This window comes from Delphinapterus leucas, chromosome 3 (assembly GCF_059928025.1).
Source record: "Delphinapterus leucas isolate spDelLeu-1000000601 "Yukka" chromosome 3, BTC_Dleu_Yukka2, whole genome shotgun sequence".
NCBI lineage: Eukaryota > Metazoa > Chordata > Mammalia > Artiodactyla > Monodontidae > Delphinapterus > Delphinapterus leucas.
This window is the reverse complement of record NC_143131.1, coordinates 108,175,924-108,320,102: the sequence shown is the minus strand read 5'-3', so window position 1 is coordinate 108,320,102 and position 144,179 is coordinate 108,175,924. Positions and strand designations below refer to the sequence as shown.

At 38.5% G+C, this 144,179-nt stretch overlaps 2 protein-coding genes and 1 pseudogene across 10 annotated transcripts in view; all 3 read right to left on the bottom strand.

Moving 5' to 3' along the window:
• ISOC1 (isochorismatase domain containing 1) overlaps nucleotides 1–8,425 on the bottom strand; it is a 19,699-nt gene extending 11,274 nt beyond the window's left edge. The window contains exon 1 of one of the 3 annotated variants that reach the window (XM_022588713.3): nucleotides 7,698–8,425. In XM_022588713.3, the coding sequence (XP_022444421.1) occupies nucleotides 7,698–8,000 (303 nt within the window). In that variant the 5' untranslated portion in view covers nucleotides 8,001–8,425. The remainder of the gene's footprint in view (nucleotides 1–7,697) is intronic. The other 2 variants (XM_022588712.3, XM_022588710.3) reach the window with 2 other exon arrangements.
• A 40,579-nt stretch (nucleotides 8,426–49,004) lies between these two features.
• Nucleotides 49,005–128,159, bottom strand: SLC27A6 (solute carrier family 27 member 6). 7 transcript variants are annotated; one of them, XM_089909265.1, is made up of 12 exons: nucleotides 126,884–128,158; nucleotides 116,459–116,662; nucleotides 108,580–108,738; nucleotides 107,155–107,279; nucleotides 81,881–82,075; nucleotides 74,089–74,179; nucleotides 71,137–71,335; nucleotides 69,771–69,868; nucleotides 68,476–68,606; nucleotides 63,810–64,546; nucleotides 51,618–60,061; nucleotides 49,005–51,249 (listed from the first exon to the last, which is right to left on the bottom strand). In XM_089909265.1, exons 1-10 carry the CDS (start codon nucleotides 127,407–127,409, stop codon nucleotides 64,370–64,372), a joined length of 1,905 nt encoding a protein of 634 aa, XP_089765391.1. In that variant the 5' UTR covers nucleotides 127,410–128,158; the 3' UTR covers nucleotides 49,005–51,249; nucleotides 51,618–60,061; nucleotides 63,810–64,369. The 7 variants fall into 7 exon arrangements, with proteins under 7 accessions (XP_089765391.1, XP_089765392.1, XP_089765394.1 ...); XM_089909266.1 differs by having other exon boundaries at nucleotides 49,005–51,762; nucleotides 52,774–60,061; XM_089909268.1 differs by having other exon boundaries at nucleotides 49,005–60,061; nucleotides 126,914–128,159.
• LOC111182345 (17S U2 SnRNP complex component HTATSF1 pseudogene) lies at nucleotides 60,068–63,814 on the bottom strand (annotated as a pseudogene).
• Nucleotides 128,160–144,179: the final 16,020 nt, after the last annotated feature.

Here is a 144,179-nt window from a genome sequence, read left to right as displayed (position 1 = left end):
GAGGTATCTGTTCTAGGCAGGGGACCACATCAAACATATGTCATATTAGACACAGATTGAGGAGGTCAGAAAATGCAGCCTTGAAATCCTTAGCACCCTGCAAATCCTTTCTAGTAGAGGAATTCATCATCTATAAACCTTCAGTTAAAGAAAGAAACCATAGAGATAAGCGGGTGAGGCATATTTTTATGCAGAAATGACTGGTTATAATTTCATGAAACAAAAATGTCTTAGATATTCTCCTCTCCAGGAGTTGACATCCCCTTGAATATGACCTGCACTTAGTAATTTGCTTCTTCAGAGTATAGAGGGAGGGTAATGGTGAACACGGCCTCAGCCAGGTGATCAAGATTGAGGTAATCCATGGTGACAGTATTCAGCTTTGATATGTGATGAGAATGACCTTCATGATCTTCCTCTCAAAATCTCACAACCCTGGCTGAAGCATGAGGAAAACATCAGATAAACCCAAAATGAGGTCATTCTACAAAAATATCTAATCAGGGCTTCCCTGGTGGCGCAATGGTTGAGAGTCCGCCTGCCGATGCAGGGGACACGGGTTCGTGCCCTGGTCTGGGAAGATCCCACATGCCGTGGAGCGGCTGGGCCCGTGAACCATGGCCGCTGAGCCTGCGCGTCCGGAGCCTGTGCTCCGCAACGGGAGAGGCCACAACAGTGAGAGGCCCACGTACAGCAAAAAAAAAAAAAAAAAAAAAAAAAAAGGAATAAAAAATATCTAATCAGTACTCCTTAAAACTGTCAAGGTCATTAAAAACAATGAAACTCTGAGAAACTGCCATATCCCACAGGAGTCGAAGGAGACATGACAACTAAACGTAATCGGTATCCTGAATTGGATCCTGGGACAGAAAAAGGACATTAGGGAAAAGCTAGTGAAATCTGACTAAAGTGTGGTGCTCAGCTTATAGTAATGTACCAATGTTGGTTCCTTAGCTATGACAAATATGCCACAGTAATGTAAGATGTTAGCAAGAAGGGAAACTAGGTCAGGTATAAAGGAGCTAGCTCTCTGTACTATCCTTTGCAACTTTGTTGTAAATCAACACTATTCTAAAATTAAAAGTTTATGGAAAAAAAAAAAAGGTCTCCCTATGCCATAGTAGTAGGGGGAAAAGATGCTACTTTATGAATAAACTCCATATCTTACAAGACAGAAAAAGGAGGATTTGAGGCTACCAAAACAAACAAATAAAAAACTACTGAAAAACTCTAACCAAACCCCCCATCCAACCCAAATCCACATGAATTTCAGTAATTGTTGTTAAATTACACACTGACTCTATAATTCAGGGACTTCGTAACTTGACTCAGAAATTCCTCTTAAACCAAAACCTTGTACATAACTAAAGTGCTGCTCATTGTCAAACATGCTGCAACTGCAAGACAGCAAATTAAAAGTGACCTTGACCAAGTGCCATCATGAGTAAAAGCGAAGCAATTACAGATCAACACATATTCAAGAAGTATGAAGAAATCACATGTAAAAGTAAATATGTGTATACACACACACCTTCATATATTTATACACATAAATCCCTACACATACACATATACATAAAAAATACGTATTTCAATATACATATTTCAACACAAAAAGTTGATCACAACCAATGGCTTCCTCAAGCAACAGTTTAAGAGATAAATTTCAAGTATAAATTTTTTGTCCACTTTCTTAAGAACTGTCTTAGCTGGCATTCAACCTTAGATTTCATATTCAAAAGACTCTTCATCCCCAAGTCTCATTATTACCACGATCATAACAGTATTTACCCTCCTTCACTTCCACATGTGCTCTGACCATTTTCTAACAATGGCTGCTACATCTGCAAGGAATCTGCTCCTCCCTTGCTCGGTTACTCAGGACAGGCACATACACAGTGGCTGGCCTTGCTTAGTGATACATGGTGCCCCACTTCTGTTCTCTCCATAAACGTAATGCATGGTGAGTGTTGTATGTTGAATGGTGTGCTCTAAAATTCATATGTTGAATTCCTAACCACCAGTACTGTACCTCAGAAAGTGGCCTTATTTGGAAATAGTCACTGAAAACATAATTAGTTAAGATGAGGTCATACTGGAGTAGAGTGGGTGCCTAATCCAACATGAGTGGCATCCTTATTAAAAGGGGAAATCCGGGCACAGAGAAGGCCATGTGAACATGAAGGGAGAGATCAAGGTGACATGTTTACAAGCCACACAATGCCAAAGACTCCCAACAAACCACCAAAAGCCAGGAGGGAGGCATGGAACGGCTTCTTCACAACGCTCAGAAGGAACCAAACCTGATCTAAACCCTCCAGAATTATGAGAAAATAAATTTCTGTTGTATAAGCCACTCAGTCTGTAGTACTATACTTTGTTACAGCAGCAACCTAGCGAACGACTACAGTGAGTAAATTGTATATCTTTAGGAATGATTAAAGTTTGGAATTGTAAATGTGATGTTTTCAAAATTTTAGTAGTCTATTATAGTCACAATATAGGCATGATGTGCTTGGGAGAGGGGTCTAGAAGGGGATATGAGGTATCATTATTTCACTGAGAAGTGTTTCCAAGGAAACCCGATTACCACAGGCATAGTAAGGCTTTGTTCCAATACTGACTCAAAACAGAGGTCTGTGACATGACTCTCCCAGGTTACAAGAGTGCCTACACAGGACAGCCCAGGCGCATTAGAATCTGAGTCCAAATGTCAATTTCACTAATTTCAATTACATGAAATGCAGCAAATCATTAACATCTCCAAACAGCTGCTTCTTAATCTGTAACAAAGTAATAAAAATAGTATCTACCTCACAGGGCTATTTCAAGGATTAAATCAGCTTCATGTAAATCAATCAATAAATGTATTAGGTTATTGTGTATCCCTCCTATAGGAAACATATGCTCTGAAGGTCAGCACATGTTAAAAATAGTTCTTCTGTAATGAGGTTAAAATACCACTTACTACTAAAATCCCTTATGAAAACAATAAATATATAGAAAGAAATACTGATATTGCCTAACTTATGTTAACATAGTCTACAGAATTAAGAAATGATTCATAAAGTGGATTTCTAAATGTCACCAAAAGACTGACAATTACATGATCTGCTCCTGGCAAAACGGTTTGGGGCTTTTTAATTTAGACTACAAAAGAATATTTATTTCACTCTTATTTTACAACCTACTCACCTGCTGTAAGCACTAATGTCACTTGCACTGAGGTTACAACTCCAGTGAGCTTTCTAACTGCCTAAGGGAAGCCAGCCAACTCCATCAATTTCAGTGTTAAGGACGATGGATTTCTTTAGACTGTACCTGAGGTTGGAGTGAAGGTGAAGCTGGCCAGATCCCAGGAACACAGTGATATCTGAACCTACTTTGGATTCCCCTTGGCAAACTAAATGACAGAAAAAAATTTCCAAACACAGTTTGGAAATTGTGTTTAGCTCCCACTCAAACACAGTTTATTTATAGGTAGCCTCTAATGTATCCACAAGAGGCAAAATGTGTACAATGCTTTGGGCAGTAATCTGCAATGTTAAATTCTTAAAAAGTGGGCGGGCAGACAATATCATACCCTCAGGATCCAGCTGTTTTCTCCAGTGCCCCTGACACTGTGCGCCTCCCAAGATAGTTCCTGCCTACTTCTCTAACTCAAGAGTTCTGAGCATTAGCTTATCTACCTGCTCCTCCTAAACGCTCCACAGTAAAGGTTCTGAAATCAAAAATCACCACCTTCCGGGCTTCCCTGGTGGCGCAGTGGTTGGGAGTCCGCCTGCTGATGCAGGGGACATGGGTTCGTGCCCCGGTCTGGGAGGATCCCACATGCCGCGGAGCGGCTGGGCCCGTGAGCCATGGCCGCTGAGCCTGCGCGTCTGGAGCCTGTGCTCCGTAGCGGGAGAGGCCGCAACGGTGAGAGGCCCGCGTACCGCAAAAGAAAAAAAAAAAAAAATCACCACCTTCCAACTAGTAAGCCCAAGGGAGACCCAAGTCCTTTTCCCTTTCTTTCCAAACCCTGCCTTCTCTCCCTTCCCACCATGTACTCTGGGGTCTCTTCTAGCTATAAAACGTCTACACCTCTGTTTAAAATAATCATAGTACTAATAAACTTCCAAGAAGTAAAACCTGGAGCAGAATCCCTTCCAAATTAACTACCTCAAGAAAAAGTCGAAATAACCTTCCCAGGGAAGCCCTTATTTTCTGCCCAGACGAAGCTGCCAGAGCCTTCCCTCCTACATACCGAAATAAAATCCTCTCGCTGGTGTCATTCTTACTATGTCCTTTTCTTCCTCTCTTCTACTTGGGCTCTGCCCAAGTGTCCAGGGTTGAATTCTCCGTTAGTTAAAACTTGGGAAATACCTTGTGAAAAATTAACACTTATAAGTCATGAAAATGACCTAAATTCCCACTGTATAATCCTCTCATTTACATTTCTTCCCCTGCGTCTCAAAATTCCTTAGACTTCAAGCATTTTGACAAGGCTGAAGACTCATAAACCGTGCTTGAAACATGAGCTGTCTTCAGCTACCTGAGCTGTCAGCAGACACTCGGTCACTTGGACAGAATATTTCAGAAAAGAAGACACTAAAAAGTTACCAGAGCCTAATACTGGCAATGGGGGTCTTAAAGATCAATCCCCACAGAACCACTAACCAACCACCAGCGCAGACAGTGTGGCACAAGCAGCCACTGTGTTTTACAAGGTCACTAGCAACGTCAGTCAGAACAAGCGTGAAAGCAAACTCGGACCCCTGTGTAAATTAAGAATACATTCTAGGGCTTCCCTGGTGGCGCAGTGGTTGAGAGTCCGCCTGCCGATACAGGGGACACGGGTTCACGCCCCAGTCCAGGAAGATCCCACGTGCCGCGGAGCGGCTAGGCCCGTGAGCCATGGCCGCTGAGCCTGCGCGTCCGGAGCCTGTGCTCCGCAATGGGAGAGGCCACAACAGTGAGAGGCTCGCGTACCGCAAAAAAAAAAAAAAAAAGAATACATTCTAGAATATTTTGTATGTTAGCCAGGGCCACAGAGGCTATAAGGCCTATTCTTGGAGAAATAATAAATGGCATTATTTAAGCTGTGGATTACATGTGGCCAAACATGCTCTTCATCCCTGCCTCTGGGAGAAGGGGCCTATACCCAGAGCATGGCCTCACTGACAGGCCACCTTGAGTCTTGCTGAGTGACAGGCATCTGTTCCACAGAAACAACGAATAGCATCAAAACAAATGATGTTACAAGCTCAAGTTTGCGGCTTGTTTTCCATTCTGCTTGCTATTTTCATTAAGCGTGAAAAGAGAACATAAATGCTATGCCCAGCTGTAGGACCTTCACACGCTTTGCCATGGAACCTCAGGCAATTTCCTACATGTTCTGCTCTTTGGTAAAACGAAGGAGTTAGATTACTAGGTACGGAACAAGAATTGGGTCTTACCGATGTTTACATTCACTGGGCCAGGCACTTACAGCTGCCACTCAAATGTGGAGTGAACTCTACGTTCTCATCCAGCCATAAAATGTCCATGTCTCTAGGATTACACAGCCAGGTTCCAAAAAAATATAGTAAAACGGTCATGAAAAGAAGTATCTTCCCTTTTTCTTCTGAGAATATCCATACACATACACACACACACATATATATCTCTTTTCATATAAATAGGTATCAGAATAAGTATATGGATATATATGGTATGTGTGTATATTCCTCCACATTACCTATTTTTAAGCTGGGGGAGGCACCTGGCTGAAGAAGTCAAGCTATTGTGATTACTAAAATGAAAGAATATAAAAATATTTTTAAATACTTTAAAATATATAAAGTATCCTATAACAGATGCTTAAGAATTATTGGACTATTTAGTGGGGAAAAAAATAACATTTTTAAAAGAATGGGACAGAGTAGTGATATTATCATTATTATTTTAAACATCACCACAAAAAAATAACTATATTTTATCTCCAATACCAAGCAAAAGACTTCAAAAGCCACATGTGACCTCAATTATATAATGCCTTTTGAGAATGTACAAGACGTTTCAGGTATATACAAATATTTCATTAACTTCTAAACTGATAAGTTAAAAAGAGTTCTCAGATCCAGGCTTTAAATTTTTCAAAATAAGAAATCCCATTGTTGGGGGAGGGGGAAGTCTTAAAGACTTGGGGAGGGTGCTAGTTTGGCATAACATCTTATTAGGTAACAGCCCACTCTCCCTCCCAACCACTACAGGAAATGCATCACAAAGAAGTCTGCATCCTCAGTAAAGCTCCAGATCTCTTCAGCTAGTATTTGGATTCTCCCCTTTATTAATGGATTTGTCAAAGGTGCATCCAGCTTCTTCCATATTTTGGCAGCAATAATCTAAACAGACTGACAAGGAAGGCTGCAGAGAGGTGTCAGCCATGAAAACTCTTGAAGGCATAAAAATGGGTGGTAGTAAACACCTACCAACCACAACTCTCCCAAGAGCAGGGCAAATTCTAGGGTATCAGACACCAACTGCCTCCCTTTTGGCTCTCCAAGGGTTGACCACAGAATCTCACAGCCTTTGCCCTCTGGTTAAAGTATCTGCTTTGGAAGCTTCTGGCCTTCCTTTGCTATCACTTGCTGGAATAATATCAAACAAGACCAATTCCACAGACAACTACAAGTGAAAAACAAACAAACAAAAAAACCACCAAAAACTACATAACAGTCCTCAGAAAATGACACTTGAATATTAAAATGCCTTCTAATCCTGAATCCCACATTTCAGTTTGGTCTTCCAAAGAAATGGCTTACCGGTTTCTCAACCAAAAAAAATGGTGGTGGTGTAGTACCTAAAATACACCTTTTGTTCTTGCTTTTCAACAGGATAAATCTTCTGGTGAATCCTCTGAGCTGAGCATAAAAAGAACACAGGAGGCAGATCTGCGCAGTATTAGAGCACAGCTTTTTAAAAATATTAAAAAGGCATAAAATAATCCTCAAGTATGACAACTTTTTCTGCCAGCACGACCAGGAAAGAATGGTCTAGCTAAAGTTGGGTATTTAAGAAGGTGCTGCAGTGCTGAGTCAAACGACTTTTTCAAGGTAGGCAACGTATATATGTAATCAACAGATTCAGTTGACAGTTACTTGGAAGAGGCTAAACAAGGTTATTTCACTTAAGGTTAGGAAAGACTTAAGATCAAAGGAGCAGAAAACTGAGGAAGAGGATGGGTGAAAGGATAGGACTTCTGAAGTTTGTGTTTCCGCAAGTGGTAAACACAACTCCGGGAACAAACCCTAAGGCCGATACTCCCCCACAATCTCTTTTCCCCGGTTCTGCATCAACCCAAATAAAAACACAGCTTACCCTGCACAGCCCTTCGGTTACGCAGGAGGCTAGGACTCGCTCCCAGCACACAAAGCGGATGCGGGCGGCTGAGGACCACACACGTGGGGGCGTTCGCGCGCGCCGCCAATAGCCGGGAGGCCCACGCCCCGTCCTCGGCCGAGGACAGCCGGTGACCGTCACCTTCGGACAGGCGCCTTCGCTGGGCCATCCCGGAGGCTTGCGACAGCGGCACGGCCCTTCCCAGCGGGCGCGGTGCGCAGGGCCCGCCGCCGCGGGGCACCTGAGGAGCGCCGCGGGGACGGGGACGCGCGGGGACGGGGACGCACGGGGACCGGGAGCTGCGGCTCGGCGCGCGGCCCTCCCGCGGGACCCACCTGGATCTGCAGCGGCACGAGGCGCACCTTGCAGCGCTCGCTCACCGTGAAGCCCTTGGGCAGGTCCACGTACTGGCCCCACTCCTCCGCGAAGAGCTGCACCACGAATTTGCGGTGCATGTCGATCTGGTCGCCGTACAGACTGAGGAACTTCTGGATGAGCAGCTCGTAGCCCGCGCCGTGCGGCACGGCTGAGGGCCGCGCGAAGACCGAGAAGCAGAAAAGCACGGGGACCGTGCCCGACGGCGCCCCCAAGCCACCGCCGCTGGGGAGCGCCGGGACCGCGGTCTCCGCTGCCGCCATGTTCCCCGAGCGTCTGCTAGCTCCGAAACCGCGAGGCGCAGACACCGCCAGCAGCCGCGGCCCCGCCTCCTCGCGCCGCCTGTCGCCTGCTCTGGAAGGCGAGGGGGCGGGTCCTGGCAGCCGCGGCTGCCGCGCCCTCCTCCATGCCCGGCGGAGGGCGGACCCTGCGGAGGGCTTGGCTGTGGGGCCGGGGCTCGGACGAGCGCCCCCTCCAACTTCCGGCGGCGCGCGGACCCTCCGGCGGGCCGCGAGGGGCCCGGTCGCCTCGCAGACCCTCGACCTGCCTGGGCTGCCCGGTGCTCTAGTCCTCAGAGGAGATGTGTGGCCCGCCTTCCACGCCGCTCCGCCCACCGTCGAGCGGTGTGCTCCGGAAGTTTGGGCCTGTGCTTGGGGACACGGGGCTGCCCGGCTAAAACTGCTGGGAGGCGTTACCTGTCGCTCTTGTCCAGAGGCAAGCAGTACTTGAGGACGGCGGCAGTAATCTTAAAACCAATCGGGCAGGTTGATCGATGCTAAGAAGAGTGGTGGGAGTCGATGCTTCCTTAGGAGGGCCATCCGAGACTCAGAATTTCATGTTTTTCCACCCCATGAAACACAGTTATCTCTCTAGTCGTGGATTTGAGGTCTTGCCCTCCCTTTATCTCAACCCAATTTCCAGGAGAACTTGGATGAGGAATTGCAAAAAATATAAAGGGTAAAAAGAGTAAAAATCAGGACTTTATATTCAAACTGAGGATTCTGTTTTTGAGCAAGTAAAAGCAATCACCCTCAAATAACTTTTGACTTATGAACACTCTAAGGCACTATAATTAGCTGGAATTAGAAAAGTATACATTATGAACAAAGTTTCCTTAAACAGAAGGTCCTGGGAAGATAGGCTTATGACTCTAAACATACAATTAGATTTTAGATATTAGGGGTTTCTTCTTTTAGAAAGAAAGAAATGTCAGGGTTTCTCAATTGGCATTGCTGACATTTAGAATGGATACTATTTCATTCTAAATGACGGGGGTGGCTATCTTGTGTATTTGTAGGATGTTTAGCAGCATCCCTGCCTCTACCCACTAGATGCCAGTATCACCATGCACCTCCCTAATTTTGACAATCAAAAATGTTTCCAGACCTTGCCAAATATCCCCCAGGGGGCAAATTTGGCCCCATTTGAGAACCATTGCTTTAAAATAATGCCAATACCATCCTTTGGCCTTTACTGCTCACTTGTATCCAACCTACTGAAAATAGTCTGTTTTCTGTCTTCTCATCAAACTTGGAGATTCCATTTAAAACTGTTGTCTGAACCCATCAAACCAAAATGGTATTTTTGCAGATATCATTCCACTGAAAGTCTTCTGTAGGCAGATGTGCAAATCTGTGCTAAGAGAAAGGTACTTTCTCTAGACTAATTACAAAAACGTACCTGTTCTAGGGGGACTAATTATAAAAGTGTTCCTTCTACTCACTAATGCCTTCTGGGACAGAGCAGATTGGAGATTGGAAATTGGTCTGGACCTCAGTCCCCCTCAACAAGCACCTCTGCATCTGCACAGTCTCTTCTGATGGCCCCGAGTCAACATACTTATTCCACTCTCAGATTTTGTAAATGGTTTCTTTACTGAAAGTCAGAAACGTAATTTCCATATCCATTGTACTACCTGAGATTGGCCTTTGGCCATTTAATAGTGCAGTCTCTGTGGTAATAACACATCAAATAACATTAATAAAACAGGTATTTGATGGACATATTCACATTTATTGAGTACCAACTGTGTCAAGCAGTGCATTCCTATGCTAGAAAAGCGCCATGAGTGCACCTTTCACTGATAATTTACTATTCTCAGGAAGCTATTAGAGTATTAAGTTTTATAAATGTTGTTGGAAAGAGTCAATGAATAAGAATCCATAAGCAGATATTCTAATGACAAGAAGAAAATAACTATCCTAATTGACAAATCATTACAGGTAAAATGCCCAAAATGATCTCACATAGGACTCTAAGGATGTTTATTAGTTGAATTTAAGCACTTACTTTCAGAATTTAAATTCAAAGCAATTCAAGAAGTTAGTTTATACAGTATTGATTAATATGCTAATGCACTGCAGAAACAAACTTCAAAATCTCAGTGGTTTAATACAACAAAGGCTTATTTCTTACTCCCCCTAATTAGCAGTAACATTTTTTTTTTTTTTTTTTTTTTTTTGCGGTACGCGGGCCTCTCACTGTTGTGGCCTCTCCCGTTGAGAAGCACAGGCTCTGGACGCGCAGGCTCAGTGGCCATGGCTCACAGGCCTAGCCACTCCGTGGCATGTGGGATCCTCCCGGACCGGGGCACGAACCTGTGTCCCCTGCATCGGCAGGCGGACTCTCAACCACTGCGCCACTAGGGTAGCCCAGCAGTAACATTTGACAAGCTGATTACTCCTTCCATTTTGAATCATATTCTTTACTTCATCTCCTGGATATCATTCTCTTTTATTTCTCCTTCTACTTCATTTTTAAGTTCTTTTCCCACGTTCTCCTCATTTCCCAGACCTCTAAACATTTGAGTACACCAGGGCTTAGTCCTCACACCCCTTCTTTAAGACCCATGGCTTTAAATACCACCCACAGACTTTTGACTGCCAAATTTATGTCATGCAAGATCTCACTCCTGAATGCCAGACTCATATACAAGTGCCTATTCGATATCCCCACTTGGATCTCTAACAGATTTCTCACATTTAATTTGGTTTTGCACCCTCTCCAAACATTCTCCTGCCTGTGTTAGCATGTAAGCAAATGTCAACCTCATTTTAGTCACTAAGCACAATAACCATGAGCTTATCCTTTATTCCTCTTTCTCTCTCCCTCCAATCTATCAACAAGACCTGATCATCAAAATCCAAAACTTCTCATCCATACCAGTGCTACCACCCAAGGCCAAACCACCATCATCCCTCATCTGACTAAAACACTATCCTCTTGAACTGTGCCTATTTGTTGATTTTTGTACCCCGAAAGGCCACTTACCACACTGCAATCAGAGTAGTACTTTAAAATCGTGATTTCACAGTACATCACTCATCTGTTCAAAATTCTCCAGTACATAGAAACAGACCTCAAGAAAATCCAGATGTTGGAATTAAGAGAAAAGAGCTTTAAGGTAGTTATTATATAACTATATTTAAGAATTCAAAGGATATTTATAAGAATGAACAGAGAATATCAGCAGATATTGCTGCATATCAGCAGAGAAATGAAAATGACAAAAAATAAACAAATGTATGTTTTAACACTAAAAAGTACAATATTTGTGAAAAAATTCACTGGATAGTCTAAACATCAGATTATAAGTTACAGAAGAAATGATTAGTGAAATTACAAAAAAGATTTATACAGTTTATCCAAGGTGAAGGACACAAGGAGATTTTAAAAATATGAAGATAGCCTTAGAGATCTGTAGGACACTATCAAGTGGTCTAATGTATGTGTAATTGGAGTCCAAAAAGGAGAATCAAGACATAGTGGGACAGAAAGAATACGATGAAATATTGGCCCAAAATAGCACTTCTTAGTAAGTCCTCAGCATGCTAACATTTATCTCACAGTATGGTATCAAGGAAACCCACATGTGACATTTGGTGTGAGGAATGATTCAAGAAAGTCACCGTGAATGGGATTTGAAAGCTGTCAAGCTAGTAATGAATACCTTACCATTTCCAGAGAGTGGAACACAGATAGTTCCTGGCAACTGTCCTGGCAACTGTTAAAACTTCACCAAGAGTGAACTTGGATCATATTCCAGTAGAACGAAGTGCCTTAGCTTTATCAACCATTTGAAAAGTATGGGGGAAAGAATAATTATAGAGATATAGGAATAATAATTATAGAGATAAAGAAAACTTGTGACAGTTACATATCTTTATTGATGCTCTAGAAAAAGATGATAGAAAGATAATTGCCAATTAAAAGATAAGTGTGAAATCCAGAATGCTTTTTTTGGTAGCATTGAAAGAGGCTCTCTATTCCTACAGTGAGCAGATAGAGAATGCTGAGGGCAAGGACTAGGACTTAAATATAAAGAGTAGCAGAGCTCCAAAAAACATTAAACTCTTTAACAATACATATTTTCTATGCCAAGGTCAGGGCCCTGGTTGGGAAATGGAACCATGACACACAGGATGGGACTGATAACACCAAAAATCATGAGTCCTCAGACTCCTTAATTACTAGCATTCCCCAATATTTTGAAGACAGTGCAGAGGCTTTTCCTCAGCAAGACATGAACTCTCCCAGGATTTTCCCTCCACCTTCCCTCCTGGTACCTAGGCCCATACGTAGGCTTAAGCAACAGCAAAACCAGGCCATAGATGTACTGGGCCTGATAAGGAAGGAAAGGAATGATATCTCAAAGGAATTGTAGAATCTAACCAACAGGAGCTGAGACCATGCATGGCACTGGAGTATGAGGGTGCATGATCAAGGAGGTGGAGCATAAGTTTATCAATCAAGAAACTTCTAGCATACAGGACTTAACACCCTCGTAAAGCTTTTGGGAGATAGACCAGGCCCAGTGCTTCTAGGGCAGCTCCTCCATGGACCACACATTTACATTTCTCAGTCCAAAACTATGGTAGCTGTCTTTCCCTCTGAAGAGATATAAAGTGCCTGGACATCCTGCAGAACATCACACTCATCTACTATATTGATAACATCACGCTAATTGGAGAAGATAAGGAAGAAGTAATTATTCATGGCAGGGTTTGGTGAGACCAAAGAGCTCCAGAGGGGAGAGAGAAACTCTCAGAAGTTTCAAGGACCAATCACATTCGTAAAATTTTAGGGTCCAGTATCTAGGGCATTCTAAGACACCCCCGTCAAAGTCCAGGACAAATTACTGCTTCTTGCACTTGCTATTCCCACCGTGAAGAGGGAAGCACACAGCCTAGGAGACCTCTTTAGTATATCATAGAGAGCATATTCCACAACTGAGCATAAGCCAAGACTCATGCTGCACAACATGAAATGCTGCCAGCTTTGAGTGGGGCCGAGAGTCGTAGAAATGGATTTGCAGTAGGTCCCAGCAGTGGTGCAAGCAGCCCTGCCTCTCAGACCATACAACCTGACAAATCCTATGTTACTGGACATACTAATAGTACAAAAGGGTGTTGTTAGATTTATGGTAAACCCCAGGGCAAGATTCACAATGCAGACACCATAAGTTTTGGAACAAAGCCATGCCACCTGCAGCAGAAATCTATATTCTGATAGGACATAAAGTAACCATGCAGATGGAACTGCCCATCCTGAGTTGATTTCTGTCAGATCCACCAAAACCTAAGGTTAAGAAAGCCAAGAGGAAACCCATAGAAAGCTGGAAGTGATTTTTATGGGATCAATAATAAGCAAGAATGGACAGAACAACTGAACTACGTGAGCAGCTAGTCTAAACACCCACGTCATCCACCAGTGTTTCACCAGTGCCTGTCCCTCAGGTCAGATAGGGAATTCACTATCACTAGCTGATGGGGTATAAAAAGTTTGAGCTTGGTTCACAAATGGATTGGCTTAGTATGTTGGTATAAGCCTTGGAAGTCAGGAATAAGGGGAAATCCTCCCAGTGGGCAAAACTTTGAGCAGCAAGCTGGTCATCTACTTCGCATGGAAAGAGAAGTTGCCTGAGCTGAGCTTAGAAAAAACAGAGAATCATGGGCTGTGCAAATGGCTTGGCAAGCTAGTCAGGAACCTGGAAGAAGAAAGATTGGAAAATCAGGAAAAAAGAGATCTGGGATAGACACATGAATGTGTTCATACGGGAATAAGCACCAAGTGTGACAATTTTCATATTGTATGGTAATGCTCACTAAGAGGAGCCTCTAGAAGAGAGATACTATCCCACCAGGTAGACAAACAGAATATATAAAGGATTCCTATTAATCAATGATAAAAAGACAGCCCAATTAAAATTGGAGAAAAAGACTGGAACAGAGCCTTCATAAAAAAAGATAAATGTTCAAAAAGTACATGAAAAAGTGCTTAATGTCACAAGTTGTAAGGCAAGTAAACATAAATCAACAACAACAGGGCTTCCCTGGTGGCGCAGTGGTTGGGGGTCCGCCTGCCGATGCAGGTGACACGGGTTCGTGCCCCGGTCCGGGAGGATCCCGCATGCCGCAGAGGGGCTGGGCCCGTGAGCCATGGCCGCTGAGCCTGCGCATCTGGAGCCTGTGCTCCGCAACGGGAGAGGCCACAACAGTGAGAGGCCTGCGTACCGCGAAAATAAATAAATAAATAAATAAGTAAATAAATCAACAACAAAAAATACTACTTCACCCCACTAAAATAGCTAAAATTAAAAAGACAATGACAATACAGAGCTAAAATTTTTATACACTGTAGTGGGTATGTAAATGGCACAGCCATTTTGGAAAAATTGATAAGGAAGCTTTTTACACAGGTAAATACGTACCTGGCCTTTAATCACAAAATCTCAATCCTCACTATTTATGCAAAAGACATGACAACATATATCCACAAAAGGGCTTATACATCAACATTCATGGAAGCTCCATTCACAATTTCCCCAAACTGGAAATAACCCAGATATCAATGAGATCTGAGAAACAGATGGTGATATATTTATACAATGGAGTACTACACAGAAATAAAAAAGAATGAATATCTGATACCCTAAGAATGTGGTTGAATCTAAAAACAAAAACAAAAAACAAAACCAGGAAGCCAGACACCAAAAAGTGTGTGTTGTGTGATTCCATTCAAATGAAGTTCAAAAAGAGATAAAATTAATCTCTGGTGATAGAAATCAGAACAACGATTCCCTGTGGGAAGAAGTGGAATGATTAGAAGGGGTGACAGTATTTTCTGGGATAATGGAAATATTCTGTATTTTACCTGTGTACTTAAGATCTGTGCATTTTACTGTATGGGAATTTTTATCCTAAAATATTTAAAAATAAAAAGTACAGTTCAATGTCTTATTTCTCTGATCCTAATTTCTGTCACTCACCCTCTTCTCCAGCCCCATGGACCCCCTGTCGGTCTCAATCTTTGTACTTGCTGCTCTTTCTGCCTGAAAACTATTCTCCCAGACAGCCACACTCGCTGAGCTTTATATGAGTCTATATGAGTTTTTGCTCCCTCATTTAATTTAGATCTGTGTTCAAATAAGGACCTCAAATCAAAGCCATCTACCCTTGCTGTCTTATATAAAATATATCACTTACTGTGATCACAATCTATACCCATTTCCTACTTCATTATTTCTTCTCTTTCTTAACACTTATCACCATTTGCATAGATTGTGAGAGCAGAGACTTGCTTGTGTTGTTCCATGCTGTATCACAACCCAGCACACAGTAGGCTCTCTACAAATACTTGGTGAAGGGTTGATACACTGAATTTGTCTTCAAGCTTACCATACTTCAAATCCAAGGTATACTTAGTCAAAGGGGATTTGTTTCTAGGTGACTGCTCTGTCTGCATTGTAAATGAATCCTGAGACAACTATTATTGGATTATTGGATTTCTCAGCAGGCTCCAAACAAGATTATCTGACTCCATTTGTGTTTTCTGGAAAGTTTGTGGTAAGGAAAGCAAAGAAAGTCAAATATCAAAACAGCTTTTATACTCTCCTCTCTGGAGAATTCTGACAATTTTCTGCAAAGGAATGGGAAGCGTGTCAAGATGTCATTTTATACATAGATAGATTATGGTACAGTCAAATGATTTGAAGAGCTACCGGATAAATTTTAGGACCAGAGGAGACCTTAGAGATCACTTAGTAGAGACATCTAGCAGAACCTTATTGCTAGGATTTATTATTATTATTTGATCACAACATCACCAAAGATCTTACAGTTAATTGCTGGTGCAGCCAGCTGTGAGTGTCACTCATAATCTTATTCAAACTCACATTAATATAAAATTGAGTTGTTTGAATTTTTCATCAATTTATTCAATCAGTGAATAAGATTGAAGGGAGTTCGGGCTTCTTGTAGGACCAGAGACAGTTGTTCTATTGAGAATGAAATTTGGTTAAACATACAGGCAGGTTAATAATTTTGGAATAAGAAAATGAGGGAGTTGCTTAATTATATTTTCTTTTGTATTATTTACAACAAGGTCTTAAATGTCTATTATCCTTATTTCTTGGCATAATTTAGATATATATTACTATATTAAAGGCAGTCATAATTTTGGCCCGGTCAGGTATTCCTAACTCTGTCTTTCCTTATTTTCTTTTCAAAGAACATACTTTCAGAGTCACATTTCTATTTTAAAACATTCACCTTACCATGATCATATTTTGAAGACAGAAAGGTGTTTATAATTTATTCTACTTTGTATTTTAGAATGTCGACAAATCTCATCAGGAAGTTTCTGTGCATTGCTGAGTCTGGCTCATTTTTCAATAAAGGGGTTCCTAGAGTAGAAAGGAAAAAGCAGAATTATAAACTCTTTCCTAAATCCAGAACTCCTATTGTGTCCAAAATTTATCTTAAGATCTTGAAATCATCAACCTAAGACAGTTTAGCAACATCTCACTAATCCCAATTAATTTTAATCACAATTTGCATGGCTTTAATTTCCTCAAGTTTGGTTATGGCTGGTTTGGAATCCTTAATCACATTGTTGCTTGTCTTCACTGCTCTGCTGCAGATGGCTGTGTCATGCTTGGCAAATGCAATTTTGTGATTTGCCATTCTTTGACAAAAGTTAGTACAGTTGTCCCTTGGTATCCATGGGGGAATAGTTCCAAGACACCCCCCACCTCAGATACCAAAATCTGTGGATGCTGAAGTCCCTTATGTAAGACGGCATAGTACGCAGAGCTTTTCAGGTCAGCACAGCATTTACCATCCACATCTTCCCTCCTCAGAAGCTGAAGGAAGCACCCTTGCTCCTACCAAGTGCTCCACTTGGGCTCTGGATCTTCCATCTCTCAGAGACTTCTGTTCTTCAATTATCCCCACTGCTGTTCTACATGAAAAATTTCTCCCTCTCTACTGATCTCTCTCATTAGACATGAAGTGAGGTGATAATGAATTAACTCTTTTCCTCTTCTCCTATTAATATGAACCCATTTCTCTGCTCTCCATAGAAAAACTTCTTGGAAGAGGTAATTCCGATTCTCTTTCCATTTACTCCTTAACTCACCCCGCTATGTCTTCTACCTTCCTCAGTCCACTGCTCTTGTCAAGGTCACCAGTGATCTTTTTGCCAAATCCTGTGACCATGCCTATGGCTAAGGACCGTATCTGTGCCCTGAACTTACCAGACTTTTCAAATATATTCAACACATCTCTGATCACTCTCTGCTTTTTGAAATCTTTTTAGGTTGTAGCTGCCATTACTTTATATTCCCCTAATTTTCCTTCTTGCTGACTGCTTTCACCAGCCTTTTTTTTTTTTTTTTTAATGTTGTTCTTTCATTATCTGACTTTTAAATGTCAGCACAGAGCAGGCCTCAGTCCTGGATCCTCTCTTCTTCTCTGCACACTTTCCTCAAATGATTATGATCTATTCCCATCATTTTCATGCCATCCAGATGTTACAAAAACCAAATTTATTTCTCCAGTGCTGACTCCTCCTTGACCTTCAGACGCATGTGTCAAACTGCCGGCTTGACCCCTCCACCCATGTCTCCAGGACTTCTCAAACATACCATGGTCAAAGCAGAACTTTTAATTTTCATTCTGTAAATAGTTTTTTTCTAAGTCTTCCCCATCTTAGAAAGTGGCACTAACTCAGAAAGTGACACTGCTTCACAGTGATCAAGCTAGAAACATGTGAGTCCTTCTTGACTTATCCCCCTCCAGCACGACAACATTCATTTCACGAGCAAAGTCCATTGCTTCTACCAACTATTGACTCTCAGGTTGCAACACTCCTAGTCGAAGCACATCAGCTCTTATTGGATTACTGCCAAGTGGTTTCCCTGATTCGACTCTTGCCCCCTAGCCCACGCTCCAGACAAAGTGAACTGTTGAAAACATAAATGAGAACATCCTACTTCTCTCCTTAACAACCCTCATTAGCTTCCAATTTAAAGTGAGATAAAATCCATTTCCTCACCTTGGTCTGCTAGGGCTCACAAAGTCTGACTTAGGCGCTGCCTCTCTGTGCTCACCTCACATCTGTGCTTATATCACACTGCCCCAGCCACACTGAATTCTCTAGGAATTTTCCTGCTTCAAAGCTTTGTACTTACTCTGCTTGCAAGGTTGTTTCCCAAGATTTTACCATGCTGGGCTCCTTCTCATCCTTCAATTCTATCTAGAGGAGATCCCGGCAGTGGAACCCCCTCGCTCATCATATTATTATCTTTGTTTTTCTTTTAAGCACTTGCCATCCAGTATTCATCTTTTCCATAAGGCTATTTATGAAGTGTACACACTACACAAAGGCAGATGCTTTGTTCACCTCTTTCATCAAATTATTCTCGGTAGCACAGTACCAGTCAAATACAACTCAATAAATACTCGAACGAACTAATGAATGACTAAATTTAATTGATTAGTCTTTCTCCTTAACACTCTTTTCTATTCTCCTTAACATTCCTTTCTGTTCTCTGGTTGAGTAATTCAAAGTCATTTCCCATTCTCTCCCCAAAGATGTTGTAATATAGTTACATCATGGTGGGCTCCAAGGTCTCTGAACCTAAATTATTGACAATCTGAATTTATTTATATGTATTGTTTACATCTTACTTGCAAGAAATAGAATTCCAGGCAAAGAGTTTACATTTTGCATGTAACTAGAAGTCCAGAGGAGGCTTGTGGGTGCAGTGATGTCTAGTTTAAGGTTGGCATCTAATTCTCTCACCTTTCCTCTCCTGGTCCCACGGTAGGTGCTGCAGTTCTAAGCACCACACAATTATATTCAGTGCCTGGAAGCAAGCGTAACTCAAGGCAGAGACAGTTTTCTGTCACTCCCTTGCCACTACTGAAGGAAAAAATATTTTCCAGAAACCCCTGAGCAAACTTGTGCTGGCATGCCATTGGCCAGAAGTGGGGCACATACCCACCTGTAGAAATAAAAGTAGGTATTTTGGTACCAAGGAGGAAGGAGGGAATAGCTTCTGGTGGACAATAAAGAATAAGGGCTATAAACTATCACAACTTTAGCCAAATTTCAGCCTTCCCTCTTTGGCTTTGCTTAGCAAAGGCGGCAGATGGCAGTTGCCCCAGGTTCCGCTCCATTACTCTACTTGCAAACCTGCAATGTTTTCAACACATGAGCACTGTGATTGAAGCAGACAGGGAGGCCTTGTGCTTTCTTCACTGTGGTAATACATGTGGGCTCTGTGGCCACTTTAAATTGTCGATTCTGTCATCTCCTTAAATTTTAAAATCAAGCTATGAAGAGTTAAAGTGATTTCTCATAACTTCCTTTCTGGAGCTACAACTTGGCAAAAATAGAATTTCTATAATTAATATTGCTTTGAAGCCAGCATCTACTTTCATAGGCAGGATTTTCCCCCAATTTTTAAAAAAAATTATTTATTTTTTAGCTGCATTGGGTCTTCGTTGCTGCGCGTGGGTTTTCTCTAGTTGCTGTGAGCAGGGGCTACTCTTTGTTGTGGTGCGTGGGCTTCTCATTGTGGTGGCTTCTCTTGTTGCAGAGCACGGGTTCTAGGCACACCGGCTCAGTAGATGTGGTGCACGGGCTTAGTTGCTACACTACACGTGGGCTCTTCTTCCCGGGCCAGGGCTCCAACCTGTGTCCCCTGCATTGGCAGGTGGATTCTTAACCACTGCACCACCAGGAAAGTGCCTTTCCCCCAATTTAAGCTTACTGAAAGACTGGACTATCTCCTATTACCTTCCTTTTCAGAAACAACCTCTCCAATCCTATTCTGATACCCCCAGATATTGTGCTACTGGATCTGTAAGCTTTAGGAGTGAAGAAAACAATATATGGGGCTAGTGTGGAGAAGAGGTTCTTGGTGCTCTAGCCAGGCATCATGCTGTGCCACTGAGGTGGGAGAGCCAAGTTCAGGACACTGGTCCACAAGACACCTCCCAGCTCCACGTAATATCAAACGGCAAAAATCTCCCAGAGATCTCCATCTCAACGCCAAGACCCAGCTCCACTAAACGACCAGCAAGCTACAGTGCAGGACACCCTATGCCAAACAACTAGCAAGACAGGAACACAACCCCATCCATTAGCAGAGAGGCTGCCTAAAATCATAATAAGTCCACAGACACCCCAAAACACACCACCAGACGTGGACCTGCCCACCAGAAAGACAAGATCCAGCCTCATCCACCAGAACACAGGCACTAGTCCCCTCCACCAGGAAGCATACACAAGTCACTAAAACAACCTTAGTCCCAGGGGACAGACACCAAAAACAATGGAAACTATGAACCTGCAGCCTGCGATAAAGGAAACCCCAAACACAGCAAGTTAAGCAAGATAAGAAGACAGAGGAACACCCACAGATGAAGGAGCAAGGTGAAAACCCACCAGACCTAAAAAATGAAAAGGAAATAGGCAGTCTACCTGAAAAATAATTCAGAATAATGATACTAAAGATGATCCAAAATCTTGGAAATAGAATGGAGAAAATACAAGAAACATTTAATAAGGACCTAGAAGAACTAAAGAGCAAACAAACAGAGATGAAAAACACAATAAATGAAATTTAAAATTCTCTAGAAGGGATCAATAGCAGAATAACTGCAGCAGAAGAACGGATAAGTGACCTGGAAGATAAAATAGTGGAAATAACTACTACAGAGCAGAATAAAGAAAAAAGAATGAAAACAATTGAAGACAGTCTCAGAGACCTCTGGGACAACATTAAATGCACCAACATTTGAATTATAGGGGTCCCAGAAGAAGAAGAGAAAAAGAAAGGGACTGAGAAAATATTTGAAGAGATTATAGTTGAAAATTTCCCTAACATGGGAAAGGAAATAGTTAATCAAGTCCAGGAAGCACAGAGAGGATAAATCCAAGGAGAAATACGCCAAGATACATATTAATCAAACTGTCAAAAATTAAATACAAAGAAAACATATTAAAAGCAGTAAGGGAAAAACAACAAGTAACACATAAGGGAATCCCCATAAGGTTAACAGCTGATCTTTCAGCAGAAACCCTGCAAACCAGAAGGGAGTGGCAGGACATATTTAAAGTGATGAAGGAGAAAAACCTACAACCAAGATTACTCTAGGCAGCAAGGATCTCATTCAGATTTGATGTAGAAATTAAAAGCTTTACAGACAAGCAAAAGCTAAAAGAATTCAGCACCTCCAAACCAGCTTTACAACAAATGCTAAAGGAACTTCTCTAGGCAGGAAACACAAGAGAAGGAAAAGACCTATAATAATAAACTCAAAACAATTAAGAAAATGGTAATAGGAACGTACATATTGATAATTACCTTAAATGTAAATGGATTAAATGCTCCAACCAAAAGACATAGACTGGCTGAATGGATACAAAAACAAGACCAGTATATATGCTGTCTACAAGAGACCCACTTCAGACCTAGGGACACATACAGACTGAAAGTGAGCGGATGGAAAAAGATATTCCATGCAAATGGAAATCAAAAGAAAGCTGGAGTAGCAATTCGCATATCAGACAAAATAGACTTTAAAATAAAGACTATAACAAGAGACAAAGAAGGACACTACATAATGATCAAGGGATCGATCCAAGAAGAAGATATAACAATTGTAAATATTTATGCACCCAACATAGGAGCACCTCAATACATAGGGCAAATACTAACAGCCATAAAAGGGGAAATCGACAGTAATACACAGTCCTAGTAGGGGACTTTAACACCCCACTTTCACCGATCGATAGATCATCCAAAATGAAAATAAATAAGGAAACAGAAGCTTTAAATGATACATTAAACAAGATGTACTTAATTGATATTTATAGGACATTCCATCCAAAAACAACAGAATACACATTCTTCTCAAGTGCTCATGGAACATTCTCCAGGATAGATCATATCTTCGGTCACAAAACAAGCCTTGGTAAATTTAAGAAAATTGAAATCGTATCAAGTATCTTTTCCGACCACAATGCTGCAAGACTAGATATCAATTACAGGAAAAAATCTGTAAGAAATACAAACACATGGAGGCTAAACAACACACTACTTAATAACTAAGAGATCACTGAAGAAATCAAGGAGGAAATCAAAAATAGCTAGAAACAAATGAGAATGAAAACACAATGACTCAAAACCTATGGGATGCAGCAAAAGCAGTTCTAAGAGGGAAGTTTATAGCTATACAGTCTACCTTAAGAAACAAGAAACATCTCAAATAAACAACCTAACCTTACACCTAAAGCAATTAGAGAAAGAAGAACAAAAAAGCCCCAAAGTTAGCAGAAGGAAAGAAATCATAAAGATCAGATCAGAAATAAATGAAAAAGAAATGAAGGAAACGATAGCAAAAATAAATAAAACTAAAAGCTGGTTCTTTGAGACGATAAACAAAATTGATAAACCATTAGCCAGACTCATCAAGAAGAAAAGGGAGAAGACTCAAATCAATAGAATTAGAAATGAAAAAGGAGAAGTAACAACTGACACTGCAGAAATACAAAGGATCATATGAGATTACTAAAAGCAACTCTATGCCAATAAAATGAACAGCCTGGAAGAAACGGACCAGTTCTTAGAAATGCACAACCTTCCGAGACTGAACCAGGAAGAAATAGAAAATATGAACAGACCAATCACAAGCACTGAAATTGAAACTATGATTAAAAATCTTCCAACAAACAAAAGCCCAGGACCAGATGTCTTCACAGGCGAATTCTATCAAACATTTAGAGAAGAGCTAACACCTATACTTCTCAAACTCTTCCAAAATATAGCAGAGGGAGGAACACTCCCAAACTCATTCTACGAAGCCACCATCACCCTGATACCAAAACCAGACAAAGATGTCACAAAGAAAGAAAACTACAGGCCAATATCAGTGATGAATATAGATGCAAAAATCCTCAACAAAATACTAGCAAACAGAATCCAACAGCACATTAAAAGGATCATACCTTATGATCAAGTGGGGTCTATCCCAGTAAGGCAAGGATTCTTCAATATACGCAAATCAATCAATGTGATACACCATATTAACAAATTGAAGGAGAAAAACCATATGATCATCTCAATAGATGCAGAGAAAGCTTTCGACAAAATTCAACACCCATTTATGCTAAAAACCCTGCAGAAAGTAGGCATAGAGGGAACTTTCCTCAACATAATAAAGGCCATATATGACAAACCCACAGCCAACATTGTCCTCAATGGTGAAATGTTGAAACCAGTTCCACTAAGATCAAGAACAAGACAAGGATGTCCACTCTTGCCACTATTATTCAACACAGTTTTGGAAGTCCTAGCCCTGGCAATCAGAGAAGAACAAGAAATAAAAGGAATCCAAACTGGAAAAGAAGTAAAATTGTCATTGTTTGCAGATGACATGATACTATACATAGAGAATCCTAAAGATGCTACCAGAAAACTACTGGAGCTAATCAATGAATTTGGTAAAGTCACAAGATACAAAATTAATGCACAGAAATCTCTTGCGTTCCAATACACTAATGATGAAAAATGTGAAAGTGAAATTAAGAAGACACTCCCATTTACCATTGCAAACAAAAGAATAAAATATCTAGGAATAAACCTACCTAAGGAGACAAAAGACCTGTATGCAGAAAATCAAAGATGATACAAATAGATGGAGAGATATACCATGTTCTTGGATTGGAAGAATCAACATTGTGAAAAATGACTCTACTACCCAAAGCAATCTACAGATTCAATGCAATCCCTATCAAACTACCACTGGCATTTTTCACAGAACTAAAACAAAAAAATTTCACAATTTGTATGGAAACACAAAAGACCCCAAGTAGCCACAGCAATCTCAAGAAAGAAAAATGGAGCTGGAGGAATCAGGCTCCCTGACTTCAGACTATACTACAAAGCTACAGTAACCAAGACAGTATGGTACTGGCACAGAAACAGAAATATAGATCAATGGAACAGGATAGAAAGCCCAGAGATAAACCCATGCACATATGGTCAACTTATCTTTGATAAAGGAGGCAAGAATATACAGTGGAGAAAAGACAGCCTCTTCAATAAGTGGTGCTGGGAAAACTGGACAGCTACATGTACAAGAATGAAATTAGAACACTCCCTAACACCATACACAAAAATAAACTCAACATGGATTAAAGGGCTTCCCTGATGGCACAGTGGTTGAGAGTCCACCTGCCGATGCAGGGGACACCGGTTCGTGCCCTGGTCCGGGAAGATCCCACATGCCACAGAGCAGCTGGGCCCGTGAGCCATGGCCCCTGAGCCTGCGCGTCCAGAGCCTGTGCTCCGCAACCGGAGAGGCCTGCGTACTGCAAAAAAAAAAAAAAAAAAAAAAAAAAGGATTAAGGACCTAAATGTAAGGCCAGACACCATCAAACTCTTAGAGGAAAACATAGGCAGAACACTCTATGACATAAATCACAAAAAGATCCTTTTTGACCCACCTCCTAGGGAAATGGAAATAAAAACAAAAATAAACAAATGGGACCTAATGAAACTTCAAAGCTTTTGCACAGCAAAGGAAACCATAATCAAGACCAAAAGACAACCCTCAGAATGGGAGAAAATATTTGCAAATGAAGCAACTGACAAAGGATTAATCTCCAATACATACAAGCAACTCATGGAGCTGAATGTCAAAAAAACAAACAACCCAATCCAAAAATGGGCAGAAGACCTAAATAGACATTTCTTCAAAGAAGACATACAGATTGCCAACAAACACATGAAAGATGCTCAACATCATTAATCATTAGAGAAATGCAAATAAAAACTACAATGAGGTATCACCTCACACCAGTCAGAATGGCCATCATCAAAAAATCTGCAAACAGTAAATGCTGAAGAGGGTGTGGAGAAAAGGGAACCCTCTTGCACTGCTGGTGGGAATGTAAATTGACACAGCCACTATGGAGAACAGTACGGAGGTTCCTTAAAAAACTAAAAATAGAACTACCATACGACCCAGCAATCTCACTACTGGGCATATACCCTGAGAAAACCATAATTCAAAAAGAGTCATGTACCAAAATGTTCATTGCAGCTCTATTTACAATAGCCAGGACATGGAAGCAACCTAAGTGTCCATCATCGGATGAATGGATAAAGAAGATGTGGCACATATATACAATGGAATATTACTCAGCCATAAAAAGGAACGAAACTGAGTTATTTGTAGTGAGGTGGATGGACCTAGAGATTGTCATACAGAGTGAAGTAAGTCAAAAAGAGAAAAACAAACACCGTATGCTAATACATATATATGGAATCTAAAAAAAAAGAAAAGAAAAGAAAAGAAAATGGTCAGAAGAACCTAGGGGAAAGACAGGAATAAAGATGCAGACCTACTAGAGAATGGCCTTGAGGATACAGGGAGGGGGAAGGGTAAGCTGGGACAAAGTGAGAGAGTGGTATGGACATATATACACTACCAAACGTAAAATAGATAGCTAGTGGGAAGCAGCCGCATAGCAAAGGGAGATCAGCTCAGTGCTTTGTGACCACCTAGAGGGGTGGGATTGGGAGGGTGGGACGGAGGGAGATGCAAGAGGGAAGAGATATGGGGACATTGCATATGTATAACTGATTCACTTTGTTATAAAGCAGAAACTGACACCATTGTAAAGCAATTATACTCTGATAAACATGTTAAAAAAACAATATATGTGGCTAAAACAAATAAAGAAAAAACCTATTGGGACTTTTTGTGCACAGATTTTTTACAATCCCTTAGCCTTATTGAACTTAGTTGTCTACTTAATCCTCAATGTTTCTGAATGAATTGCTGCTTTGGCCTCACCTTTTCTGGAGACTATTTATTGAGTATTTACTGCTTACCAGTCCAAGACTAAGCATTTTACATGCATTATTTAATTTGATTCCTATAATAATCCAATGAGGCAATGTTTTCCTCTCCCTTAATTCTCCACCCCAACCCCAAGTTTACAGAGAAAATGGAGGTCCCGAGAGGAGAGACAGCTGTATGAGGTCATGTAATTTGTAAGTACAGATTAGGGGTTCAGTCAGAGGTCAGTTTCACTCTAAAGGCTCTTAATCACTGCAGTAGACCACCTTCTCTTGAATGGGTTTCGCATTGTTATTTGGGAGGCAAATTTTAGCTCAAGATACTATTCAGGGCCACTGTTTTCAAGGCTTTGAAAAATACTTCACATACCTCCCAGGTGATTTTGCTGCCTGGAATACAAATGGGATATCTTCTTAGTTGAGCAGAAGGAGAGGGCATTGCAGTATGGCCACTGTCTCCCTCTAAGGTTCCACAGGTCCCTCTTCCTTGCTGCACCTGATTGGAAGGTCTTCTGGTGGAAGGAGCCACATGGAATGTTCTATTCACTTCCCACATCAGAATTCGCTTCTTTCTTGAATTCACTTTTGTACCCAAACAGACACAAATAAGTTCCTTGAAAATACACAGTTAATGGTCTTTGAGCTGTCCAGTTCTGTACTTCAGAGTGTGACCTTATGGACATTTTCTTAGAATACTAATAGCATATAGTATTTATACTATACTTTTATAATCCTTAGTATGTTACAAGCATGGGTCTAAGCATTCATATTAGTTTCCTGTGGCCTTTATCAAATTACCATAAACTAAGTGACTTAAAACAAAGGAAATATATTGTGTCACAGTCCTAGAGGCCAGATGTCCAAACTCAGTATCATTGGGCTGAAATTAAAATGTCACCAAGGCCATGCTCTCTCTGGAGACTCTGGAGGAGGATCTACTTCTTTCCTCTTCCAGATTCTGGTGGGTACTGGCATCCCTTGGCTTGTGGTCATCTCATTCCAATCTCCACCTCCATCTTCACATCACCTTCTTCTATGTCTGTCTGTGGTCAAATCTTCCTCCCTCTTATATATACCTGTGATACATTTATATACATGTGATCACTTCTAGTGTCCACCTGGATAATCTCAGCATCTCAAGATCCTTTACTTAATCACATCTACAAGGTCACTTTTTACCATATAAAGAGACATTTACAGGTTCCAGGGATTAGGACCAGATATCTTTGGGAGCCATGATTCAGACCGCTACAGCACATTACACATATAATTCACTTAATCACACAGCCATTGAGAGAAATATAGTTATTATCTCCATTTACTGGTGAGGAAATTGAGACAGAGAGAGATTATACAACTCATCCAAGATCAAATAGTCATTAAATGGCAGTATCTGGATTTGAACCCAGGTTCCATCATGCCTATAGAAGAATTCTCCAGACTGATGTGCCAAGATAGAAATCAAATGAAAAGAAGTTTCTCCTTTAAAGGCAGTACTCCTAGGTTATGGAATTTCCCCACTTTCTCATCTTTGGCAGGACTCTTTGTTCTATTGTGTACTTTATCATCTTATATACACAAAATCACTTTAAGTGCAGGGTTTTTAGAATAATGTGAGAAAAGTATGCTATATAAACTGTATCCAGCTGAAGTATTTGCTGAATGAATGGACTTTCAACCAATCTATCAAAGGAACACCATTGTTGGCAATAAGCAGTAAATAAGCTAGATACTCCTTAACATTTAAAATTTTTAAGACAGACCCTTCTGGAAAAGCTTTCTAGACCCCTGTGCTCCCAATATTTCAGCCCTAAATCTTCTTCGGTAACCCACAGAACCCAGGGAAGGGTTTTCTAGACTAAACATCCCATGGTATCAAATGTGTCACACTTCTAGTAGACAATCCTGTAACCTTTGGGCTATGGAGACCTATAGCCTTTGCCCTTTGAAGTGTTTGACCTACCTATCTCTGCTTTTCTTGCTCAGGTGAGGCTATTTTAACCAATCAGCTTTTCTCTTCCAGGAAGCTCTATATTTATATCCTTTCCCAAGTCTACATTCTTTATAGCACCATTCAAACCAAATCATTTTCTATTTCTCTCCCCCATACACCCAGTTTCACCAAAGCAAATTTCATAGTTCTTCACATCACCACGCTCTTAGGGTCAGGTCACTTGGCCCAAAGGCCACATCTTCCTTCCACAGAATCTCATTCTCCTTTGACCAAACTAGCACAAGAGCTCACATGCACTTCAGTGTATAGCCTTAAGCTGTCCCACCAGTTCTGAGACACCACAGGTATTGCTATTCTACAAAATACTGGAAAAATGTATTCAAAGAATAATACCACATCATATAAAAATATTTTTTAAAATAATATATGTTGGTAGGTGGAATAAGACAATCCTTCATATATTTCCGGTCAGCATGTAAATTAATATAATCCTTTTAAAACACAACTTGACATCATGTATCAAAAACCTTGAACATATTAATGATCTTTGATCTAAGAATTCTATTGTGTAAATTGCTGTAGGTTAAGGTGCTGTAACTGCTTCCAAACATGTAAACTGGTTTAAACACAAAAGAGGTTTATTTCTCACTCATGTGACAGCCCTGGTAGGGTGACTTTCCTAGACATCCTGATTTAAAGATGAGGAGGCTTCTTTCTAAAGCATTGCCATCCCCTATGTCATCATCTGCACCTGGAAAACAGAAGTGACAAGAGAGCACGGGGAAGCTACATTCACTTAAAGCCTTAATCCAGAAGTGACAGATATCACTTTCCCCCACCTTCCACTGCTAAAAGTGATGCAAAGTCTATACAATACAATATGAAAACATTGAAAATATAAAAATTTAAAAGCAAGAGACATTTGTAAAGAGAATAAATTTAATTAGGTTAAAATACTCTTATCTATGGAAAAATTTTTAATGCAACAAAATTTTAACTGATATTATCTATGATTTTTCACTTTGTTTTGACTTTTTATATTTTAAATTTTTAGTGATTATTTTACTGCTTTTCCCTTGGTTTTTTTGTCTGCTTATCATAAAAGTTCCTTTAAGTAATAAAATATGACAGATGTAGTTGAAATCCCTTTACAATGTCTCCTGAGAACCCTCTCCTCACCCCAGAGAAAACCTTTTCTGGAGTTGGCGTATATTTTTCCTGATCAAGTATTTTACTCTGGGTATGCAAGTATGTTTGAATAAAAATCTATGATTACTGGAATTTTTTAAATTACTTGAATGGTATCCATTTTTTATTTATTTTCCATGTAACATTATCTATTCAATATATATCCACATTTATTCTACAGCTCTAGTTCATTTATTCCAACACTTCCATAGTGTTTCATTGAATGAATATAATACAATCCCTTCATTCACTATATATGGCTATTTAGGGGTCTTCAATATTTTGCTATTCCAAAGAAATATTGCAGTGAACATTCTTTTATATGCTCCTTGTGAACTTGTGATAGATTCCCTAGAATATATTATCAGAAATGAAATTTGTTGGTCACAGGTTAGGATCATATGGAGGTTTATTAAATATGGCCAAATTGGTTTCTTATTGAGTTCATATTCTACTAGGAAAATATGAGGTTCAATTTTCTATACCTTTTGGCCAATTCTTTGACTTTTTCTCTATTTTTGCCAGTCTTACAGCATTTAATGATATTTCTGTGGTTTTAATTTTCCTTTCATTGATTAATTATAAGGTTAAACATTCTTATATTTTTGTTAGACGTTTAGACTTCATCTAATAACTGCCTATTTTAATTCTTTGCCATTTGTGTTTATTTTTTACTAATTGATTGCCAGCATTCTATATGTGTATGTATATATATATATATATTCTCAAAACTCAACTCATTTTAAAATATAAGCATCCCAAATGTCATTGCTGATTTTGTGGTCTGATATATTGCTTGACAAATTAACCTAAAAGTCAAACTGATATTTGCTAACTCTAGAGGGAAATAATTATTTTCAAGTTGTTTTTATTGTCATTAATACATGTAGTTCACTAAAGGAATTTCTTGGAACATAGATTCCACACAGATCAAAGAAAGACAAGCACTGAACTTCTCATAGTTCACCTTCCCTGTAGCTAAACATAACAGAATCTAAACATGCTGCCAACTGTCGAGGATTTTCGTACTGCTCATCCAGGCTTAAATATCTGCTAATTGAGATAATGGCTACAGTCCATCAGTTAATAGTATTTACAACAAAAACATATGGCCAGTACTTGGAAGGCCAGGCATTAGCTAATGTGGGTCATTTCCAGATGATAAAGAGATCATTTATATCGTCCCTATGAATTCCGCTTGAGTACTGTGGCATCTCCCAAGCTTGACCTTAACAGTAGATATTGGTGGCTCCTTATGTGTTGACTATTGGGAGACTCTGAAAAAGCCTACTCGTTCATCACAGATTATGAGGTACAGACTGAAAGAAACTCTAGAGTTTGAGAGAGGTAGGGGAGAGATGAGAGAAAGAAGAGTCAGAAAAGATTAGAACAGAGATTGAGCAAATTAAGTCTACTTTAGCCAGAATAGGTGGTAGTTTATGCTACAACAATAACAGACAAACCCTAATATAATGACTTAACCCAATAAATAATTTTTCCTTGAGTACATTACATATTCAGCATGGGTTAGAGAAGGCTCTGACCAATGTAATTATCTGGGAGGTAAAAGCTTCTGTGATCATCAGAGCTTTCTCTCCAAATTGATATATATCGTTTCTGACCACACTTGGTTGTCCCTAGCAAATCTCATGGCCACCTATAACTTAACGGGAACTGATAGACTTTCCATGATATGCCTGGAAAGAAATTGGAAATATTTGATAAACAACATAGTGACTATATAAAACCATCATTCTGTTTATCAAATGTGGTTCAACTGCTTCACTCTCTGTCCCACAAAGAGAATACATCTACCCCTACTCCAAGAAAGACAGTCCAAAAATCCTACTCATGGGACTTCCCTGGCAGTCCAGTGGTTAAGATTGTGAACTTTCACTGCAGGGGGCATGGGTTTGACCCCTGGTCAGGTTCTAAAGATTCCCCATGCCACATGGCACAGCCAAAAAAAAAAAAAAAATCCCACTCTGTCATGGCATTAAGCTCAATACCTTGGCTTTCTGCATTACATTCATCAGTCTCTACCTCAAATTTGGATGTGGCTACTCTAGAAATGGAGACCTGCCAACTAAAACAAGTTAAATTCCAACACACACACACACACACATTAGGGTATACATAGGCTAATGCTGGAAGCAATAGGAGGCCAGTTCAGGAAGTTAAGAACTGCTGAAAAATACTAGTTTAGTGATTTTTCTGTGACTTTTATCAATGAGCAGGATCAGGAAGCAGTCTGGCATTTTATTCATGCTAAACTAGGCCTAGGGTGATACCTGGAAAGGATAGACACAAGGAGCTTCCAATGCTTTGCCAATTAATATGATGAAGTTAAAACCCTATGTAGCCTGTATAAAGATAGATAGGCAGCAGGATATGACACAATTTACTTTTATCCCAGGGATGTCTGTCAGTTTCTAGGTCTGCAAAATTAAATTCCCTTGTGGGCTAACTAAATTTAAACTCCAGGACTCCTTTAGCAAATGCGTTTCTCATCTATTTCTACCTCATTTTCTTCCCGTCTGTCCTGCCTGTGCAGTCTACAGCCCCTGAGCTCATTTGGACTGAAGTCTCATATCTGTGCTTCTGGCATCTAGTTTGTTTGGTCCCAACTGAGTTTTCCCCTACAGAAGATAGATCTATAAAAAGAGAGGGAATATTTTTCACAAGGATGGGGAACTTTCACAGAGCAACAGTTTTCATTAACTGATGGCACAGTTGGCTGAAAAATAAATGAGAAAGTATGGGGTATCTTTAATATGTAGATTACACTTCAAGAGCAGTAACACCAGGAAGTAAGGAAATAACCTTGTAACAAGTACAGAGTGCCAAACACCAAGGGGAATAAACAATTGAAAAGAAAAAAACCTGGGGAACTTTTAAACTGAAGTCAGTGAAGGAGGCTTGCCCTTGCTGTCAAAGCATGACCTTTGCACTAGCAACATGGGGATAATCTGGGAATATGTTAGAAATGCATAATCTTGGGTCCTGAAATTTACAGAATGAGAATCTGCATTTTAACCTCATCATCTGGTGATTCATGTGTGTTTCAATGTTGGCACTCATCTACATTATAATTATTAAAAGTTATTAAAATGAAAAAATATAATTGTTCATATGTTCTTGCCTTCAGAGAGCAGCATCGAACACAATGCCTGACAACTAGTTGGTTATCAGTGACTATTTATTATTAAGATCAAACTATCCCTTTTGGACTAGAAGTATTTCTTTTCCTGTGTAGAATATAATTGCTGAGATAAAGTATATGTGGTTGGCTAAGCAATAACATAAAATCTGAAAAACAATTTTAAGTAGAGGAATTTCTTACCATTTGTATATTTACATATTCCTGTCCATGTACACATACATAAATCATGTATACAAATATGTAAAATTGTTATATAAATTTAAAAGTATATCCGGGGGCGTGGGGTGGTGGTGTGATGAATCGGATGATTGGGATTGACGTGTATACACTGATGTGTATAAAATGGGTGACTAATAAGAACCTGCTGTATAAAAAAATAAAATAAAATTTAAAAAATAATAATAAAAAAATAAAAGTATAACCTTTGTCACTAAGTATTTTTATATAATAAAGGATACTTGGGACTTCCCTGGTGGCACAGTGATTAAGAATCCGCCTGCCAATGCAGGAGACACGGGTTCGAGCCCTGGACCAGGAAGATCTCACATGCCGCGGAGCAACTAAGCCCGTGCACCACAACTACTGAGCCTGCGCTCTAGAGCCCGCGATCCACAACTACTGAAGCCTGCGTGCCTAGAGCCCGCACTCCGCAACAAGAGAAGCCACCGTAATGAGAAGCCCGCGCACCGCAAAGAACAGTAGCCCCAGCTCACCGCAACTAGAGAAAACCCGTGCGCAGCAACGAAGACCCAACGCAGCCAAATAAATAAATACTAAAAAACAATAAAGGATACTTGGACACAGAGATGGATAAGTGTATATATCACATATAAGTGGCAGAATATGGAATAGGATCTAGTTCCCCTGATCATAATCTTACATTATATCTAATAATTTTGAGGCTTAAATATTTTAATTAAGGTTAATTACAGTAGAATTCCATGATGAATTTCAAACAAGAATCAAGTTACAGCTTGAATGGTTTGGTTTTATGGTCATGTTCTTCTGGAATTTTAAACTAATAAATAAAAATTTCATCTTCAGTTTAAAAATATTTGTCATTATTTATAATCATATATTTCTAATATTTGTTATTTTATGACTATGGGCTACTCTTCTGCTTTCTAAATAAGATGGGTTAAATTTAATTTGAATGTTAAGGCTTTATCTCAGGGAAATTTAAATTTTACTAAATGTTATCACAAAGTTTTAAATCTGAAAGCTTTCTTATACTTGATTTATTTTAATCTATTTAATTTTTATAACGAAAACCATAAAGTGATAAAACTAATTTATTTAATATTTTCCATGTGTTATCCACTTATGCCATACTGTTTTTCATGAGGAAAGTTCCTTTGCTTTAAAACGTAAATATACATTAACACCAGCTTTTATTATGCATAATACCTTATTATTTACATCTATGAAGGCTTTAAAAATAGGGAATATAGAAAATTAAAACATATTTATTCTAAAGTAATCCAAAATTTTATGTATTCCATGATTACAATGTAAGAATATTTGTGCACAGAGGCTAAAATGCAAAATGCAAAAATAAGTTTATTTTAATATAGGATTATAGATTTTTGCTATTCTAGCCATTTACCTAATGTTATATTCTTTTCAATAAAAAGTGAGTTTTCTCTGTGTGTGTACATGTTCTCTCATAATCTGTGGCTGGAATTTTCATCTTCTTAATGATAGATTTAGAAAAACATGAAGTCTTAATTTGAATTGAATTAGAGACATTAGCCTTCTTCATAGCTACTGTTTTGGTTCTGTTTAAAATTTTTCACCTCCCGAGTTCATATTCTCTCATCATCTAAAAACTTTCTTATTTTTGCTTTCACATTGAGATTTGCAATCAATTTGTATTGATTTTTGCTTGTGGCATGATGCTGGAACAGGCTTCATTATTTTCCCACATGGATATCCAATTTTCACAGCATAATATTTTGAAATCAATGTAATTTTCCCACCACTCTCTAGTGCTAGTTTTCATAAGTCAAATGTCTATATGTACACAGGTATGTTAATGGTTTCTGTATTTTCTTTTTTCTTTTAGTTTTCTGTTTGTGATGCTATGATAATATATTAAGTATTTTAACTGTATGATAGATCTTTAATTAAAGATTGAATTTACTTAATAGAATATTCAGATTTACTATCTTCTTTTGTATCACTTTAAGTAAGTTGTGTTTTTCTGAATGTCTAACATACATTTAGCTAAAGTTACAGAAAGAAAAAAGAGAGAAAGAAAGAATGGGACAGAAGGAGTATTTGAAGAGATAACAACTAAGAATTTCCTAAAACTAATGGAAGACTTCAATCGTTAGATTTAAGAAACTCAAATTCTAATCAAGATAAAATTTAAGTTAGTGACAGATAAATAGGAAGATGGTTAAAGAAGTCACAAAAGTAGAGAAAGGAAAAGCAAAGAGATAGACTATGTAGAAAGCAAGTAGCAAGATTGTAAATTTTAACTCAAATACTATTGATACTGGTTATACTTTTAAGTACTAGTTACGTTAAATGTAAATTACTAAGTGCTAGGATTGGGATTTTTCAGAATGTCTCAGATGCCTTAAAGCTGTTCTATAGTCTCTGCAAGAGCTGATTCATTCCCAGTTTATGCTAACTCCTAGAATGCAATTTTTTGAGCCTTAATCTATGGCATTGGGTGTTTATAAGGGTCCCCACAATTGGTGGGCTCTGGAGGATAACTTTTGTTCCCATATCCCCTAATTTCTTCAATAGTGTTGCTCAGCTTCTCTACCACCACTTCAGGGTTGACCAAAGACCTCTGGGCCAAAGCAGCCCCAAAGGGATGCTGCATTTCTCTGCATTTGTGTCAAGATTTAATTCTCTGCATTTCTGTCTTCTCATCCACTAATTTTTTACTGTCTTGTTAGGACAGTGATCACTTCAAGTAAATGTTTTACAGCAAATTTTATGCAAGTTTTCTAGCTGTTCTCAGTGAGAAGAGTGGTTTTAATTACCTAGTTTGCTACTATCAGTAAAGATAATTCCCCTTTTGTTTTTTTTACATGTCATTTCATCTCTAATCTAGTTAAAACGGTTTCTTCATTTCTTAAACTTATTAAAGATAAGAGTTTTAATAGAATAGCATACGATCCATTGAAAGTCAGAATCTCAGAATTCAATCATTAATATTATATTTAATATTTATAAGCCAAGGGTTTAACAGATTCATGGTATGCAATGCCCCATATCCAATTCTATCAATATTAAAATGGGCATAAATTTCATGCAAGCACATTTAACATCAATTTCCTTTACCTTAGCTAACTCTAAGGAAAAACATAGTGAACATAGATATAATATTAGGGATATGGGGAAAGTAGACTCCAAATATTTATAGCTTAGAAGACACATGAGAGATAGAAGTACCATGAAGCTGAAAGAAAGGATAGAAATAAAGGTAGATATGTGCAGAAGACAAATCCCACTTTCTCTCAGTTTTCCTAGGATCTGCTATGGCTCTTTGAAGCTGTTCTAGAATAGCTGGCAGTTCTCCTAGTATGCAAATAATGTTGAACTGTGGACTCATATGAATCCTTCTCCCATCTCAGTTTCACAGCTTTATGCTTGGTTATTCTTGATAATGAAAACAAGGCCAGATTGTATGGCCAGTTAACAGGCTGGATGAGACAGCTACCAGAACTTAAATAAATAGAAGTTAGTCTTAAATAACTCAAAGGCTTTCAGTTGCTTTTCTTAGTGTGAATGAGCAATGTGCAGTCAGTTGGCAAGAGATGGACTCAGTTACTTTAATACTTCAAGTTTTGCTTAATGCAGATTTGTTCAGAAACTGCTTATGGAGTAGGGAAGATTTCCTGGTTAAGACAAAGTCTCTGATGACTGTTGAATAATGAGTATGAATTAGGTTGAAAAGGGCATGGGGGAAGGGCAATCGATGCGGGGAGACATTTAAGAGATATATTTTAAGATCTCATTATTTGAGAACCAAAGGAGCAATTTCTGACTCTAAAAAGACAAAAGTTTCTGACTTGAGTAACTGGGTTGGTGGATAATGGTGACGTTTACTGTTATCAGAAGTGCAGTAGGTTGAAATACTGAGATGCATCCATATTTAAGAACTGAGTTGAGAAAGAGAAGCAAAGCACTTTGAGATAACATAGAAAACCCAGAGAGGGCTTCCCTGGTGGCGCAGTGGTTGACAGTCCGCCTGCCGATGCAGGGGACACGGGTTCGTGCCCCGGTCCGGGAAGATCCCACATGCCGCGGAGCGGCTGGGCCCGTGAGCCATGGCCGCTCAGCCTGCGCGTCCGGAGCCTGTGCTCCGCAACGGGAGAGGCCACAACAGTGAGAGGCCCGCATACTGCAAAAAAAAAAAAAGAACAGAGAAAGTAGTGTATTAGAAGCCAAGAGATTCGAGAGTTTCAAGAAGAAATAAGCACTCAAAGATGTCAAATAAACCCTATATATCTAAAGAAAAAATTTAACAATAAATTTTGTTTACTGTTACCCAATAAATAATAAATAAATATTGGATTTAATAATAAGTTGATTAAGTACTTTTATAGAGCAATTTTGGCATCAAAAATAAGATATCACTGAGTTAAGATGCAAAGGAAGTAAGTAACTGGAAATAACAAGGTCAGAGTAGACTTTCAAGACTTTATCTTAGTTATAGTGAGACGGGATGGTAGCTGTAAGGAGGTGCAAGATTGACAGAGGGTTTGTTTGTTTTTTTTCCTCCAGAAGGAATAAACTTAGAGACTGAGAAAGACCCAAGGGAGTGACAGGATAAATATAAGAGAAAAAGTTCATAACTGATGGAGAAAATATCAAGTGAGAAAGAGGAGTCTTGATCGGAAGTAATAGAAAGTGGTTGGCCGTAAAAAGGAGAGGACATTTTTTTTTGTTTGTTTTTGTTTTTGTTTTGCGGTACGCAGGCCTCTCACTGCTGTGGCCTCTCGCGTTGCGGAGCACAGGCTCCGGACACACAGGCTCAGCGGCCATGGCTCACGGGCTCAGCCTCTCCACGGCATGTGGGATCTTCCCAGACCGGGGCACGAACCCGTGTCCCCTGCATCGGCAGGCGGACTCCCAACCACTGCGCCACCAGGGAAGCCCGGGAGAGGACATTTTTAACAACTGAGGATAGGCGAAACTGCTTAATGAAGATGCAGATGTGAACATGTTTGTAGAAGATTAGTTGTGTAGATGATGCATGATCAGACGCTAAACCAAGCAAGATAGATTGATTAAGCTGCACTCTGAAAACTCAGTTGATTTTAATATAAATGTTATAATTATGAGGAATGACAATTTGTAATAGTCATCCACATAATGAAATCTGTAAATAAGATAAATTATACGGCGAACAAATCCAATAATAGATTTTCATAAAAATCTTGCATGCAAGACTGAAGTTGAACGACCATTATGGGATATAAGGGAGTTGCTAATGTTCCACAAAGGTTACATTCTCATCAGTTAGGCTACCCTGAGACTTCAAGGACATCCAGTCCGTCAACTAAAGAAAATGCCAGTTGTCAGGATACAGCAAATATATGAGACGGCAGAAATCAAAGAAGAGGACATGCCTAAAGATAGGATACAACATAAGAGCTCAGAAAAGGCGTTTTGAAGCTTTCACTACAACTCACTGCACCTAGTAATCTTTTATTTATATTAGCCTTTGCTATTTAGATAGAGATCACACATCCTTGTTTGCCTGGTCTACAAGTGTTGTCCCAGCCTCCTTTTCTATTCAGCATTTGTCATATGGAGAACCTAGATTTAGGCACTCCTAGCTGAATGTTAAAACTAAGAAAGGTCACGCTGGAGTTGAGTGAATATGCCAAGTTAGGAGAGCCAAGAAATTTAAATCAGATGGCCATGCCTGTTGGAGTTTGTCCTAAGCCACTCCTAGCCAATGCAGTTTGCTTTAATCTAATTTGACCTTGTTATGCTTGGTATTATAAATTTAGCTGCTCAGACTATAGGAAATTAGCTAAGGCTGAACTATTGACCTGATGGTAAAAATCTAATCTCAGGAAAAATGCCTAAGAGGCTCATAAACCCCTGGGAGCTTTCTCAGGGTCTCCTAGGTTAAGAGCCAGTGCCCTAGATAGAAGTAATTATTCGCCACCACAAGTGATCAGGAAAGGATTGTATTAAAATTTTTTTTTTAAGGAGAGAAAAGGGGGGAAAAAAGAAAAGAAAGATCAAATTAACTTCTCCTCTTCTCCTGTTAACTTGCATTGCCTTCCTTCTTTTCCTTCCCCATCTCCCTCCCCATCCTGGAAAACTAACTTATAATTTGAATATTGTTTCTTGAATACAAAAATCAATGCAAAATATTCAATAAGCAGGTAAGGGATTTTATGCTTTAGCTCAATGATTTGCCAACGTTCACACTGTAAACACCTGGAGGGTTGTTAAAACACATTGCTGGGCCTGCCTTCAGAGTTTGATTCAATAGGTTTGGAGAAGAGCCAGATAATTGCATTTCTAAGTTTCCCAGGTGCTGCTGCTGCTGCCCCAGAACCACACCTGAGAACCACTGCCTAGTTCTAGGTAGCTGCACAAAATACCCTCTTCCTTGTGTGGTACTTGAGGAATCCCCATTCATTTTCCCCCCACCACATGGCTTCTTAGAGTCAATGAAAATTCAGGTGTGCACTGAAATCCCAGATCACTCCCGATTAGCCACGTGCTTCAGGAGACTCTTTGTGACCCTCAGGATGCTCTTGTAAGAATTAAATTAGAACATGTTAAGTTAAATGGCTACCAAGCTGCCTGATCACAAATCCAAAAGTCCATTGTTACCAACACAATGCCTGTAGGAGACAAATAGCGTAAATGAGAGCATCCTGTGTTAAGCACGCACAGCTCAGACATCTCAGCAGGCCAGAAAGAACTTGTGGGCAGTCACTGAAGCGACAGTTATTTCACATCCTCGTAGGACTGCAATTTTAATGATAATTGGCGATTTTAAAGACTACTTAATAAAATTAAACAGTAAACCACCATTCTAATTTAGTGCTTCTTAAATTTTTGGGGGGTTCCAGACTTACTTTGAGAAACTGAGGAAAGCTATGGCCCCTTTTCCCAAGTCGGTGCATCCAATTCGTTGGGGAAACAGAGATCTCCTGTGGGATCTATGTTTTCCAAATTCAGAACCTCTGGCTCTCAGTGCTTCAGGTTGATCCCTTCCTGATGAACGAGCAGTCTCGCAATCCTACGGGCTACATCTGAGAAGATTTCAAAATCAGAAGGCAGGCGCCTACTGACCAGACAGTCTCTGTTTTTAACTCAATCCTCTTTTGTCCTAGAACTCAGCATCTATATTAGTTTCAGCTGTTGGGACAAAATACCATGAACTTTGTGGCCTAAAACAACACAGATTTATCTTATACCTCTGGAAGTCCAAAGTCCTAAAATCAGAGTGTTGGCAGGGCTTCCTTCCTTCTGGAGGTTCTCGGAGAACCTGTTTTCTTGCCTTTTCCAGATTCTTGCTAGACACCACTAGCATTCTTTGGTCTATGGCATGGGCCTCCATCCTCAAAGACAGCAGTTTAGCATCTTCAAATCTCTTTGCTTTCATCTTCCTGCCTCTGGCTTTGATTCTGATTCCTCTGCTTTCCTCTCTTCCTTTATAAGGCCTCCTGTGATTACACTGGGCCCACCCGGATAAGCTAGGCTACACCTTCCATCTCAATATCTTTAACTAAATTGTATCTGTAAAGTCCCTTTTGTACTTAAGGTAGCATATTCACAGGTTGTGGAAATTAGGACATAGAAATCTTAGGGTGTATGTGGGGGAGACATTATTCTCTCCGCCCCAGGATTCATTTCATTTACATCTTTCTAACATGCACTAGCTCTTGTTTGATTACCTTTACTTTCAAGACCAGTCAAATAAAATGAATAATAACTGTGGATTTCAGCTAATATCTTAAACTTACTTCTAACATTTGGTAGAAGTTAGAAGTTCTACAGTACTTAGTAGAAGTTATTACTTCTAACAACAGCCTCTCCAATGAATTGTGAAAAACTTCTAAAATTATATGCTGGTAGCCACAAGTTAATAATTTTGCTTCCAATTCTCTAATGTAAAACCTGTACACTATGGAAACATGGTCTAATGATGCTATATTTTGAGATCAGTTGAGAAAATATAGAAAAAGAACAAAGTAGGGGCTTCCCTGGTGGCACAGTGGTTAAGAATCTGCCTGCCAATGCAGGAGACATGGGTTCAATCCCTGGTCTGGGAAGATACCACATGCCGCAGAGCAACTAACCCTGTGCGCCACAACTACTGAGCCTGTGCTCTAGAGCCCATGTGCCACAACTACTGAAGCCTACACACCTAGAGCCCGTGCTCCCAACAAGAGAAGCCACCACAATGAGAAGCCTGCGCACCACAACGAAGAGTAGCCCCCGCTCACTGCAACCAGAGAAAAGCCCACGTGCAGCAACGAAGACCCAAGGCAGCCAAAAATAAAATAAAATAAATAAAAATTTATTTAAATAAATAAATTTATTTTTTAAAAAAGAAAAAGAACAAAGTAGTGGGCAGCTTATCTTAAAAGTACAATGCAATCAATCAAAGCTCTTGCACTTAAAGTGTAAAAAACACCATGAACATGAAATGAGAAAGACATGACTTCACAGAAATATTGTCAAAAATAAACTGTTATAGTTTTTTTAGCTGACTCCGTGATCAATACGAGCTTTTTTAAGATAATGCAATTTTAAGCTGCATTAATAGTACTATATTTAGAAAAGGGGATAACATTCATTCATTCATAAAAGATCATTTTGAAAGCATCTATGTGCCAAGTAGTATGCTAGACAATGGAGATACTCTCCACTTTGTACTGCTACTCTGTCTTCATTTAAAAAAAAAGAAAAAGTTAGGTTAATATAACCTGGATAAAAAAATGACATTACCGTTATAGGAAAATGCTTAAACTTTAAACTCAATAAAATCTTTGTGCAACAATTTTTTCTGAATTATTACAACTGATCATAAAGATTTATTAGCAAAAATGCACTTTAAAATGTTTATTATCATCTACATAATGCAATATTATGATTTTAAACCATCTGTTTTTCAAAATGTTCAAACATCATCAACAGTTTGAAAATTGTTTCCTGTTTTAATTTTGCTTATATTCCTCCCAAATATCTCTCACCATGAACTGTAATCATTTATAGAATTTTAATTCTATTATAATTATTATTTATTTATTTATTTATTTATTTATTTATTTATTTATTTATTTATTTATTTATTTATTTATTTGCGGTACGCGGGCCTCTCACTGTTGTGGCCTCTCCCGTTGCGGAGCACAGGCTCCGGACGCGCAGGCTCAGCGCCCATGGCTCACGGGCCCAGCCGCTCCGCATCATGTGGCATCTTCCCGGCCCGGGGCACGAACCCGTGTCCCCTGCATCGGCAGGCGGACTCTCAACCACTGCGCCACCAGGGAAGCCCTAATTCTATTATTTTTAACTAAACTTTTAATATATTGAAATTTTATGCTGCAATAAGAGTAGTAAAGGAGATATTTTAAAATAAAAGATAATTTTTAAGCAAATGATTATGTAGGTGACACTCTAAACTGTCTCAACTTTTTCCAGAGACTCAAATATCTGTTTTATTATTATATTTCAGATATGCACATATTCTTAAAATTCCAAATTGATACGTAAGTGAGCAGATGCTATTTGTGTTAAAAGTTTTATGACAAAGAAGTAATTAATTCCTCTCCTTCAGTAAAGTAAACACAGAAGAAGATGGGAAAACATGAGCAGTGACTGGTGAATGTATCAGGTCACAAACTCAGGTGCACAGGAAGTGAAACTAGTTCTGGTTAACTTCTGATCACTGCACTTCACTTCACTTCACCTGCTGAGTTGTCCGTCATTCCATTAGCCCATCTGATCTGCAGATCAGACCTGTGGCACATCAGTGGCAGCTGAGTTGTCCTCCCCAACTTCATAGCTTTTTATTCCAATTCTTTCATTACTATCATGCCCCACTTATAAGCTTGGGAAAATACTTTGCTGTGCTCCCAAGCCATGCTGGCACAAGAAGAAATTCTCCCATGCTATCTCAGACCATTTTTGCCTAAATGTGCAACAGGTAATTCCTACCCACACCACACCAGGTTGGATAAAGGGGCTCTTGATGTCTTGCTGCCTCCCGGGGCTTTACTTGAACTGGGGTTCAGATGCCCCACTGTTCTAATTAGGGTTTCTATTGTTCTTCACTTCCCTGGTACTTGGCCTCAGACATCAGCCAAGGCACAGAGCCCATTCTCTGGGAATCACACCAATATCCAACCCTTTTGTAACTGCCCATCCCCTTTCCAGTCTAGCAAACTCGAATATTATCTCCATAGACAAGAAACAGTGGCTCTGACTGACTTTGCAGCTTGCAATTCTGAAGCACAGAAGCTAAGTACTGACTTCTTTGTTCTGTGTTCTGCTATAATTAATAGGCCCACTTTGATGGAACAGGTGCCTCTTGCCCTAGCTCTTTAAGAGGGTGGCGAGGAGGGAAGGGAGAGGGGTGAAAGGGTGGTTCTTGGATAACGAAGAGGTGGATTCATAGTGCAGTCTTAGTCTCAAACTCATATAGACTAGGAAAAGGACAACTATGAGAGTGGATGTTTGGAGAGGAAGCTCTTCAATTATGTGGAATTATTGATATTAGAAGAGTTGTGAAGTGTAAATAGCTCTACATGAAAGGAAATGGGATTCGAGTTAAATCCAGGCTAGGAAAGAATTTTATCTGTTCAGGGAAGAGAGAGAAAAGTGCTAGTTAATTAGTTAGTTTTTAAATGTGTGTATAATTTTACTAACTGTAATTTTTCTTGAAGTAAGTTAAAATGTAAGTTTTTTAAATGCTATGAGAAATGGAATGTGCTGGGGCAGAAAATTCACTCATTTTTATAGCCTGTTCTCTTCTGGTCACATGGTGATAACAAAATTTAACTCAGGAAAAATTGAAAAAAAAACCCAGAGATCTCAACATCCTTTCCCCTTCTTATTGAAGACATTCAATCCTAAATCTCAGATGCTACCAAATATTATGGGATGGAGTTCACTTTCTCTTTTTCTTAAATGTATATTTTTGTATTGTTACTAAAGTAATACTTGTGTTCTTGCTAGACGATTGTATTTTTCAAATGACAATGTAAATTTTATTTTACACAGGAATGGGAAAAGAATTCAGACACCAGTCCATAAAAGCATTATAGTCTCCTGGTATAAGTACACAATCTGCTTAGCTCTATGGAGAATTTAAAGCTACAATTCCATAAAGGGAACAGTCTGAAACTGGCAACCTAGGCATGCTTGCCTGGGCCACACAGGCCAACCCCAGCCGTTACTGGGCACTCAGAAACTAGGGTGCCAGCTACTGATACCAGGGAGCAGCAAAGCAGTATACCGATATCTTTACTCAGGTTATCTATTTTGGCATTTGAAAGTTTATTTCATCCATCTTTGAAAGTACCATTTATGCAAGGTAATATGTGGCAAAATATGTTCTTATAAGTGATTTTTGCACAATAACGGCCACTTCTAATTTCATTCTCCTTTTTTCCTTCTGGTTATGGTTTATTACTGCTGCTAATACTGTCAGACTTTGTGCTTGACTTACATGTGAACCTGACTTAGCTGCTCTCCTGAAAGTCCCTGATGTGTTTCCTAGTATTGATAGATAGTGAGCACCTCAGGATACTTTCTTTTTTTAACTTTTTATTTTATATTGGAGTATAGTTGATTAATAATGTGGTGTGGTGTTAGTTTCATGTGTACCACAAAGTGATTCAGTTATACGTATACATGTATCTATTCTTTTTCAAATTCTTTTCCCCATTAGGTTGTTATAGAATACTGAGCGGAGTTCCCTGTGCTATACAGTAGGTCCTTGTTGGTTATCCATTTTAAACATAGCAGTGTGAACAAGTCGATCCCAAACTCCCTAACTATACCTCCCCGCACCCTTCCCACCCTGGTAAGCATAAGTTTGTTCTCTAAGTCTGTGAGTCTGTTTCTGTTTTGTAAATAAGTTTATTTGTATCATGTTTTTAGATTCTGCATACAAGCGATATCATACAATATTTCTGTTTCTCTGTTTGACTTACTTCACTCAGTATGACAATCTCTAGGTCCATCCATGTTGCTGCAAATGGCATTATTTCTTTTTTTTTTTTTGTGGTATGTGGGCCTCTCAGTGTTGTAGCCTCTCCCATTGTGGAGCACAGGCTCTGGACGTGCAGGCTCAACAGCCATGGCTCATGGGCCCAGCCACTCCGCAGCATGTGGGATCTTCCTGGACCGGGGCACGAACCCATGTCCCCTGCATCGGCAGGCGGTCTCTCAACCACTGCACCACCAGGGAAGCCCCTATTTCATTCTTTTTAATGGCTGAGGAATATTCCATTGTATATCTTCTTTATCATACCATATCTTCTTTATCCATTCTTCTGCTGATGGACATTTAGGTTGCTTCCATGTCTTAGCTATTGTAAACAGCCCTCCAATGAACACTGGGGTGCATGTATCCTCTCGGACCATATTTTTCTCCAGGTACATGCCCAGGAGTGGGATTGCTGGATCATATGGTAGCTCTATTTTTAGTTTCTTAAGGATCTTCCATACCGTTCTCCATAGTGGCTACACCAATTTACATTCCCACCAACGGTATAGAAGGGTTCTCAGGACGCTTTTTTTTTTTTTTAATAAATTTATTTTATTTATTTATTTTTGGTTGCATTGGGTCTTCATTGCTGTGTGTGGGCTTTCTCATTGCGGTGGCTTCTCTTGCCACGGAGCACAGGTTCTAGGCACATGGGCTCAGTAGTTGTGGCATGTAGGCTCTAGAACACAGGCTCAGTAGTTGCGGCACACGGGCTCAGTTGCTCGGCGACATGCGGGATCTTCCCAGATCAGGGCTCGAACCCGTGTCCCCTGCATTAGCAGGCAGATTCTTAACCACTGCACCACCAGGGAAGCCCCTCTCAGGATATTTTCAATGACAGCTAACTAAAGGGACTTTATTGCCTCCCATAAATAAAAGTCCAGACGAAGAACAAATTGTAGAGTGGTCCAATTAGGGCCTTTGCTCCAGTTCTCTGCAGTTGTCAACTCTGCGCTTCCGTATGTATGTGTCAGGTTTTTTTTGTTTTTTTGTTTTTTTGGTTTCTTGGGTTATTTTTTTTAGCTGATTCCCCTTATCATTGTAACAGAACTGCCATCAACAATTATGGCAACCTGCGTCCTCATTCACATCTGGCTGGAAAGTCTGGCTTTCCATTGCTGTCCATTAAAAGTAAGGAAGGGGGCTTCCCTGGTGGTGCAGTGGTTGAGAAGTCCGCCTGCCGATGCAGGGGACGCGGGTTCGTGCCCCGGTCCGGGAGGATCCCACATGCCGCGGAGCAGCTGGGCCCGTGAGCCATGGCCGCTGAGCCTGCGCGTCTGGAGCCTGTGCCCTGCAACGGGAGAGGCCACAAAAGTGAGAGGCCCGCGTGCCACAAAAAAAAAAAAAAAAAAAAAAAGTAAGGAAGGACTTTCTCAGAAAATCTGCCCTGGTGTCTCATTAATTAGAACATGAGGCTCATTTCTATTCTTAACAAGTCACTGGTAAAGGCAATAGCAAGACCAACCACTTCTAGCCCATGAAATCATTACACAAATCTTATAAATGGAAGGAGAAAATCATCATTATCATCACCATCACTATAATCAGCATTTCAGATAGGTTTAGGAAATTAAACATATTGGTCATTTATGGACTTATTTTTTCTACTAGAGACCCCCACTCCTGCATCTTGACAGTTACACTCCAGGGACCTACTCCCTAAGCATGCAGCTTCAAGCAGGCTTTTTCTAAATTTCTTATATCCAAATCTTTCCTTCTCATGCCCCTCCTGCAAGCCTTCCCCATCAAGCACATTCTCTCTCCTTGGGGGTCTTCTAAACAAAAGTAAATAAATATACTACATACTATTCATTCATTTAATTGCTATTTAATTAAACTCCTTGTTTTTACTGACATTCTCTCTCCTTGGGGGTCTTCTAAACAAAAGTAAATAAATATACTACATACTATTCATTCATTTAATTGCTATTTAATTAAACTCCTTGTTTTTACTGACCTTGATAGCTTTAAAGAATACAAGACAGGTATTTTGTAGAATGTTCTTAACTGGGATTTGTCTGATTTCTTTTTCATGATAAGACTGGGGTTGTCTATAGGTTATTGCCTACATATTGTCTTTTTTTAGTCCAGTGTCAATAACTAACATCTAAGGAAAGCATATGAGAAATCTGTATTATTGCTTTGCTCTTCTCATATAGAGAACTTTCCCACATGTCCTGTAAAAAATTGATTCATTTTACTACAAAACTCCGTTTGATCTAAACATCTTTCATGTTTTCATACAGCACAAAATTAGATCATAACAGCTTCAAATAACGTTCTCTTTTTGGATTTAAATAGTTTATGAAGGTAATTAAATAGTTAAATCAGGTATTTTGATGCAGATCAAAGACAACTGACCATTCATGGACTTCCTCTTTAAGCTTAATAGTTTGGCTTGCTTACCAATCACCAAAATATCTGACTGACACAGGATTTACAGGCATAGGTTTGATCACTAGCTTTGATATAAACCAATTAGTTCATATTTCTCCCTTACTGGTTTTCTTGGCACCATCAAAAAAGAATCGCCTTTTTGTTTACTTACCTCAGTCTGACAGAATTTTGTTCATTATGTTATTGCCTTTTTGGCATAAGCTTTCATGTATCATCTTCAATATTTTTAGCTTGTCTTACTGAGACTATAATATCTGGTCTCAATACTGCAGCTCTTAATATATGGAGAATTGCTTTAATTTTCCATTAAGTTATTGACAATTTATAAAGCGTATATCTATAGAAAATGGTATTTTTGGGTCTCAGATGTCCAGTTAGAGATAATAGTACATTCAAGAAATAGCACAAAGAGCCACAAGATAAAAAGATAGCAAATGCGTTACCTATTTCCATTCCCACATCTGGCAGCTCGGGGTCAGCCCAAGTTTATCTTTGACCCACCCATTACTGATAACGCATTCCTTGTTCTCGTTCATCGTGCACAATGAAGCCATAGTAATTGCTTGGCTGCTCTTCCTATTCCAGACGTAATTCACAAACAACTAGAAAGGAGTAAAATAGCCATTAATTGTGAATCATCCTAGAAGACCCCCAGAAGCACAGTCAATGAACAGTCCTCTGAGTATCTATCGGTAGAGAGGCTTCTTTGTAATTCTGTCAAGAATTAAAAGTTAGGGAATTTAAGTTCAAGCCAGAATTAATCTAATTTCCATTTGAAAAGGCAAGATTGCAGCACTTAATTTCAGGCAATTTTGGCTTCTCTTCCATCTATCATTTCTCTTGACATTGGGTCTTAAGTTTTTGAGAGTGTGCTAAGGATACTTGGGGAGGAGGGGGGCATTGGGGCTGCTTAAATAAAGTATGATATAGGCATCAAAAACTACTGTAAAAAGTGAGAAAGCTCTTTGTATACTAATTGGGAAAGATCTCCCATATACATTATTAAATGGAAAACTTGAGGTACAGAATAGTATTTTATATGCTTGAAATGGGCACAGAAATAAGAATATGTATTTATACTTATTATATCTTCATAAAGACACACTGAAAGTTTTCACAAGACATGAATAAAAATGGTTCTCTACTAAGGGCAGGAGACAAGTCAGGATGGAATCAAGACTTATCAATGTATCTTTTCATCTTGTTTTATGTATTGTTTTATTTAAAACTAGATGGTCTATTTAAAAGAAAATAAAATATTTAAATTCTCTCTTGATGCCACATACACTTCAAGCTCTTTATTTCTATGTCCCTATTTAATGCAAAATTTCATAAAATTATCTCCACTTTCTCACCTACCATTCACTCTTCAACCTATCTGAACCTGTCTTATTGCCTCCCCACCAGTACTCTTGCTGAAGTCATTAATGATATGTATTTTGCCAAACCCATGTAACAGTTTTCTTTCTAGCCCTGTCTTTCTAGATCAATCTGTATCATTCTACACTATTGACTATTACCTTGTTAGGTCTGTGACACTGTAGCACTCACTTACCTCTTACTTCTCTGATCACTCCGGTGTTTCCACTTCCATTTGAGCTCTAACTGTTGGTTCTCCTTATACGTTGGTCGTAGGCTCTCTGGGCTTGGTCTTGGGTCATCTTTCATTCTGCTACTAGAAGGTGTCCTTGAGCTCCTTAACATTTACATTTATGTGGCAATTCCAAAATTTTATCTGTAACTCAAGACCACCCACTGGGCTCTAGACTGGTGGGGACATGCACTCTTGGATTGTTCCCAGTACTGTGTTACTACAGACAACGCCCAAGTCAATGACCTTGTAAATATTTCTTTCTGCATACAGCCAGGTGCATCTGTTTGAATAAATTCCCAGAAATGAGATCACCAGACCAAAGATACATGTTTTAAAATGTTAATAGATATTGCTAAACTGATTTCTATGGGGTTATATAACTTTACACTTGCATTGGCAATATATGAGGGCCTGTTTCCTTATTCCCTTGCCAACTGTTGTGAAACTTTTGAATTTTGCCAATGTGATAAGTGAAAAATAGAAGCAAAGTGTATTTCCAGTACATGTTTCCCTTATTATGAATAAGGTTGAACATTTTTTACACACTTATTTTCTCTGAACTGCTTATGTTCATAACCTTTGTTTTTTTTGTTGTTGTTTTTTGGTTTTTTTTTTTTTTACTGTGTTACTTATCTTTTCTAAGAGATCTTTATTTAAGAGATTATCTCTTATCTGTGATACAAGTTGCAGATATTCCCCCAGTTTTTCATTTGTCATTTGATTTGGTGGTGTTTTTTTCCCAAGCAGAAATTTCTCTTTTTTTCTTTTCTTTTCTTTTTTCTTTCTCCACCTCCTCTTTCTCCTCCTTCTCTTCTTCTCTCTCTTTCATGTTTCCTCCCCACTCTCTCCCACCCCTTTCAGTCTCTTCTCTTTCCTGTCATTCCTTTTATATAGTCAAATATCTTTATCTTTCCATTTTGATTTGCAAATTTTGAGTTATAATTGGAAAGGCCTTTGCCTCTCCAGTGTTATAAAGGAATTGGTCCATATTTTCTTTCAGTGTTTCACATTTAAATATTTCAAGTGCTTAGAGGTTATCCTCATATACAGTGTGGGGCATGAATTTCTTTTCCAGATGGCAATCTTGTTGTTTCAAGAAGATTTATTTAAAATTTCATCTTTGTCCTATTGCTGTCATACTGTGTACTAAATTCTTGTCTTTGTTTCAAACTTTTGATCATTTTCCATTGGCCTACCTGTCTATTCATGAACCAGGGACACATTACTTTAATTGCTGAGAGGTGATAATATGTTTTATTTATTTATTTTTAAAATTAATTTATTTATTTTTGGCTGCATTGGGTTTTTGTTGCTGCATGCGGGCTTCTCATTGTGGTGGCTTCTCTTGTTGTGGAGCACGGGCTCTAAGTGTGTGGGCTTCAGTAGTTGTGGCTCACTGGCTTCAGTAGTTGTGGCTTGCTGGCTTCAGTAGTTGTGGCTCACGGGCTCTAGAGCACAGGCTCAGTAATTGTGGCACATGGGCTTAGTTGCTCCATGGCATGTGGGATCTTCCTGGACAAGGGATTGAACCCACGTCCCCTGCATTGGTAGGCAGATTCTTAACCACTGTGCCACCAGGGAAGCCCTTATAATATGTTTTAATATGAGATATGACTCATTAGCCCTCATGGCTCTTCTTTTTTCAAAATTATCTTAGATATTTTTCCACACATACTTTAAAATCACCTTGTCTAGTTCTAGAAAAGGGAAGACTTTTTAAACATGGAAAATAACAGAACATACTTATATACTGAGGAAAATAATCAAATAGAGAGGAGAGGTTAAATTCAGAGGAGAAAGGGAGATAATCAGGAAGAATTCTTAAGTGGGGCAGAGGAGATGAGTTCCGGAACATATATAATAAGAATGACTTTTGATAGTAAAAGGAACATTCATTTCATGGCTAGCAAAATGAAAGTAATTAGCATATAGACATACATTTTTTGAATGCTATGAAAATGATGGTGTTCCCATATGGTGACTTATGTATTCTCAATTAAGTGTGAGGGGAGCTATCAGCTGAATGGAGTGGGGTGGATGAGGAATGGAAGATTGGAAAAGAATGAGGAAGTATTATATGGTGAAGAAAACATGAGAAACAAATTGGTTTAATGAAGATTGGGATTGACTGATGACATGAATTAGAGAGAGAAGGCTGTGAGTCCTTTGATGAAGTTTTCAGAGGATGAGGTGGCTGTATCAAAACATGAGGATGTTATAGCAAGATTGCAGGGTCCTCACAGGACCAGGAATCATAATAGTCCAGAATGGACCATGAGGTATACAGAGCATAACCTCTGGACCACAACATTGGGGTATATGAGTATGTACAACCTCCACTTCAGTGGACCAAAGGGAAATGGTACCCTCCAGGGAAAGCCACATTTCCAATAAGGCAAATAGTTGGAAGGATGGGTTTGATAAGACATTGAGGGTTTATAGGGGATTTGGTATGCACAGATCTGGGTTCTAAGAGGGCCTAGAGGAAACTCTGGGCAGCAGGGAGAGTTAGAGAATGAAAATAAAGAAATGGAACACAATACATAGCCAGAGCTCAGAATCTTAGGGGAGTTGTTAAAATGCAAGTTCCCAGGACCTATATCCAACAGAATTTCTGATTCAGTAGAGTTGGGTAGCACCTGAGAATCTGAATATTAAAAGATGCAAAAATGATTGTTACTCACTCTGGCCTTGAGAACCATGTCTCTTGTTGGAGGCTGGGGACTGTGGCAATAAGAGCTTCCTGCAGTAGTTTGATGAAGAGGAGGAAGCATCACTCTTCACAAGGTCAGGTTGTGTTGACTGAGAAACGCAATCATACTTTCACTCTCTCACCTCACTGCTGAAATGTGACAGAGTACACAGCTGTATGGTAATAATACAGCTATGCCCCTGTCTCCAGAAGGATGTGAGTCAAATAGTTTACATGGACTAAATGTCAGATTAAATCAAGAGACCAAAATTCTGACTAAGGAAAAGACAATGAAAGCACTGCAAGAGGTTAGTAAACTCCATAAACAGTTTTAGTACTGCATTTTAACTTTGACTTTTAATTTGGTGAAGACATTGCCCAGAGCTTTCTGGTCTGAAAACCACAGTCTCAATAATAAATCCTTTCACTAGTAAAAATGCAGATGTAACAAACAATGAAAGATCATCAGGAATGTGGTTCAAACTTGATTTTTGTTACACATTTAAAATTTTACTTACAAATTTACTGATATGTAGGCAGAATTAACAGCCAGTGTTCTTCCTCAAGAAGATAACACTCATGTATGAAGCTTATATCAGATGCTTTTTCCTCTTCTCTTGAACTGTCTTAATTCATCTTAAATACGTCAAGAAGTGGTACAATCTACAGAGAAGTGAATTTTATTGAGAGAGAAAATGACAACCTAAAAATTATTTCTACTGAGAAAGGTTGAGTATCTTAAATTCCCCCCTGTAATAACACTTAATTCAATTCTCTGCTATGTGTCTTATGATTTCCTTAAAGATGCCAAGATACTTAACTTTAAAATTGTCTTAAAAGCATACATAAGCAGTGTATGGCAGTTTTTCAATTCAAATGACACAGAGGGTAAAGAGTAAAAAGTAAAAACCCACCATTCCCCATCCAATTCTATACTTAATTAATTAGACTATCTGAAACTGTCCTTGTAAATATTTACACTTCTCAATGTATTTTTAACGAATGATAAATACCCTTTGTAACCTCCATTCTTACTGATATAACATGGAAATTATTCCATGTCAGCACATGCTGACTTTTCAGTCACTCTTTGTAATCATTGCAGAGCAACACAAAATATGGATTCTACTAATATTTATTTTACTTTTCTATATTTTAGGTTGTCTTCAATTCTTCAATTAATAATGTTGCCCTGAACTGAATATAATCTGACATAAATACTGGCTCACTATCAATAACTTTTTATTCCTAGAAGTAGAATTGTTGGGTCAAAGTTACATGCATTTTATATTCTGATAGGTACTATCCTCCAGAAAGTTGAACCCACTTATAGGTCCACCAACAATGCCTATAAGAGTTCTATTTTTAGTATGTTGCCAGAGCTAGACAGATCCAATCTTCTTAATTGTTCAAATCTCATTGGTAAAAAGTATCTCATCCTTATTTTTAAGTTACAGTTTCCTAATTTGTAATGAATCTTAAGACTTCTTTCCCCAGTGCTTCATAGACATCTATAATTTTTCCATTGAATTTCACATTCTCTATGCTATAATTATTATTTGCATTACATCTACACAGAGTATAAGCCCCCAAAACAGTATTACAAATTATGCTTTAAACAAAGAAATAATATTTTTAAACAAAGAAATAACATAATCTTTTATATTTACCCACATATTAACCATTTTCAATATTCTTCATTCCTTCCTGAAGACAGGAGTTTCTACTTGCTCTTATTTTTCCTTGGTCTATAGAAGCTACCGTCGTATTTCTCCTAATACATGATTCCTGGTTATAAATTTTTTTATCTGAAACTTCTTTTATTTCATTTTCATCCTTAAAGAATACATTTCCAGCATATAGAATTCTGGCTTCAGTTATTTATCATTTTAAAAATATTATTCCATTTTCTTCTGTCTTTCATAGTTTCAATGAGAAGTCAGCCATAATTCAAACTGGTGGTTTATTCTTTTTTTTTTTTTTTAATTTTTATTTCTTTAGTTTTGGCTGTATTGAGTCTTTGCTGTTGCACATGGGCTTTCTCTAGTTGCAGAGAGAGGGGGCTACTCTTCGTTGTGGTGCACAAGCTTCTCATTGTGGTGACTGCTCATTGCGGTGACTTCTCTTGTTGTGGAGCACGGGCTCTAGGTGCATGGGCTTTAGTAGTTGTGGCACGTGGGCTCAGTAGCTGTGGCTCGCAGGCTCTAGAGTGCAGGCTCAGTAGCTGTGGTGCACGAGTTTCATTGCTCCATGGCATGTGGGATCTTCCCAGACCAGGGATCAAGCCCATGTCCCCTACATTGGCAGGAGAATTCTTAACCACTGTGCCACCAGGGAAGTCCTTTATTATTATTTTTAATGTAACATGCTGTTTTATTCTCTAACTACTGTTAAGAATTTCTCTTTATCTGTAGTTTCCAGCAGTGTGATCATAATGTGCCTAGGTATGGTTTTCTTTGTATTTTTCCAGTTTGAGGTTTGCTGAGCTTCTGGTATACTGAAAAAATTTTATGTCTATTGCCAAGATTGCTTTCAAAAATAACTCTCAAACCCTCAAACCTGTGCTGTACAGTAGGTCCCTGTTGGTTATCTATTTTAAACATAGCAGTGTGTACAAGTCAACCCAAAACGCCCGATCTCCCCTCCCATAACCATAAATTTGTTGTCTAAATTTGTGAGTCTGTTTCTGTTTTGTAAATAAGTTCAATTTGTATCATATTTTTTAGATTCTGCATATAAATGGTATCCTATGATATTTGTCTTTCTCTGTCTGATATACTTAACTTAGTATGATAATCTCCAGGTTCATCCATGTTGCTGCAAGTGGCACTATTTCATTCTTCTTAACGGCTAATATTCCATTGTATATAAGTACCACATCTTCTTTATTGATTCATCTGTTGATGGACATTTAGGTTGCTTCCATGTCTTGGCTATTGGAAACAACGCTGCAATGAACATTGGGGTGCGTGTATACTTTTGAACAATGGTTTTCTCTGGATATATACTCAGGAGTGGGATTGCTGGATCATATGGTAGCTCTATTTTAGTTTCTTAAGGAACCCCCATACTGTTCTCCATAGTGGCTGTATTACTTTACATTCCCACCAACAATGTAGGAGGGGTCCCTTTCTCCACACCCTCTCCAGCATTTATTGTTTGCAGACTTTTTTTTTTTTTTTTTGCGTTATGCAGGCCTCTCACTGCCGTGGCCTCTCCTGTCGCGGAGCACAGGCTCCGGACGTGCAGGCTCAGCAGCCATGGCTCACGGGCCCAGCCACTCTGCAGCATGTGGGATCCTCCCAAACTGGGGCATGAACCCGTGTCCCCAGCATCGGCAGGCAGGCTCCCAACCACTGCGCCACCAGGGAAGCCCTGTTTGCATACTTTTTGATGATGGTCATTCTGACTGGTGTGAGGTGATATCTCATTGTCTTATTTATTTTTTTAAACATCTTTATTGGAGTATCTCATTGTCATTTTGGTTTGCATTTCTCTAACAATTAGTGATGTTGAGCATCTTTTCATGTGCCTCTTGGCCATCTGTATGTCATCTTTGGAGAAAAGTCTATTTAGATCTTCTGCAAAGTTTTCTTTGTGATATCGAGCCACATGAGTTATTTGTAAATTTTGGAGATTAGTCCCTTGTCAGTCGGATTGTTTGCAAATATTTCCTCCCATTCTGTGGGTTGTATTTTTGTTTTGTTTATGGTTTCCTTTGCTGTGCAAAAGATTTTGAGTTTAATTAGGTCCCATTTGTATATTTTTGTTTTTATTTCCATTACTCTAGGAGGTGGATCAAAAAAGATCTTGCTGTGATTTACGTCAAAGAGTGTTCTTTCTATGTTTTCCTCTAAGAGTTTTAGAGTGTTCAGTCTTACATTTAGGTCTTTAATTCATTTTGTGTTTATTTTTTGTGTATGGTGTTAAAGAATGTTCTAATTTTTTAATATGTGGCTGTCCAGTTTTTCCAGCACCATTTATTGAAGAGATTGTCTTTTCTCCATTTTATAGTCTTGCCTCCTTTGTTGTAGATTAATTGACCATAGGTGCATGGGTTTATTTCTGGGCTTTCTATCCTGTTCCATTGATCTGTATTTCTGTTTTTGTGCCAGTATCATACTGTTTTGATGATGGTAGCTTTGTAGTATAGTCTGAAGTCAGGGAGCCTGATTCCTCCAGCTGTTTTTCTTTCTCAAGATTGCTTTGGCTATTTGGGGTCTTTTGTGTTGCCATACACGTTTTAAGATTTTATGTTGTTGTTGTTCTAGTTCTGTGAAAAATGCCACTGGTAATTTGATAGGCATTGCATTGCATCTGTAGATTGCTTTGGGTAGTATAGTCATTTTGACAATATTGATTCTTCCAATCCAAGAACATGGTATTTCTTTCCATCTGTTTGCGTCATCTTCTATTTCTTTCATCAGCATCTTACAGTTTTCAGAGAACAGGTCTTTTGCCTCCTTAGGTAGGTTTATTCCTAGGTATTTTATTTTTTTGATGTGATAATAAATGGGATTGTTTCTTTAATTTCTCTTTCTGACCTTTTGTTGTTAGTGTATGGAAATGCAACAGATTTCTGTGTATTTATTTTGTATCCTGCAACTTTACTGTATTCATTCACGAGCTCTATTACTTTTCTGGTAGCATCTTTAGGATTTTCTATGTATAGTATCAGGTCATCTGCAAACAGTGACAGTTTTACTTCTTCTTTTCTGATTTGGATTCCTTTTATTTCTTTTCCTTCTCTGATTGCCGTGGCTAGGACTTCCAAAACTATGTTGAATAAGAGTGGCGAGAGTGGACATCCTTGTCTTCTTCCTGATCTTAGTCGAAATGCTTTCAGTTTTTCACCATTGAGTATGATGTTTGCTGTGGGTTTGTCATATATGGGTTTATTATGTTGAGGTAGGTTCTCTCTATGCCCACTTTCAGGAGAGTTTTTACCATAAATGGGTGTTGAATTTTGTCAAAAGCTTTTTCTGCATTTATTGAGATGATCATATGGTTTTTATTCTTCAATTTGTTAATATGGTGTATCACATTGATTGATCTGTGTATATTAAAAAATCCTTGCATTCCTGGGATACATCCCACTTGATCATGGTGTATGATCCTTTTAATATGTTGTTGGATTCTGTTTGCTAGTATTTTGTTCAGGGTTTTTGTATCTATGTTCATCAGTGATATCGGTCTATAATTTTCATTTTTTGTGATATCTTTTTCTGGTTTTGGTATCAGGGTGATGGTGGCCTCATAGAATGAGTTTGAGAGTGCTCCTCTGCAATTTTTTGGAATAGTTTCAGAAGTCTATGTGTTGACTCTTCTCTGCTCGTTTGATAGAATTTGCCTGTGAAGCCATCTGGTCCTAGACTTTTTTTTGTTGCAAGTTTTTTAATCACAGTTTCAATTTCAGTACTTGTGATTGGCCTGTTCACATTTTCTATTTCTACATGGTTCAATCTTGGAAGATTGTACCTTTCTAAGAATTTGTCCATTTCTTCTAGGTTGTCCATTTTATTGGCATATAGTTGCTTGTAGTAGTCTCTTATAATCCTCTTGATGAGTCTGGCTAAAGGTTTATCAATTTTGTTTATCTTTTCAAAGAACAGGCTTTTAGTTTCATTTTTCTTTTCTATTATTTTCTTCATCTCTATTTCATTTATTTCTGCTCTGATCTTTATGATTTCTTTCCTTCTACTAGCTATGGGTTTTGTTTGTTCTTCTTTCTCTATTTGCTTTAGGTGTAACGTTAGGTTGTTTATTTGAGATTTTTCTTGTTTCCTGAGGTAAGACTATATTGCTATAAACTTCCCTCTTAGAACTGATTTGCTGCATCCCATAGGTTTTTGATCATTGTGCCTTCATTTTCATCTGTCTCTAGGTATTTTCTGATTTCCTCTTTGATTTTTTCAGTGATCCATTGGTTGTTTAGTAGCATATTGTTTAGCCTCCAGGTGTTTGTGTTTTTTACAGTTTTTTTTTCTTGTAGTTGATTTCTAATCTCATAGCCTTATGGTAGGAAAAGATGCTTGATATGATTTCAATTTTCTTAAGTTTACTGAGGCTTGCTTTGTGGACCAGCATTTGATCAATCCTGGATAATGTTCCATATGCACTTAAGCAGAATATGTATTCTGCTTTTGGATGGAATGCTCTTTAAATAACAATTAATTCCATTTGGTCTAAAGTGTCATTTAAGGCCTGTGTTTCCTTATTGATTTTCTGTCTGGATGAGATGTCCACTGATTTAACTGGGGTGTTAAAACTCCCCCACTATTATTGTGTTACTGTCATTTTGTCCTTTTATGGCTGTTAGTATCTGCCTTATGTATTGAGGCACTCTTATGTTGGGTGCCTATATATTAACAATTGTTATATCTTCTTCTTGGATTGATCCCTTGATCATTATGTAATTTCCTTCTTTGTCTCTTGTAACAGTCTTTATTTTCAAATCTATTTTGTCTGATATGAGTATTGCTATTCCAGCTTTCTTTTGGTTTCCATTTGCATGGAAGACTTTTCTCCATCCCCTCACTTTCAGTTTGGATGTGTCCCTAGATCTAAAGTGGGTCTCTTGTAGACAGTGTACAAAATAAGACCGGTCTTATATTTTGTATCCATTCAGCCAGTCTACGTCTCTTGGTTGGAGCATTTAATCCATGTATATTTAAGGTAATTATCGATATGTATGTTCTTATTGCCATTTTGTTAATTGTTTTGGATGTGTTTTTATAGGTCTTTTTTCTTCCCTTCCTCTTTTGTTCTCTTCTCTTGTGATCTGATGACTAACTTTAGTGTTGTGTTTGGATTCCCTTTTATTTTGTGTGTGTGCATCCATTATAGATTTTCGGTTTGCAGTTACCATGACATTTTGATGTGGCCATCTATATATAAACAAGATTGTTTTCAGTTGCTGGTCTTTTAATTTCAAGTGCATTTCCAATATCCTGCGTTGTGCTTTCCTCATCTCACAATTGCTTGTTTTGATATCATATTTGTGTGTGAATGATTTCCTACCTTTATTGTATGGTTGGCTTTACCAGTGAGCTTTTCTATTCATAATTTTCTTGTTTCTAGTTGTGGCCTTTTCTTTTTCACATAGAGAATTTCCTTTAGTATTTGTTGCAAAACTGGTCTGGTGGGGCTGAATTCTGTTAGCTTTTGCTTGTCTGTAAAGCTTTTGATTTCTCTGTCAAATCTGAATGAGAGCCTTGCTGGGTATAGTATTCTTGGTTGTAGATTCTACCCCTTCATCACTTTTTATTGTGCTGTTCCCTACTGGCATGCAGAGTTTCTGCTGAGAAATTAGCCAATAACCTTATGGGAGTTCCCTTGTATGTTAATTTTGCTTTTCCCTTGTTGCTTTCAATATTTTTTCTTTGTCTTTATTTTTTGTCAGTTCGATTACTATGTGTCTCAGTGTGTTCCTCCTTGGGCTTATCCTGCCTGGGACTCTCTCTGGACTTGGGTGGCTGTTTTCTTTCCCATGTTAGGGAAGTTTTCAGTTATTATCTCTTCAAATATTTTCTCAGGTCCTTTCTCCCACTCTTCTCCTTCTGGGACCCCTATCATGCAATTGTTGGTGTGTTTATCCCAGATATCTCTTAGACTGTCTCCATTTCTTTTCATTCTTTTTGCTTTATTCTGTTCCGTGGAGTGAATTCCCCCATTCTGTCTTCCAGCTCACTTATCCGTTCTTCTGCCTCAGTTAATCTGCTTTTGATTCCTTCTAGTGCATTTTTCATTTCAGTTATTGTATTGTTCATCTGTTTGTTTGTTCTTTAGTTGTTTTAGGTCTTTGTTAAACATTTCTTGTATTTTCTCTATCTGTGCCTCTATCTTTTTCTGAGATCTTGGATCATCTTCAGTATCATTATTTTGTATTCTTTTTCCAGTAGATTGCCTATCTCCACTTCACTTAGTTGTTCTTCTGGAGTTTTATCTTGTTCCTTCATCTGGGATATATTCCTCTGCTGTCTCATTTTGTCTGGCTTTCTGTGATTGTGGTTTCCATTATGTAGGCTGCAAGGTTGTAGTTTGTCTTCCCCTAGTGGATGAGGCTGTCTAAGAGGCTTGTGCAGGCTTCCATTCGGGAGGGACTGGTTCCTGCCCACTGGTAGGTGGAGTTGGGTCTTATCCCTCTGGTGGGCAGGGCCAAGTCATGGAGTGTGTTTATCAGGTAGCTGTGTGCTCAGGAACACTTTAAGCAGCCTGTCTGCTGATGGGTGGGGCTGTGTTCTTGCCCTGTTGGTTGTTTGGCCTGAGGTGTCCCAACACTGGAGCCTACAGGCTATTGTGTTGGGCTAGGTCTTGTTGAGAAAATGGTGGTCTCCGAGAGGGCTCACACAAGTGAGTATTCGCCAGAATTACTGCTGCCAGTGTCCTTGTCCCTGCAGCTAACCACAGCCACCCCCCCACTTCCACAGGAGACCCTCCAGTACTACCAGGTAGGTCTGGCCCTGTCTCTTATGAGTTCACTGCTTTTATCCCTGGGTTTTGGTACATATGAGACCCTGTGTGGACCCTCCAAGAGTGGAGTTTCTGTTTCCCCCAGTCCTGTGGAATTCCTGTGATCTAACCCTGCTGGACTTCAAAGCCAGATTCTCTGGGGGTTCCTCCTCCAATTGCCAGACCCCCAGGCTAGGGAGCCTGACATGTGGCTCAGAACTTTTACTCCTGTGGGAGAACTTCTGTGGTATAATTATTTTCCAGTTTGTGATCATCCACCTGGCATGTATGGAATTTGATTTTATCATGATTGTACCCCTCTTACAGTCTCATTGTGGTTTCTCCTTTGTCTTTGGATGTAGGGTATCTTTTTTTGGTAGGTTCCAGTGTCTTTTGTTGATGGTTTTCAGCAGTTAATTTTGATTTTGGTGTTGCTGTAAGAAGAGGTGAGCTTGTGTCCTTCTACTCCACAATCTTGTCTCCCAATCTAGTCTCCAGAGATTTTAAAGGGCTATGAATTAGTAAAAAAAGTTCATTCAGAGTTATAGCATTTTAATCTAAATTAAAAATATAAAGGCAAAACAGCTTTTTAATGGGAAAGGTAAAGAACAGCCAGATCATCAATATAAAAATTAAATGCCAATTTCTTCATTTACTTAATACTTTTCTAATAAAGACAATTAATCCATTCTCATTTATATAGTGGTAACATGGATATCCTTAGATTTATTTAACTTTTTCTATTTCTATTCATTTAAAAAACTTCTCTTAAAATTACAGATTTTTGCAAAACTGATATTATTTCTCTTTCATTTTTTTTTCATTTGAAAGTGTGACCTTTTATTTCTATGCTACTTATGGTTAATATTTACATTTAAAAAATGTTTTAACTTTATAACACATGTTTTCCTAACAATGACAAAAAGGAACTATCTGCAACTTCTCTTCCCACCAAAATAAACTTTCTAGCATGTGGAGGCAACATGAGGCAAAGTCAACTTTCCTTCTGGTTGTACAGAGAATTAGGTTTATGGGCAAAGGAGTTTGCTGCTGGGTCCTACTCTACTTCTTCCTTTTTTTTTTCATATTAACAACTTATTTTTTATTTTTGAATATCACAAACTTCAATCAGAATACTTTAAAAAATATTATTCTGCATGCACTTAACAAATTTGACAAAGGGCAAGGATCCAGTTGACTTGTATTATGCTATGAAGTTTGAATTGAACAGCCAATTCACATATATTTAAAACTGTTAAGTACAGGTAGCCATGAACACTTCACTGCATTAATCTGATGGCATCCTACCTCTAGGCACACGTTCATGTAACACTACTAGTAATTACCCTGGAGCAGAGGCAAAATGGAGATGGAGGAATTGCCCCACAAAGCAAGTTTAAGGGATTAAACAGCGTCGTCATCACTACTGAGGACAAAGTTGCTGCCTGTGGACAGGGGCCCTTCCTCCTTAACATTACCTAAACCACCTGCAGTCTCTCTCTCATCAGAATCTTCAAACAACTTGTCACTGGAATTGTCATCAAACAACTTCTCGTTGGAATCTTCATCTTTGAACATCTTTTCATCTATGTCTTCATCTTCCTTTACAGTTACATCTTCCTCATCTTCTTTTCCATCTGAATCTTCAAACACCTTTTCATCTGCATCATCTTCTTCATTCTTTTCATTTGCATCTCCCAGCCCCTTTTCTTATGCATCTTCTTCGTCCTCTTTTTCATCCGACTCATCGTCAAATACTTTTTCATATGTTTCTTCCTTCTCATCTGACTCTTCGTCAAATTCCTTCTCAGAGCCTTCTTCATCACACTTTCCTGGAGCTGTCATCTTTGAATTCTGATTTTTCAGAGTCATTTTCTTCTAACTCTTCTTCAGAAACGTTTTCATTAAATTCCTTTTCAGAGCCCTCTTCCTCAAAACCTTTCTCAAGACCGTTCTCTTTTAACTCTTTTTCGGAGTCATCTTCAAATTGCTTTTCCGAGCACTCTTCAGACCCTTGTTCTGAGCTGCTGTCTTCAGCTGCCTTTTGGGGGCTGGCCTCCTCCTCAGACTCCTGCTCAAGGCCATTCTCATCAGGATCCGTTTTGGGTCTCTTCTTTTTGGACTCTCATTCAGGGCCATTCCCTTTCGACTCTTTTTTAGGACTACCCTCTTCATGCTACATCTCTGGGCTGCCTTCTCTGGACTCTCCGTTGGAGAAGTCTTCTTCATGCTCTCTTTTGGGACAGCCTTCCTCAAAGTCTCTTTTGAGGCAGCTCTCTTCAGATTCTTTTTGGGGACAGCCTTCTTCAGCCTCTTTTTCAGGGCCACTTCTTTTAGCATCTTTTTTAGAAGAAGCTTCTTCATCTTCTCCCCATCTTCTGTTTTTTCAAACTTCTTTTCATCTATAAGTTCTTCAAATGCCATTTCAGTTGAGGCTTCTTGAACATTCATTTGAGATGTGCCAGGGTGCTCTGAAAAATGCCTAACTCTAGAAGGCCCCACCCTTCTAGAGCACAGAAGGAATTTGAAAGCTGAAGGCCTCTGTTGGCCTCAGGAGTGTTGAGGGAAGCCTCCCATCCTCTCAGCCTTTCCTCCCTTTCTCTTGTGGTCTCCTCCACCTGATAATCTGTAGTCCCATCACACACTTGGGCAGTGATTTGATGGCCACCAAACCACATTCCATTGAGGGTTTGAATACAATAACCAACTTCCTCCGGGTCCCTATAGGACACAGGCCACACCATGAGGGTGCCTATCAAAGAGAAGGAGCTTCCTAATTTGTCCAAACTTTGAACACTCTACTTGAAGGTCTTCTCTGATCTTGTTTGGCACCAGTGGATCATCCTCAAAATCCATACGATGAAACATATTTTTGATGATGACAACTTGCTTGTGGTGTATTCAGGCTGGGCCAGCTCTTCTCTCAGGTCTCCAATCCAACTGCTTTTGTTGCATAGACAACTTTTTCTTGTAGTCTTTGCACTTCTTCTTATTCTTTGAGGTGTCATATTCCCCTTTCAGTTGAAACTTTGCCACCTCCATATGTAATTTGTAGTCTCTAATTTCATCTTCATCCAAAAGTTTTAATGTGAGATCCACAGATTCTCTCTTCAAATAACAGCAAAGTCCATCTCCTTTAAGATTTCCTTGATTATCTTTGTAAAGCTTGACCTTAAATTCTTGTTTGAAGATCTCTCATAATAATGCACAACTTGGACATGAGCTGTATAAATTCATCCACTGTAATGTCTGGAGGCAAATCAGACACATATACATTTGTATTTCTGTCTTCAACATGAAACCATCCTGATTCAGCCTTTCTCTTTTCTCCCCTCTTTTTGGGATAACTGGGTTTGGGAGTTTTTCTTTGCAGAGGTTCTTCTGTAGTCCTAGCGCTGATATCTTGGACACTCGCAGTAGAACTAGATGCACCATCATTAGAAAATCCATAATTGGCCTGATATGTAGCAATAAAATCTTCAGTGATCTTGGGGAACCAAGCCTTCTTGTCCAGGTCCCATTCATACGGGGTGTCAATCGGCTGCTGCCCAAAAGAATTGGTTTCTCCACTGGGATCTTTCTGGGCATCACAGTCCTTGGTGTCTCCGTACAATTCTTGCATTCACAACTGCTCATCAAACTCGTCATTCGCATCCAAGTTGTTGCCGCTCATGTTGACGACTTAGCCCAGGGGCAGGGTCCAGGCGAGCGAAGAGGCCAAGCTGACGCTGGTTCACCCTGCCAGGTCTTGCCACCGCTGCTCGATCCAGAACATGGCAGGAGCGCACACACGAGCTGCCGCCACCGATCAGGTCTGAGACGACTGTGGCTCCCACGGCAACGTCCAGAAACCACTTGAAAATGGAGGCCCACTTAGGCTGGTGCAGTCGCCATTGTCCCCTACTCTGCTTCTTAGTCCAACTCCACCACCCCCTCCCATGGAAGTTAGCTCACTTTGGTAAGAGAGTCTCTTATATGTTTTTGGCTTGAGGCAAACACTGGAGGCTGGTGCTTCCACATGGAGATAAGTATCATTGTGCTTATTACACTATCCTTATGATACATTTCCCAGTTAACTACTCAAAAACCTGTTCACACTCAAAGCCTTTATGCCTCTGATCTTAGTGTTAACACATGGGTCCTAGTCTAGCCTATTCTTTCCCTGTATTATTAGTGGTTCCTACAGCTCTGTTGGATTTTAGCATCAATTTGATCCCATTTATATATCTTCCCAAAATTCCTAAATGCTTTGGGCTTACCAGTTTTCGTGCTTTGTTGTTTCATATTTTTACATTTCTTCTAGCATCTTAATGTGATTTTAGGATAAGGGAGACAGGAGCACATACATTTAGTTAGTTACCTTCCTTTGGATGAATATTTACAATTAAAAACATCAAAACAAAACTTCAAAACTCATATTAATAAAGATGGTTTTATTGAGTTATAGGACAGGGCACATAAAAATCAAATATTTGATTAAAATTTAACCCTTTACTCAAAACTAGAAATTTTAAATATTAATAAGTAAATTTTTAGCAGATGTCTAAATTGTTAACCACTTATTAATTATTTAAAAACTTTAAGGCAGATATTTACTTATGCACTGAATCCCAAATAGGTAAAAAGAATAATCACCCAAAGTTTGTTATCAATTAAAACAAATTAAAGTTAGTACTTAATTAAAGAAAACTTGTTGCATGTTAAGGAAATATAGCACATGCTTAATGTCAGTTCCCTGTCCCCATTTCATATTAAAGAATCACATACTCTCCTTTCACTTCTCCTAAGCAGCATAGGAAAATCCCATATATAAAAAAGCTTAAAGTTTAATCTTCCCTAATACTATCTGATCATAAATTTCTTTGGTCAATGGAATGTATGATTTTTTCAACTTATCCATGAAGTAAAGTGGATCAGAAATTTTCAATGGACTAAATCCTTCTTCCACCAACCGAAACTTCTGTAGTTTGAATGTTCCTGTTGTTTCCATCTTTTCCTATAAAACAGTGACCAGGATTAGTGGAGTCAGTCAATATTATGTATAATATACAAATAAAATATTCGACAATATAGACTGTAATATTTAATGAAAGCATTTTTATATCCAGTGACCATCTCTATTTTCACTACTAATAATTTAATATTAGAAATTTTAAAATGCTCTTTAGAACATTTAAATCTTTACCTTGATTTTCCTGTGAGCTTCATTCAACATATAAGAATTATGAATATAGTTAATAACTGATTACAAATATGTCTAAAACATATAGGTTTATCTCTTCAATCCAATGTCAAGGCAATATTATGTACAAAGAATGCTACTAGATGGCAAGAAGATAAAAGCTATAAAAGATAGCAATCTATTCCATAAGGCAGAATACTGCAAGAACCAGAGGGGGTAAGGAATGATCTAAAACTTGGGTTCCCAAACTATGCACTGAGGTGCCTCATAGTACCTCAGTGAATTGCCAGAGTCCCCATAGGATATTTAAAACTTTCAAGGTAAACCCAGTGACATCTGTTGTCACACTACCAACTACTTGGTCAAGGTAGTTCAGTTTCAATATTAGTTTATGATACCTTGTTTTCAATGATGTCATATCTTTGAGAAACAGGGTTTTTGGTGGTTGCTATGATAAAAAGCAAGTATAACCAAAAATCAAGGTGGAATATGGAATTAGTCTGGCCCTGTTCAGCACAATCTAATTCCAACATTTGAGGAGCTGTGCAATGCCCAACTTACATCTCCTTAATACATGTGGTTATTTAAATATGAAATAAAAGCATTTTTCTTTCCACTTATATGCATTATTTTTTCAAACAGCAACTAATTTATTAGACCTAAATAGTTATTTTGCTTTGCCCTAAGTACTGAATAAATGAATGTTTAGGTATTTGTTTTGGCCCAAGAGTGCCATGAATTAACTACTAAGACACTAAAGATGTTATGAATCGAGAAAGTTTAAGAATCTTTGCTTTAAGAAACTTAAAGGAGACAAGGATATTATCTCTGTGGTAGTTTCAGGCATAGGGAAGCAACCTTGTTTTAAGTCAGATGACATGCAGGGTCCATACAAGGTTCTATGAATAGTTTGGCCATTTTTATGCATCCTTCTGAACGAATGCAACTAAGTCAACTTTTCTTTGAACCTTCTTCCCTGATCTCATCCTCTACCCAACACTGTCATCACAGAATGAGATGTAACTGTGTAAAAACACATATTCTTTTCTCTTTTTAAAAAAATTAGTTCACATTATACAATTTGACAGTCTGCCTTCTTTAAAAAAAAAAAATTAACTTGGTATGTTTCTCCAGGTTAGGTAATTTTCATCAAAATGGCACTTTTTAATGGTTTCATAGGATCTCATCTAATTATATATGTTAATTAACCTTACTCTTATTCTTGAACTTATATAGAGAATATTAAAAAATTTTACTACATAAATAATAACACTTTATATATAACATTTGTACATCTTTAATTATGTCCTAAGGGTAAATTTCTGGAAATGAAATTACTAAATCAAAATATATGCAAATTCTAAGAGCGTGATCACATATTTACCAAATTATTTTCAAGAGAGATGATAACAATTTGTGTTCCCAGAAGCAAAATGAAAGGACCAGTTTAATTTCATCTCAGCCATACTGAGTAATATCACATTTAAAAATTTTTTGTAAATTTATTGCTGAAAAGAATCCTTTTTAAATTTGTGCTAAACAGATCTTTAATAAGATAGTTGTCTTATTCATTTTGTCAGAAGTAACTTATATGTTTGCATTGCTTATATCAGATCATTTATTATAATTCATTAAATAATTTTAGTGCCGGGGCTTCCCTGGTGGCGCAGTGGTTGAGAATCTGCCTGCTAATGCAGGGGACACGGGTTCGAGCCCTGGTCTGGGAGGATCCCACATGCCGTGGAGCAGCTAGGCCCGTGAGCCACAACTGCTGAGCCTGCGCATCTGGAGCCTGTGCTCTGCAACAAGAGAGGCCGCGATAGTGAGAGGCCCGCACACTGCGATGAAGAGTGGCCCCCACTTGCCACAACTAGAGAAAGCCCTCACACAGAAATGAAGACCCAACACAGCAAAAATAAATTAATTAATTAATAAACTCCTACCCCCAACATCTTCTAAAAAAAGATAATAATAATACTTTTAGTGCCAACTAAGTGTCATTCATAGTGCTAACTATAGTAAATACTGTAATAAACATAACACTCATGGGCCAAGTTCTTTTAGGTGTTTAATGATCCTAAAATATTTTCTAAATTTGTACAAGATTGATTTAATCTTACAGAGGAGTCCTGTGACAAAATATTTCTTCTGCTTAACGACAGTGAATTTTAAGTTGCCCTTGGAGGAAAATGTTTAAAATATTATTTGATCCATCAACTTTCTACTCTACTAAGAATTAAAATCCATTCTTTCTGGGGCAAGATGGGAGGGGCAGGAGGGAGCTGGGTGTGGTTATAAAAGGGTAATGTGAGGGAGCCTTGTGGTGGTGGAATTGTCCATATCTTGACTATGGTCATTGATACATGAAGCTACACAGGTAATAAAAATGTATAGAGCTTAATACACACATACACACAAATGAGTACAAGTAAAACAGAGGAAATTTTAATAAGATGAGTGGATTGTATCAATGTCAATATCCTGTTTGTAATCATTTACACAGGATCTCTCTGTTTTATTTCTTACAAATGCATGTGAATCTGCAATTATTTCAAAAATTTCAATTAAAACCATGTTACTTCTTTTTCATATTTAGCTACCTTTATTATTTCAGAGGACTGCTATGAAAATAATGAGACAATATATGTAAAAGCTCTTAAAATATTATGTAAATGGAATATGTATTTATGACAGTTTAGATGATGTGTCTCATTGGCCAAGCAGTGACTTGGCCACAAGGATTACCCAGCAAATGCTTTAAAAAAGAATATTAAGTCAGCTATTGCTCTATCAGGGATGTAACAGTGATATGACAAACATATCCAGAAAAGTTCTATGTGATTGGATGTTAAGAGATGATGAGGACTAGCTTTGGGAAATTATATTTGAGGCACAATATTAAATGAATAAATGGCTGGATAAATGAGCAGGCAGAGTTACCCAGGAGCTGAGAAATTTCGTTTCCTTTTTATTGGACTTTACTCCAGCAGCCTAACAAGAGAAAGCCCACCTCTCAAAACCAGTGAGTTCAGAATTCCTGCAAAATATAAGGTCCCCGAAGGAGACTGGACAGAATGAAGATAAAAAATTAAAGGCAGGGGCTTCCCTGGTGGTGCAGTGGTTGAGAGTCCGCCTGCTGATGCAGGGGACACGGGTTCGTGCCCCGGTCCGGGAAGATCCCACATGCCGCGGAGCGGCTGGGCCCGTGAGCCATGGCTGCTGAGCCTGCATGTCCGGAGCCTGTGCTCCACAACAGGAAAGGCCACAACAGTGAGAGGCCTGCGTACCGCAAAAACAAACAAACCAAAAATCAAACAAAAAATTAAAGGCAAAATTGCTTAAAGCCAATTGCCCTGAGGGTCTACACACATCCTGCAGACACTTTGATGTCAGCTTGGTGGAACCTAATTTTAGGTACACAGCACCAAATGTCTTCACAAAGCATGAAGGCATGTGTAAGATTTGGGTTTGGCTTGCCACCATCACTGGGACCCTCATCTATCTGATTGAAGAGGAGGAGAGCAACAAGTAGGACAACAACAAAGAGTTCCTAGCATTTTATTGTCCTCCCTTCTATAATTAGGCTTCAAATATGGCATAAATTAGCATCCCAATGCTTTTCATTGTTCTTGAAATTTTCTAATAAAAATAAAATACACCTATTATCTAAGCGGTAAATATTATTTTATAACTAAACCATCTCCAGATTCCTGGTCTTAAATTTTATGGGTAGGTAAAATTACCTGAATTCTTAAAAATTGTGGGCAGGCATAAGCCGGTAAAAATGTTACAACTTGTTCATAAACTTTTTCCAAGTCTAAAGACATATTTGGTTTTAAAGTTATAGAAGCCATTCCTGCTTTTCCTTCATAATCTGAAAAAAAAAGTTTGTAATAGCATCAGTTTTACAAGTGGTAGGTGAACTTTTTAAAAAATCCAGTTAATTACACACTAATTGTTACAAATATAGACATTACATCTATTGCAGCAATAACAATGCAACAGTAGCATAAATGAGTGGGTCTTTCTGAGCATATGATTTACTCCCTAGAAATGATTTAGGAGAAAGGAAGTACAGAGTCTATGTTTAATTGTTTACACTACAGAAACGAAATAGATGGAATAGAAAACACCATAAGTGACCCATAATATGCATCCTGCCACTATTGTTATAAAATATTAAGAGGAAACTTTTTTTAAGGCAAATATATTTTAGAGAAATGTCCATGTTAAGCATCAATGCAAAAAATAAAGGGTATTATTCAATATATTCAAGTTAAGAAACTAGAGGCAGGTGTTTCCACAACTAATTCCACAGATCGCTTACTGTTTATCATGCCACCTTTTTTCCAGGGCTTTGGAATCTCTTGTAGCATTTTCCCAGCACCCAGTGCCTGTCTATTAGAGTTAATATCCTCTTTCTTTGCCCCCCTAGCCAAACATTCTCACACTCAGTGTCCCCTGCACCTACAAACATTAATTGGAAAATACTGTCATTTGTTTAAAAAAAAAAAAAAGGCAGTAAAGGGGAATAGCTGTCCTGTGATTTCAAGTTGGTCACTTTTCTTTGCCATTTTCACCAACGTGAGACAATCCTCATAGGCATATTTATAACGATAAATGAGGCCAACCACATTTTAAAATAATTTCTGAAAAAGATTCAACTTAACTACAAGTCAGTGTTATTAAACATTTAAATTAGAACATGTTCCTATTTAGTGGTATGTATAAACTCTAGTCATCAAGAGAAAAATAACAGACCATTGAAAAGCTGTAAATATTCTAGCAGTGAGTCACTGATCAGAGTTTTCAAGATCTGCTTAGAAATACACACATACATTAAAATGCAGTGGGTACCTTTCCCCTGGTGTGACCATGAAGTTTGCTAGCTTGGTCTAGGGCATTACTTGCCAAGCCAAAACTAAGATATTTATTTTAATATGTGAAAAATGAAATGCTGAGTTAATAAAATTGTTGCAAAGTGAAAGGAAAGTGGCACATTCTGAGAACCATTTCCAAACCTGAAACATATTCATACCTGGTACAGCCACACCATAGACATTTGTGTCCTGTATGAAATCCAACATTCCAACAATATCGGCAACCTCAGTGGTTGCAATATTTTCCCCTTTCCATCTAAACAAAAAACAAGTTCCAGTTAGTTACCTATACTTGAAGAATGAGGTGCCCAGCTTTAAGTTTTAGTGTCTTGCATTTGGCTCTGTGCAAGCACCTAATAATAAAAAATAATGGCAGTTTTCAAAATGAAAAACATTTCTAAGGAAGAACTTTTTTGAGAAGTCAACAAAGTCGGTATCTGTTTTTTATTTAAAATTACATCAGTTATCTGTTTTTTATTTAAAATTACATTATCTGTGTCTCATTGGTATCAACTGCTACTGTAAAAGGTTTTTTTTTAATATGTCATAAAAAATAACAACAAATCCCTCTTTGTTTTGTACTATAATAACAGTGAAGTACAAAGAAAGCATTCTCTATCTCTAATGACAGAAAAAACTGAAAGGAAAGCTATAGTTGTCTTTTGGTGTACTGACCCCCTTTAATTTCTACGAATTAACCCCTTTGGCTCTTTTAATGCATATGAATGTTTTAATTAAAATGAATTGACGGGCTTCCCTGGTGGCGCAATGGTTGAGAGTCCGCCTGCCTATGCAGGGGACACGGGTTCATGCCCCGGTCCGGAAAGATCCCACATGCCGCGGAGCGGCTGGGCCCGTGAGCCATGGCTGCTGAGCCTGCGCGTCTGGAGCCTGTGCTCGGCAACGGGAGAGGCCACAACAGTGAAAGGCCCACGTACCGCAAAAAAAAAAAAAAAATGATTTTACATAAGGTGACCCCCTAACATGACACAAAGAAGGTGAGGAAATATAATTCATTTATTCATTCAACGTTTTTGGACTGTCTACTGTCTGTCCTCTACTGTTCTATAGTCATTGATTAGTAAAGCAAAATAAATTCATAAGCCTAAAATAACCCTAAGGAATTAAAAAAGCAAATATAAGAAAGGGAAATTTTGCTGTTTCACTATTTTTGCCATTAGGTAAAGAATTAGACCATATTTGACTAAATTGGTTTTCTGTTTTAACCCTACCATTTAGACTTCACATCAGCCTGCCTGTATCATATGCTAAAAAAAAGGAGCTCACTGATTTGGACTCACAAGATTCGTTAAGATAATTACAAAAATGACATCAAAATGTAACTTATGTTTCAATCTAGAAACAGATGGGCAGTGAATTTTTAAACTGGTAGACATTATTGAGATAAAAGCTCTCCGTTCCCTGAAGGTAGGCAGCAGGTGGTGTATAATGTTTCCACAGAGCCTCACTCAGAGCAGGGTTCACAATCATGCAGCAAGCTTTGCAACCGACGCTATTTCATACCTGAAAGTGTCTCCAATACGGTCCCAAAAATAAAGGAAATTCTCCTGATCTTGGACCATTAAATCTCCAGTGTTAAAGTAAACATCTCCCTTCTTAAAAACATCACAAAGCAATTTCTTTTCTGTTTGCTTCCTATTTCCAGCATAGCCAAAGAAGGGATTCTTTGCATTCACTGGAGAAATGAGAAGTCCAGGTTCCCCTGGGAGAGAGGTATTTTCAGTGATTTGATTAAAACTATTATTATACACACCATGCATGTACCTAAGTTACATATGACCAACACATCCAGTGTAGCTTATATTACTTTCCTCTGAACTTATTTTTATTATATTTGACATCACTCTGGGTGCCTAAATCTAACACCGTTTCACGGACTGCCAAAGCACAAATCACTTTGGAAAAGCTAACAAAAAGGAAATTGAATATAAAGAAAGGAATATTAAATTTATTTGACATCCTGGGTGGATACAGCAATGGCTACTTTTTTTGATTATGTAGATTCTAACACTGATAATAATGACAATTATATAAATAACAACTACAATAATAATTTTAAATAAGATTATGATGGTAGCAATATTTATTTATTGGGCACTTACTATGGAGCAAGCCCCAAGAGAAATGCAACTGTCACCTTATTAATTTTTCAAAGAAATCCTTTGAAATTGATCATTATAATCCCTATTTCACAGGGAAGGCACTAGGGTCCAGAAGAAGGAAGTATGTTAGCAAAGTCCAACAGATAAAAAGGAATGGATCTAGAACTGAAATTCAAGTCCCTATGATTTTTCTGTACAATATTATCTCTGATTTAATAAATATGTTATTAGAAGCTTAAGAATATGTTTTATTCCTCTGGAATGTTACTCTGGAAATCCTCAATGGACAGGAGATAAGCCATGAAATTTATTAGTTTTAATTACATTTAGACACGTTATTTAAAATAATTTTTAATCAGACTTATTCAAGTTAATCAAGATACTGCCCAGCAATCAACAAGGTAAAAAACTACTAAGAGTAGAAGACAAAGGGGAGCAGCAATCACTTCCACAGAAGATTTCAAGGCCATTGCTGACTTATTTTGGCCACTGTGAAGAAAACTAACATCTATGTGATGGGTTAGATGAAGCTGTATTCCAGCAAACTCTAAAGCGATTTATGTCATTTTAACACTCTCTTTTCAATTCTTATTGCTCCCACTCCTCTGGACATTATGGGTTCCAAGGGCACACATACCACTGGCCAAAACTAGCCTGCCCTGACTCAGCAGGGACCCCTCACTGTCACTGTCATCACGGACACCATCATTAGCATCGTTAGCATAATCACTGCCATTGTTACACTTATTGAGCACTCTCTGGGTCACTATTCTGAGCACTTTACATATGTATCCCATCTCATCCTCATCACAAACCTGTAAGACAGGGCCTCATATTGTATTCATTTTACAAGTGAAATTGAGGAAGAAAAAGTAATTTGCCCAATATTACACAGCTGCCAAATGTTGAAGTTGGAATGTTTTCAACCAGGTCCATCTGACTCCAAAGGCTGTCCTCCCTCGCATATCCCATCCATCTACATCCCCTATATACATTTCAGAATTTTCTAAGCCTCTTATATTTCCCTTAAAATTTATGTTCTTTATTTTTCTTCTTCAGGACACAGGTGATAGTTTCTTCACTGACAAATTAATTATTGCAAATGCTTAAAAAGGTCAGAGTGTATACTTATCTTTCCCTCCCAGGCATACTTTATGAAAGACACAATGCTTTAATGTAAAATAAAATTGAGCAGTCCATAATGAGAATTACAAAATTGTAAAGCAGATATTTGCGGACAACCTGTTTTTGAAAAACCCTGAGGTCGCATAAGCAGTTCTGGGATTCAAGTTCCAATATCAGATATTATTGTAATTGTAATAAATAAAACACACTAGAAAAGAGTGCTTAAATAAAGTTCTTTGCAATCTCCTTAGAAGTGACTTTTTTCTTATATGCTGTCTATAGTGTTGAATTAGAGAAATATATTTGATAAATGCTCTTGAAATTCAGAGGATTGGGAAATTTGCTTTTTAAAAGACAAGGCTTATATTTTTGTCCAATCTTTCAGCTACCAGGAAAACAACCCAAACCCCAAAACCAAAACAAAGAAACCCGGGTCTGTGACCTTTATCTCCATATTTGAAGTCATCTCTGAAATGTAGTTTAAACATATTCTGAGGCAGTAAAAAGTAACTTTGGCCTGATTCTTTCAGACTGGATCTCAAAACAATTCTAAGGGCGCATCTCTACATTTAATTTTCTAGATTGATTATATGCAGCCGCATGTTAACTGGGGCACTTGCTTTCATTAAAATTTCTAACCCAAAACTATGAGAAAGACTAGCCTGGTGGAGGGGGAGTGGGAGGAAGAAGAGAAAGGGAGGGAGGTAACTGGCCACATGACAGGCCCTCCAGAGGGCTCTGCATACATCATCTCATTAAACTATCAACAGTCACCTCCCAAAAGAAACACTGCTACCTCTACTCTGCATATGAAGAAAATGAGACTCAGACAGGTTGAGTGACCTACCCAAAGTTGGACAGTTTCTAAGTGTGAGAGCCCAGATTTGAATCCAAGTCTGTCTCACTTTCCACTATACATAGAATCATAAATTGCCATTCATTTTTATATTATATCTTGGTGGTACGGGACATCAGACATATGCCACTGTAAGAGTGGTGGATTAAGAGAACTATAAGCCCACAGTAATCACTTTTAAATTTTCGTAATTACCATCTGAGTGACCCACGTGGGGCCTCTAACTTCTAATAATTAAACCATTCTACCTGCATTAAAATTCCAAATAAGTCACATATTAGAAATAACCACTCTTTCTCTTCTAAATTCAGTAATTAAAGAGAAATTCAAGAACTTTGCCTGAGGAGACATCTTCAAATACAAGAATCTTACCTTTTTTCACACGACTACACCAGCCGTGTTCATTTCTAATGGGTTCATCTTTCTGAAAATCATACTTTATCAAGTCAAAAGTGAAAAAAAGCTGCAAAAACAGAATGAAACAAAAACAAGATTTAGTTATTTATTTGTACAATGACATCTCCTGGTAGTAGATTTAAATCTCAGTCAATTGAAATACAGAATTAGAATGTGGATTTATTAAAACAAGTAAGCTTTCCTGGTAAAAAGTTAAATAAATATTTAAAAATCAAAACTGAAGGTGTCAGTAACCAGCACTCATGTACTGGCATTTACTTTCACTTCTTTTATGTTGCACCTTACCTTAGAAAAGCCTTACTAATTCTAATCTTTTCAAGTTTTTTCTTTTTTTTGATGTGGACCATAAAGTCTTTATTGAATCTGTTACCATATTGCTTCTGTTTTATGTTTTGGTTTTCTGGCCCCGAGGCATGTGGGATCTTAGCTCCCCGACCAGGGATCAAAATCTTAGCCACTGGACAGCCAGGGAACTCCCCTAATTTGAGTACCAGGAAGCAATCCCTGCATGAAATCACATACTCTGCTAACTATAGTTAAGGGGACACTTTCTTGCCTTCTCTTTTTTGCAATCTTTCAAACATCCCTTGAAATGGAAAGTTTTAATAGAACTAAAATGTCAACTATGTGAATGCAAGGATTGTGTTGTGTATTTTAACTTACTATCCCTTGTAAAGGGACTAGATGCCTCAAAAGTACTTGTTTTTGTCACTTACTTAGACCTTTTCCCCAGGCCTTTCAACTTAATGTCCTTAAACTAACCCTCAGTACTTCTGTACACAGTTGTGGTGTAAGATGGAAATTTGTTGGAACATCCTCATCACATCAGGAAACAAGCTAATTGGACATCTCTCCTTGACCCCCAATATTTCCAGTTCCTCTGCTCTTGTAACGTTCATATTACCATGTCATGCAGATTCACAGATCCTCAAAATCTGACCCTGGGAGAGAACTGCAGATTGGTTCAATCCAACTCCCTCATTTCATGCATAAGAAAATTGAGGTTTTCCCAATCAATTAAACAAGCAATCTTATTAAGCTGAACCAGCACATAGTAAACTGAAATGGAGGTGATAAAATGAAGTGAGAAAAAATAATTAGGAAGGACAAACAAAAGAGAGAAAGAGAGAAGAAGGAGGAGCATGAGGAGAAGGAGAGAAACAAATAAAGAACAAATGGGAAAATATGAATAAAATTAATGAGATAAATGTAGTAGTATAATTTATTATCAAAGACTAAACAAACATCTCAGGAAAGTCAGCATGTAACTACAATCACAATTCATTGTTTGAATTAAAATACAAATGAGAGCAACTAATATATATATATTTTATAAATTTATTTATTTACTTATTTATTTATTATTTTTGGCTGTATTGTGTCTTCATTGCTGCGTGTAGGCTTTCTCTAGTTGGGGCAATGGGGGCTACTCTTTGTTGCGGTGTGCGGGCTTCTCATTGAGATGGCTTCTCTTGCCGTGGAGCACAGGCTCTAGGCGCTCAGGCTTCAGTAGTTGTGGCTCGTGGGCTCTAGAGCACAGGCTCAGTAGTTGTGGCACACAGGCTTAGTTGCTCTGCAGCATGTGGGATCTTCCCGGATCAGGGATTGAACCCGTGTCCCCTGCATTCACGGGCAGATTCTTAACCACTGTGCCACCAGGGAAGTCTGAGAGCAACTAATATTGATTGAGTACTTACTGTGTCTCAGTCACTGTGCTAAGAGCTTTTAATTTAATCATCAAAACCCCTATAAGGTAGAAATTAATATTATCCTATTTTAAGATGAGGGCCAATGAAAGAGACAGCAAAACAAAAAAATTGTTACTCTTGACATAAAGGTTCTTATTAAAATGCAAGCTTGCATCTTGTTGGTCTTTGTCTGTAATTGGGCTAATAGGATATTGGCTACTTGCCTAATGACTGGTCAAAAGAAAGATTCCAGAGGTTCCAGAACTGCATTTATCATTTCAGCCAAAGTAGAACAGAGTCCTGTTTATTACTCTCTCGTGTTTTAACATGCTTTATATTTTGAAAACTTTGCCCAGCAACTGGTAATATCATCTTTAACATTATTTCTTTCAGATTAATTTGGCAACCACACACATGGGTAAGATTAATTCCACACCAAATCACTGTTCAGTGTGCCTGTTATCAGATACAGGGGACTTGATGGTCAGAAATTGAGTAATTTTATAATACAAATGAAATTTAAATATATCACTGCACCTTCTAGAAGTAGCCTGGATCAGAGCATTAAGTTTCAGCTAGACGGATTTCTATTTTTTTTCCTGCCTTCAAGAGGACCCATGAGGTTACAAAAATGGTTATGTTATAATAACACAAATAAAGAAACAGATGCCACACTTCATACATATCTCCTAAATGTATACTATACATACATGTACAGGTATAGGTATAGGAAGAGGTATACATGGCCAGAATACAGCTGCAGGGGGTCTCATTTGTAATAGTCTAGACAAATGGGTCTCCAGAACTGTACAGCATATATCTATGTGACTGTGCACACTGGCCCTTGGAGTTCCCACACATACCTGTACGCTTTTGCATATTGAGATTTGTAAATTTAGAAGTTAGAAAGGGAACACACAAAAATTATTCCCTCTATAAATAAATGAGTAGACTTTGAATCCAGAAGAAAGTGACTTGTCAAAGTCAAAAAGTCAAGTAGTGGCAGAGCTGGAACTAGAGCTGTAGGTACAGTGATTCCAATTCAGGATTTTTTGCCTCAGCGTTATACTACATTGCTTTGACCTATACAGTACAGGCTCATTTATCCCACACCATAGATAAAGGGTGGTTTCTCTGTTTCCTTAAACAGAAGACCCTTAAAAGATACAAACACACACACACACACACACTCATAAACTTATCATCTCTCTCTCTATCATAAATATACATTTATATACCTATAGTAACATGTAATATTATATAAAGTTGGGACATTATGAATACTCATTTCTAGGATGCACTGTTATGCAACAGCATAGTTTTCTGAATGGTTTGCAGACTTGTATTTAAAAAATAATCATTTTTTAAAAATCAAGTAAAACAGAAAAATAAGAAGAAAAAGTTAAATTTCCCCAAATTTTAACCAAAAGTAAACCATTCTTAACATGGTGTAATATATTCTCAATATAAAGTGATCCCTGGCCATTCTATCTAAAATTTTAAAAAACGCCTCCCAGTACACATGCACGTACACACAATCTCCCTTCCCTGTTTAATTTTCCTCTTTTGCACTAATGAGTATGTGCTATAGACTGTATTTTATTTATTGATCTTGTCTGTTTTCTGTCTTCCTCAATAGAACATGACCTGCACATGGGCAGGAATTTATGTGCGTTTTGTTCACTGTGCTCACTTGTGTCAGGCATACTGGAAACTTATAAATATATATAAAGAAAGTCATTTGATGAACATCATTACAAATGCATTTAAATCAAGAGGGAAAGGTATGAAACTGATTAGTAAAATAATTTATGAAAAATGAAACCACACCATTCTAGTAAATGCAATCAATGTAAATTTTCTTGAATTTAACAAAAGAAAATGGAACCAAAGTTAAACTAAAATGTGTGTTTAGCATAAGAGATACCAGTCCCTATGGGGTCAAAGAATTTAACTTTAACCACAAATTTAATTAGAGACCTGGCCTTTGCTCTCAGCTTCTGGGAGATAATCTCTCACAATGTCATGAGGGACAGGACTTTTTATTTGCCTAAGGACCTTGGGCAACCAGATAGTAACTCTATGATTGAGAGTGGGTCTCTGAGCCATGCCAATAATGTTATGTAGGGTTGGGGCTTTGGGTCACCCAGCTTGACCTCCTGAGGGACTGGAGGTGGAGGTTGACCACAGAGGCAGCCAACTAGATTTAAAAGATTGAGCCCCTGCAAAAGACTCTGGACATCAAGCCTGGGTGAGCTTCCTGAGTTGGCAATACTCCATGTATTGTCACACATCAATTCCAGGAGAGTAATATCCTCCTGACTTCACAGGAGAGGACAACTGGAAGCCTTGCATTTGGTACCCTCCTGGATTCTACCCTACTGTTCCTTCCCTTGACTGATGTTAATCTATATTCTTTAGGTGTAATAAACTGTAACTATTATACGGCTTTTGGTGAGTTTTGTGTTCCTTCCAGTGAATTATCAAACTTAAAGGTGGTCTTAGGGACTCCCAAGCTGCAACTGATGTTAGATGTGAAGGCGGTCCCACGTGAACTGTTTTCTAACTTCACAGTTGGCTAAATTTCTTAGTCTCTAAAACATGCCTACTTTAAGACAATAAAAAAAGTTTATACAAATGTGAGCAAAAGGAGCCTTTTTATTAAGTCTCATACTTTATCTTTACTTTGTATCTATGGATTTACCACCATAAAAGATGAGATAATCAATACTTATACCTTCTCCTCTCCTCCCACACAATTCTCATTTTTTTTAGTTATAAGTATTTTTATATTGTCAGGATTTATACTTCCATTCGATCTATAAACATAATTCAGAGCTTTTCAATCCTCTATATTTAAGTGGATTCAAGCAAACCTTTCAACTGAAGGTGGTTCCTTCAATTTCTAAACTGCTTTATCTTCAGGTTCACTAGAATTTTTCATTCAGTGAATATAAAGAAGTAGTATATTCCTGTAAGTACATGGGAATTATATTCTCTGATTTCTTAAAAGTTTGAGAACACTACTTTGTTGCCTTTGGACTTGTAGGACAAGTTTGTTAGAACTAATATTCTTAGGTGAAAACATTACGTTCTTTTTGGGGGGGCACTGAGTGTAATGTTTTTGTTTTGAAAGATGCCTGAGACATTTCCCATCTTCACCGTATACTTTGTACATCTTTTGCTTTTTCTGCCTTAGCATCTTCTTATGGTTCTTCAATTTACATTCAGTAATTTCACCAGAATATACATATTTCCTGATGATCATTCTGTACCATATTTTTTCCCCCTGGAACATAATGTGCTCTTTTGCTAAAGATTCAAATCTTTATTTTCAGGAAGTTTTCTTCTATTAGGTTTCAAATAGTTTTTTTCACTTTGATTTGTTTTCTTCTACCAGAACATGAATGAAGCACATGTCAGATCATTGTCTATGCTTTCAAATTTTACCTTTTTAATTTATTTTATATTATTATTTGCTTATTCTTTACGTCTGTGTGACTCCTTAATCCCATCCATCTTGCTAACAATGTTTTCAGTCCTGTTTATTTTTAAGTCCTTCAGTGTGGTGTTCAACTCTGTAATATTTTCATTTTTCCCTTTTATTCTTTTTCCTTTGGGTTGAGCATGTCTACTTTCCAACTCCATTTGTTGATCTATGATTTCCTTGCATTTTCCTTTGAGCTCTTATATTTAAAGAGAATATTATTACAATTTTTTGAACCTATGGGAAATTGTTTTTCTAAACATTTTCTGGCCATTTGGGGGGACTTATTATTTTGATATTCATCCATATATTTTTAGCTGTTTTTTATTTAGATTCATTTTCTCCCTTTCTTTCAAGTTTTATTTCCTCTATGGATTTCATGTTTGTTCCTTCCCAATTATTAGTACTGGGCATAGAAAAGGAGACGGCAGTCCCCAATTTTTACTTGGATTTGTCTCTCAAATGCACTGTCACTAAATTTTTTATATTTTTTGCTTTGGGGGCGTATATGGGACACACCTCCCTTCAGTTTCATGCATTTAAATAGTAAGCATAGCACAGAAGAAGGACATTTGGGTCAGAGGAACTCTGTTGCTGCTTCATCTTTTTCTTTCAGTTTTAACATCCTATCTCCATTTAGAGGCTGATTCCTCTCTCAGATGGTAAGTGTAAGCCTCCAATAAGTTTAAATTTTTGAGAGACGCACTTAAATCTCCTCACATAGTTATGAAACAGTTATTGGTCCAATTTTTTTCTGATTACCTGCTATGTGATGAAACAACATGCAAATGAAATGATAAAAGACTAGAATTCATATGACATTGGGTACTTTTTTTTCATTTTCAAACTGAAAAAAAAAAAAAACAGAAAAAAAAATCAGAAGTTGCCCAAATAAATTGGAGACAATCATAACTTCCTGCATTATGGACATTATAACAGTCTGACAGGGACTTTAAGATATTAGAAAATTATAATGAGGTCAAGCCAGTAATACAAAATATAAATCTTCATTGTATTCCTATTACATGATTACTTAGGAATGACTCAGCTTCACCAAAAAGCTTTAATTATGAATACCAAATTTTTAACGGAACCAGTGCAATCCATTGAGAAAATTAACTGTAAAGAATGTAATAATACTCGGTAATATCAGCACTTACTTTCCCCCAATTATTTTTGTTCGCAACACACATGTATTTCTGAAATGTCAACAAGACCCTCACAGTCCCATAAAACACATTATAAAAATAGTTTGTACCTTCTTTAAGTTTCAAACATTAGGGCAATTTATACCAGCTTTGAATCTATTTCTTTACTCTTTAAAAATTATACTTTTATCTCTTTTGATAATCCTCACTAAATGTTTCTTTTTACTTTTTTAAATTATGCTTTTATTACTTCCTTCCTTTTATACTCTTTGAGTTTATTTTAGTTGTTTTTTAAAATTAACTTACAGAAATGGATATTTAGCTCACTAATTTTCAGCTATTCTTATCTGAGCTTTGAAGTGTAACATTTTCATTATGATTCAGCTTAAATTATTTTCTATTTCTATTTTTCTATTATGATTTTTTTCTTTGACTCAGAAATTTAGAGATGTTTCATTTCCAAATATATAGGAGATGATCTAGCTGTTATTTTAAACATTTCTATCTTAATTAAACTGTGGTCAGAGAACATAATCCATATATACTCAAGCCTATGAAATTTGCTGGAATTCCCTATGTAGTCCTGTAACCTTTGTGAATGTATGATAAACGCTTAAAAATAATGGATATTCTGCAGTTTTTAAATGCAGTGTCCTATATATGTTCATTAGTTCAAATAGTTTAGTTATTGTATTATTCTAATACACTATGTCATTGAAAAAACTTTTTGCATGTTCTATCAAATAGTAAAGAGCTAAAATAAAATATTCTACTATGATTCTGGATTTGTTTATTTCCCCTTGAGGTTATATAAATTTTGATACTTTTTAAAAATTTTCATTTTTATTATTTAAAAATATTATTGTTGAATATGAATTCTATTTTGATAATTATTTCCTCCAAACAAGTTGAAGATATCTGTCCACTATATTTTGTCTTCCATGGTTGCTATTGAGAAATTAGCTGTCTTTTACTAAGAAGGTAATTTTTGGGCTACTTTAAAAATTTTAGTGATATCTTGACATAGTTTTTAAGGAAACCATGTATTAGAAGCCTACATATAATTTTTGAGTGATATAAAAATGAATGGAAAGTAGAAATAGTGGATTGAAAACACAGAAAATGGAGTCAAATTAATATATATTGGGACCTATGCTTGTTTATACATTATATCATTAAATTTGAAAACTGAACAAAAGAACTAACTATCATTATTCCCATATGACAGGGGGAAAAGATGGGAGATAATTGAGGTTTTCACAGTCTATGGCACCACAGTTCATCTAGAGGCCACTATGCTATTTATAGATGTTCTCAAATTTAAAAAAGGTGATAATATTTAGCATAATTTACAAGCACAAAGTCTAGAGGAGAGGTTAGCAGATCTCAATATATTTCTTTTGTAAAGAAAATATTTTACTTACTTTGTGAAGGAAATTCGCTCTCCCAACTGATCCAATTTTCCCAGTGTGATTCATGAAACAAATGTTTCCTTCAGTAGCTCCATAAAGCTCACACATCTTAATATTTCCAAATCTGTCTAAAAATTCTCTCCATACGTCACTCCGTATGCCATTTCCAACTGCCAAACGTACCCGATGATCTTTTTCTCCTTCTCTCTGTTAGAAGAAAAGATTTTACTAGTAATTTATTATTTCCAGTTCCCAATTTTTTCTTTCATTGCTATTACTTAAATAGGAACCATCCAGAAGTAAGTTGCATGTGTGCAATAATGCAAAGGAGTAAAAAAAATATCATGTAAGTCCATGGCAGAACTAAGTCCAATAGCTAATGAAACTAACACTGGTCCAGAGTAATACAGCTTTATTTCCCTATATCTGGCAAAATCGCTTCCTAAATTTGAGATGCTGAAGTCTCATTTTTCCTGAAATATGCTTTCTTCCTTACCAGAATGGAGGTTCCTCAAAAAATTAAAAGTAGAACTACCATATGGTCCAACAATTCCACTCCTGGGTATTTATCTGAAGAAAACAAAAGCTCTAATTCAAAAAGATACTGCACCCCATGTTCATTGCAGCATTATTTACAATAGCCAAGACATGGAAGCAACCTAAATGCCCATCAATAGATGAATGAAGAAAATGTGGTATATACACAATGGAATATTATTCAGTCATAAAGAAGAATGAAATCTTACCATTTGTGACAACATGGATGGACCTTGAGGGCATTATGCTAAGTGAAATAAGTCAGACAAAGAAAGACAAATTCTGTATGATCTCACATATATGTGGCATCTAAAAAAAACAAACAACAGCCAAAACAAAAACCCAAAACCCTGAGCAGAGAACAGATTGGTGGTTGCCAGGGGCAGGGTGAGGAGTGGGCAAAAATGGGTAAAGGGGGTCAAAAGGTACAAATTTCTAGTTATAAAATAAATAAGTCCTGGGGATGTACTGTACAGCGTGGTGACTATAATTAACAATACTGAATTGGATATCTGAAAGTTGCTAAGAGAGTAGAGTTGACCCTTGAACAACCAGGGATTAGGGACAAGGACCCTCCATGAAGTAGAAAATCCAAATGTAATTTCTAGTTGGTTCTCAGTATCACCGGTTCCACATCCACAGATTCAACCAACTGCAGATCATGTAGTACTGTGATATTTACTACTGAAAAAAAACTGCATATAAGTGGACATGCACAGCTCAAACCCATGCTATTCAAGGGTCAACTGTAAATCTTAAAGTTCTCATCACAAGAAAAAGAAAATTTGCAACTATGTATGGTGTTGAATGTTAATTAGACTTATATTGGTGATCAATTTGCAATATATACAGTATATTGAAGCATTACATTGTACACCTGAAACTATATATTTTATGTCAGTTATACCTCAATTAAAAAATTAGAGTAAGAATATAATATCAGCTTAGTCATGGTAAATCCATGATTCCTTCTGAAGTACCTCCAGCCTTACAAAAGTAATACAAAATAACAAGAAATAACAATAAATAGACAACAATAATAGAGAAATCAATTGTCCCTGACACAGTTAAAAATGGTCCAATGAACACATTCTTTACCTTAGTTCCTTCTCCGTCTTAAAGGAGATTTTAATCTATTAACTCTCAAGAAAAAAGAGAATGTGAAAGAAAGGTAATTTCACAAACTGAAAGGTGAATAGATAAAAGGCATGAGACTAAGCAGAGTAGTTAATTCTGAAATCTAAGCCCACAGTTGGGAACGCAACACATGCTCCTAAGAGATTCAAGGAAACAACAAAAAAATGAGGAAGGCAGAAGACTTGGTTGGAAATTTGTTTAAGAAGCATCTGCACCCCTAGACACCCTGATTCAGATAATACATCTGGGAGTCTGACCTCTGCACACTGGTCAAACACTGGAGACACTCTCTGGAGAAGCCCAACCAGATACCATTTCAGATGCAGGAATCTACTGAAAACAGTAAGTTCAATGCAAACCTGAATACTAAATGGTGAGATCTCAGAGCCAAACTAATCTACAGAGGTAGAAATCAGAATATTGTTCACATTTGGTAGGACAATGACTGATTTTTTGATGACAACCAGGGGGAATATCTTCAGGAAGAAAACAAATAAAATTGATTAAAAATACTTGAAGTGTTGTTAAATCATATTCAGAAATTTGGGTTATGATGGAGAGATGAATTAGTAACAGGCATTAAGAAAGCAAAATTTAAAAAGTCAATTATTTTCAGTAATAAAAAGTTAAAAATTGTTATTATATTTTAAATACATTATGTGTCAGCTATGAATAATATATATATAATTTTTATAATGAAAAAACTTATTATCAAAGTATTTTAAAATGATCATAATTAGATTGGTGCCATAGAGGGAGAAGAAACATATGTGTGTGAATATGTGAGTAAGAAGCCAGGTAGATGATAGTTAAGACTGAAAAATCAAGAAATAGTAACATACATGTTTTATTAAGAAATATGGAAGTAAATAAAACCCAAAATATCTTAAAATAATTAAATATGTTTACCTCTAGAGGTCAAGTATTGATAGGAGGGGGTATTGTTTTCTTGAGAGTACTATTTGATTTTTCAGAATTATAAAAGTACTAATTTAATAAAATAAAAATTAAATTAAAAAAATAGAAAAGAGCCGAGGTGTGGATACATCAGAATCTGACTTGTGGATTTAATTAGGCCCTTAAACCCTTAAGGGTTTAAGGTAAATATTCCACTGATAGAAACAAACAAACAAACAAAACAAACAAACAAAAAACCTCACTCAATCAAAGTAGCTACTTCCAAGACAGAGGATTATTTTCTACCACTAAATACTACTAGGAGCAATTCTGTCCTGGTTCCAACTCCCAAGGGCATGTCCAGTATTGCCGACCTGGCATGGAACTAGCTCTTGGATTTTTCACTGCCATTTTCATATATAAAACAGTAGTGTTGAAAATCTAAGGATTTATTCTGCTTTAACAGAGAACAATCTTTTATTTTTATTTATTATTTTTTTAATTAATTTTTTTTGGCTGCGTTGGGTCTTCAATGCTGCACACGGCTTTCTCTAGCTGTGGCAAGCAGGGGCTACTCTTTGTTGCGGCTTCTCATTTCTCATTGCGGTGGCTCCTCTTGTTGCTGAGCATGGGCTCTAGGAGTGTTGGCTTCAGTAGTTGCAGCACATGGGCTCAGTAGTTGTGGCTGATGGGCTCTAGAGCATAGGCTCAGTAGTTGTGGTGCACGGGCTTAGTTGCTCCGCAGTGTGTGGGATCTTCCTGGACCAGGGATCAAATCCTGCATTGGCAGGCAGATTCTTAACCACTGCACCACCAGGGAAGTCCAAAGAACAATCTTTTATATGGCATGATTCTTGGATGCTTTTCAGGTTAGAGATGAGTTTTAGCAAGTATTATTTATAAAATGAATTGGCACACTCTGGAAAACCAATAAGAAGGTGGTTTACAAACCAAATTCCATAGACTTTAACCTGTGTGGGATATATAGCTATACCAGCTTACTAAATAATAATATTCATCCAAAGTCATTCAACTGATATAGAAAATAAAATCATCAAAACTAGGATAAGGCTTTTGTCTAGAAATTTCAAAGTCATGTATTTAATTCTCAAGATATGTATTTATTTAAAGCATTTAAATATTTATTCTATTTTCCTTTCATTTAAAAGAAAGCCCAGAATATCATGCTTTGAGGAGTATGAAGAAAGATCAACAGATTCATTACTTAGTGTTGTGGGAAAAAAGAAAATGCATATTTCTTCTGTTGTTGATATGCATGCACTCCTAAAACAGTAAAATACAAATGACAATTGATATAAGGGGTATAAATTAGTTATTTTCAGTTTATTGAGATATAATCTAGTTTCAGTGACATTATTCAGATTTTTGTTTACCAGATTAAAATCATGAGCATGGAAATATATATATACATATATATATGAAAATAATATGATTCCTTTATCTATAATAATGATATAAAAATTATATGAAGCTCTGTAGCAAGATCAAAATATACAGATATAGTTTTTTATTTTTATTTTTTTTTACATTTTTATTGGAGCATAATTGCTTTACAATCGTGTGCTAGTTTCTGCTTTATAACAAAGTGAATCAGTTAAACATATACATATGTTCCCATATCTCATCCCTCTTGCATCTCCCTCCCTCCCACCCTCCCTATCCCACCGCTCTAGGTGGTCACAAAGCACCGAGCTGATCTCCCTGTGCTATGTGGCTGCTTCCCACTAGCTATCTATTTTATGTTTGGTAGTGTATATATGTCCATGCCACTCTCTCGCTTTGTCACAGCTTACTCTTCCCCCTGCCCATATCCTCAAGTCCATTCTCTAGTAGGTCTGTGTCTTTATTCCTGTCTTACCCCTAGGTTCTTCATGACATATTTTTTTTCTTAAATTCCATATATATGTGTTAGCATACGGTAATTGTCTTTCTCTTTCTGACTTATTTCACTCTGTATGACAGACTCTAGGTCCATCCACCTCATTAGAAATAGCTCAATTTCGTTTCTTTTTATGGCTGAGTAATAGTCCATTGTATATATGCGCCACATCTTCTTTATCCATTCATCCGATGAGGGACACTTAGGTTGTTTCCATCTCCAGGCTATTGTAAATAGAGATGCAATGAATATTTTAGTACATGACTCTTTTTGAATTATGGTTTTCTCAGGGTATATGCCCAGTAGTGGGATTGCTGGGTCGTATGGTAGTTCTATGTGTAATTTTTTAAGGAACCTGCATACTGTTCTCCATAGTGGCTGTAGCAATTCACATTCCCACCAGCAGTGCAAGAGTGTTCCCTTTTCTCCACACCCTCTCCAGCACTTACTGTTTCTAGATTTTTTGATGATGGCCATTCTGACTGGTGTGAGATGATATCTCACTATAGTTTTGATTTGCATTTCTCTAATGATTAATAATGTTGAGCATTCTTTCATGTATTTGTTGGCAGTCTGTATATCTTTCTTGGAGAAATGTCTATTTAGGTCTTCTGCCCATTTTTGGATTGGGTTGTTTGTTTTCTTGTTATTGAGCTGCATGAGCTGTTTATAAATGTTGGAGATTAATCATTTGCCAGTTGCTTAATTTGCAAATATTTTCTCCCATTCTGAGGTTGTCTTTTGGTCTTGTTTATGGTTTCCTTTGCTGTGCAAAAGCTTTGAAGTTTCATTAGGCCCCATTTGTTTATTTTCATTTTTATTTCCATTTCTCTAGGAGGTGGGTCAAAAAGGATCCTGCTGTGATTTATGTCATACAGTGTTCTGCCCATGTTTTCCTCTTAGAGATTGATAGTGTCTGGCCTTACATTTAGCTCTTTAATCCATTTTGAGCTTATTTTTGTGTATGGTGTCAGGGAGTGATCTAATCTCATACTTTTACATGTACCTGTCCAGCTTTCCCAGCACCACATATTGAAAAGGCTGTCCTTTCTCCACTGTACATCCCTGCCTCCTTTATCAAAGATAAGGTGACCATATGTGCATGGGTTTATCTCTGGGCTTTCTATCCTGTTCCATTGATCTATCTTTCTGTTTTTGTGCCAGTACCATACTGTCTTGATTACTGTAGCTTTGTAGTATAGTCTGAAGTCAGGGAGCCTGATCCTCCAGCTCCGTTTTTCTTTCTCAAGATTGCTTTGGCTATTCGGGGTCTTTTGTATTTCCATACAAATTGTGAAATGTTTTGTTCTAGTTCTGTGAAAAATGCCAGTGGTAGTTTGATAGGGATTGCATTGAATCTGTAGATTGCTTTGGGTAGTAGAGTCATTTTCACAATGTTGATTCTTCCCATCCAAGAACATGGTATATCTCTCCGTCTATTTGTATCATTTTTAATTTCTCTCATCAGTGTCTTATAATTTCCTGCATACAGGTCTTTTGTCTCCTTAGGTAGGTTTATTCCTAGATGTTTTATTCTTTTTGTTGCAATGGTAAATGGGAATGTTTTCTTGATTTCACTTTCAGATTTTTCATCATTAGTGTGTAGGGATGCCAGAGATTTCTGTGCATTAATTTTGTATCCTGCTACTTTACCAAATTCATTGATTAGCTCTAGTAGTTTTCTGGTAGCATCTTTAGGATTCTCTATGTGTAGTATCATGTCATCTGCAAACAGTGACAGCTTTACTTCTTCTTTTCCAATTTGGATTCCTTTTATTTCCTTTTCTTCTCTGATTGCTGTGGCTAAAACTTCCAAAACTATGTTGAACAACAGTGGTGAATGTGGGCAACCTTTTCTTGTTCCTGACTTAGTGAAAATGCTTTCAGTTTTTCACAATTGAGGACGATGTTGGCTGTGGGTTTGTCATATATGGCCTTTATTATGTTGAAGAAAGTTCCCTCTATGCCTACTTTCTGCAGGGTTTTTATCATAAATGGGTGTTGAATTTTGTTGAAAGCTTTCTCTGCATCTATTGAGATGATCATATGGTTTTTCTTCTTTAATTTGTTAATATGGTGTATCACGTTGATTGATTTGTGTATATTGAAGAATCCTTGCATTCCTGGAATAAACCCCACTTGATCATGGTGTATGAACCTTTTAATGTGCTGTTGGATTCTGTTTGCTAGTATTTTGTTGAGGATTTTTGCATCTATGTTCATCAGTGATATTGGCCTGTAGTTTTCTTTCTTTGTGACATCCTTCTCTGGTTTTGGTATCAGGGTGATGGTGGCCTCGTAGAATGAGTTTGGAAGTGTTCCTCCCTCTGCTATATTTTGGAAGAGTTTGAGAAGGAGAGATGTTAGTTCTTCTCTAAATGTTTGATAGAATTCACCTGTGAAGCCATCTGGTCCTGGGCTTTTGTTTGTTAGAAGATTTTTAATCACAGTTTCAATTTCAGTGCTTGTGATTGGTCTGTTCATATTTTCTATTTCTTCCTGATTCAGTCTTGGCAGATTGTGCATTTCTAAGAATTTGTCCATTTCTTCCAGGTTCTCCATTTTATTGGCATAGATTTGCTTGTAGTAATCTCTCATGATCTTTTGTATTTCTGCAGTGTCAGTTGTTACTTCTCCTTTTTCATTTCTAATTCTATTGATTTGAGTCTTCTCCCTTTTTTTCTTGATGAGTCTGGCTAATGGTTTATCAATTTTGTTTATCTTCTCAAAGAACCAGCTTTTAGTTTTATTGATCTTTGCTATCGTTTCCTTCATTTCTTTTTCATTTATTTCTGATCTGATGTTTATGATTTCTTTCCTTCTGCTAACTTTGGGGTTTTTTTGTTCTTCTTTCTCTAATTGCTTGAGGTGCAAGGTTGGGTTGTTTATTCGAGATGTTTCCTGTTTCTTAAGGTAGGATTGTATTGCTATAAACTTCCCTCTTAGAACTGCTTTTGCTGCATCCCATGGGTTTTGGGTCGTCGTGTCTCCATTGTCATTTCTTTCTAGGTATTTTTTAATTTCCTCTTTGATTTCTTCAGTGATCACTTCGTTATTAAGTAGTGTATTGTTTAGCCTCCATGTGTTTGTATTTTTTACAGATCTTTTCCTGTAATTGATATCTAGTCTCATGGCATTGTGGTCGGAAAAGATACTTGATACAATTTCAATTTTATTAAATTTACCAAGGCTTGATTTGTGACCCAAGATATGATCTATCCTGGAGAATGTTCCATGAGCCCTTGAGAAAAATGTGTATTCTGTTGTTTTTGAATCGAGTGTCCTATAAATATCAATTAAGTCCATCTTGTTTAATGTATCACTTAAAGCTTGTGTTTCCTTATTTATTTTCATTTTGGATGATCTGTCCATGGGTGAAAGTGGGGTGTTAAAGTCCCCTACTATGAGTGTGTTACTGTCGATTTCCCCTTTTATGGCTGTTAGTATTTGCCTTATGTATTGAGGTGCTCCTATGCTGGGTGCATAAATATTTACAATTGTTATATCTTCTTCTTGGATCGATCCCTTGATCATTATGTAGTGTCCTTCTTTGTCTCTTCTAATAGTCTTTATTTTAAAGTCTATTTTGTCTGATATGAGAATTGCTACTCCAGCTTTCTTTTGGTTTCCATTTGCATGGAATATCTTTTTCCATCCCCTTACTTTCAGTCTGTATGTGTCTCTAGGTCTGAAGTGGGTCTCTTGTAGATAGCATATATATGGGTCCTGTTTTTGTATCCATTCAGCCAACCTGTGTCTTTTGGTGCGAGCATTTAGTCCATTTACATTTAAGGTAATTATCGATATGTATGTTCCTATTTCCATTTTCTTAATTGTTTTGGGTTCGTTATTGTAGGTCTTTCCTTCTCTTGTGTGTCTTGCCTAGAGAAGTTCCTTTAGCATTTGTTGTAAAGCCGGTTTGGTGGTGCTGAACTCTGTCAGTTTTTGCTTGTCTGTAAAGGTTTTAATTTCTCCATCAAATCTAAATGAGATCCTTGTTGGGTAGAGTAATCTTGGTTGCAGCTTTTTCTCCTTCATCACTTTAAATATGTCCTGCCACTCCCTTCTGGCTTGCAGAGTTTCTGCTGAAAGATCAACTGTTAACCTTATGGGGATTCCCTTGTGTGTTATTTGTTGTTTTTCCCTTGCTGCTTTTAATATGTTTTCTTTGTATTTAATTTTTGACGGTTTGATTCATATGTGTCTTGGCGTGTTTCTCTTTGGATTTATCCTGTATGGGACTCTCTGTGCTTCCATGACTTGATTAACTATTTCCTTTCCCATATTAGGGAAGTTTTCAACTATAATCTCTTCAAATATTTTCTCAGTCCCTTTCTTTTTCTCTTCTACTTCTGGAACCACTATAATTCGAATGTTGGTGCGTTTAATGTTGTCCCAGAGGTCTCTGAGACTGTCCTCAGTTCTTTTCATTCTTTTTTCTTTATTCTGCTCTGCAGTAGTTATTTCCACTATTTTATCTTCCAGGTCACTTATCCATTCTTCTGCTGCAGTTATTCTGCTATTGATCCCCTCTAGATTATTTTTAATTTCATTTATTGTGTTGTTTATCGTTGCTTGTTTCATCTGTAGTTCTTCTAGGTCCTTGTTAAATGTTTCTTGCATTTTGTCTATTCTATTTCCAAGATTTTGGATCATCTTTACTACCATTATTCTGAATTCTTTTTCAGGTAGCCTGCCTATTTCCTCTTCATTTGTTAGGTCTGGTGGGTTTTTATCTTGCTCCTTCTTCTTCTGTGTGTTTTTCTGTCTTCTCATTTTGCTTATCGTACTGTGTTTGGGGTCTCCTTTTTATAGGCTGCAGGTTCGTAATTCCCGTTGTTTTTGGTGTCTGTCCCCAGTGGCTAAGGTTGGTTCAGTGGGTTGTGTAGGCTTCCTGGTGGAGGGGACTAGTGCCTGTGTTCTGGTGGATGAGGCTGGATCTTGTCTTTCTGGTGGGCAGGTCCATGTCTGGTGGTGTGTTTTGCGGTGTCTGTGGACTTATTATTATTTTAGGCAGCCTCTCTGCTAATGGGTGGGGTTGTGTTCCTGTCTTGCTAGTTGCTTGGCATAGGGTGTCCAGCACTGTAGCTTGCTGGTCGTTGAGTGAAGCTGGGTGCTGGTGTTGAGATGGAGATCTCTGGGAGATTTTCACCATTTGGAACTGGGAGTTCTCTTGTGGAGCATGTCCTGAAGTTGGCTCTCCCACCTCAGAGGCACAGCACTGACTCCTGGCTGCAGTACGAAGAGCCAGTCAAGTCAAGACTTTCCATTGTGATTTCAATGGAACATCAGAACTTCCAGCTTCTGTGATGAAGCAGAATTCCAGGAAGGCAAACGGAAAGTACACAGGGAGGAAGATGAACTGCAGCAAAGCCTTTGTCATATGATAGTGACCTCACGGGTTTGCCGGGCATGACGGCGTATGTGTGGCTCGCCCTCAGCGGCCAGTCAGGGGTACTCTATGGCAAAGTGGAGAGAGAGGAGCTCACGGAGCCGCTCTGCCTCTGCTTCACTGTACACTGCTCCACATACAGTACATGCCTATACTTATTTTTGGCACACACAAAATCACATGTATATACATAATGGAGAGAGAGAGAGATAAACAGAAGTTTTAAAAAAACTAGTTTGCCCAGGAAAGGAAACTTTACCTAAAAGATATATAATACACAATAAGGTGTTATCATAAATGTTATCAAGGGTTAGCAGGGGCTAAATCCAGCCTACTTCCTGTTTTTTTTTTTTTTTTGGTTGCACTGGGTCTTAGTTGTGGCAGGTGGGCTTCTTAACTGCGGCTCATGGGCTTCTTAGTTGCAGCTCACTGGCTTCTTAGCTGTGGCATGTGAACTCCTAGTTGCAGCATGCATGTGGGATCCAGTTCCCTGACCGGGGATCGAACCCAGGCCCCCTGCATTGGGAGTGCAGAGTCTTACCCATTGCACCACCAGGGAAGTCCCTACTTCCTGTTTTTGTAAATAAAGTTTTATTAGGAGACAGTCACACCCATTTATATGGATTGTCTACCCTGCTTTTGCAATACAGAGGTAGAATTAAGTAGTTGTAACAGAGACAGCATGATTCACAAAGCCTAAAATATTTACTAATCTAGTGCTTTACAGAAAAAGCTTGCTGACCTCTGCCCTAAATTATAAAAAAAAAAGTAAAAAAAAAATCAACTTAATATTTACATGCGTTCAGCACCATCAGGTAAACTGGACAACACACTGGTGCTACAAATTGGTGAAGCTTCCTCATCCAGATTCCCATTTAAGTTCATTCTATGTCTTCTTAAGAAATGCTTTATCTCATTGGAAATAACTGCAAGTTGGTTTTATTTGTAAAGCAGGTGTAGAGTTTCTTATACTCATTGAGCATATTGGTAGGAGGGCAAAATATTGTTCAGATGAGCCTTTTAAAAAATCCTACCCAGGTAGTGATGTTGTGAAGCTCTCTTGGTAACCCTGGAAGATGACTGGAAGCCAAGGGAAGGGATCAAGCAGAGCCTGAAGTAATAGCAACATTAACCCAGCATCAACTGGCACGATGGACTGGGAGGTTGGCAGGAGTCAGAGATAGCAGCTAAAGTGGTCCAGGTAAAAGATGATTAGAGGAGGAACCCAGATTATGGTCAGGGAAATGGAAAAGGAGGGTCAGCAGAACGACAAATGTATGGAAGAAAAAAATCATCAAGATTGGCAAAGGGAGCCTTCAAACGTCACCCTGGGGTTTATGGAAATTAAGAGGAGGGTCTGAGGTTGCTAATTATATTTGGTCTTATATGTGTCCACTTTGAAGGTGATTTGTGAAATTAGTGGTAAATCATCTAAAATACAACCAAATCTTCCTAATGCCCATCTATAATTTAAAGAATCTCCTCTCTGTCCATAAGTCTCCTGAAGGCTTCTTTAATTTAATTTTTTATTTTTTTAAAAAATTTATTTATTTATTTATTTTTGGCTGTGTTGGGTCTTTGTTACTGCATGTGGGCTTTCTCTAGTTGCAGCGACCAGGGGCTACCCTTTGTTGCAGTGTGTGGGTTTCTCACTGCGGTGTCTCCTCTTGTTGTGGAGCACAGGCTCTAGGCATACAGGCTTCAGTAGTTGTGGTGCATGGGCTCAGTAGTTGTGGCGCATGGGCTTAGTTGCTCCGCGGCATGTGGGATCTTCCCGGACCAGGGCTCGAACCCATGTCCCCTGCATTGGCAGGTGGATTCTTAACCACTGCGCCACGAGGAAAGTCCCTGAAGGCTTCTTTAGAACAAATTCCTATTCCTTTCGCTTCTTCCTGAGTTATGAAGTTACTACCTAACTGTCACTGGATATCTAAGCTGTGTTGGGGACAGTATGAGAAGAGCATGCATAAATACATGTACGATTAAATGAACTAATGAACACATAGCACCTTCATATGTACACACACAAGAGAAAGTCACAGAGTGGCAGAGACTAAGATACAGAGAGACAGAGATGGAGAGTCTGAGACAGTGCATGAGAGACAAAAAGACAGATAGAAAGCAGGAAAGGCAGAGAGTGAAAGTGAAAGAGAGAGAGAGAATATGAACAAAACAGAGAAAGGGACAGAGTGAAATAGAGATACACAGAAACACAGAAATAGAGTGACATATGCAGAGGCAGAGAGAGACCCACCGCATGTGAGAGAAACACAGAGACACTCAGAGAGCTGGACACACACACACACAGAGATGCAAAGTGACACACATTCACACAGCACAGAGATCCACAACACACACAAAGTGAAAGACAGTGACAAAGAAGCATGCACACAGAGGAATATTCTCTGTCACTCTCTCTCTCACCCACACACAAACACACACATACACACACACACACAGCAAAAAAAAAAAAAAAAAAGATATAAACTAGACACATATACCAGAAGGCAGAGAGGCACACACATAAAGACACACAGCTGCTCACAGAGACATCAGTATTGAGACACACAGAAAGAGATACATGCAAATAAAGAGACTTACAAACAGAAATCAAGGCAAACAGAGTCCAAGAAAGGGGGAAAAGCAGAAATCCAGAGAGAGTGGGACGGGAACAAAAGACACGTCTGCAGCCGTATCAGAAGAAGCAAGGGAGTGAAATATGTCTGTACCTCCATGACCAGGTTATTACATTATCTCATTTTAATCACCATGACAACCTCATGAAATAAGAAGCATTATCCCCATTTTGCACATGGGGATAATGAAGTTCAGGTCCAAAGTCATACACCAGATAAAGATAGAATTTGAACTCATCAAAGTGTAAGTGCTCTGTGGGCAGAGAGGGAGGGAAGGAACGAGGGATGAGAGGAAAGAAGGAAAAAGGGGCGGAGGGAGAAAACCAGCTCAAAAACCCTTAACAGCCCCTGCTCTATTTTTCCAAGCCTTTCCGCGTGATTTCAGTAATAGGAAGCAATTGAAACCTGGGTTTCTAATTCAGCAGTAAGTGCTTAAATGTTTATACACTGGCACACACACACAGTAAGCCATTTTACAGTACACAGAAAGGACTCATTTTATTGTCAGCCCTTTAAAATCCCATTTGAAATTTAAGAGAGAATTTACTGAATGGGTCAGAGCTTTTAATGTAGCGACCCCAGAGTTATGGATTTCAGTAGACAGTCCCTCTGGCTTTCAGTACCACGCATCACAATGGTGTGCGGATAGCAGTGAAGGAGTCACGTTATTTTGTACCAAGGCTCTTGTTTCTTCAAAACATCCTTTGAGAGCTGTTTTCCAGGAGTGTCTGTTGAGCTGCTATATTTGAGGCAGTGGTTGAACTACAGTTACCTCCTACCCAGTCACATATTTATTCAGTTGCCAAATATGCAGGTCTCTAACAACACCTCTTAGAAACAAAACCTCTTTCTTCCAGACCATGTGCTTAATCCTACTCAGTGAATCTATAACACACCCAGGCTGAAGAGGCTCTTTGTATGCCTGTGAAAAGTGAAACTCTGGAGGCTCTGATTCAATACAGGTAATTTTGTGTATCAACCCTGATTTCTCAGGAAACAAAGACGGTTGATAGATGGAGAGACAGAAAAGAAACATAAACTCATGGAGAGACAGAAGAGAAACATAAACTCAAAGTGGAAAAAAAGGGACAAATCATTTCTGCCTTCAGCCCTGGATAACTAGCAGCTTAATGCACAAAAGTATGGTCTAATTCCTTTTCTAAAACATATTAACAACATGTGTTAGGGATTATGATTCTTCCATCATGATTCTATTTAACAGAAGACCTCTTTTCCCTAACACCCACTGATAATCACATACGCACATGTATCACAACCACACATCCCTGTAATAAGAAGAATAACTATACATTCCAACAGTTTGCTTCTTTCATGGACACTCTACTACTACACACTGGAAAAATATAGGCAGCAAGCCCAGTGGGTATCACAGAGCAGGGACAAAGAAACCTTAAATGCAAACAGGATACGAGAGAATCCTGTTAACAAGAAAATAGGCACAAAACAGCAGTTTCTTATACTGAAGCAGGAAAGGCATGGTGGAGGGGAGAGGGCAGGGGACTCTTTTGAGAAAGGACATAAGAGGATTTAAAAGGAGAGGACCCCAAGGCTAAGATAGCGTGGGCTCAGCTGCCCAAGTCTTGGTGTAGCTGCCTTTCCAGTCTGGTTACAGGCAGGCCACGGTTTCAGAGATAACAGTCATCAGTTCAACAAACCATTTTAAGTCACAAATAACAGCTAGAAAAGACCTCTGTGACTGCAAATGTTATAGCAGAAAGATGTACCACATAGTGGGCTTATTTCCAATTCATTTTCTAGAAATAATAAGTAATTGAGATTACCATTTGCAGACCACTCACTCTGCACAGGTGCTTTCTATCCTGGCAGCACTGGTGAGAACTGAAAATGGGAGGAAATCAATGCTTCAGACCAGAGGCATTGCACAGTTGCCTTGTAGAGAAAGACCAGCTCCAGGAGTCTGCAGGACTCACCTCTGACCCAAATGACTGTTTTCACTCACCTAGAAAAAGGCTGTGCAGTTGTAAAGGGAGGATGATCTTCCCGGGAAACCCAGAAAGAGGTCACCTGAGCCACAGCTACCACAAGTCACTAATGTTCTGAAAAGTTCAGGGGCCCATTAAAAGTGCAGGATAATTTCTGCTGTGAGCTGGAAGCAGCAATGGCCTGACACCCTTCCCGCAATGATGCTGACTTTGATTTTTCCAAAATCTCTCCCTGAACTCTGTCCTCCCCAGGAACTCTGACTTTCTCATTACAATTGAGCTTTCCTTTCAGGTCTGGACTAGGCAAAGATTGTTCCCATCATGAACACATAGGTGTCCCAGCAACTGGCCTCATTACATTTGTTACTTTAATTTTTAAAATAATTCAACAAATTTTTATTGAGCACTACTATGGCAGGCACCATTCTGAGTACTGAGGATATAACTAGAGATGAAAATGATAAGCTCCCCGCTTTCCTGGAACTTATATAATAGGGTGGGGAGATTAAGTGACAACAAATAAAAATTATCTATAAAATATGTAATGGGGTAGTAAGTTCTATGAGGAAAATAGAGCAGGGAAAGAAGACTCAGAGACACTGTAATAAAGAGCTGACTCCATTCTTGATGTTTGACTGCTGAGAGCTTTCAAACCACCCCCAATCCCCTTTCCTCTTCTGCCCTATATCTGGGCAAGCTCTTGAGAAAGCCCAGGGCTCCTTCCTTTGGCAGCAACAGGAAATTCAAAGCGCATGAGCAATCCTGCATGCACAAGGCCCCTCAGCCTAGTGCTAGCCTCTTATCACAATAAAAGCTGAACCTGTCTCTTTCCCCTGCTTTCTCAAGCCAGTTTTTGGCCTGCTTGGGCCCCTGCCCTACTCTCCCCAGAAAGCCCCATCATAGGAGTGATAAACCTGTTCATATTCTCTTACTGCATGTGTGGCATCGTCATCAGTCTCCACATTTGAACCAGATTTTGGGTACGGGGTCCACTAGAGTTGGGAAGGTGACCATACCAGACGTTTATAGGGGTTGTCGCCAGAGAAATGCTCTCCAAATAGGAGGAGGAGGGGATTTCAATGGATCAGGGAGTGAGGCATGCAAATATACGGGGGGAACACTCAGTGGGAGGAAACTGAGAGCCCTGGCACATTGAAGAAAAAGAGAGGAGGCCAGTGAGGCTGGGGTGGAGTAAACAAGTAGTCTGGTGGGGTGAGGGAGCGGATAGGGGAGGAGGTCCCAGCAGGGGAAGCAGATCACATAGAGCTATGTGACCCATGCCAAGGGAATCTGGACTTTTCCTCCAAGTAAACTATCAGAAGGATTTGAGTAGTGAAGTAACATAATCTGACTTACATTTTAACAGAATCATTCCAAATGCTACGTAAGAATTGAAGTTAGGGGGGCAAAATGGAATTAAGAAGAGGTCATTGCTGGAATTTCAGGGGAGAAGTAGTAATGATGGAGATGACAGCAGCAGGTCAGGTGGTAAGAGGAGGTTTGAGTCTGGATATATTTAAAGGTTGAAACTGCAGGATGTGCTCATGGACTAGACAGGAGGTGTGAGAAAAAGAGAAGCTGCAAGGGACATTCTAGAGTGTTTGTGACTGAGTACCTGGAAGAATGGAGTTGTCATTAACTGAGACAGTCAAGATGGAAGCAAGGAGTACATGCTGAGGTGGGAGGTGCTGACAAAGTTCGCCACTTTTATTTTTTATTTTTTATTTTTTTTGCGGTACGCGGGCCTCTCACTGTTGTGGCCTCTCCCGTTGCGGAGCACAGGCTCTGGACGAGCAGGCTCAGCGGCCATGGCTCACGGGCCCAGCCGCTCCACGGCACGTGGGATCTTCCCGGACCGGGGCACTAACCTGTGTCCCCTGCATCGGCAGGCGGACTCTCAACCACTGCGCCACCAGGGAAGCCCAAAGTTCGCCACTTTTGAGACGAGATGTCAATCAGATTTCTAAGTGGAGATGCCAAGTAGGAATCTAGACACATAAAAGTTGACATCAAGGGAGAAGACAGGGCTACAGATATAAATTTGAGAGTTAAGTTGTAGATGGTATTTGCAGCTGGGAACATGTCCAGAGAGAAAAGGGAAAAGCTTGATTGAGAGTCCTGGACACACTAACAATTAGAGGTCAGGAAGATTGAGGAAGATCCAGCAATGGAGACAACTTAAAGCTATAAACTGGCATTCCTGAACCTGGTTTATATGAGTCTAATGTAAAGACAGGTACTGATAAATGCAGTTCTGAACCTGTCAGGCTGGAAGCTAGAAAAATTTTGGCACATCTGCTGTGATAACAAAACTGTCTTGCAAGGCCTCTTGGGAGAAGGCTGTCTCCTCTTCCAGAGAGTCCCCAGCATTACGGTCAATCTGTTTTCATTTGTACTTCAGTACTTAACTCATTCATCCTTATGTCAGCTCTGGATGTAATTGTTATTACACTCATTTTATAGATGAGAAAACTGGGGTGGAGGCTGCTCAGAAAAGCAAAAATTTGTCCAAGATCACAGAGCTTGTAAGACAGGGAAGACAGGCTTGAACTTCAAGCTCCCCAGCTCTAGGGGGCAAAGAAATTAAATGCTTTGCCTGATGTCACATGATGAATTAATGGAAAAGATGGAATTAAAACCCTCATATTGGGCTTCCCTGGTGGAGCAGTGGTTGAGAGTCCGCCTGCCGATGCAGGGGACACGGCTTCGTGCCCCGGTCCGGGAAGATCCCACGTGCCGCGGAGTGGCTGGGCCCATGAGCCATGGCCGCTGGGCCTGCGCATCCGGAGCCTGTGCTCTGCAACGGGAGAGGCCGCAACAGTGAGAGGCCCGGGTACTGAAAAAAAAACCTCTCATCTTTAAATTCATTGTTACTTTTTTTCATTGGGAATAAAATCATCTTTTGGAAAATTCTAGTTGGTAATAATTTGCTAAAGATTCTTGTATTTGCTGGTAAGCCTTACTGGAAGGGCAAAGATCAACCATTTCTGACCTTGACTTCCTATGTCTGTAGCATGAGTATCAGGAACACACAATTAAAGGAATAGGCAATGTGAAAAACAGCAAATAAACAGTAAAATAAATAATCTTGAAGGTAAATTTTAAAATGTTAAATCAGTCTGCAATGTAGGAAAACCTTACTAACATACCACATTTACAGTAACAGCAGGATATACCCCAAGGGGAAGCAGGTATAATGTTTTCAGGGTTTCTTATTTTATTTTTATTTCTAATGTTTTTGTGTGACAAGTATAATATAAAGTTGTTAATATTTTAACATTATTAAAAAGTTTTATTTTAAAATAATCATGATCTAAATTGACTTTTACAATCAATGTTGTATGATTTTTGTTAGTCAAAGGCCAATTATTTTTTAACGCCACAAAAATTACTCTAATTTTATAATGACATTCATGGAAAACATTACCATGTTCTGCATAAAAATAAAATCCTTCCATTTGTATTGGCTTACCAGTTTACATTTTTTCACATACATCTCATAACCAGATGGTGAGAATCAAAGGCCGAATTAGGAGAGGTAGGTATTTATATAAAGACAGGAACTATGGCTCAAAGAGAAAAGACCAGCAGAGTCATACAACAAGAGCTTGAAACTGAGCCTGTCTTTTGATTCCACAGCCAACACTTCCACATAAAGCTAAATTTGCAGGGAAATTTAATAAATAAAGGATATATGTATTCTTAATGGAAATGACAGCAGGAAAGGTATAAGCAGATAGACAGAAAAAGATATGTATACTTTATATGTACCACTACCCACGAACTACGAATCATTAAGTATTAAAATTAGCACTTATAAAAAGTCTTTAATATATACGCAGTTCTAAAACTTTCCAAAACATTAATTCCCTCCTAATTTTACTGACATTTAGGTTGCTAATAGCTTTTTTTTTTTTATCTTACTCCTTCATATTTCTTTTTGTTTTTTCCTTCTGCCTTTATTTATTTATTTGGCTGCGTTGGGTCTTTGTTGCTGCGCTCAGGCTTTCTCTAGCTGCAGCGAGTGGGTGCGGTGCGTGGGCTTCTCGTTGCAATGGATTTTCTTGTGGCAGAGGAAGATGGGCTCTAGGCACGCAGGCTTCAGTAGTTGCAGCACGCAGGCTCAGTAGTTGCGGCACACCAGACCTAGAGCGCGTGGGTTTCAGGAGTTGTGGTGCGCAGGCTCAGTAGTTGTGGCTCACGGGCTCTAGAGCACAGGCTCACTAGTTGTGGTACACAGGCTTAGCTGTTCCATGGCATGTGGGATCTTACTGGACCAGGGAATGAACCTGTGTCCCCTGCATTGGCAGGCTGATCCTTAACCACTGCACCACCAGGGAAGTCCCCTTCATCATTTATTAGTTGGAATTCTTCTGGTTCCTGTCCCGGGCATTTGTGTACCTGACATTCTGAATGAAGTAGAATATAAGCCATGCTGAAGAAATAATCATCAAAATAATGAAGGATATTGACATGAAGACTAGAGAGCCACAGCTGAAGTTCTTTGGCAGCGTTCGAGTTCCAACCGCTATTGTCATTTGTAGAGATGTTTTTCTCCAGGTAACTCAAAATATCCTTACCTCTCAATTCTGTAATCATGACAGCAATAATATGTCAAGTGCCTGGATGAGTCATGGTGACTGGCTCCTCTTTGGACTTATTATTGTAGATAACCACAGCAACTGCATTGTGGAAAGTAGCCTGTGATATTTTCTCTTTAAAGGTGCAATTTCCCCTCTGCAGCAAGGAAATTCACTGTTTGATGTTAGGAGGGACAAAGAACCATGTTTGAGGATCACAGCTCAGATGATCAGCAAAGTTCTGAAGGCCAGAAGTCTTAAATCAAGGTTGTTGGCAGGGCCATCTTCCCTCTGAAGGTCCTAGTGGAGAATCCTTGCTTGCCTCTTCCAGCTTCTGGTAGCTCCAGGCGACCTTGGCTTGTGGCTGCATCACTCCAACCTCTACCTCTGTCTTCACATGGCCTTCTCCTCTGTCATCCTCATATTTCTATATTTGCAGTTTCTAAGCAGAAAAGAAAGTTCTGGTTCCTTGCTGACTTTTCTAAATGCTTTCATATTTAGTGTGAGAATAGTAAACACATCTTTGATTTACTTAAGAAAAACTGGGTTTTAAAAGAGAGTTGATTTTCTCAACCACGTAATAATATGCTTCAAATATTTGGAGAAAAGAAAAAATTTAAAAATATCTTTAAACGACTAGGTCTTGGAGGTAAAATCAATTGTTTTGAGTGTTGTCGAGAAAACAATGGTAATGAAACTAAATCAGAACATCTTAATAACAACTAAAATTCACAATAGTTTTAAAATGGCATTCCTTAGAGGTTACTATGTGTGATGAAAAAGTTTCCACAGCTTAATGCTTTGAGAAACTACATCTTTCACAAGATGTGAAATGGGGAAAACATAATGGTAAAACACTTGAAGTTATATAGAAACTAAGAAAATGAAAACACGATAAAAAGAACAAATGCTTTAAAAATATCCATTTTCAATTAGAAAAGAAAAGAATAAATGGTAATGCCCTGAATCAGGGACAAGGTAATGCCAATGCACTTAGCCTTTACCTGTCTTCAGACCCATTCAAAACATAACTGGTAAAACAAATAAACAACAAATTCAAGAGATTTAGGTTAAGTCAGCATCATTTAGTCTCCCCTACTGGAATTTTATTCTCTGGTACTGTTGCATTGTCTTTATCCTTACATCTTATCTAAATATAACAAGGAAACCTCTTAAAGCTTGAAAGAAATGATAGACTTTCTTTGGAGAAAATAAAGTAGGTGACCTTTCATGTTGAAGTCTGAAAAAAATCTCACGTCATCAATTTCAACATTTTCATTTTTTTACCCTCAAAAAACACTTAGGGGTTCACTGCAGGACTGTCTAAACATTACTAGTGACAAATTTGGTACAATCCATATGGAATTTAATGAACAATATTTAATATTTAATGAAAAATATTTAATAAATATTCATCAAACATTCAGGTGTTTAAAAATATCTCTTTTCATGATGGGAGTTGAGCATAATCCGTTTTGTCGAAGTTTTAATATATTTTCACTACAGTATCCAGAATCATAAGTATACTTTCCGGCTCCCAATAAATATCTTAGATTTTAAGAAAATAGAATAAAGAAACAGGATATAATTAATAGAAAACATATATACAAATATATACTAAAGAATATAAGCTATGCCTTGAGAATGTCAAAACGTGGGTGTTCCACATTGAGAGCTATAGACTATATAGTGTAAATGATAAACTATAATGTTAACTTGAAAAACAGGCATCATACTTACGCATTATAACATAGGTCTTTGATAACTAGGTCCCATCCCTTGCACTCTTTGGGCTCCAGATTCTTGCATCCAACTGCCTATTTTACTTCTTACCCTGGATGTCTAATTAACACACCAAACTTAACAGGTCCAAAAGAAATTTAATTTTCATTCCCCAAATCTCAGTTTTCCTTATCTCAGCAAATGGTTTGCAATTTGCCTAGACATTTGAACCAGAAACCTGGGACGCATCCTTGACTCTATCCATTTCTTCACTCTTCACTCCCTATTCTTGAACTAAAAAGTCTTGTTATCTTTCCTTCAAAATAGATCCCAAATTGGTATAGTATTTTCCAGTTTGCCTTCATCTTTTTCCAAATACTCTGATGGGAACAAAATCAAATTTCTCCTCCAGTGTCTACTGAGCCCCATAAGATCTGGTCTATGGATGACCCAGCTCCTTCTCTTTAAACACTCAGGCTATGTCCTCTGTGGGCTGCTCCGTTTTCAGTTTATTCCATCCAGACTGCAGTCCCCCAGCTTTTCCATGGCTGGATCCCACCTGTCATAACGATTCCTCAGCTCGCAGGTCACCATGTCAATGAAGTCTTCCCTGACCATTCAATCTATTATAATTAGCAGTGCCCCACTCTTGCCACTCATTGGTCTCCATCACCTCAGCTGGTTTTGTTTCTTCATAATATTTATCATTATCTGTAATCACTTTTCTTCATGTGTTTGCTGGCTTATTTTCTCTCTCCTCAAACCAGAGTGTAAGTTAGAAAAGGGGTCTTGTTTGTCTTCTGTGCCCCTTTCAACTCAAACCTACAACATTACCTGCATGAATGAATGAGTGACATGATCCTATTCCTAGGTAAATCCCTAGGTATGGCACAGTTATTTAAATAAGATAAACTGTGCAGCAAGAGTCCCCCAGAGGATCACTGATGTCTAGAGTTCCACCACATTCCTCACCTATTGATACTAAATGCAGCATTAATATTAAGAAAATATAGAGCTAGACCCAATCATAAAATGTATGATGGTCTTCAGTAATGTAGAAAATATAGAAGATTGGCAAGTGGGGAAAGAGCTGCCTTCCTAGTCTCAGGGGAAGAGGATAATTACCCCAACACTCCATGACTAAGAGAAGCCAGTACCTCAGCTTCTTTTTTTTTAAGGACAGTGCGGCTGCCAGCAGTTTGAGGCACATCCAGTGTTTATGCGAAAGGAAATTTTGTAACCGGAGTTTTTAAAAAGAGAAAAAAGATGGGGTTGGGTGGGGGGTGCTAAGTGCTTCCAGCCAGGGAAAACCAACCCTAGGATGTTTTTATACAGCTATATACAAACACTCAACTCAGACTGTGGCTCCTGCCTGCAGGTAAATGTCCTTTGGAATATATTACTTACCTGAGATTGACAACAACTCTGGATATACTTAGGGAATATGTGGTTTCGCTTTCTTTTAAAGATTTATATTAAATATCTATGGGGCTTCAAACCACGACTCATGAGACACGCAATTTAATTTCTTTGAGGATGTGGACCATGTCACTTGTTCACTCTGTGGCCCTACTTGAACCCCCTGCTATGCTGGCTGCACAGCAGACACTGACACTTCCTTTCAGGGGAAGTTCACTGAAAGGAATGAACACTGGACAGCAAGAAAGCAAGATCTCCTTGAAGGGATAAGATGTCATAACAAAATGACTTTCTCCCTTTCCCAATCTTTAATGCCAAGAACTGTTTGTACTCTTTCTGTGAGAAATCAACAAAGAGGATTAGGTAATACAACACATCTCTGCTAAAAAAAATCATTCAGTTTTCCTTTGGCAAATCTATATTTATTTCTCTCTCTCCTCCTCAACTTGTCTTCAGGTAAGTGGTTAGAGATTATTACACAAACACTAGTCTTTCCTCAAAGAACTTTAATTAAGAGTTAGAATACTTAATAACTAAAAGCAACCAGGAGTTCTGCTTTCAATTCTCAGTTCTCTCAAATTCTCTGCAGCTATAGTATTTCCCCCAAATCAGTGCATTACAAATTCAGAGAGGTGAAAAGACTATTTCATTTCATTTAAAACACCTTGAAAAAAGACTTGTAGCAAATATGACAAACTGTTAATTCCTTTATTATATGAAATGAGAGCTCCAACGAATAAGATAAAACATTATGTGCCAAAGAGATAAATGAGTAAAAGACTCAGAAGAGGTATTTTAAAAGGGAAATACAGCTGGAAAACTATCCCACCTTGCCAGTAATCTTAACAAAGAAATTAAAAATGTTTGTTTCTAGTCTATAAAATTATAAATAAAATTAGAAATCTTTTCCTCATTTTTTTTTAAAAAAATAGGACATTCTTTGTTCAAACAGAATATCACTACGAAGCCCAAGCAAGTTGGGTTTCATCAACCGTATTTGACAGGGTGGGCCATGGAAACTGGCCTATTCTCCCTGTTCTCCATCCTACAGCGACTTTTGAGGAAGCTTAAAAAGCATAACGTGTTTTAGGTGTTACCCACGTAAGTAAAATGTAAGCGCTATTGACTGACAACAAAAACAACTAGTGTCGGGCTTCCCTGGTGGCGCAGTGGTTGAGAGTCTGCCTGCCGATGCAGGGGACACGGGTTCGTGCCCTGGTCCGGGAAGATCCCACATGCCACGGAGCGTCTGGGCCCGTGAGCCATGGCCACTGAGCCTGCGCGTCCGGAGCCTGTGCTCCGCAACGGGAGACGCCACAACAGTGAAAGGCCCGCGTACGGCAAAGCAAAAAAACAAACAAACAAAAACAACTAGTGTCTAGTTTTCCATGAAGGACACTGGAAGACCACTATTTTTAATACCACTCAGTATCAATAAGAGACTGCGCAGTGGGCATACTCCCACATTGTCGATGAGATTCTAAATCACATCCACCACTCTGAACAGCAGTCTGGAAATATGCCATAAAAAAATCACCAAAATACCCATGCCCTTTGACTACCTTCACTTCTGAGGCCCTACATGAAGCTACTAAGTACAGCATCGTTTAAGGTGGTAAAACTTCAGAAAAAAATTAATGCATGAATCCAACCATTCAATAGATACTTACAGAGCAAATGATCTTGCAAAGGTTAATGTTGCTAATAAAGGATGAGAGGAAATAAGAATGGCTGGGGGCATGGTCTAGAAAAGCCATGAAGAAGTTCATTAGGTAGTGCTTACTATGTCCTATACTGAAGGAGGCTTTCATTTTACTGGAGGGCATTAATTCCTTAAATTACATAGTTCAGATATCATATCATCAAAGAATACAATGAAAACTATAAGAGAAAATATGTAGCTTGTGGCATTATAATTATTCTACTGGGAATCCTCAGGTAAGACCACAACTCTGATATTGGCAAAATCTCCTGGAGGAAAATAAAGGTCAAAAAGCTAAAACACTTTTCTGGGACTCCTTGTCTTAGCTATGGATGTCGGGAATCTTTAGCTATTTGAAGTACTCCTGACCAAAGAAAGAGAAAGGATGGCTTCTCCCACAAGGAGGCAGGTCAGGAGTTAGATGGAAGGTCTCTCCATGGCAAACTCCAAGCTTAAATTTACAAGCATTTTGTAAATAAGATTATCCAGTTTCAGATTCTTCTCTGTGTTATCTCTCCTGTGTAATTCCATATCTTTAATAAAGTCTTATTTAAATGCGTCCAGCCTCGTCTCAGTTGTGCTGTGGGTAAAGAAAGGCAACCTCTGTCACCATCCTTCAAGGGCGGCTGGTTTTGATTTGATTACAGGCTGAGAAACTTCCTTGTAGCCTCAAGAATGCTTAGACAATCAGACAGTGAAAAAATAAGCATCTCAAAGTACAAATGAGACCAGGAAAAGGACAACAACTTCTGAGGGCAAAAAAGCAAACGAACTAATAAAGACAAGCTTTAGGCTAATGCAACTGTCTCTGCGGGTCTATTTTCAGAAGGGGGCAATTTATCAAAAATTCATGGAAATAATTGCTTGAGGTGGTGGGGAGACAAGTGCAAATCAAAGCAAAGTTTCTTTTTAAGTTTACAGCAAAACCAAACAAAAAGATATTCTGATGTAATCACTTATTCAAAAGAAAACAAATAGAGAAACAAGTATAATCATTGTTATTAGTTTTTGTGTGTTACTTAAAGACCAGCATTTTAAAAGATGATCTAATTCAACCCTTGGAATAACTGCTTTCTGTAAACACAAAATAATTTCATAATCAGATGCATGCTATGTTTACAGAAATTTTAATCCGTCTAAACATGAAGTGGACTGGATTGCCAGTCTGTCTTCTCCTGCCTCAATATAAAACACATTAGCACATTCCTGATATCCTCCTTTTATTTTCTCTGACTTGTTTTGTACTCATTTTATCTTGGGGTTTTGCATACATCTTTGTAAGTCAGTTAAACTATGTTCTGGAAGAAAATGGAGTATAAGCAAACAAAAACTATTTTCTCTCAATTATTTTCTTTTTCTTTCTGAAGTTACGTTTTCTCTCTGACAACGATTACTCTTACCTTAGGTTGTTTGCAAAGGTAGCGACAAAGTTCTCCAATGTACTGAAACACAGTCACATTATACTTTTTGCAGTCGTTCCAAAATTGGCTTGCTGAAAATTTCTTCTTTAACACACAAGTAGCACCTACAAGAAGAGGTATAAAAAGGCAAAAGGGAAAAAAAATTCAAGGGCAGAATTAACATAAAACACAAAAGATGTTGCTCTGTCTAGAACACTTTTGCTCACTTTCAAGGCTTTTATAAACCATCAGTGGCCATTTATATCAAGCTCATTTGAAAACATTAATCTTACAGTCCAATAAGTCTTTTAAAAATATTCATGTTGTAATTTTATATTTTGACTGTAGATATACTTTTTGCAATATATGGGATGAAAGAAGCAGTCAAAATATGTAGGAGAATTACAAGTATTAGAGCACGAATATAGATAAGGTCATCCTTGTTCACAGAAACCAAGAATATTCACTTACTTTCAACGTTGAATATATACATAGTATTCATTTTTAAAAACTTTTAAGCAGTCTCAATATAGTTTGAGATTGAGAGCTGGTAAGGTAGCGTTAGGATGAAAGCACCAACAAAAAGGTTCATTGATGACTGCTAATTTTAACAACCTAATTTTAATAACAATGTAAGTCATATGAATATGTTCCAAGGAAAATGCTAATGTCTTGACCCTCATCTTTATTTATTGTGGACATTGATCATATTTTAAATATACTATTCTATAAGATTACTTTATAGTATTTTAGACAGACATAAATAATGGTGAATTATCTCTGTATATTATTTCTGGGCTAACCAGTAACAGACACATAATCTCAGCATGGTTATGAATGGAATCTACTGAGTCACCAGCTCTACCAACTGACTTCTTGGGTATCTGGGGTACACTGTTTGCAAAGATAGCCTCAACAATTTCTCCTACGCCCTTACCTTTGCAGTGTGAATTTGCCACCCTTCCCTTCAAGAAGTGGGGTCTCTTTCCCCACTCTTCAAATCTTGAATTTAAACTGGCTTGTGACTTGCTTTGATCAACAAAGTGCAGGTGAAATGATCCATGTTACTTCCGAGGAGGCTAAGACTTAAGAGCTACACAGCTTCTGAGTTCACCCTCTGGGAAGGCTCCTACCACCATTTAAGGGCAGGGGCGGCAACCACTCAAGGGTGAGCGACCACATGGAGAGGGAAGCCCTGTCTACAGCCAGATCCAACCACAAGGCCAAATTACTGCTCTTTCCACTTCAGGCATACACTGGAGTATGTGATGAAATTGTGTCCTTTCAATAAATATTTTTTTATAATTGTATAACATGCACACGATCACTCTGAATTCTACTGATAGAGAGTTTTGCACTTTAATGAAGGCAATTTCCAATTATTAGGCATTTTGAGAACTTATGAAACAGAAAATAAAAGCTTACCTAACTCAATACATCCACCAATTCCCAGGAGAGATCCTGCGCTGTGATACAGAGGAAGGGATATATAAATGATGTCATTGGAAGTACAACCAAAAGCCCATAATCCAGCAGAACTCTTCATAGCCTGCAGCTGACAAATCACAGCTGCTTTTGGGAGACCTAGAAGAAAAGAAAGAAAGAATAGAATAGATTCTATGCTGGTATCAACTACAACAGCAGTTGAGAAAAAAAATACATCAAAATGGTCTATATCCTTGGTAAAAGGGGCCATACAAATGTCAGCTACAACTGTAATTAATCTCTAGAATCTTAGATCTACCCAGAAGGATTAAAACTATAAAATTACACAGAGTTTGAGATCTTGTAAGGTTCAAAGAGCCATATCTGCTATAAAGATGCCAAAAATATATCATTCTTTCTCTGGTTCAACATATTTACCGAATAAAGCCCAAGTTGTCATGGGTTTTTGGTGACAGCAGCACATGTAGCTATGAACCCCAGTCTACAGTGACTTCCAGACACTCACCAGGGTGAGCCTCAAGTCCGCCTTGCTGCTGCACCTGCTTTGATATTTTCTGACAGGCTTTGTGCTCCATTTCCATTAACTGGAAGATCTCATACACAAAATTGGCATGATCTTGCCTACCATCCTAACCAAAATTCATTTATTACATTTTTTCAAAAGAAGTTTCTGTGGCTTTTCCTGATAGGCTGGCATCTCACACCCTAAAAGAGTTTATTGTCATCCACATGTACTGGGAATCCCTCCAAAATTTCTTCTCAAAGCCATGTATAAAGATTTTGAGTGAGACTAGCATCCTTGATTCTTGATAATGCAATGCCTTTCTCTTCTTCATTGAGAGAATCAAATATTTATGCATTTTCCGCTTCCGAGAAGTTCCCACCTACTGTTCTTCAGTCACCATATTCCCTACTTTCCATATTGTTCCTGACCTCATGGCAACCCAGCCTTAAAAATAACTTTTCAGTTGGAGGTATGTCGAAAAAAGAAGGATGCTTTATCTAGTTATTTTCCACCTGTGTGCTTATGTCCACTCCTGTAAAGCACTTTAGTGAGCGAATTAGTCATGTTTTCATTCCTAATTTGGTTAGCTTTAAGTGAATAATGATCTCATTAATTTATTATTAAACCATTCAAGGTACTCAGACTTTTTGATAAATGAGACAACAGATAGCAGCTTATCCAACAAATGAAAGTGATCAAAGGTTCATGGAGTTTAAAGTTTTAAAGAAGGAAAGAAGAACCAACAGAATAAATGAAGCGTGTTAAAACTGCAAGTTAGAGTCCCTTCTTGGAAGAGTTAGAAAGCACATTAACATATTAAAGCTTTCGACAAGCCCAACAGTACAGAAATGTTACTATTTTTTCAATGATGTTCCTCAAGCTCATGTGGTCATAAAGCCCCTTTACAACTTTTATTTCCCTTCTTTGTAGACATGAAGGGACATGCTGTGCCACATGCTTGGAGAAATGCTACCTTAGATGGTCTCTGAAGTCCTTTGTTCTTCTAACCTTCTATGAATCCCTAGCGTTGAAACTCCCCACAGGTCCGCAGATGTGAGGAGACCACTGGGATAAGGTCCAGGCGTAAAGGTGGGAGTGAGGCTGTGTCCAGTGAATTGGGGATTAGCAGGAAGAAGGAGGAACAGATGATATCAAGAGAAAACCAATTTAGGGGCAGGGATGAAAAAATCTGGGGAATTCGGGGATAATTTTGGAAAAAGGAAAGAATCCATAAGATTAAGGAGAAGGAGAGACAAAAGTAAATAGAGACGTAGATGGTGACAGCAACTGGCCCCAGGCGCAGCGTGGAAGGCAGTTCTGTCTTTTTCCCCCTCTCACTACTTACCGGAGTGGCTGAAGGCAAGGCTGCTCTGACCAGGCTTAAATAGCCTTTCCTAGAGATCTTCAGGCACATAACCAATTTCAGTGAGCAACAACAGAACCAGAAGTTGGCAGACTGAACACATACATAGGCCAAAAGAATGGAATTGGATATGACAGCAACACAATTTTAGAAAGGCAGATGGGGACTTCCCTGGTGGTCCAGTGGGTAAGACTCTGCACTCCCAACGCAGGGGGTCCAGGTTCGTCGGGGAACTAGATCCCACATGCATACCGCAACTAAGAATTCACATGCCACAACTAAGACCCGGCGCAGGGAGGGAGGGAGGGAGGGAAAGAAGGAAGGAAGGAAGGAAGGAAGGAAGGAAGAAAAAAAAGAAGAAAGGCAGATGGACAACTGGTGACTGACACAGCAGACCCAAGAAGATGAAACCGAAGCTGAAGCCTTGAAGAAAGTTGGTTTGCTCCCACAGAACCCCAGCGAGGCTCAGAAACTTGATGACCAGGTACCCCCCCCCAGGTGGAATATCAATATGGAACTATAAAGAGGGAGCTAAGTGGGAGTTATGTTTAAGAAGCAATTCCATCAGAGTCATAGATAAGGGAATCACCCCTTGTTTATCAAGATCTCACAGAATCTCCCAGGTCAAAGACATGTGAATGGTATAAAAACTGACCTCAATCCTTTCCTTTCTCAGAGACATTCTATGTCTGTTCCTGGGTCCATGGATATAATATTTTGGTGAGCTTCGGCAAACAGGACTTCACAGTAGTAAAATGATTAGGAAAGATTCAATATAATCCAAAATGCTCCCTTATAACCTGCCTGAAAGGGCCTATGAGCAAACTCTACTGCCGTCATCTAACTTTTCCAAGTCTCATTTCTTTACATCACTTCGTAACTTGCACCAACACCTTCATCGTTATCAACATTATAAGATTTTTATGTGAGAATCAAGTGATTTTTATGATAATAGGTGACATACTAATATTAATTCTCATGTTCATTACAATTATCATCACTTAATTCAGCTCTGGGTTTTGAGTTGCAAAACATCAGCTTATATTAGAGAGAGAGAACAAGAGAGATGCTTTTAATAAAAAATGTCAATGAAGCCTCTAACAAGGCTCAACATGAGACAGGCTGGGAGCTGGCGCCTGGGATCCTTTATTGGAGTTGCTTCACCTTGAGCAACAGAATACAAAGAAACTATAAGGGACTAAAAATAACTGCATGCATGCACAGTTGAGGCAATTATGAACAATAAAATACAAAAAGGCCACAGATCAACTGCCATTTCTGAGGTGCCCGGAGCAAAAGCAGGGTACTGCACGTGATCCCTGCATGAAATACCACCAAGGGGGTGGGCAGAACACCTAAGCCACCCTCCAGCCCAACCCACCAATCCACCCCCACCCTCACCCCATTTAAGGAACCAGTCCCTCCTCAGGGAGTAAGGGCACCTGTTAACTTGTTTTCACTTCCTCATGTGCAGCATGAGTCCCAGTAAAGTCTAGCATGAATCCCTCATCTGACCTCTTATCAATTTCTATTGAGTAGAACCTAATCAATTTCTATTGATTAAAGAGTCCAAGGGCCCTAGTCAGTAAAAAATGTGATTTTGTTACATTCTTTGATAGCTTTGTATTTCTAAAGCATGACATCTACTATATGCCTAATTCTGTATGTTGCTCTGATCTCTACAAGACCCCATGTTGCTCAGAACTTTAAGCTAACAGGAGAGGCTATCTGTATAACTTTCCCTGTATAAGATCATTCACAATCCAAATTTGGAAGAATGTCAATAAATGCTTTTGATATTTTAAAATGCAAAAAATAAAATAAAATAAAATTACAGCCCCAGATTGCTTCCTCCACACTGGTATGAGATCTGATGTGTATTCTCTGGAAAAAGATGAGCCTTTGGAAACACCAGGAAGAAGAGAGGTTGAACAAGTAGGGAGAATAAAAGAAAGTCTGCATCCTTCTCCAGCTCCCTTTTCACACTTGACTAGTTTTCCCTTCAAGACTTTTATCTGAGGAATCTAAGGCGCCCAGAAGTAAAAACTGACAGTCACGAATCTCTCAACAAAATGTCGTGAGCAATGAAACTAACCAGCCCACAATCCCACTCAATCACACAGAGCTTCTAGTTAGGATTTGGTTTGTTTTTGTGTGTGTGTGTTTTGGTGGCTGCATTTTAAATATGCACAACCAAAGGTCACCAGATATTTGAGAAAATCCTCTAGGGTAAAGAACAGAGAGCAACATAAAACAAAAGATAAAAGGATGTCAGAGAAAATAGAGACAAAGTAGAGAGGAGAACTTTTCAAAAAATATTAATATTCTGAGAGATATGAGACAATGAAGTATCAATAATACAAAAATAACATGCTACAAAATGAGAAATAGTAAGAGAACACAAGGGTTAAAAGATAAATCTCTCAAAAAGTAAATCAAGGGGTCCCATCAGTGAAAAACAGATTTTTTTTTGGCTGACTGCTAAAAGCTAAATTATAGAAAGTCATCTCTTGTCAAAAGGTTTACACCTTCCCATCTTGATTTTAAAAGCGTGTCAAACAATCCACATCAGATGCCATAAACGTGAACTGCAAGAGGAAACGGTACAATCTTAGTGAATGGGAACTGGAATCAAAAGGGTTTGCTGTCCTTCCTAGAATGCTCTAAAATGTCAAGGCAGTTGCTTGTGTTTAACTGTGCACAAATAAAAATTTATTGTTTTGCTCTTAAAAAAAAGTAAATCAAAAGGTAAGAGAAGGAAAATAGGATATAAAAGATTAGAAAATTAATAACTAAGTGCAAGGAGGCCAATCTTTAAAAAGTTAGAGTTCCAAAGATAAAAGAACGAACAAGCAAACAAATATAATAGAAGGAGGGAATGGGCAGAAAGAATAGAAATAAAGAAGGAAAAAGAAGAATATGTAGACACCTTTAAAAAAAAATTTTCAAGTACCTAGACTTGCAAGACATGAGTTTCTAGATTTAAAAGGCTTACAAATTTACCAGCAAAATGGATAAGTAAGACTGGTTCCAGTACAAATAATCATGATATCATAGACTACTGAAGGCTAATAAAAGATTCTAAAAATCCCCAAAAAGAAAGAAAGAAAAACAATACCAGGTTGCAAGTAAAGGATTAGAAATCAGAAAGAAAAAGACTTCTCAATATGTGTACTGGAAGACAGAAGATAAAAAAGCAATGCCTTCAAGCCCCTGCATCAATATCATTTCTAATCTAGAATTCTATACAAACCAGTGTAAGGGTAGAAAAAGACACTTTCAGGCATATAAGGACTTAAAACATACCTGCTAAATACTCTTTATCAAGCAGCTAATGAAAGCAGTGCAGTGATAAAATGAAAAGCAAACTAAGGAAATGAATTTAGAATCTAAGAATCAGGGGATCAGAAAAAAAGAAAAGAGTTGAAGGGAATTCTCAGGGTGATGGTGAGGAATGAACCCAGGACAGTAAGACAGCAACATGTCAAGACTGGAATCATAGGGAGGAAAGCTCTGGGAAGGGTGCAGCCAAGAACGTGGCCTTGACAGAATACAGACTAGCTTTTCAACATCTAAAGGTGAGTTACTTTTTGATAAAGGGATGGGTACGAACCATTTATAGGTGTATAGAAAACTAAGCAAGCAAACAAACAAAACCAAATGATTAATCCAAGGCTGGGGAGAGTTTTACATGAAAGGAAATAAATATAATTTTGTTATACTATAGAGCTCAGCAAGAAATAGTATTTACTAAGTTATGATACTGATACCAATCAAACAAAAATTTATGATGAAACAATATTAGGGTGATATTGGGGAGAGAAAGTATCTGCACCAGAGAGAAAGAAATGAGTGGAGGGAGAGAGTGGTAAAGAAAGAAGATAAAATCCTCATCTTCCATTGTGGAAAAGCAGTACATACTTTTTAGTAGGTACCTATTAAGCATCCAGTAAAATACTATTAATAAATCTATTTAGATAAATGGAGGTGATTACAGAAGGAAAGACCTAAAAAATACTGAATGTAATTGGTTTCAGGATGGAGAAATAGAGGGGTAAGCAGGGTACTTTTCTCTAAAATTTTTAAAACTATTAGAATTTTTCATCTCTGTGCTGTATAACTTTAATACAAATAAATATCAAAGAGAAAAAATTAATAGCGCTTTTGCTTTCAGCCTGTTGTGCAAATGTATCAAACACTCTGGTTTTAATCTTCAAGAACAAAAGATGTTAATAGTCTGCTCCACACTATTCTCTTTTGGGGTGGGGAGGGGGGTCGGAGGGAGCGGGGAGAGGTAAAGATTGTTTTGAAGACCAGAATCACTTTCTATTTTTACAAGAAAACACAATAAAAACAAATTTGTCAAGTACCTTCCGTTGGAAGTTTTCAAAGCATATAATTTCCAAAATTTTATTGTCTCTTTCAAAGTCCAAAGTCAGTCTGAATTTATGCTGGCGACTTGATACATATTAGCATTTCCTAGTTCATTTATCAAAGCTGTTGCAAACAAAGTCAAAAAGAAAACCATAGTCTACTCTCCAGTATAGAGGAGATCATTGTTAGCCTCCAAATAGGAAAAAGGAAAAGAAAAAAGTAAGAAAATTTTACTAATGCAATAGTAGTTTTGCTTACAATACTACCTGTGCATAAGAAATTAGTACCAATATTTTTAATATGCCTCTAATTCAAACTCCCAGTCATCTTCAAATTAATTACAAAAGCTTACTTAGACTACCAAAGATATCATTCAATTTTTCTTAAGAATCAGTTAAGTTTAACACTTCTTTTGAATTCTCAGGTAGTTTCACATTCTTTGTGTGTGTGTGTTGTTGTTTACCTAAAAAGGGGAAAGTTTAGTGACTTGATTCTATTCCGTATCCTTCCTCAAACCTGCAATGCCTTCAAGATTTCCTGCTTCTCACATGTTCCAATCAACTTATGCAAAACGAGGAGAGCCAGCTACAGGTGCTTAAATTGCAGCTACACTTGGATTGTGCTTAAGATTTAACATTTTATACAAGAATGAAGAAAATTGTTTTAAAGTAGACTAACGGATTTTTTTAATCCAGCAGGATAATTAGAAACTACTTAAACTAATCTTTTCATTTTATACATTAGGCATCTAAGGGAAGCTAGCAAAGATCCTGCCAAAGAAGCTGGCCAAATTCCACACTCTGAGCAACCGGGTTGGGTCAAGTCTTCACACATTCCTGTGCCATTTGTACTACCAAACTTGAAGAAAATCTTTCCACATGAGACAATGGCCAAGTGAACATGGTGACTTGTCAAGTTAAAGTTAAAACAATTACCTTTTTCATCCAAGTTTGGGAGTTCAGAGATCTAAGAACCCCAGGCCTTCTTGGATGCATGCATTCTGAGATGTCTGGTGACTATGAAACCGAGCCCCCCTAAAACCAAGTTCTCTTACCAACTTTATGATTAATCTCTCTACATCCAAAGCTTTGTTCCCTTTCTCGTGCCCTCTGACCTCAATTCTGGGCTAACTGAACAATAATCAACCAGAGTCAGATGACTAAAATTGCTCTTGCGGATAACATTGTTAATGTACTAAAGTAGCTATTATACATATCATTAACGTGTAAACCCGGGTTGTTTCTCCAGGGTGAGATGAGCTCACAGACCCTCAGGCCATGAACCACCTGGTCAGAGAGTTGTAAACCAGAGACAGCCTGACTCCCCGGAAACTGTCACAGAAATGTCACGAGCTGATGATTAACCCTAGCGTCTTTGTTCTTCCCCTTTAAGAAACCCCTAACTCAAAGATCAAGCTGGAGTGGATCTGAGGCTGGGCACCCTGCAATAAATCCTTACTGGGCTGCAGACTCCCACGGTCAGAGTTTGGCTTTCTGTGTCAAGGGCACATGAGTTCTTTGCTCAGCTACAACTACACGTGGCAGAGATTTGCCTGAAACTGCTGCTTTGCAAATACGCTGCATTCTTCTTAAGTTTCAAGAACAGATGGATCTTACCTGTTGTTCCAGAAGTGAAAATATAAAGATAAGGAGTCTTGAGGTTTGAGGCAACATGGTGGCTATGTGGCACCTGACTGTCAGATGCTGTGCTCAGTTTTTCTTTGAGTGAAATTATGCCTTGTGGAACAGACTCTTTCATTGCCCAAACACTGATATCTGCCGGGAGGCTCGGAAGGATCTCTTCTATAGTTTCAAGCAAATCTGAAAGCCAAAGGGTTAGGAGTAAGTAAATAAGACATAAATCTCAAAGCACTCACCTTGTGTGTTCTTTTGCATGTTGGAACAGGGATGATACGTAAATGCAACGCTTACTTCCTTTTCATGTTGGATAAGTAACATCCCAGCCATTTTATGAGTATGTTTCAACATGGCCAACAGAAAGGAAAATCTAGTTATTGCCTGATTTAATCAATGCAAATAGCCCAATTCAAATTGAACTTTGGAGATTCCATTATCCGGATTGTGTTTTTTTCCCAATTTTTAAATAAAACTCTATTTTCGTACTTTGCTTTACATTTAAATTCAGGACACTGCACTAAACATTCTCCTTGAAATACAACTCAGTAGCTCATTATTCCAAAAAGCCATCTGTCTGTCACTGTTTAGTTCTACTATAATGTAATGATCCAGGAGAAACACCTGACTGGATTCACAAGATTATGGCTTAGAGACCATTTCAGAGTGAAAAGTTAAATGAGGAGATTCAGAGATGCTCTTTCCTCTGGATTAGAATAATTGAAGGTAAAAGGTCTTTGAAAGCAAAAGGAGAAAAAGAACACCTTCCAGAAAAGGCAGTAGGATCCACAGTGCACAGCAGGCTATGGCAATGGCAGGTGAGAGCGGGCTGGTGAAAGCAGAGCCTGTGTCGGCAGCAGTGGGATCCAAGGCCTGGCTAGAACCCACGTCAAGCAAAAAAGAAGGCAGAGGAGTAGAAAAGCCAGAAACACGGGTGTCTTCAGGCCTGAAGAGCTCAGGGGTGCTCACAAGGTCAAGGGTCTGGGTTGAAATTCGGACTGGAGAAAGGAAAAGGGATACTTCTCTCAGGAAGCATCTACTGTACACATTAACAAACGAGCAACTGTGGAAGGGAGACTGTGTTGAGTCACTCTGGGAGATTGAATTAGACCTTCTTAATTTGATCTTTAATGTAGGAGAAACTGTCATCTGTCCAGGAGGAGGGTAGTGGTAGAAAAGGAGGGAGATGGAGAGTGGGTGCAGGTCCTGGAGAAGGAAATATTCAGCGTGAAGGTATCTAGCACTCTATGGGGTACAAAAGAAGCAGAGCATCGGCATTCCTTGGATGAGGTGGAAGCGAGCGAGGCATCATTTTTTTTTCCAGAGTAGAGAGACAAACAGTTATTTATATTCTTTAAGTTCTTTTAAAATGTAACACTCCTTTCCTTTAACATGGATCTTTAACAGTGAAGATCCACTTTCAAGTTCTACATGGGTGCTCCAGTTTTATTTTCGTATTATAATACATCACACTTTTCTAAGATAAAAGCGATTTCTGAGTGCTATATTATTTATCTTAAAATCTACATTAACATCCACGGGGATATCAAGCAGTGGCCTTTTAGAGTTAATGTAAGGAATGCCAAAGATTACCAGCAACCACCAGAAGCTAGGAAGAGGTGAGGAAAGATTCTTTCTTAGACCCTTCAGAGGGAGCATGGCCCTGCAGATACTTTGATTTTGTACTTTTAGCCCCCAAATCTGTGAGGGGATGAATTTCTGTCATTTTAAGCTACCCAGTTTGTGTTATTTTATTACACCAGCCCTAGGAAACTAATTCAACCAAGGTCACAAGTTGGTGGACAGAACTGTTAGTCTAACCTAACTCTAAAATCTATATATTACCTCATTAAAGAAATCAATGATAAAAAATATTATTAAATGTAAAATATACCCTGATCAGAATGATAAGGTCCATATAAATAAAACCTGTCCATCTAAATAATTACATTTTTAAATAATTTTTAAACAAAAAATAATCACCAGATATATTCTATTTTGAAGCTGAATTCAGGGTGCTGCATTAAACATCTTCCTGGAAATGTAAATCACTGTCTCGTTATTTCAAAAAGCCATCTGTCAGCCCTTAGTTCTGCTATAATATAAAACATTTGAAAAAAACTCATGATTTACCTCCTCAAAATCTATAACCCAAATTGTTCACAAAGAAGCAGCAAGAGAAATACATCAAATAGGACTAGGAAATTCACAAGAAAACCTGCAAGAAAACTGCAAAAACACAGAAAAATGATAAGGAGTTGAAATATCAGGGTTGGGGAGGCAAACTGGGGCTTGAAATTTTTTGAGTTAATTTTTACTTCTTTAACAAATCCAAATAAAATAACCTGTAAGATTCCAGAGAAAAATCTATTTGTACTGAGCATACACAGCATGCTGCTGTATACAGATTGCTTTGGTGAGAAGGAGAAGTGAAAAATTACAAGGAATGCCAGGGGAAGGACGAGTCATAAATAAATGAAAAAGCAGGACAAGCACATGATCTGTACTTTGTATCTTCTTTTAATTTTTAGCACTAGATTTTGTTTAGGTGATTCTCCTGGGCATTCTGAACATATAAGGTTAAGTCTCTGACTTGACCCATTTCATTACCTTAATTTCAAATTTCTCACCTGGAATTGTAAATTCACAGCACAAACTTCATGTGTTCTTAATAATATGTGTGTCTAAATTGGCAAAATCAGTACAAAGAAAGTTACAATATGATTAACTGTGGTCCCAAATCTTTGTTAGAATTGTAGAGTCCAAAAAATCAGAGTACTTAGAGTGATGACTTTTACAAGAAAAAGGAAGTGAGTGGATTTCCTAGGAATCAGAGGAGATACAATTTAATCTCCTTCATACATTACAATTAAATTGACTTAGCTGAGACATTTAGAATTATCACATAGAATTTTATCTAACCAAATTATTTCTTCAATAGTGGTAGGAAGTGTGGATGAGGATAGTGAAAATTGAAATAAAAATTTGAAAAGTCTTGTACGGGATAAAGAATCATTATTTACTTATCACTGTCAATCTTTCTTAATCAAATGGAAAGTTTTAGTGTCATTTTGCAAGTTAATTTTAAATATTAAGTCCCACCACAAAATAGCATGTGTTTAAATACTTCATGGAAACTTGTTTGTGTTTCAGGAAGATTTACTCTTTAGTGAAGTGTCCTACCATTGAAACCCATAGAACTGTAAGCATCTCAAAATGATGCCTGTCCTACTCCATCCTTTCACTGACTGTGCCTGGCAACCACACCATAGGTGCTGGATATGGAATGGAGCTCTGTCCATGGGATCCACTGTAGGTGCAGGTCTTATCAGTAAATTACCATAAGAAAATGAGACAGAAGACAATTCTACGAGATTTAACAAAGTCTGCACTACAGGAGAAGACTGAATCTCTCTTTTCAAAGCAATAGATTCTTCCAGGAAACATGCATATGCAAGGCACTGTGTTAGGAGGGGTTGCAAGCATAAAAAGAGGTAAATTATGATCTCTGCTTACAATCCATTAGTTCTGTTTGTACTAATTAATTTCTTGTTTCTACATCATTATTATGCCTCTTATTCACATTTCTAAGACTATGAAATCAATGAGTAAAAATGTAATATATTCCTCTAATATGCCATTAGTGTGAATTATGTTATTCATTCTGCATTAAAAACTCTTTTTTGGGGGCTTCCCTGGTGGCGCAGTGGTTGAGAGTCCACCTGCCAAATGCAGGGGACACGGGTTCGTGCCCCGGTCCAGGAGGATCCCACATGCTGCGGAGCGGCTAGGCCCATGAGCCATGGCCACTGAGCCTGCGCGTCCGGAGCCTGTGCTCCGCAACGGGAGAGGCCACAACAGTGAGAGGCCCGCGTACCGCAAAAAAAAAACAAACAAAACTTTTTTTTAAAAATTGAGGTATAGTTGATTTACAATGTTGTGTTAGTTTCTGGTGTACAGAGAAGCGATGCAGTTATACATACCTATATATTCTTTTTCATTATAGGTTATTATAAGACATTGAATGTAGTTTCCTGTGACTTGTTGTTTAGCTATTTTACATATAGTAGTGTGTATCTGCTAATCCAAAACTCCTAATATATCCCTTCCCCCTTTCCCCTTTGGTAACCATAAGTTTGTTTTCTATGTCTGTGAGTCTGTTTCTGTTTTGTAAATAAGTCCATTTGTATCATTTTTTTAGATTCCACATATAAGTGATATCATATGATGTTTGTGTTTCTCTGACTTACAAAAATTATTTTTAAATTATCTTATTCTACATAAAACAAACTAATAGGTATCTCAAAGGTATTGCTTGTAGCTCTTAAAACACTGGCAAACATTTAACTTTAAACTTTTATGTGTTAATACAACTAATGTGAAATTCATCTGCACAGGGTTAACTTGAGCTTTCCATAATGCAAAGCAATATTCACACAGAAACCAAAGTGAAGTTATAGATCTCATGACATGCTCATAATTACCATCCTACTGCTTAACAGCAGCTCAACAGGTTTCTCAAAGAACAAATGGGTAGGCTATGGCGTCTAAGAAAACTGATGCTTAAGTAAGCAATGTCCTAAAGCAACGTATATCATGACGTAGATAACAATACTTCTTATCAGGCCAGAAACTAATTTCATCACCAACAATGTGCCAGCTATTTTTACAAATATTAGTTTATTGATAATCATAACCCTAGGAAGTACACTGGGGCATAAGCCTTTCAACTGTGATAACATATTCTTCCCTGAAGCACCTTTAATAACTGCCCTGAATACGAGCACACAAGTTTGTAAATGGGTTCATGGGTTTTCACTTTCAGCTGTCCCCACATCTTTTGGGGAGTAGACAGTGTATTTATTATTGGCAAAATTGTGCAAGAAAATAAAAAGTAGAACATTTGACATTATTTCCAACACATCTCCTATTGCCAGTAAATAATTATTACTCAGGTGTGTGTTTCTCCCATTCAGCCTTGCCACTTCTCTGAGGAGGCACAATCCCTCTTTAAATTGTTTTTGCTCCTGTCAGTATTCAAGCACCATCCCCTTACAGTAAACACATGTTCAACATATACTGTACACAAGAATCCCAGGGTCGGTATCCTCATGATCACTGAAGAAAATAACACATGCTTAGAACACTACCGTTCCCAACTAGTAAACCAGGAAGCCACTTAAACTTCCAATCAAAATCAGTTATTTTCTTTTGGAATGGAGGTAATCCTTGACAGAGCTGAGTCTAAAACGGGAAAAAAAATTGCAAAACAGCCATTCATTCTACTACACATAAAAATTAAAATAGATATGTGAGGCTATCTCATATAGATACACATAGATATGTGTACATGGATACAATACTACAGGTTCACATGAGCCATGTCTTATCTATCTGAATATGTATTACTTTCTATAGAACTTTCTCCAGAATTTAAAGGGTCTTATTTTTCCTCTACCTCTTCCTTTTGGTCTTTGAAAAGAAGATGCCTTTATGGTTGAAAGTCATTTGGAGAATTACAATGGCTTGATTGTTAACTGGAATATTTGCCCTGCACAGTCTGAATGCAACAGATCATAAAAGCGAACAGGGCAATGCTGCATGCATTACTGTAAGTTTAGAGAGCTGACATAGGATTGTACTTCTTGTGAAGAGAAACACAAAACCCTTCTGAGAATGTGGAGACACAAACTACTACTGAATATAAAGTAAAAAGGTTCTGGATAATATCAATATATATTTTTTAGTTATCCACTTATAATTATAATGATTTAATATGTGATATATTGAGAAAGGAGAGAGTGCACAATACACACATGCAAGGAAATCTGAGATTCTGTGGATGTTTAGTCTAAACACTAAAGACTACAAAGTCTAAAATGCTTTGACTCTTGGGGAGTCATGATTCTAACATTTAGCGACATTGATATAAAATAACACAACCAGAAATTCCATTGATATATCTACTGCCAAAATCAGCTATCAAAAGAACAGCAGAGGGACAGTTCATGGGCAAAAATAGGCAAGTAAGTAAACAGTTAGTGAATGCCCAGATGTACCTTACAGTTTTTCATTAGGTCATTCAATCACCTATTCATTCATCCAGGCAGTAAATATTTATTGAGCATCTCCTTTACACTAAGTTCTGAGAATTTAGCAGCAAACAAAACAAATTTCCTTCTCTAAGAGCTTACATCTGAGTTCTTGGCCTATTCCTCAGAGCCACACAAATATCTATACGTGAATTGGCAAACAGATCTTTACCATTCCATTGAGTCACTGGGATAGCCACAGCATACAGTGACTGAGGCCAGAGGATTGGTGGGAAAGCGATGAAACAAAGCAGATGAATGGATGGAAGATGACAGAGAGAGAAGGAAAAGGAGCAGGGCAGAGGGAGGGGTGGAAAGTGAAGGGAAGAGGAAAGGAAAAGATGGAGATGAGGGAATGAATGAGGACAAAGACAAAGGTATACCCAACAGGTTTTGAGATTTAGCATCAGAAAAATCCAGGCTCCAGTTCCCATACTGCCTCTCCTAGAAGTAGGAGCTTAACAAGATTACTTGCCCACTCCCAACCATGCTTCCCTCATCTTTAAAACCAGGCTATGGCTGTGGTGAGGATGACATAAGATAATGTGTCTAAAAACAGCTTGTTATTTACACAGTACTTTAAAAATGGAAGAGATTATTATTTATTATTATCATTATTCTTATTATTGCTAAATATGTCAAAGGATATAATTACAAAAACTTTTAAAAGCCATACACAAACATCTCAACATTTTTCTGTTTGTTCCAAGTAAAGAGAAGAGCATATCTAGGTGGATGATAATCTTGGCAGCAGGCACTATTTGCAATATCAGAGTTGAAATATTGGGCGGAAAGAACTAGGTTTAATACAAGACTATTTAATTTTCAGTAAGTGCTGAAATTTTCCAGGGAATGTTGGGATGCCACCTGATACATCTTCTAAATGAAACTATACAGATATAAAGCTTTTTTGCAACTATTTTTGAATCTTCAGAATGAGAAATAGGAATAATAGTTTTATAAACATTTAAATTTTTTCTAGTTATCTGTGCATGAAAAACCTGATGTCTTAATATTGGCAAGTTTAATTTTACTATTTTTATATAACTGGAATGCAATTTTTTTCATGGTTATATCAAAAGGGGATTAACAGAGCCAGAAACCATTGGGCTATAGTGTATAATACAGCAGAGTCTTAACATCAGATAGCAGGTTTTGAGTCTGCTCTGTACCTACTAAGCTGTGTCATCCTAGACACCCTAGATGAATTTCTTTCCCTTTCAGTTTCCAAAATATAGCTAGCTCTGTGCCTGCCTCTCAGAATCACTGGGAGTACCTTTTACACAGTCAGCCTTGAGTAAATGGCAACATTCGTATTTCTGTTAATGACAATTAGAGCAAGAATAGCATCTATTTCCCTGGTGGCTTAGTTGATACAGACAGAACTATCAGACACCTGCCATGATTAAAACGTCACCTATCACCATGGACCACCTTGGACAATATCTGGCCTGCCAATAAAACCTGTTTGACACTGTTTTTATATAATTTATGAAAAATAACATTTTGCTAAAACACAGCAAAGTGAAACGGTAAAGGTCCTATCCCAAACAGATAGTCCGACTTACTAGTCTTTCTTACAGCTAACACCAAATTAGAATGTAGCAGCAAAATCCAAATGAGATCCCTTAGTAAAAGCCCCCGATGAATCTATAATGATAACAGCAATTATGTTAATTCACCAAGGATTTACTTCGTACATACTAGGCACTCAGCTAGTCACTTTACAAAAGCTGTCATTTAATCCTCAGAATTACACTGTGAAGGAGATGGTATTATCATCATTTTACAGCTGAGTAAAGCGAGACTCAGGGCAGCTGATAATCTTATCTTCAATCACACAACTAAGAAGTGGCAGATCAGAAGTGAAACCTGGGACTGTCTGGCTTATCTTGATCTAAACCACTTGACTGGTCTTTCCACCTGATACACTCTCCCTGGGGATATGATGATTTCATAATACATCTCCATTAGAAACATCCAATGAGAATTTAAGACCTCTGAAATGGAAAGTTCTAAAAGCTATATATATAAATTGTTCATGGATGAGACGCAAGATGCCAAGAATACAGTTTTCAGGGTAAGAGCTTTAAATACAAAAAAGTGACCGTGATCTAAGCCGTGCTGTTTTACAAAACAAAACAAAACTAGTAATTAATAAAAATAGAACTGTCCTACCTCTGAAAAACATAAGCAGTTTATGTATTTTGGAGGTATGCTAAAAAGAACTGTTACTAGGATTTAAGGTTGATTTCTCCAGGTACCTACTTACTGAGCAAAGCAATTAAATGTTTTTGGCTTAAAATTCCAACAAAACCTGACTGGTAGTGGTAAAAACAAAAACAAGGAAACTATGGAATTAGTTATTGGCAAGCAAAGCAAAAACTGGCGCAAGTAAAACTGCAAAATTAATTGGTCCTAATTAGGCAAAAACATGGTCAAGAGCAAAGTTTGAAAACTCTGTTTTGAGAGGTAACCAGCCCTATGCACTTCAAGCCGAGTCCCTCAGGAGACAGGATATGGGACGTTTCTCAGGCTGGCCTCAACATCATGGCCACAGAAATCTTTTCAGAGATATCGTGGCCCTTCTAGTTTGCTCTTCTAAAGGGACTTTATGGCTTTACTAATTTTTTGCACAATTTAAGGTTTAGATTTGCTCCAGAAACTGCAATCTAAATTAGAATGAGCAACTAAAATGTCAGAATATATCCAGAGATGCACTGTGATAGTTTTCCCTGCTGCATTCATATTATCACTGCCCCTGCACTAGAGGTAAATATTGCTTCACCATGTTATCAAAATTCTGTGTGACTCCTTTATCCTACTTATTGCTACAGTTCAGAGAAATTTTATCATACTAGTTAACTTCCTTCCAAGGTGAAGAGGAGCTGAATTTCAATCTTGGAGGATATTACTGTTGAATGGAAAAAAAAAAAAGAACAAAAATACACAATAGAGGCCTTCTGGCTTCTCCACTCCTATAACATAAGATAAAATCAGTGCTTAAGAGTAATAAGGGATAGATTGGGAGTTTGGGATTGACACGTACACACTGCTATATTTAAAATAAAATGCCTTTCTATGAAAAAAAAAATCATCATAAAATAAAAAGAGTAAGCATTTTAGCTATTTCATCAGGTCACAAACTGAGCTGGAAGGACAACTGGAACAAGCAAAAGCAAAAGCCTTGAATAACTAACCTTTCTACTATATACTGCCTAATTCATTTTCATGTGATGTGCAATTATTATATAATAAAGGTTACACGGAAGGTACTGTACTTTAGACACCACTGGTAGAAATGTAGATTTCCCCCCCATACTTCTCTGTGAATCTAAAACTTCTATATGAGGTGTCAGTATATATCTATTAACCTAAAATACTTAAATATTTTCACTAAGGTCCTTGCCATGATCCTCCTCATGCTCCACCTTCCTACCCCCATGCAAGAAGCATAAGCATAAACCATTTAGATTATACCAAAGCATCAGTTTTCATACTGCACTTCCACTTTGTTATGCAACCCATCTTACTAGGTCCTTCATTAGTTAGGCATTCAACCAAAGACTTTTCTTTGTAGTTCACTGTCAGTATATTTATGCAAAGCCTAAATTGAAGGGGAGCGGGAAGAAGGTTAGCACTTACTGAAATAAAGAAAATGATGCACAGGTTGGGGTGGGAGAAGGGAGAGAAAGAAGCTGAGAGTCTGCCAAGAGCCCGCCACTGGCTGGGAGGTGGGAGCCCAACCTTGCCAGGCAAATCCTAGCTTGCAGGCAGTGCAAAATAAGAGCAGACATGAAGACTGGCATTCATGCACTTGCGATTAAACATGTTTTTTCTGCAAAGGCAGTCAACCCGGATAATGTTACTATTCGAGGCAGTAGGTATTCCACAATGAAATCAGGATCACTTTCCTCCTCGTCAAATAATCTTGTCAGATCTGACAAAATTTAGAACTTACCAAACTCTATATCTCTGCGTTCTTGCACTCACTGAAAGTATCAAGAAAGGTAAAATGCGCGCCCCTACCCCTCCCCCCCCGCCTTCACTAAAATAAGCAGCAGAGATTTCAGAATTCTTCAAAAGCTGTGCTAATAATTAGTAATTTACAACAGAGTAAGTGATTGAAGTGGGAGAGGAGAGGGGGAATTAAACCATTGGCATAGAATTATGAAACTATTTTGTACCCTTAACATGCACACTTCATCACACACCCAGAATATTAGTTGTGAATTGGTTCTAACAAAAAAATGAGGGGGCGGGGTAGGAGGCAGGGTTGCCATTCTGCACAAGCCGACCACACCCCATACTCTACCTGCACCCACCACGAGGGCCCTGGGCTCACAGCTGCGGATGCAATGCAGGAGGGAGACGTAGCGAATGTTGGAGTTGAGGAAGGCCACCACGCAGCCCAGCTTGGCCAGGCCGAACCACACGTGAATGAAATCGGGCTCATTGCTCATCAGCAGAGCCACGGTATCGCCCCTTTTCAGCGTGGAATGGTTCAGGAAGACATGGGCCACTCTACTACTCCTCTTGTCCACATCCTGATAGGTGTAGATGTCTCCCTCATAGATGATGAAAGGTTTCTGAGGCTGCTTCCTGGCATGCATCAGGAATTTATCCAGGACAGTGACCAGCTCCCCTTTCAGTCTGTACATCTCCATCCGAAGTCCACAGCGTACCACCTTCAGCAGGTACCAGAAGTCGTCCCAGAAGTAAGGGTACAGGAGTTTCTGCATGAAGCTCAGGAAGACCATTCCAGCCCCTAGTCCTGTTAGCCATGACAAGAGCATGGGGGCCACAGGGCCAGAAGGCAGCTCTGATCCCGGCCCTGCCATTGTCCTCTTCTAGGTGCACCTCTCCTCGGGAGACAACTGGTCCGCAACATGCAAGGCTAGCGCCTGCAGCTCGTCCCAACCTTTCCGGGAAGAAGGGAATCTTGCGAAACAGAATCAGAAGTTTGCACAGAAGTCGCCCCAAGGAGTGCCGGGGGTCAGGCGTGGGACACCTGGTGGATGAGCAGACAGCCCATGAGATAAGCTCAGGGCCTCGGGATCTATGAATCAAGCACAGCCCCCTCGCCTCCGAACCCCGACGGCGGCCCACGCCCTGCGGCTTTCTCAGGCGCCTGCCAGCCCTCCCCGGGCTGGTTGGGTCAGTCCCCGGTGCCTTCTAAGCCCCTGAGCAAACCCCACCACAGTCAAGGGCAGATAGATGCCCTCCTCGTCGAGGTAGTCTTTCCGGTGCCTGCAACTTGGAGGCTGAATTCGAGCTGAGAGAAGCTGAGGTGGCGACTGCTCACAAACGCACCGGCTTCCCGGCTTGATCAACCACAAACCGCGTAGGGTGACGCGGCCACACCTCCGTCCCGGGTGTCCCAGGTCTCGTGGGATCCGGGCCCCGCAGCGCCGCCTCGCGCCGCAGTCGCAGCCCAGCGCCCGGGAGCTCCCCTCGGGCACGTCGGGTCCCCGCGGGGCTCCCAGGTGACCGCCGCGCCCGCTGGAAGAGTTGCCTTCTACGCCGGCCGCGGCTCCGCTCCGAGAGTTCTGGAGCCGGTGTAGCTCTCCTCCGAGCCACGGCGGAGCTGTTGCCCGCCTCCCGCCCGCCTCCAGGCTCCCAGCCAACCCCTGCTCAGACCGCGGCCGCTTGAGCGACTCTGGCCCCCTCGCCGGCTCCTCCCTTGGCGCACGTCACGTCCAGCCCCCCGGCGAGTGTGCTGCGATCGGACTCCCAGGAGGGAAAGTCGCATGGCATGGGGTCGAGGGGAACTAGGCTGCTGGAACAGGGTCGGGGAGTTCATTCATTCAATAAATAGTCAATAAAGGAAACTAGGCTAGAGAGGCGAGGGGAAGAATTAAAGAAAAACCCCCAAAACTGCCGTAGGGGGCAGGGGGGAGGCAGGGAACAGGGAGACAGGCAACAACAAAAAAGGTATTTATGAATTGGACAGATCAAGGAATATTTGAACTCTTTGTTCATGAAACATCACAAAGTTGGTTTGCCGTTCTACAAAAAGTATTTGTGAAAACTTGTATCAGTAGGTTGGTATTGACATTTATACTAGGATTCTATCCTTAGAGTGCCTTGATAGTGCTTTTTTTTTTTTTTTTCCGGTACGAGGGCCTCTCACTGCTGTGGCCTCTCCCGTTGCGGAGCACAGGCTCCAGACGCGCAGGCTCCAGACGCGCAGGCTCAGCGGCCATGGCTCACGGGCCCAGCCGCTCCGCGGCTTGTGGGATCCTCCCAGACCGGGGCACGAACCCGTGTCCCCTGCATCAGCAGGCGGACTCTCAACCACTGCGCCACCAGGGAAGCCCTGATAGTGCTTTTTATAAAATTTTCCAGTACTGATGGATGTGGGAGCTTAAGTCCATACCCACATCCATATATTTTTTAAAAGCATAAAATAAATTTTTTCCATTGAAATAATTTAAAAAATGAACAGAACTTCAAACTAAGGATTCCAAAAGGGGGGAGGGCAAAGAGGAGCTGAAACAGGTAATTGCAAATAACAATAAATTTTAGACAATAGTGAAATTTTACTGAAGATAAACTGAGGGGTGTTTAATTACACATTTTTTTCTTTCACATACCACCATCCCAGCTCTCTGCTTTTAAGAAGTGTATAAATGGTTAATTGCACATATTGAAATGATTAAGCATTGCCTCACTTTGTCAGCTTTTCCTCCTTCAGTCTTACGTTCTGCAACTGGGTTCTAGCTAACCTCAGATTTCCTCATAAAGAAAAAACTGATAACTCCAAGGCAGACTGGTTTAATAATCTGAAAATGATTACTTTGAAGTCACAGTGAAGAGCCCAAAAGAAAGACAAGCCCTTAAAACCCTTTTGTGTAGATCAAGAAAATGCTTTCTAAATTTATTTGGAAACTCTGGGCTTTTCAATTCAGAAACACCTTTCCATTTAAAGAAAAGTATTAGTACCCAGTAGTTTACAACTGAGAAGTTAGTTTACAGCTTGAAAAGCATCTTTGACATTCTATGCTTTTCTCTCCTAGATCTAGTCTGAATCAGTCACCTCCAAGAAAACAATATTTGAAGCAGAGAATAGAATATGGAGCAGTTGGTCTCAGACTTTTGAATTCCAGTACAAGTAAAATCTGTCCACCTCTACTGGAAAATGAGTAACAAAACATAGGTTTGCCATCTTTTTAATGTGTAAAATTAAAAACATTAAGCACACATTAAAACAATTACCATCTACTGTCACCACTATTTCATAAAGGGAAGAAATTATTTCAGCATTAAAGAAGGAAGGGAATAACATTTTAATAAAAGACAGTCTTTGAGAATAAATAAAATTAACTTCATGAAAAACTCATGTGTTACACTGATTTTTCATATCATGGACCTCCTAACATCATCCCAGGTCATGGAACAAAATTTTTAGCAACTATTGATATAAGTGAGCTAAGAAAATATTTGGCACCATAAATGTGAGACAGTTTGATTTATTAGGAGAACTAAAAACATATGTTGCCAAAATTTATATTGGCTAAGGCCAATTCCATGCCTGAAATCTCACCACAAAGAAGGAATCAATGATCATCTTGGGACAGCTAGAAGTATTGTGTGTATTCCTACATTAGCCCCATGTAAAAGAAAAATCTTGCTTTATTTTCAGTCCAAATATGCTCTACTCTACCCCTTTCCCATTTCCGATTTGACTTTCCTCTCTAACCCACTCCCACCCCACTCTTTACCCTCAGTTACGTTGGGGGTGAATTGTTTGGTGAGTAGATCAAAGTAAAACTGAAACAAAGCATCATATGATGAGCCATGACTTATGCCCATAGGATTTTAGCACTGTAAGTTGAAAATTTTTACTTTGTGAAGATCAGTTACTTGTGTCCATATGTTTTCTGATGAAATCCTACAGCAGTCACATTTTGGATTATGGGAGGTTTGGGGAAGAAGGTAGAGGTTTAGAAAGGCCCCAGATGATGCTACATTGGCACCAAAATACCATAACAGGTGTTTGCACTGGGCCAAGAAGCACTGAGTTCCTACACTGCAGCTGGCACTTGGGGAAGGGGTTGGGGTGGAGTGGAATATATGAGGAAGAGAGGTGGTGAAATGAGAGTGAGAAATGCTGAATGTAAGTAAGACTCATCCACTTTAAAATTCTGTCCAAGAACAGGGTTTTGTTCAGGTTTTAATTACTGTTTTACTCTCTGATCGGAGTTCGGTTTTTAATGGGAAGCTTACTCATCCTACAATCTGTTTGTTTGTATTAATGAACAATTATTGCCCACGATAGTGTTCCTCACGAGGACTCATGAAGCGAACTCAACATTAAAGATGAGGCTTCCTGTTAGAGAGTTGGGTGGTATTAACATTACCACATGTCTTAGATACACCAAACACTTCCTGAAATATAAAATTTTTATAGCACCAAATAAGTGATTCAGTAATAATGGTCTGGGGAACAATTCCCAAACAAATTAAATATATAATTATCATTTTTGCCACAGAATACAAACTATGCCTAGAAAGTCATGCCAGTCAGAATTCTGCCAAGACATTTTACACTCATATTTTATTCATGGCTTTTAAAAACAGTTTGCATACATCTGGATACTTCTGTTTATGATAACTTCCCCTTCCTCAGTGCTGGTGACATGTACCATTTGGAAAAGATGTTTATATAAAGTTTTATCACTGACTCTGAGTCCTCAGCGTAAGCCTCATTTCTATTTTATAAGCCACCTATGTGGAGGCAGGTCATCTGATCATTAATGAGATAAATCGAAGAAACTCTTTGGCAGCTTTTATTAGGAATTAACAATGTACTGAATATTGCAGTGAGTTGTTCCATGGGCCCCTATTTTTGCATATCTGATAAGGTCTAAGATTTAGTCTAGAAGGTATGGGCAGGGAGAGTGGGACTTCTGAGATTCAGAGTGTATATCTTATTTCTTGACACATCCTGCAAATTTATAACACTTAAAATTAAAAATTTCCACCAATGCCTTAATTATAATAATCATTTCTCCCTGGGCAGGTAGGTGGTCCAGAGCTGGCATGACTCTGCAGACTTCAACCTGTGCCTTCCACTTAGAAAAGCAAGGCAGCTGCTACAGCTCTTGCCTGTACCCAGTCATCGACCGAGAGAGGAGGGGACCAGGCAACGCCTCAGTTCGTGTTTCTTTGTTTAGGTCTCATTTTTTAGCTTTTCATTAAGTGAAAAGTTTCAAACATACATAAAGATAGAAATAATACAAATATTGCTTCCAAACCAAACTCGGGTCCACTTGCCCAAATGCAGCAAAGCCAATCTACTGACACCTGGTTGAGGTGAAAGAAATTTCAGTATTTATTGCAGGACGCCAAGCAAGGAGAACATGCTCAAAAGACCCAAACTCCCTGATGACTTTCAGGGAAGGGTTTTTAATGTCGACCTTAGGGGTGAGGGTTGTAGGGTACCTGATCAGCTCATGGACTTTCTTTGATGGGCTGGTGGTGAGGTAACAGGGTGATGTTTTGCAAATCTCAATTATCAGCCTTCTGATTCCGATCAGTCTGGCGTCTACTGCCCGTGGTGAGTGTGTAGTCCCCATCCTCTACCTGGGTGAGGGTCTTAGGTTCTACAGAACAACTCAAAGATATGTATCAGATTATTATACATATCCCTTCAGGAGGAACTAGGACTCTTTCATTGCTGAACTATTTTTCAAGCTATCATACTTTTCTTGCTTAACTGCTTTTCCTTTGTTTCTGCATTCCCCCACTTCTCTAATTAGTAACTGCTTGAGTCTGCTCTTTGGAACTTGGGGAAGGCCTAGAAGACCAAAGCCTTTTTCTACAAATATAGAGGGGACATGGAGGGGCTTTTTTACCCAGGAAGGCCCTGCAGGGTTCTACTTAGTTTCAATCCTCCCTTTTCTTTGCTACTCCTCAATCCTGAGAGGAACAAGGGCAGGGCAAGAAAGAAAATAAAGTTTTGTTTTGTTTTGTTTGTGGTACGCGGGCCTCTCACTGTTGTGGCCTCTCCCATTGCAGAGCACGGGCTCCGGACGCGCAGGCTCAGCGGCCATGGCTCACGGGCCCAGCCGCTCCGCGGCATGTGGGATCTTCCCAGACTGGGGCACGAACCCGCGTCCCCTGCATCGGCAGGCGGACTCTCAACCACTGCGTCACCAGGGGAGCCCGAAAATAAAGTTTTTGATTGAAAGGTTCATCACAGACTTGGCAAGGGAACTTGGTTTTAGGGGACTTGGTTTCACAATATCCTCCCCAATATACTCATCATCTAGGTTTCATGATTGTTAACATTCTGCCCAATTTTTTCAACTATTTTTTTCCTGAAGTATTTAAATTACAGACAACATAGAGTATTTCTACCCTAAATACCTCTGGGTACCTCTGAAAAAAGGATGTTTCCCTACCTACTCGCCATACAATAATTACATCAGATAAAATTAACAATAATTCTTTAGTACTATCTAATACTTAGTCCATCGTTGATTCCTTCCAAAATGTTTTTTAGAGTTGGTTGGTCTAAACCAGAATCAACTCAAGCTCTTTCTCTTTTAATCTGAATAGACCTTATCACAACCACTGTATCTTTTCCCAAGACATTTTCTAGTTAAAGGCCAGTGGTCTTGCAGAGTGTCCCAACTTCTGCACTGGTCTGATGCTTCCCCATGTCTCCTTTAACATGTTCCTTTGTCCCCTGTATTCCAAATAAACTGGGAATTAGACTTAAGGACTTGATGAGGCTCAGGTTAAACATTCTGGGGGAGACTATAGGTGATTCTATGTACTTTAGGTTGTAGTACATCAAGATAAACATAATACCTAGTTGTCCTGAAATAGCACATCACTATTGATGATGAAATGTAGCTTACCGTACACACTGATCGGCACCTTGCTTCCTCCACCTAATGTGTCCCTGTGATTACAATCTGTCATTATGCAGAAATCCTCATTTTGTGTGTGTGTGGTTGCATATACTCCACTGTGTGCTGTTATCACAACCTACTCAGCTCACCCTCTGCTGACGGGTTTGTTTTCAGTCTTTTGCCATTACAAATATTGTTACAGTTAATGAGCATGTGCACATAGTATATGCTTTTGCCAGTGTAACTTTGGGATAGCTTCCTAGAAATGAGATTGCTGAGTGAAAGAGTAAACATATCTGTGATTTTTCTAGATATTGCCAATTTACCCTCCATATCAGCTGTGTCATTGGCATGTTCACCATCAGTGTATGAAATTATCTGGGAAGTACAAAAGCAGTTACTAACGACTTTCATTAAATTGGAAATACCAGGGAATACGTATAATAGTTACACGAATATGTACAAGTTAGTTCATGTTGTATATTGTAAAGTTTTTTGCTCTGTTTTGTAACACTATTATTGAAGTGTTTCATGCCTATCAAATGTAAATTTTCCTTTTACTTTACGTGATACTATTTAATTCAAAATTCATATCTGTTTTATGATTTTGATGATACTGAATTTCCAGCCTATATCATACAGTAAATTAGAAAAACATATTTAAAACAAAAGCTAAATTAAATTAACAGACCTTTTCAGAGTTGAGAAATATGGCAGCAACGTGGCCTCTAAATCCAGGCCACACTTCAAAGAGATACTGTTCTCCAAATTATTACAAGAATGTGTGTTGTTATCTGCTACAGGAGGTACATACAAATTTTGCCTTGTTTAATAGTTGATATCCATGAACTGCATAATATAATACCAAATGAAAACCTAAAGATTACAGACAAGGAATTTCTGATGCATGCCAACAGGAAAAACCTGTCGACTTTTTAAATCAGCTTTTGAACCCTTAGAAAGATTACAAAAGGCCTAATATGGACCTTTCTCAATGTGGAAATTTCATGAATAGAATACAGATTTGATTATGTATTTTACTGTTAATGAAAGATACCCAATAACAGATGTAGAAAGCCTGCTACTCCATCACAGCTGTGAGTTTCCAACAGACAGTCAATGCCAGTTTCTGTGGCTCTGTTTCAACAAAATGAGAACCAGAATAAACACAGTGACTGACACCCTTGTTTAAAGATCAGAATACGAGAGACACGAGTTCTAGCAATGACACGCTGACAGAACCTCTGGCTAGAGGATTTACCCAGGGGAGGGCAGAAGCACGGTTAGCTCTCGCTGCTGCCATCTGACCACATAATTTGTCAAAGCTTAGGCACAGGAGTGCCTCATGCAACTCAGGACCATCTTTGACAAGGCTCTAGAGGGAATGTTAATTAAGTCATTTCTCACCAGGGAAGCTTATGAATGGCGCTCTCCCTGCGCCCTGGCATAATACTGGTAGATCACCAGTGAAATTAAGCATACAATCTGGGCTTCAGGGTCACCTGGCGATACCCACCTGACCTTGTCATCTAGACCAGGTGAACTAAATAGTTTTCTTACCTGCTCTTCAACCCCAAGTACACTGGAATCTGGTCTCAGCAGTCTTACATATAAGTCTTTACACTCATATTAGCAAAGGTTGCCCAATTCAACCCCCTGATATGAAAAATCCTCAGATTGTCACACTCAGGTCTTTATGTTCTCTGGCTTCCAAGATCACATGATAAGACTAAAGAATTCTAATTCATATTCTTCTCTTGGTGGGCCCTTTTCAAAAATTCCATGTACTTATACAGCTCTAAATGGTACCCCCTCCTATGCCAATAACAAATGCAGAGAAAATTGTAAACTGAGGGGTACCTCAGTGCTGTATCACCTAGTGTATTATTTACCTCAGTGGGACAAAGTTAGCATAGTCTAATTCTCTCCAGGCATTTACTAAGTACATATTCTTCATTGTAACATTTTTTTATCCTTTTCAATGTCATTGAGGCTATTCTAATAGCAGGCCAAGATTAAGAGAAGCTGCATGGCAAATAAAAGGGCTCAAAGTAGGTAAATCAGAAATAGATAACCATAGCCAATAAGGCATACATTCTCCAGGTCCATACACATCAGGGAGTCTTGGTAGGCATAAGCAATAGCTCTCACATCTCCATAACCATCCTACCTGGACCTTCCATTAAATAAAGAAGAGTTTCCTTGGGTGATGCTTAGAGACCAAACTAATACCCCAGGAAAACTTCTGCCTTCTTTTCCTTTCTCCCAAGACTGAACCCTGGCCTGCACCATTCCCTCCCATCACTACCCCACAGAGTCCTAACTGGTTGCACCTCTCCTTCACCAGCCTCAATATTAAGACTAAAGGATTAGGATATATGATGTGATAATCCTGTATTCACATAACCACAATGGTCAATTGTAGTATCAGGTGGAATGGGAGGGATGTAGGCCCACCTCAAGCATATAAGAAACTTGAGTAGTTCCTTGGCTTCATTTAATCAGCAGAACACCAAGGGGACCAGCCTGCCCTCCTTTAACAGAGAGCACCTACTGGAAGACTGATGAGTGATTCTGCCTGATATCTGAGGGACCCTCAGCCCACATGTGACAGAAATGTCACTGCTGGGACTCACTGCTGGGCCTCTCCCCTAGAAGTCCTCAGGCTCTAACATCAGCAGGTTGGTAGGTGGGTCTTTCAACTCCTGCAACTGGCCATCCCCCACTGACTCTTACATTTGATGGATCCTTAAACTACCAATGTGCTAAAGGTCAATTTGATGAGTGACACATTCACCAATATTTAATTTACTAAAAGATGATTTGCTGAGCTACTGAGAAGTTCTTTAATGTTTCAGGTTTTTGTTTTTATTTTGTTTTGTTTTGCCTTTTGCATCTCCCTGTATTGCTACCAATACCTCAAGCTTGCCCTTGTACCTTCCAGAGGCTGTCAGACAAATACTAGAATGTGTGTAAGACAATTAATCCAGCAGTATTGCTGCCAGAGGCAGGGACGGGGCAGACCCAATTGCGGGAGCAGGGCAACATTAAGCTGCAAATAGAATTTAAAGGTCAATCTATCCTTTTTATATAAAACAGGAGCATTAGCACAGGGTCAAGTGGAGCAGGGGAAGGTGCAGGAGGAGGCAGGGACCTCATTTAGCAAAATGGAAACTTTTCAAAGAGTCCAACATTTTTCTTCCCAGGCTCAATGCTTGGTATATTTCCTCACACTAGATTAGGAGAAGGGTGGAGTAAATATAGGGATTACTGGAGCTTCATTATGGAGCCAGAATGAGGAAGGGATTAGTAAATACGAATGAGGATTTTTTTCTTAAAGCAACTTAATTATTTAAAAATGCATTTGAGGGTTAAAAGATTGGTTCAACAGATTTTAGAAGATAGAATAAAAGGACTAGAAAATACAAATTATTTTCTTGCTAGGGTTTATTTAAACCACCGGTCGAAGGCTAACCCACCCATTTACTATCCTACTTGCTTCAGCAGCTCCTCTTCTGCTTTAAGCAAAGCCAGTAGATTGTTTTCTGATGTGCTTTCATGAACTGTTTGACACCTGCTCAGACTTGGTTGCAGAAGATTTTGGAAAAAAAAGTAAAAGCATGCTTATTTACTAGACTAAAAATAGAGGTTCATCAACATGCAGATACAGAAGTATCTACAACTGAGGCATTCACAATTAATATATGGGTTCTTTTTGTTTCTTCTAACTTCATGACAAGGTAAATAATTCAGAATTAGCTTATGTGTATATATATATATATATATATACACATATATATATACACACACATATATATGTATGCATGTATGTATATTCTTTCACTGTCTAATATCAATAATAAATATTATTATTAGTCAAATTTAAATGCTCTTTAGGTGACTCAGAGAGTTTCTTGAGAATATCTTATTTTTCAAACAACTTTACTGAAGTATAATATATAATAATTAGAAACAGTACAAACTCAAAGTGTAAAATTTAATGTCTTGACATATGTATATGCCTAAGAAATCATCACCACAGTCAAGATAATGAACACATCATCAACCCTCAAAGTGTCCTCCTTTGAATCCCTCCTTCCTGCCACTCCCCACCACACCTGCCCTACCCCTGTCCCCAAGCAAATCCTGACAGTTCCTTCTATCATTATATATTAATTTGCATTTTCTAGAATTCCATGTAAATGAATCATATAATGTGCACTTTTGTTTGGTCTGTTTTCTTTCACTCAGCATAATTATTTTTAGATTAACTTATTTTGCTGCAAGTAGAAATGGCTTGGGATTGACATATATACACTAATATGTATAAAATAGATAACTAATGAGAACCTGGTGTATAGCACAGGGAACTCCACTTCGCTGTACAGTAGAAACTAACACAACATTGTAAAAGAACTATACCCCAATTAAAAACAAAAAGAAAGGGTTTATTTCTTTATATTGATAAGTAGTATTACATTGAATGGATATACTACAACTTGTTTATCCACACACCTTTTAATGAAATTTTAGTGTTTTCCCAGTGTTTGGTCATTATAAGTAAAGCTGCTATGAACATTATTGTACAAATATTTGCCTGGACATATTCTTTCAGTTTTCTTGAATAAATAGCTGGGGGTAGAATAGCTGAGTCATAGGGTAAGGATCTATCTAACTTTGAAAGAAACTCCCAAAATGTTTTCCAAAGTGCTAGGACAACTTTTTATTCTCATTAACAGTGAATGAGAGTTTCAGTTGCTCTACAGCCTGATCAACACTTAGTAAGCTAAAACATTTTCATTTTAGACATTCTAATATCTGTGTAGAAATATCTCACTGTGGTTTTGACTCTATATCCCTAATAAGTAATAATGGGCTACTTTTCAAGTGCTAATTTGCCTTCATACAGCTTAAATGTCTATCCAAATCATTTGCCTATTTTGCATGGTTTTTTTGTTTTCTTATAGAGTTTTGAGAGCTCTTTTTATATATATTCTGGATAAAAGGTCCTTATAAATATGTGCTTTGCAAATATTTTCTCCTGGGCTTCAGTTTGTCTGCTTTTCCCCCTCAGATTTCTTAATAATGTCTTTCAAAGTACTTTATTCTGTTTAAGTCTTATTTATCATTTTTTTCTTTTATGGTTCATGCCTTTTACACCCCATTTAAAAGTCTTTTGCCTGAGGTTTCACAAAAAAAGTTTCCTCCTATACTTTCTACTTGACAAATACGAGTTTTAGGTTTTATATTTATATTTATGATCCATTTGAGTTAATAATTTATACAGTGCAGGGTATGGATTTAACTTCATTTTTTGGGTATACTGATATCTATTCCAGCACCATTTGTTAAAAAGACTTCTTTCTACACTGAATTTCTTTTGCAACTTTGTTGAAAATCAGTTGTCTATATATGAATGGTTCTATTTTTGTAATCTCTATTATGTTCCATTGATCTATTTGTGTACCGGTACAGAATTTTTTCAGTATCTTCATTATTCTAGCTATAGTCTTAAAATACATCATTAATCCTCAAACATTAATTTTCTTTTTCAAAGTTGCTTTGGCTTTTCTATATCATTTGCATTTCCATTTGAAGTTTAGAATAAGTCTGTCAGTTTCTACAAATAAAGTCTGTGAGATTTTTATTCAAATGCACTGGATCTATAGAATAATTTGGAGAGAATAGACATCTTAGAAATACTGATCTTTGAATCCAGTAACACAATCTATCTCTCCATTTATTCAGTCTTCTTTAACATCTGTCAACATTATGTTGGTAGTTTTTGTTGCACAGTTACAGCTCAGCTTTTGTCAGATTTATATAAGCATTTGATAATCTTGATATTACTATATACAGTATTTATAAAATTTTTCAATATCTGACTTTTCTTTGCTGGTATAAAGAAATACCATCAATTTCCGTATGTTAATCTAATACCCTGGAACTGTTGCTAAACTCATTTATTAGTTACAATAACTTTTTTGCACATTCCACTGGGTTTTCCGTACAGATAATCATGTCATCAATGAATAAACATAGATTTACTTCTTCTTTTCCAGTTTGGATGCCTTTATTATTTCTTTGGTTTTACTTTGCTGTGCTACCAAGAATTTGAAGTACAATATTCGATAGAAGTGGTGAGAGGACAACTCTGTCTCATTTCTGATATTAGGAAGATAACATTTAAGTCTTTCACCATTAAGTGTGATGTTAACTGTAGATTTTTGATTGCTACCTTTCATCAAGTTGAGGAAATTCTCATCTATATCTAGTTCAGCACAAGCTTTTATCCGGAGGGGTGTTAGATTTTGTCAAGTGCGAGGAGAACCAAGATGGTGGAGTAGAAGGACGTGCTCTCACTCCCTCTTGCGAGAACACCAGAATCACAACTAACTGCTGAACAATCATCAACAGGAAGACACTGGAACTCACCAAAAAAGATACCCAACGTCCAAAGACAAGGGAGAAGTCACAGTGAGGTGGTAGGAGGGGCGCAATCACAATAAAATCAAATCTCATACAGCAGGGTGAGTGACTCACAAACTGGAGAACACTTATACCACAGAAGTCCATGCACTGGAGTAAAGATTCTGAGTCCCACGTCAGGCTTCCCAACTTGGGGGCCTGGCAACGGGAGGAGGAATTCCTAGAGAACCAGAATTTGAAGCCTAGTGGGATTTGATTGCAGGACTCTGACAGGAATGGGGGAAACAGAGACTCCACTCTTGGAGGGCACATACAAAGTAGTGTGCGCATCGGGACCCAGGGAAAGGAGCAGTGACCCCAGGGGAAACTGAAACAGACCTACCTGCTAGTGTTGGAGGGTCTCCTGCAGAGGTAGGGGTGGCTGTGGCTCACTGTGGGGACAAGGACACCGGTAGCAGAAGTTCTTGGAAGTACTCTTTGGCATGAGCCCTCCCAGAGTCTGTCATTAGCTCCACCAAAGAGCCCAGGTAGGCTCCAGTGTTGGGTTGCCTCAGGCCAAACAACCAACAGGGAGGGAACCCAGCCCCACACATCAGCAGACAAGCAGATTAAAGTTTTACTGAGCTCTGCCCACCAGAGCAACAGTCAGCTCTACCCACTACCAGTCCCTCCTATCTGAAAACTTGTTCAAGCCTCTTAGATAGCCTCATACACCTGAGGGCAGACAGCAGAAGCAAGAAGAACTACAATCCTGCAGCCTGTGGAACAAAAACCACATTCACAGAAAGATAGACTAGATGAAAAGGCAGAGGGCTATGTACCAGCTGAAGGAACAGGATAAAACCCCAGGAAAACAACTGAATGAAGTTGAGATAGGCAACCTTCCAGAAAAACAATTCAGAATAATGATAGTGAAGATGATTCAGGACCTCGGAAAAAGAACGGAGGCAAAGATCGAGAAGATGCAAGAAATGTTTGACAAAAACCTAAAGAATTAAAGATCAAACAAACAGAGATGAACAATACAATAACTGAAATGAAAACTATAGTAGAAGTCATCAATAGCAGAATAACTGAGGCAGAAGAACGGATAAGTGACCTGGAAGACAGAATGGTGGAATTCACTGCTGTGGAACAGAATAAAGAATGAAAAGAAATGAAGACAGCCTAAGAGACCTCTGGGACAACATTAAACACAACAACATTTGCATTATAGGGGTCTCGGAAGGAGAAAAGAGAGAGAAAGGACCAGAGAAAATATTTGAAGAGATTATAGTTGAAAACTTCCTTAACATGGGAAAGGAAATAGCCACCCAAGACCAGGAGGTGCAGAGAGTCCCATACAGGATAAACCCAAGGAGAAACATGCTGAGACACATGGTAATTAAATGGCAAAGAAGCAAGGGAAAAACATATAACATACAAGGGAACTCCCATAAGGATAACAGCTGATTTCTCAGCAGAAACTCTACAAGCCAGAAGAGACTGGCATGATATACTTAAAGTGATGAAAGGGAAGAACCTACAACCAAGATTACTCTACCCTGCAAGGATCTCATTCAGATTCGATGGAGAAATCAAAAGCTTTACAGACAAGCAAAAGCTAAGAGAATTCAGCACCACCAAAGCAGCTCTACAACAAATGCTAAAGGAACTTCTCTAAGTGGGAAACACAAGAGAAGAAAAGGATCTACAAAAACAAACCCAAAACAATTAAGAAAATGCCCATAGGAACATACATATCAATAATTACCTTAAACGTGAATAAATTAAGTGTTCCAACCAAAAGACATAGGCTTACTGAATGGATACAAAAACAAGACCCATATATATGCTGTCTAAAAGAGACCCACTTCAGACCTAGGGACACATACAGACTGAAAGTGAGGGGATGGAAAAAGATATTCCATGCAAATGGAAATCAAAAGAAAGCTGGAGTAGCAATACTCATATCAGATAAAATAGACTTTAAAATAAAGAAAGTTACAAGAGACAAGGAAGGACACTACATAATGATGAAGTGATCAATCCAAGAAGAAGATATAACAATTATAAATATATATGCACCCAACATAGGAGGACCTCAATACATAAGGCAACTGCGAACAGCTATAAAAGAGGAAATCGACAGTAACACAATAATAGTGGGGGACTTTAACACCTCACTTACACCAATGGACAGATCATCCAAACAGAAAATTAATAAGGAAACACAAGCTTTAATTGATGCAATAGACCAGATAGATTTAATTGATATTTATAGGACATTCCATCCAAAAACAGCAGATTACACCTTCTTCTCAAGTGCGCATGGAACATTCTCCAGGATAGATCACATTTTGGGCCACAAATCAAGCCTCAGTAAATTTAAGAAAACTGAAATCATATCAAGTATCTTTTCTGACCACAAAGCTATGAGATTAGAAATGAATTACAGGGAAAAAAACGTAAAAAACACAAATACATGGAGGCTAAACAATATGTAACTAAATAACCAAGAGATCACTGAAGAAATCAAAGAGGAAATCAAAAAACACCTAGAGACAAATGACAATGAAAACATGACGATCCAAAACCTATAGGTGCAGCAAAAGCAGTTCTAAGAGGGAAGTTTATAGCTATACAAGCCTACCTCAAGAAACAAGAAAAATCTCAAATGAACAATCTAAACTTACACCTAAAGGAACTAAGAAAGAAGAACAAACAAAACCTAAAGTTAGCAGAAGGAAATAAATCATAAAGATCAGAGCAGAAATAAATGAAATAGAAACAAAGAAAACAGTAGCAAAGATCAATAAAACTAACAGCTGGTTCTTTGAGAAGATAAACAAAATTGATAAACCACTAGCCAGACTCATCAAGAAAAAGAGGGAGAGGACTCAAATCAATAAAATTAGAAATGAAAAAGGAGAAGTTACAACAGACACCGCATAAATACAAAGCATCCTAAGAGACTACTACAAGCAACACTATGCCAACAAAATGGGCAACCTGGAAGAAATGGACAAATTCTTAGAAAGTTATAACCTTCCAAGACTGAACCAGGAAGAAATAAAAAATATGAACAGACCGATCACAAGTAATGAAATTGAAACTGTGATTAAAAATCTTCCAACAAACAAAAGTTAAGGATCAGATGGCTTCACAGGTGTATTCTATCAAACATTTAGACAAGAGCTAAAACCCATCCTTCTCAAACTCTTCCAAAAAATTGAAGAGGAAGGAACACTCCCAAATTCATTCTATGAGGCCACCATCACCCTGATACCAAAACCAGACAAAGATACTAGAAAAAAAGAAAATTACAGACCAATATCACCGATGCACATAGATGCAAAACTCCTCAACAAAATACTAGCAAACAGAATCCAACAACACATTAAAAGGATCATACACCATGATCAAGCAAGACTTATCCCAGGGATGCAAGGATTCATCAATATATGCAAATCAATCAATGTGATACACCATATTAACAAATTGAAGAATAAAAAGCATATGATCATCTCAATAGATGCAGAAAAAGCTTTTGACAAAATTCAACACCCATTTATGATAAAAACTCTCCAGAAAGTGGGCATAGAGGGAACCTACCTCAACATAATAAAGGCCATATACGACAAACCCACAGCTAACATCATTCTCAATGGTGAAAAACTGAAAGCAATTCCTCTAAGGTCAAGAACAAGACAAGGATGCCCACTCTCACCACTATTATTCAACATAGTTTTGGAAGTCCTAACCACGGCAATCAGAGAAGAAAAAGAAATAAAAGGAATCCAAATTGGAAAAGAAGAAGTAAAACTGTCACTGTTTGCAGATGACATGATACTATACATAGAGAATGCTAAAAATGCCACCAGAAAACTACTAGAGCTAATCAATGCATTTGGTAAAGTTGCAGGATACAAAATTAATGCACAGAAATCTCTTGAATTCCTATACACTAATGATGAAAAATGTGAAAGAGAAATTAAGGAAACACTCCCATTTACCACTGCAACAAGAAGAATAAAATACCTAGGAATAAACCTACCTAGGGAGACAAAAGACCTGTATGCAGAAAACTACAAGACACTGATGAAAGAAATTAAAGATGATACCAACAGATGGAGAGATATATTATGTTCTTGGATTGGAACAATCAATATTGTGAAAATGACCATACTATCCAAAGCAATCTATAGATTCAATGCAATCCCTATGAAATTACCAATGGCATTTTTTACGGAACTAGAACAAAAAATCTTAAAATTTGTATGGAGACACAAAGGACCCCGAATAGCCAAAGCAGTCTTGAGGGGAAAAACGGAGCTG

Coding starts and splice junctions, on each gene's coding strand:
- SLC27A6 (XM_089909264.1), bottom strand. CDS start 127,409: ATGGCAGGGCCGGGATCAGAGCTGCCTTCTGGCCCTGTGGCCCCCATG. Junction 82,076..107,154: donor ACCTTTGCAAACAACCTAAG/GTAAGAGTAATC, acceptor TTCTTCTAACAG/AGAGAAGGAGAAAAAGATCA. Junction 64,547..68,475: donor CACAATTTTTAAGAATTCAG/GTAATTTTACCT, acceptor ACTGTTTTATAG/GAAAAGATGGAAACAACAGG.